Source organism: Syzygium oleosum, unplaced genomic scaffold, assembly GCF_021117445.2.
Source record: "Syzygium oleosum isolate NSW1041296 unplaced genomic scaffold, Sole_v2.1 Sole_v2.11, whole genome shotgun sequence".
NCBI classification, from domain to species: domain Eukaryota; kingdom Viridiplantae; phylum Streptophyta; class Magnoliopsida; order Myrtales; family Myrtaceae; genus Syzygium; species Syzygium oleosum.
The window spans coordinates 2,102,129-2,242,346 of record NW_026607495.1 but is presented as its reverse complement, the minus strand read 5'-3'; the positions used below and the strand labels follow the sequence as shown (position 1 = coordinate 2,242,346).

The 140,218-nt window shown below is 40.9% G+C and overlaps 15 protein-coding genes and 2 long non-coding RNA genes across 34 annotated transcripts in view; 12 read left to right on the top strand and 5 right to left on the bottom strand.

Moving 5' to 3' along the window:
* LOC115688099 (uncharacterized) overlaps positions 1-588 on the top strand; it is a 693-nt gene extending 105 nt beyond the window's left edge. The window contains exon 1 of the mRNA XM_030613840.2: positions 1-588. This exon is cut by the window's left edge and continues 105 nt beyond it. Coding sequence (XP_030469700.1) covers positions 31-384 — 354 coding nt within the window. The 5' untranslated portion in view covers positions 1-30 and the 3' untranslated portion in view covers positions 385-588.
* Positions 589-3,183: 2,595 nt separating this feature from the next.
* LOC130139371 (uncharacterized) lies at positions 3,184-3,942 on the bottom strand. The gene has a single exon (XM_056316184.1). It carries the CDS (start codon positions 3,898-3,900, stop codon positions 3,451-3,453), a length of 450 nt encoding a protein of 149 aa, XP_056172159.1. The 5' UTR covers positions 3,901-3,942; the 3' UTR covers positions 3,184-3,450.
* Positions 3,943-17,093: 13,151 nt separating this feature from the next.
* LOC115688032 (uncharacterized) lies at positions 17,094-17,622 on the top strand. Its single transcript, XM_030613756.2, has one exon. The coding sequence runs from the start codon at positions 17,152-17,154 to the stop codon at positions 17,449-17,451; it is 300 nt and encodes a 99-aa protein (XP_030469616.1). The 5' UTR covers positions 17,094-17,151; the 3' UTR covers positions 17,452-17,622.
* Positions 17,623-20,669: 3,047 nt separating this feature from the next.
* Positions 20,670-21,268, bottom strand: LOC115688031 (uncharacterized). Its single transcript, XM_030613755.2, has one exon. The coding sequence runs from the start codon at positions 21,051-21,053 to the stop codon at positions 20,685-20,687; it is 369 nt and encodes a 122-aa protein (XP_030469615.1). The 5' UTR covers positions 21,054-21,268; the 3' UTR covers positions 20,670-20,684.
* Positions 21,269-24,922: 3,654 nt separating this feature from the next.
* LOC115688038 (ATP-dependent RNA helicase DEAH13) lies at positions 24,923-34,755 on the top strand. 10 transcript variants are annotated; one of them, XM_056315794.1, is made up of 13 exons: positions 25,413-25,635; positions 26,227-26,323; positions 27,310-27,406; positions 27,490-27,564; positions 27,650-27,699; positions 27,796-27,856; positions 27,941-28,330; positions 29,349-29,585; positions 29,682-29,912; positions 30,464-30,577; positions 30,671-31,903; positions 32,341-33,827; positions 34,340-34,755. In XM_056315794.1, the coding sequence occupies exons 2-12, from the start codon at positions 26,271-26,273 to the stop codon at positions 33,799-33,801; spliced, it is 4,002 nt and encodes a 1,333-aa protein (XP_056171769.1). In that variant the 5' UTR covers positions 25,413-25,635; positions 26,227-26,270; the 3' UTR covers positions 33,802-33,827; positions 34,340-34,755. The 10 variants fall into 10 exon arrangements, with proteins under 10 accessions (XP_056171771.1, XP_056171773.1, XP_056171769.1 ...); XM_056315793.1 differs by having other exon boundaries at positions 34,275-34,755; XM_056315796.1 differs by lacking the exons at positions 25,413-25,635; positions 34,340-34,755 and adding an exon at positions 24,923-25,276 and having other exon boundaries at positions 32,341-34,000.
* A 13,504-nt stretch (positions 34,756-48,259) lies between these two features.
* On the top strand, positions 48,260-49,369 carry LOC115688067 (protein S40-5-like). The gene has a single exon (XM_030613800.2). It carries the CDS (start codon positions 48,321-48,323, stop codon positions 49,002-49,004), a length of 684 nt encoding a protein of 227 aa, XP_030469660.2. The 5' UTR covers positions 48,260-48,320; the 3' UTR covers positions 49,005-49,369.
* Positions 49,370-54,956: 5,587 nt separating this feature from the next.
* Positions 54,957-60,247, top strand: LOC115688039 (calcium-dependent protein kinase 2-like). 2 transcript variants are annotated; one of them, XR_004006538.2, is made up of 9 exons: positions 54,957-56,010; positions 57,061-57,204; positions 57,299-57,451; positions 57,944-58,059; positions 58,789-58,956; positions 59,048-59,175; positions 59,532-59,631; positions 59,712-59,840; positions 60,009-60,247. XR_004006538.2 is itself a non-coding variant. In XM_030613767.2 (8 exons), the coding sequence occupies exons 1-8, from the start codon at positions 55,293-55,295 to the stop codon at positions 59,784-59,786; spliced, it is 1,602 nt and encodes a 533-aa protein (XP_030469627.1). In that variant the 5' UTR covers positions 54,957-55,292; the 3' UTR covers positions 59,787-60,247. The 2 variants fall into 2 exon arrangements, 1 of the variants encoding a protein (XP_030469627.1); XM_030613767.2 differs by having other exon boundaries at positions 59,712-60,247.
* Positions 60,248-60,907: 660 nt separating this feature from the next.
* Positions 60,908-63,345, bottom strand: LOC115688040 (peroxidase 42-like). Its single transcript, XM_030613768.2, has 4 exons — positions 62,926-63,345; positions 62,548-62,736; positions 61,773-61,938; positions 60,908-61,638 (listed from the first exon to the last, which is right to left on the bottom strand). Exons 1-4 carry the CDS (start codon positions 63,178-63,180, stop codon positions 61,229-61,231), a joined length of 1,020 nt encoding a protein of 339 aa, XP_030469628.1. The 5' UTR covers positions 63,181-63,345; the 3' UTR covers positions 60,908-61,228.
* A 3,555-nt stretch (positions 63,346-66,900) lies between these two features.
* LOC115688056 (tRNA wybutosine-synthesizing protein 2/3/4) lies at positions 66,901-75,657 on the bottom strand. 7 transcript variants are annotated; one of them, XM_030613791.2, is made up of 10 exons: positions 74,850-75,657; positions 73,523-73,922; positions 71,961-73,145; positions 71,669-71,798; positions 71,050-71,285; positions 70,667-70,802; positions 69,831-69,907; positions 68,508-68,614; positions 68,308-68,429; positions 66,901-67,437 (listed from the first exon to the last, which is right to left on the bottom strand). In XM_030613791.2, exons 1-9 carry the CDS (start codon positions 75,622-75,624, stop codon positions 68,317-68,319), a joined length of 3,159 nt encoding a protein of 1,052 aa, XP_030469651.1. In that variant the 5' UTR covers positions 75,625-75,657; the 3' UTR covers positions 66,901-67,437; positions 68,308-68,316. The 7 variants fall into 7 exon arrangements, 1 of the variants encoding a protein (XP_030469651.1); XR_008817432.1 differs by lacking the exons at positions 66,901-67,437; positions 68,308-68,429 and adding an exon at positions 69,012-69,280 and having other exon boundaries at positions 68,581-68,614; XR_008817433.1 differs by lacking the exons at positions 66,901-67,437; positions 68,308-68,429 and having other exon boundaries at positions 68,581-68,614; positions 70,667-70,729.
* A 1,037-nt stretch (positions 75,658-76,694) lies between these two features.
* On the top strand, positions 76,695-85,692 carry LOC115688115 (uncharacterized). Its single transcript, XM_030613858.2, has 9 exons — positions 76,695-76,830; positions 77,408-79,125; positions 80,081-80,441; positions 80,682-80,766; positions 81,021-81,077; positions 81,994-82,053; positions 82,141-82,362; positions 82,825-84,294; positions 84,976-85,692. The coding sequence occupies exons 2-9, from the start codon at positions 77,523-77,525 to the stop codon at positions 85,408-85,410; spliced, it is 4,293 nt and encodes a 1,430-aa protein (XP_030469718.1). The 5' UTR covers positions 76,695-76,830; positions 77,408-77,522; the 3' UTR covers positions 85,411-85,692.
* Positions 85,693-86,766: 1,074 nt separating this feature from the next.
* Positions 86,767-88,320, top strand: LOC115688116 (ATP synthase gamma chain, chloroplastic). The gene has a single exon (XM_030613859.2). The coding sequence runs from the start codon at positions 86,942-86,944 to the stop codon at positions 88,061-88,063; it is 1,122 nt and encodes a 373-aa protein (XP_030469719.1). The 5' UTR covers positions 86,767-86,941; the 3' UTR covers positions 88,064-88,320.
* A 3,534-nt stretch (positions 88,321-91,854) lies between these two features.
* LOC115688066 (probable beta-1,3-galactosyltransferase 2) lies at positions 91,855-95,108 on the top strand. Its single transcript, XM_030613799.1, has 8 exons — positions 91,855-92,050; positions 92,152-92,215; positions 93,197-93,269; positions 93,408-93,528; positions 94,322-94,409; positions 94,501-94,626; positions 94,727-94,836; positions 94,960-95,108. Exons 1-8 carry the CDS (start codon positions 91,855-91,857, stop codon positions 95,106-95,108), a joined length of 927 nt encoding a protein of 308 aa, XP_030469659.1.
* A 1,153-nt stretch (positions 95,109-96,261) lies between these two features.
* On the top strand, positions 96,262-105,640 carry LOC130134547 (receptor-like protein 33). Its single transcript, XM_056316146.1, has 3 exons — positions 96,262-96,544; positions 103,210-103,572; positions 103,692-105,640. The coding sequence occupies exons 1-3, from the start codon at positions 96,262-96,264 to the stop codon at positions 104,390-104,392; spliced, it is 1,347 nt and encodes a 448-aa protein (XP_056172121.1). The 3' UTR covers positions 104,393-105,640.
* On the top strand, positions 104,521-105,459 carry LOC115688065 (receptor-like protein 9DC3). The gene has a single exon (XM_030613798.2). It carries the CDS (start codon positions 104,521-104,523, stop codon positions 105,457-105,459), a length of 939 nt encoding a protein of 312 aa, XP_030469658.2.
* Positions 105,641-108,707: 3,067 nt separating the features above from the next.
* Positions 108,708-111,439, top strand: LOC115688052 (autophagy-related protein 8d-like). Of its 2 annotated transcripts, none has more exons than XM_056316083.1 (6): positions 108,708-109,110; positions 109,226-109,337; positions 110,076-110,131; positions 110,219-110,271; positions 110,940-111,058; positions 111,135-111,439. In XM_056316083.1, exons 3-6 carry the CDS (start codon positions 110,078-110,080, stop codon positions 111,233-111,235), a joined length of 327 nt encoding a protein of 108 aa, XP_056172058.1. In that variant the 5' UTR covers positions 108,708-109,110; positions 109,226-109,337; positions 110,076-110,077; the 3' UTR covers positions 111,236-111,439. The 2 variants fall into 2 exon arrangements, with proteins under 2 accessions (XP_056172058.1, XP_030469643.1); XM_030613783.2 differs by having other exon boundaries at positions 108,710-109,110; positions 109,226-109,291.
* A 60-nt stretch (positions 111,440-111,499) lies between these two features.
* LOC115688053 (uncharacterized) lies at positions 111,500-112,309 on the bottom strand. Its single transcript, XR_008817567.1, has 2 exons — positions 112,198-112,309; positions 111,500-111,895 (listed from the first exon to the last, which is right to left on the bottom strand). It is a non-coding gene; the product is annotated as an uncharacterized LOC115688053 (long non-coding RNA).
* Positions 112,310-129,672: 17,363 nt separating this feature from the next.
* Positions 129,673-132,348, top strand: LOC130139323 (uncharacterized). The gene is made up of 3 exons (XR_008817569.1): positions 129,673-130,748; positions 131,307-131,363; positions 132,219-132,348. It is a non-coding gene; the product is annotated as an uncharacterized LOC130139323 (long non-coding RNA).
* Positions 132,349-140,218: the final 7,870 nt, after the last annotated feature.

Sequence of the window (140,218 nt, the reverse complement as noted above, 5' to 3'; positions counted from 1 at the left end):
AACCAACAAGCTTGATTACAGGGATCGACAATGGCTCTTTCGAAGAAGCCGTATGCATACACAAGGATGGATTTCGAGGACCCGGAAGAGAAGAAGCACCGGAAAGCGCAGTTCCTGATCTACAAAGTGCTGGAGCGAGCCGATGCTCGGAGGAGGCCCTCGCTCCTGAGAGTGAAGTTGTGCAGGTTGAAGGTGAAGATCGGGCGGCAGTTGAAGAAGTCGAGGAAGAGGATGGGGCTGATGATTTCGAAAGCGAGACTCGCCATTTATAAGCAGCTCATGAGTCAATTGAGGAGCTTGGAAGCTCTCGTCTGGCCTTGTAAAGACCAAGTTATTGATCAGCCTCCACCCTTTAAAACTCTTTCTTGCAAAACTACCACGTAGTAGTATCCTTTCGTTTTGGTGTCTCATATTGTGTAGAATCTTGGGGTGGTGTTTGCTCAATTTACCTTTCTTTGCAGAAGGAAAAAAGGAAGGGGATTGTATATTACATATAAATCATACCAACAAGGATGTTTCGTTTCTTGTTTGAACTTTTTGAGATCATGAGCTCATCAAACTCAATTCAAATCTTGATTTTCTGCTTAAGATTTTCTTGGTGGTTGAGAAATGAATTGAAGTACGTGACCCCAAGAGACAAATAGTCAAACGATTAGGTGCCGAAGAGAAGCAGAAATAACCAAACTAATTTGAATAGTTCCCCACACTATGAAAATCAAACTACTTAGCACGCGAATAAATCGGTTTATTAACTTCTAGGATTGGTGAATCCTTCGATATGTCGGAATCGAATGAGATTGATCATAATAGCTTAGAATGTGTGATTGAGTCGCGGCGACTTTGCTTCAGAAGGATCGATTTCATCTTCGGTAGGAGGCTGTAATCGATATAGAAAGAACATGGGGTCAATCAAGGTAGTTTGCATCGTTTCAACGTGCCTGGAACATAGGTACTATATAATAAATATATGGTGTATATCAAGAAGTTATTACACGATTTATATATCATGTGGATCGATATCATTGGAACCATTGATTAAGTGAGTCCCGGAAAAGGGGACCCACATGATTAACGGTTTAGATGTACTTGGTCTACATGATCTAAACTATGTGACACTTTTTGAGTGGAGACAACATCTCTCAGAAATGCAAGTTAATGTCTTTTAAGACTCAAAATTCATATCGTAGTGGCTTCACGTCTGCCCTCGTCCTCAGCTCCAAGTCAAATTGCACGTCTGTTCTTAGTTGTCATCTTCCAAGGCAGATCACCATCTTTCCTTTTGTCCTTTTCCTTTGTGCCCCTCCATATGGTGGAAAGGGGAGAAGAAGCAAGGAGGGAAAATGGTTAACCCCCTAAAAATAATCTCGGAGAGGCTAGATCTGATCAATGAACGGGCAGTATCGAGTACCGGGTCTAGAAAAACTCTTTTCCAAGTCTGTCATTGATGAAATTAAAAATGACCCGGCGGACTGCTAGGCTCGAGAAGGGAATTGCTTACCCAGGCCTGCCCATTTGACCTTGTGCGCCGACCGAGCCCAACAAGCTGCCGAGCCCACATTTACATCTTATATGTGCCATATAAACGATAATGTTTTCATATTTCTTGCCGTCGCCGTGTGTCCTAATGACTCGATAGCATAGAAAAGATGCGAGGACGAATATGTGAAACACAACATTATAGGACTAAAACGGACTAAACCTGCCACCTCAATTTTCTCAACACAACGCAGTATTCTAACACGAATATCTCTCAGTACATCTAGATAGAGATCTTGTGATATTGCTAGTACCAGAGCTTCGAGATCAAATCTGGAAAAAGTCGCATCGAATCGAAGGAAGCTAGAGATTGGATCGTAATGTTAAGTGTAAGATATGCAGGATGACCGTCTCTTTTGTTAGTGTCCAATCTTCAAGTTCATTGTCTGATCTTTGAAGACAGAGTAGTTGAAACACCTCTATTCTCTCTTCCGTCGTAATGCACAATATGTTACATGCACGACCAGAGCGATATATGAGGCACGGACCTACCATTTCTGAGCCATAGGTCCGTCGAAAAACACCTACCGATATCGCCTCCTCATGCAATCACCTGCAACTCCCACCATCATCTCCACTCTTAATATATGTCTCGAGTTTTTAGCCCAATATATGAAACCCGACCCACTTTAAAGTATGTCAAAGCCCGAATATGAAAGTACGAGATTTCTTGGACGCTCGGATTTGCCGTTGTTTCCAAGTTCAAATTGGACACTTATTCATGTGCAAGTTATCTTGGTGAAGTCAGTTTCAATGTGGGTTCGTGGCATATGTATACTTTTCTTTTTGGGTCGAAGGCATATATATACTCCAAGAATGGTTTTTGTTTTTAAGTTGTTCTATAGTCGCACAAAAGGACGTTCACAAGCCGTTTGAATATTCGGAGCTGTTTCTTCGTGGATTTCACTCGGTGATTTGTGCAATACATCCAATTGAGATCGCTTGTTTTGCTGAAGTCGTGAGTGTTTGGATGCCGTGAAGTATTTCTTAGTTGTTTATTTTATCGGGCAATTACATGAGGCTAAACACTGTGGATTTAGGGATGATAAACATTTGAGTGGATGAGCGATTGTGACTTTGTAGTTCTTTACTTAATTACCGAATTTCTTGCGATTGGCTCTCCTTGAGGAATAGGTATTGATACTTGGACCAAACAAGTAAATATCTCTTGTTTCTTATCCTTGCTTGTCGATATCTCTAGTAATATCATTAATTCGGGTTAGATTGAATTGTAAGATCTATCAATCCCATGTAATTTCACAACATCCACCCTCAACCTAGTTATATAAATTTCATTTATAATGTTAGGTCAATCCAACAAAAAATCTCTTCTTTTTGAAGAACCTACACATTGTATTTGAGATGAATATGTATTCCGAAAATTCAACTTATATAGAGATAAACAGTTCGAGAGAAACGTTTGTTCTATATATTAAAATGACTACCCAAATTATATCCTAAACCTTTACATTCTTCCTCTCATATGAAAATCGACTGCTCAACCTTTTTATTCCAAATCTTGAACTATTAGAAAAAGACAAGGTTTTTTAATTTTAAATGTTAGCATAACCAATCAAACCGATGTGAAGGAAGATTTTACAACACTATGATTAACCCTTTCTAGTTACAATTATAAGTTCTAAAATGCAAATAATATCTCCCAATTATATTATGTACAACATTAACACATATAGAATGTAAAAGTACACTTTCACAAACCAACCATAACCTAGTATTAGAGCAAATTATGAAACTATTTCTAGAAGAATCATGACATATTGGGAAAAAAAAACCTAAATCTATGACTTGTCCAATGTACACACAAAGAAATGTACACACAAAGAACAAAAGAATAGAAAAAAAAAATGTACACACAAAGAACAAAAGAATGAGAAAAGGATGAGAAAACTTCTTTTAGATGACCTCCGGAATACTTTGCAAAGCCGGTCTCCATGAACGATGACCACCGTACTTCGCGAAACCCGACTGATGACGATCGAATGTGTTCTTGTTAATCAGAAGAGGCAGGAGTTGCTCTAGAGATAGTCCTTGAGCCTCGGTTATCTGCACCAACTTCTCTAGCTCCTTCTTACTGATCTTGATCTTGATCTCTCTCCCGTGTGAAGACGAAGAAACTCTCTCTCCATCAGCATCATTGAGAACACTCTTGCTTTCTCCGCCGTCATTAAGCAGCGAGTTCCAATCATCACCAGCCCAGATCATGGATGAAGAGGATGAAGATTCAGCTCTGCAACAGTTTCCCATTCTTGAAATATCAGCGTCTTTCTGGTGAGAGAAGATTGAAGCTACGTTGAACAAGTTGTCGTTGCTTGTGTTTTGTTGAGTGTGTGGGTTTATGAACATATATGTGTGTGTTTGGGTGGCGAAGGAGAAGAAGACGAGGTCAGGATTCATGACTGGGCTAGAGAGAGAGAGGATAAAGATGGAGAAGCAGTAAGCAATCTAGAGAGAAAGAGAGAGAGAGAGAGAGAGAGAGAGAGAGAGAGGTGACACGTAGGACGTGGGGACCCACCTGGGATGACATTTTTGACTGACTAATCGTATATCTTCTCGGGCTTGAGCATGACCAGAATGAAATGACATGGTGACAACTTCAACGGCTCAGCTACTAAACAAGCTTCAAGCTCAAGCCCCCCTTTGTATTTGTTCAGAAACTATATAATAAAAATTAATAATATATTTGCATACTATTTTCTAGATAGCTAGACAAGCTTTATGTGGAATCAGCCTTCAGCCTAGAGGATGACCATATTGAGGAATGATCCCAAAATTTGAAGAAAATCAAGTGATGTTATTACAATGGGAAAGAGCTCGAATCTAGAAGTTGACTTGAGATCAAATGAGGAAGTTTCCACCAAACCTTGTGATTATTTGACATAATCTAGGCAATAGTGTGTTTGATTCTTGGACATAGTCTATACTTAGCGTCAATTTACCCCGTCAAATAAATCGTATGTTGACTTATCACGCATCCAATGATTATCGATAATCTCATCTTACTAAACCACATACAAAACTCCAGTTCTCAAATTTAGAAAATTCCTTGGTCGCTCTCTTGCAATCTAATTGGCCTGGAGTCGCCATCGCTCTCTACCCCCAACCATCGGTGTTAATGTTGGCCCTTGTCCGCTTGGCTTTGCTCCCTAGATCTCTCTTCATGGTTGTTGTTGCCACCTTGGCCTTGTTGCCTTCCATGATGTTGAACTCGACCTCAATCGTGGTGAGATCTCGTCATCGTTGAGGTCAAGTTGAGTGACATTGAGGTATTGTGGCTTCGTTCGATGGTGATGAGTTCCTACAATTGACACAGAGAGAGACAGTGTCCTCGGTCCTTAGAACTTATCTCTAGCTCAATCCGCCAACAGATAGGCACCACACCCAATTACTATAAAAGTTTAAATTATTAGATAAAGATGTGACTTAGGCTTCGTTCGTTTCACGGAAAATAACTTCCAGGAAAACGTTTTCCTAGTTTTCCAGTGTTCGTTTCATGAAAAATAACTTCCCATGGAAAATATTTTTCAGAAAATGGACAAAACACCTTCACTTTTGAAAAGAGAAAAACATTTTCCCCCCTCCTTCTTTCACCATTCATTTTAAATATTTTAATTTTTTTTTCCTTCTCTTTTCTATCTTCTTCTCTGGCCGGTCACCGGCCATGGCGGCGGCTAGCGACTGGCCACAAGAGAGCTCGAGCCTCGCCGCAGGCCGGTGAGACTTGAGCTCGCCAGATTCCAGTGAGGTCAAGCCTCGTTGGCCTATAGCGAGGCCGATCTCGCCCGAGGCTGATGAGGTCGAGCCTCACCAGATCTAGTGAGCTGGGCTAGGCTCGAGCCTTGCCCAAGGTCGCCAAAGCCTCGCCCGAGGTCGCCAGAGCCTTGCTGACGTCTAGCGACCTCGGGGGAGGCTCGTCTAGCTCACCGGATCTGGCGAGGCCCGAGCTCGCCCGACTGGCCTTAGGCGAGCTCGACCGCGCCGGATTAGGCGAGCTAAAGCCTCACCACAGGCCGGCGAGGCTTGACCTTGCCGAAATTTGGCGAGCTTGAGCCTTGTTGGCCTGTAGCGAGGCTCGAGCTGGCCGGTCGCTGGCCGCCGCTGTGGCCGGCGATCGGCGACCTGCTGAGGAAGAAGAAGAAGAAAGGAACAAAAAAAAAAATTAAAAATATTTTTTAAAAATAAAAATAAAAAATTATTAAAAGTAGTGCAAGTAAGAAAATATTTTCCATAACGAACAACGGAAAATATTTTCTGAAACTTTTTTAGATTTCAGCTGAACACCGGAAAATTGTGTCATTCCTGGAAAACATTTTCCAGGAAAATGACTTCCTTGAAAACATTTTCCAACAACGTAATATTTTTCGCGAAACGAACGAAACTTTAATATTTAAATATTCTAACACTCTTCCTCATGTGTATACTAAACTTTGTCTAAAAATTAAAGCATGGAAATATGTTATACGAGCAATAAATATGAAGCTGGAAAGATTTGAATTTAGTACCTACTGATCCTAAACCATATAAAATTTTGTGGAACCACAGTTATACTCTAAAAGTTCAAGTTATTAGATGCATACACAGTTTAATGCTAACAGACATATGCATATGTTCACTCTTTTCACTCAATTTTTTTTCCCCGGATTTATTGGTCTCAAAATTTAAGAGACCTCCCCAATCTTGATAATCATGTCTGACTTTCTGTCTAAAACGTCCTTATCATATGCAAACTTTTCCCAACCTAGAATAGAATCCTCAAGCTACCTTCACAATTAAACCAAATATCGCATCGAGTGTATTTCTGTTTCATTTAATCCGTTGCCAATAATCAAGCTTATAAATTGTCGGTATATAGGCATTGTGGTGTCATTCATAGTATGATCTTTGATACTTAATCAAATTTAAGTTGGAAAATAAAATTCTCACATTAGACACTTATTTAAAACAAAATCTACACCTTAGAGTCTTTCGATAAAGTATTCATTTATTATATGTATTTCTTTCTTTATAATATTAATATGTTATCTGTTATATATTGACTTTATAGAAAATATGGACCAAGCCCCCAAAGGAGGCTCATTCCAAGTGGCTCAAGCCAAGCCGAATCAGCACGGCTTGAAAAATCAATTGGAGGTGTGAAATGCCAAAGAAATGGCATCTTTATTTATTTATTTATTATTTTTTGGAGTTTTGACACAAAGTGAATGTGAACTTGAATATGTGAAGGCATCTTTGACACATACTTGAATTTTCTTTTTCTTTTTTTCCACTATAATTATGTGTTTATTTTATGATAAAAAAAAAGAGTGCCTGATGAATATCTCATCAAGTTCGTCAATCCGTCCTTGTCGAAGATCAATGAGCGACCCGTTTCGTTTTTCAATGCCAGGTTTTTCTTTAGGGTTAATATTACGAAAAACCCCAAATTGGTACGCCTGTGACAAATTTACCTAAAATTAATTTTTTGACTACTAAAAATTCCAAACTGATATACATGTGACAATTTTAACCCAAACTAATTTTTTGATCACAAAAAACTCCAAACTGATACATTTGTGACAAATTTACCCTCCGTTAATTTCAGTTAAATTAGATTAATGTAAATAAAAATCACAAACTGGTACACCTATGATAAATGGAGGGTAAAACCCAAAACTGGTATATCTGTCAACTACCGGGTGTCATTTAACAAAGCAATTTAATAGTAAAATTTAACGGAAACTACCGCAGAATAAAATTATCACAGGTGTACCAGTTTAGGATTTTTGGTGGTCAAAAAATTAGTTTGGGGTAAAATTATCACAGATGTACTAGTTTAGGGTTTTTCATGGTATTAACTCTTTTCTTTATTGGTGAATTTCATATAGATCGAGCTGCATACATAAACTATCAATCAATTTCGCGACCATCAATTTTCTACATTATCGCTGCTAAAATTGGGATTTGATGTTACTATCACTATCGTAATCAACAAAATGAACTTTTTTTCAGTAATCGAAATTGTTAATACTCAATTCCTTCTTTAAACGTGTCAAATTAAATTCACGTGGAAAAATTTATCTATCCTATCAAAATGTCAAGATCGGGTAGTCGGGTTTTTTTAATATTTATTTTTAAATTCTTTTGCTAGTAATCGTAGACACAGAATGAATGAAGCCCACGGGAAGTGTAAGAATGCTGTGATTCAAGCCCCTAGAAAAATTGATGGAATTAGGTGAACAACCATATGTCATGTTCGATCTAAGTCAAGGAGAGTGAATTAAGCCATGAAGCATCATACATTGATTACATACCACCATTCAAACCTCGACATTGAATATGTAAATGATGATGGAACTCTTCAGGGAAAGAACAAAAGATGGCCAGTTACGCAAGAGGTTGAAAGGGAGGAGGGAAATTTTCACAGAGAAGATACTGAAAACCATCTTCATTTCACATCCTTACGGCTTTGCATTCTCTAGTTTTGGTAACACATGTTTGTGTCGAGGATCAGATTTCAGGACTTTGAAAGACCAAACTATCCCTATTTGAAGGACAATCGTATTTCAATCCTGCACATGCCCTAACACCCCCATTCACGAACAATCCCTATTCTTCTCGCCACCACGTTTTTCTCTGAGCCGCCTCCACGTCGTCCTCGTCCCTGGTGACATTGCCATCTCCCCCAGCTTCCCTTCTAGACAAGAGCTCCCTCATGTTTCGGATATCTGCTGAAATCCCTAATTTTAGCTCAGTTTTGCCCTAAGATTTTGGTGATTTAGGGGAGAGAGAGAATGAGCAGATTCAATTTTTCCATAATTCTCAATCTTAGTTCATTTTCTAGTAGATCTGGCTTCCCCACACGAATTTCATTTAAAAAGCCATTTATGTTGCCACGTCGGACAAATCGCTTGCCACGTGTGGTTCCATGTCAGCAAATTAACGAGGACATTGGACAGAAACTAACGGAAGGTAGATGGTCACGGGTATCCTAGTTTGAGATTTTTGCGATACAAAAATTAGTTTGAGGTAGATGTATCACGGGTGTACCAGTTTGGGATTTGTGGTGGTATTATCCCTTAATTTTTTTTAACTTTTCAAGATTTTTATTTATGTTGCGCCTAGTTGGCACCGCAAAATTCGTCAAGTGTAACCCTAAAACATCAAAAGAAAAAATGTCATGTGAGCATTTGCCATCATTTAAATTGGACAAAGATAACAAAGTTACTTGATAGTACAAATCGAACAAGTTTTAGGATATGATGGTGTAAATTGAAAGTTTTAGGGTGCAATTACATTTTCATAACAAGTTTTTGAACTTTCTATGTATCAAAGGAGGAGGAAGAAGAATATTAATACAATATATACTATCTATTTATCATACATAAAAAACGCATCTCTTTCATTTTCTTAGTTTGATTTGATTATTTTGTCTAAATCTAAATTAATTGTTTTGACTAAATTTAACTCCATATAGAATCTTGAAGATGTTTAAATATAGGCTTTATCTATTATTAGCATTTGAGATTAACATATAAGAGTGTAGAATGGCAAGTAAGGTTATGGGGACTTTTGGCAACATTGTGCTAAGTGTCATGGCACGCGACTAGCATAGAGCTAAAGAGAAGTGCCACGTGGCAAGCGAACACCATCATCATGCACGGCTTTAGTTATATTTAATAGAATTATTGAGTAGAGGGTATATTAAATTAGAATGTATGAGAGAATTATGTAATTATACGATTGTTAGGTGACACTTTAAATTGTCATTTCCTCATTGTTAGAGATAGAAGGATATTATTCATAACCTATCGACCATGAGCACGTTTTCAAATTTTTTAAACTAAAAATTTGTGGTTGAAAGTGGCTTGCGTTCCTTTTACACTACGGAGAGATAAAATCCCACTTTAGACGACATGAGATCATTATAGGAGGTATAACAATTTATCCAAAGGGAAAATGACACAAATAGTCCCTAAACTTTGACCTAATGTGCAATTTGGTCCCTGAACTTTTAATTTGTTCAATGTAGTCCCTGAACTTTAACCTAATGTTCAATTTGGTCCCTGAACTTTTAATATGTGTTCAATTTAGTCCTTGAACTATTTGAAAATGTTCAATATAGTCCTTCAGTTAATTCAAGTGCAGGGACTATATTGAACATTTTCATATAGTTCAGGGACTAAATTGAACACATATTAAAAGTTCAGGGACCACATTGAACAAATCAAAAGTTCAGGGACCAAATTGAACATTAGGTTAGAGTTCAGGGACTATATTGAACAAATTAAAAGTTCAGGGACCAAATTGCACATTAAGTCAAAGTTCATGGACTATTTGTGTCATTATCCCTTATCGAAATCCAAATAAGAGAGAAATATCATTTATACATTTTCTTTCCTTTAAATGTGTATTTACAGCTTTTTTTTTTTTTGGTAAGAGTGTATTTACAGCTTTAGTTTCCAATTAAACCTATTATTTATTTGAATCAATAAAATTCATGAATTCAAGAATAATTGCTGAGTTCGTCATTTCAAAAGGTGACGTGGCTTATTTTTTGAGGAAACTGTACGTGCTAAACGATGGAATCAATCCATCCGCTGTTTAATTAAAAACGATAACCTTGTGCACAAGATTCCAAAAGTGTTAGGTGCATCATTCTTAGTCAACCACCCGCTGGTCTTGTAACGTCTTCAATCATGCTTAAGCTAAAATGTCCACTTGAACACCAAGCTAGACACTTGTTATTGCATGTTGTATTATATAAGCAATGGAAGAATTGATTTACACAACCACCGTTGGATGATTGATGTGTGAAAGAACTCGATTATGTTATTATCTTCAAGTATACATGTCAATCATCGAGCGGTGAGTATGTGAAACTTTTGTTACATTGACGGGGACCTAACAATTATCATACTGAGAGTTTTACTTCCTATATCAAATACCCTTCTCGCATTTCAAAACCTACAACCATCATAAACAATTTTTACAATGGTTTACGAGTTATATCACTCACCCACACATAATTTGCCAGAACCAAGTCGTTTGACCTCGATATGGCCCTGAGCTAGCGGTGACTAGGGAGTATGCAGAAGAACTGGGAACCGCCCGAAACCGGACAGAATTGGCCTAGAATCGACTGTTCACATGGGGACTGATCCGATTCCAATTTACTGGAACCAGTGAGTACTAATCCGGTTCCCGGTTCCAGTTATGGAACCGTCCACTCGGATTGGATTAGTACATATATATATATGTATTTAATTTTTATGTTTTCAGATCAAAACCTAGTTTCCTCTTAGTCTATCTCCATCTCTCGCCTCACTCATCTTGCGGCCTCACCTCCCTTTGTCACTCTCGCTCTCGATCGGCTCTGGCTTCGTCCCTCCCTCTGTCGCTCTCACTCTCGATCGCCAATGAAAACGGGGCAACAACTCTCACCCCACAGTCACACTAGTCAGTTTGGCAGCAAGAGTGACGACACCTAAACAGTGAAGACCACTTAATTTGACCAGAGACCGAGCTACTCGTCGTTGTGAGCGGCAAACGATCTCGCCAGAGACACAAGGGGAAATGAATAAAATTAGTTTGGGGTAAAATTATCACATGTGTACCAGTTTAGGGTTTTCGTGATATTAATCCTTTTCTTTATTGGTGAATTTCGTATAGATCGAGTTGCATACATGAACTAGCAATTAATTTCGCGACCATCAATTTTCTACATTATCGCTGCTAAAATTGGGATTTGATGTTACTATCACTATCGTAATCAACAAAATGAACTTTTTTTCAGTAATTGAAATTGTTAATACTCAATTCCTTCTTTAAATGTGTCAAATTAAATTCACGTGGAAAAAATTATCTATCCTATCAAAATGTCAAGATCGGGTAGTCGGATTTTTTTAATATTTATTTTTAAATTCTTTTGCTAGCAATCTTAGACATAGAATGAATGAAGCCCACGGGAAGTGAAAGGATGCTGTGATTCAAGCCCCTAGAAAAATTGATGGAATTAGCTGAACAACCATATGTCATGTTCGATCTAAGTCAAGGAGAGTGAATTAAGCCATGAAGCATCATCATACATTGATTATATACCAACATTCAAACCTCAACATTGAATTTGCAAATGAGAATCGAACTCTTCAGTGAAAGGAACAAAAGATGGCCAGTTACGCAAGAGGTTGAAAGGGACGAGGGAAATTTTCACAGAGAAGATACTAAAAACCATCTTCATTTCACATCCTTGCGGCTTTGCATTCTCTAGTTTTGGTAATACATGCTTGTGTCGAGGATCAGATTTCAGTGCTTCGAAAGACCAAACTATCCCTATTTGAAGGACAACCGTATTTCAATCCCGCACATGCCCTAACACCCCCATTCACGAACAAACCCTATTCTTCTCGCCACCACATTTGCCTCCGAGCCGCCTCGACGTCGTCCTCGTCCCTGGTGACATTGCCATCTCCAGCAGCTTCCCTTCTAGACAAGAACTCCCTCGCGTTTCGGATATCTGCTGATATCCCCAATTTTAGCTCAGTTTTGCCCTAAGATTTTGGTGATTTTACGGGGGAGAGAGAAGGAGAAAATTCAATTTTGCCCTAATTCTCAATCCTAGTTCATTTTCTTTAAATCTGGCTTCCCCAAAAGGACGTCATATAAAAAGCCATTTATGCTGAATTTCTACGTTAGATCCACGTCAGACAAGTCGCTTGTCATGTATGTTTCCATGTTAGTAATTTAACGGGGATATTGGACAAAAACTAACGAGGGTAGATTTGTCACGGGTGTTAAAGTTTGAGATTTTTTTTTGACATGGAAATTAGTTTGGGGTAAATGTATCATGGATGTATTAGATTTTTGGTAGTATTATCCATTATTTTTTTAATTTGTCAAGTTTTTTATTTATGTGGCTCCTAGTTGGCGCCGCAACATTCGTCAAGTGTAACCTATGAACATAAAAAAAATGCCACCTCGGCATTTCCATCACTCAAATTGGACGAAATTAAGAGAGTTACTCGATTGCATAAATCGACTAAGTTATAAGATTTGATTGCACAAATTGAAAGTTTTAGGTCGCAACTACATTTCCGTAATAGGTTTTAGAACTTTCAATGTATCAAAGGAAGAGGAAGAAGAAGATTAATACAGTGTATACCATATATTTATCTCACACATCGAACATGCATCTTGATGATATTCTTAGTTTGATTTAATTATTTTTTCTAAATCTAAATTAATTGTTTTGACTAAATTTAATTACTCCTAGATGTTCAAATATAGGCTTTTATCTGTTATTAGCATCTGAAATTAACATATAAGAGTGTAGGATGACATCTAAGGTATTGGGACATGTGGCAACACAGTGCTAAGCATCATGCCACGTGGCTAGCATAAAGCCAAAGAGAATTGCCAGATGGCGAGTGCAAAAGCGAACAGTCTCATCGTCTGTGGCTTTAACTATATTCAATAGAATTGTTTAAAAATGGAGTATATTTAATTTAAAATTAGAACGTATGAGAGATTTATGTAATGATATGATTGTTACGTGACTTTTTAAATCATCATTTCTCCATTGTTAGAGATAGATGGATACTATTCATCACCCGTCAACCATAAACAGGGTTTCAAATTTTTAAACCAAGAAATTTGTGGGTGGTTGAGACCATTATAGGAGGCCAAGCAAATTTTCCAAATCCTCGTAAGGGAAAAACATCATGATATTACACATTGTATTTGCAACTTTACTTTGTAATTAAACATATATTTATTTGAATCAGTAAAATTCATGAATTCAAGATTAATTGCTGAGTTTGTCATTTCAAAAGATGACATGGCTTATTTTTAAGGGAAGTGTGCGTGCTAAACGATGGAATCAATCCATCCGCTGTTTAATTAAAAACGGAAACCTTCTGCACTAGATTCCCAAAGTGTTTGGCGCATCATTTTTACTCAACCACCCACTGGTCTTGTAACGTCTACAATCATGCATAAGCTAACATGTCCACTTGAACACCAAACTAGACACCTTGTTATGGCATGTTGTATTATATAAGCAATGGAAGAATTGATTTACACGCCCACCGTTGGATGATTGACTTGTAAAAGAACTCGATTACGTTATTATTTTCAAGTATACATGTCAATCATCGAGCGGTCAGTATGTGAAACTTTTGTTACACTAACGGGGACCGAACAATTATCATACTGAGTTTTACTTCCTATATCAAATACCCTTCTCACATTTCAAAACCTACAACCATCATACTCAATTTTTACAATGGTTTACGAGTTATATCACTCACCCACACATAATTTGCCAGAACCAAGTCGTTTGACCTCGATATGGCCCTGAGCTAGCGGTGACTAGGGGTATGCAGAAGAACCGGGAACCGCCCGGAACCGGACAGAATTGGCCTAGAATCGACTGTTCCCATAGGGACTGGTCCAATTCCAATTTACTGGAACCAGTGAGTACTAATCCGGTTCCCAGTTCTAGTTGTGGAACCGTCCACCCGCATTGGATCAGTACATATATATATATGTATGTATATATTTAATTTTTATGTTTTCAGATCAAAACCTAGTTTCCTCTTCGTCTATCTCCATCTCTTGCCTCACTCATCTTGCGGCCTCACCTCCCTTTGTCACTCTCGCTCTCGATCACCTCCGGCTTCGTCCCTCCCTTTGTCACTCTCGCTCTTGGTCGCCAGTGAAAACAGGGCAGCAACTCTAACCCCACAGCCACACTAGTCAGTTTGGCAGCAAGAGCGACGACATCTAAACAGTGAAGACCACCAAGTTTGATCAGAGGCCGAGCTACTTGTCGTTGTGAGCGGCGAATGATCTCGCCCCAAACACAGAGGTAGGGATGTGGGGAAAGGGGTGTGGATGGCGGTTGAGGGTCTCGTCGTCCGCACCAGGGTTAGGTACCGACCGATAGCTCGGCCCTGTGATGGCTCTCACATCATGGTTCGCTACATTGTTGTGTGTGAGGACTGACGAGAGAGAAAAGGGCAGGAAAAGAGAGTGCGAAACGGGTTAGGGTTTAGATTATGGTTGTGCATGAGGCAAGTGGATCCTTTTAGGCCGGGGAGATGCAAAATGTATGTTCTAGGATATGATAATGATTTTTAATATGCGGCGCAACTTGTGGCAAGAGTGCCTTTGACGACACTCAAAAATTAAATGTTGAGGCTGATGCATGCATTTTTCATGTTGTCTTCTCATTTTCTTATTGGAAAATAGAAGGAGAAAAACTCGATCTTCACTGGTTCATTACCAAAAAACAGAGACCTTCAACAAACCCCACGAACAAACTAACTGGTAGAAGACAGTTTAACTTTATATATATATAGTTTTATATTTCTTCTAGACTTATTCGGCGACGGTTTTTCTAGTTAATGGAAGACAAAAGATATTCCAAAAGGGTGTCGACCTTGTTTGTTTATTTATTTATTTTCAACTTGAGAGTATCTCCGACAATTTGACTATTCTTGGCTGTTCTATTGTTTCGGAAGGTAAACGAATGAAGTGAACCTCAATGATTTGCGTAGTTTAATGTTGAACGTTTGGTTGTCGATGTTGTGGCCATGCACGCCTAGGGTATCGTTCGGATAATCGATGAGAGATGAAATAAAATAATACATACAGTTTACTGAAAACTTCAACGGGTTTAAATTTTTTAATGAATGCTAGTCTAATAAGGTATATTAATGAAGTCATCCACTCACTCTTGTACCCCACGAGCCACGTGAATATTGTCTTCAACTAATTCCAATTCGATTTTAATTTTCATTCTAATGAAAATATTACAATTGGAAAGATCTTGAGTTAATTAAAAGACCAATATATAATGTGACGAGCAAAATATTGTCTGCACTCATTTTACCGAAATCTATTAAGTCATTCATAGAGCGCAATGTAACACAAACGTCTCATTAACTGAGATTGGCTTGATCTGTCCCTTCCCTACCCTATAAATAGTTTTACCTAAACTCCTCCTTTTTTCCTTTTAATGCGAAACTTAATTAGGACGGCTCAATCTACACAGGTGCATCAATTGCCTCTTTCCCTCAAGGTTGGTTGAACTTGTGAAGGTGATGACTTATGGTCCATTAAATTGGACTAACATCATCAAACTATATTGTTTGTTTAGCCTACCTATGCTTGATTCCAAGAGATCCATAGAAAACAAAGACTATAATACTTATCTAATAATGGGTTTTTCTAATTTCAAAGATCAAATAATAATAGCTAGTTGATATACTTTACAATATCCCTCAAATGACTACAATTAGTAGTCAAATGTTGTGGAGATGAGGCAGGTTTCTGTTAAGTGTAGGTGCAGGTGGCCCGGGCCAAATGCATCCTTGCTTAGTTGATGTTGGACCTCATTAACTATCCCAAGGATTTGGCAATTCATATAAACTAGTTGACAAGCAGAGCGGTCATAAGATTATTTTGATTTGCATCGGGAAAAGAAATGTATAGAGTAATGCATTATTCATGATGTGATGATCTAATCAATCACTTTAAAAGAGATGTATGAGTAGCTTGTACACATATATATTTATTTATAGAAATAGATCATATGAATATCATAATTTCTCGACAGGTGATTGGCCTAATTCAATAGAATAGATTTTGAAGATATTTTTTTTCGACGGGTTTTCTCCTACCATATTTGGAAAATCTTGTTCTTCTGAGCATTGTTATTAATGATTTTCAATAAAATGATGAACCTTGTGTTGTATATACAGATCGATGGCATGCCCCCATGTCTCCCATTTGACTTTGCTTCCAACTCTACTAGTTCGACATTATTCAACATTAAATAAATGACAGCACAGACTTTTAAAAACAGAATAAAAATTGAGTGCCGTCTTGATCCGGCCAGGACCTAGAGACTATTGTATTCATAGTTTCCTCAACATTCGTGCTATTCCAATTCAATATTATACGTGTCATTGACAATATTTGATGAGTTCATTTTAATCCTATGATTCCATGTATTTATATTGTTGGTAAATGTGGATAACTATGATCGATATCTTAAACCCGATACGCGAAATTGGAATATTAAGCAATGCGAAAAACTGCATGCAAGCATTTGAATAAACGAATTATGTGTATTAACACCCAAATAAGAGTTTGCTTTATCTATAAAGATAGCAAATTTTTAGATCGGTTTTTTTTTTATAACTGGCATTACTCTTTATCCGGAAAAATTAAACCCATTAAAGAAACTCAGAAGATGAAAAGAGTACCTATTGAGGAACCCCGTAATGTCTTTGAAGTGGAGTCTCCATTGATTTATCCAATCGAAATCAATTTTATCTTATAATCAAGTAGTACGTCAAATTTAAGAACCCAAATGCTGTAAGATTTTCAGGCCAAGTTTAGTCATTGTTTCTCTACTTATTCAATGATTTATCCTAACGAACACTAGAGCACATGCATTGTCCCTTCATCAACTGATGCAATGTTTAGCTCCTACGCACTCTATAAAAACCAGCTGGTCTCTTATCCCTGGTTTCAACTCCTCCAAAGCACACTCCCTTCTCTTCAACCTCTTTATTGCCAATTCAACCAAAAAGCTCGATACAAGAATCAGTAATGGCTCTTTCGAAGAAGCCTTATGCACACACAAGGATGGATTTCGAGGACCCAGAAGAGAAAAAGCAACGGAAAGCGCAGTTCCTGATCTACAAAGTGTTGGAGCAAGCTGATGCTCGGAGGAGGCCCTCGCTCCTGAGAGTGAAGTTGTGCAGGTTGAAGGTGAAGATCGGGCGGCGGTTGAAGAAGTCGAGGAAGAGGATGGCACTGATGATTTCGAAAGCGAGACTCGCCGTTTATAAGCAGCTCATGAGTCAATTGAGGAGCTTGGAAGCTCTCGTCTGGCCTTGTAGAGAGTAGAGACCAAGTTATTGATCAGCCTCCAACCTTTTAAACTTGTTCTTGCAAAACCACCACGTAGAAGTGTCCTTTCGTTTTAGTGTCTCATGTTGTGTAGAATCTTGGGGGTGGCGTTTGCTAATTTTACATTTCTTTGCAGAAAGGAAAAAGGAGGAAAAGTGTATAGTGCATAGAAATCATAACAAGGACGAGGTTTCGTTTCGTTCTGAACTTTTCGAGATCATGAGTTCATTAAGCTATAATTCAAATCTTCATTTTCTGCTTGCGATTCTTGGTTGTTGAGAAATGAATTGAAGTGCGTGATTCCCAGAGACAAATAGTCAAACGATTAGGTGCCAAAGAGAAGCAGAAACAACCAAACTAATTTGAATAATTCCCCACGCTATGGAAATCAAACAACTCAGTACGTAAACGAATCGGTTTATTAACTTCTAGGATTGTTGAATCTTTCGATATGCCGGAATTGAATGAGATTGATAATAACAGCTTACAACGTGTGGATGAGATTGATCATAGTAGTAGCTTCACGTTCGGCCTCCTGCTCAGCTCCAAGTCAAATTGCGTATCTGTTCTTAGTTGCCATCTTCCAAGGCAGATCATCATCTTTCCTTTGTCCTTTTTCTTTTTTCCCCTCCATATGGTGGAAAGGGGAGAGGAAGCAAGGAGGGGAAATGGTTAACCTCCCCAAAGATGGTGTAGGAGAGGCTAGATCTCATCAATGAACGGGCCGGATCAAGTACCGGGTATAGAAATTCTTCTCCAAACCAGTCCCCAATAAAAAATAAAAAGGACTCGGTAGGACGGCCGAACTCAAAAGGAAATTGCTTACCTAGGTCTGCCCTTTTTTCACTACGGGCAGATTGAGGCCACTAGGCCGCCAAGCCCATGTTGCCTCTGCTGTGCGCCATGAAAAGTTGATGACTTTCACATTGCTTTCCGTCGCCGTGTGAGCGAGTTGAAGGAGCTACTAGCGGGAAGTGGTGGAAGAACTCGAACGTACATGACGACTCGATCACATGGAGAAGAAGATGTGAGGATGAATTCGCGAAACTCTACATTAGAGGACTGAAAGAACAGGACTAAACCTGCTACCTCAATTTCTCAAAACAACGAAGCATGACGACACATATGTATTCTACGGCCTTGTAATTATGGATTGAGACATTTCAATGAAATAAGGCTTACTTCTATATCAATGCAGAATATATTCTAGGGCCTTTGATAGTGCGATCTCAATCGTTGCCTTGCGGGTGGCATGGATAGAACCTTACCCACCTTAGAATAGACTATCGAAGTACCTCCTCATTCATCTTATGAATTAAGAAAGGTTGAAGAAGTTACACGAAACGTTCCCTATAAGAAACCTTAACATGGTAGCTCTTTAGGCTTTTTATCACTATATCGATTTATGGTATTCCGATACTTCTTTGCAAGCAAATTGGGAATTATTTATGTACTCGCACATGGTCTGGATCGAAGATGGCTTGATAGAGATCTCGTGGTATTGTTAGTACCAGAGCTCCGAGATCAAATCCGGAAAAAATTCACATCGAATCAAGGGAAGCTTGAGATTGCATCGTAATATGAACTGTATAGGATATGCAGGATGACCATCTCTTATGTTAGTGACCAATCTTCAAGTTCATTGTCTCATCTTTGAAGACAGGGTTGTTGGAACACCTCTTTGCACTCTTACACTATTTGAGATTTTGGTTGTCACAAACACTGTTCGAAACAAACGCGGAAAAACAAATACAGAACACAAGGATTTACGTGGTTCGATCACAAGGTGATTTATGTCCACGGGCGAGGCAAAACAAGATTACACTATAATCAAAGAGAGTACAGTTTTCAGAAGTCAAAAAAACGACTTAACAAAACCTCACGGCTCACAAATCTCTCCCAAAACGAAAATATCTCTTAATCAATGAAAAAACCTAGCCACAGTATAAATAGGGCTCCCCAAAAAATTTCCTCGGGGGCATGGCCCCTGAACCCCCCGAGATATTTGTTCGCTTGCTCTAGCTTGGGCGGACCGGTTCGCTTGCTCTGAGTTGGGCCTATCGGCCCAACCCTCCGCGTCACGAACTAAATCTCAATTTTTTCTCCACTTTTGGGTCGCACAAAAATATGTCGGGTCGGATGATGAACCGGACCAAGTACATAAAATTCAAGACATATTTAACAAACACGCGCTACAGCGTTTTTTTATCTTGTCGTAATGCACAATATGTTACACGCACGATCAGAGCGATATATGAGGCACAGACGAACCACCATTCCTAAGCCATTGCTCCATCGAAAAACACCTTTAACCACGTCCGCTGTCGCAGGATAGCTACTGATATCGCCTCCTCTATTTCCACCTTCCATCATGCCGCATTCCCATAAAATCACCTGCAACTCCCACCATCATCTCCACTGTTAACATATATGTATCGAGTTTTTAGCTGATATTCGAAACCAGACCCAAATTAAGGAATGTCAAAGCCCGAACAGGAAAGTACGAGGTTTCTTGGACGCTTGGTTTTGCCGTTGTTTCCAAGTTCAAATTGGACTCTTGTTCCTGTGCAAGATATCTTGGTGAAGTCGGCTTCAACGTGGGTTCGTGGCATATATTTACTTCAAGAGATGGTTTTGTTTTTTAGTTGTTCTGTAGCAGTACAAAAGAAGACCACAAGCCATTTGAATATCAGAACTTCGTCTTCAAGGATTTCACTCAATAACCAATTTGGATTGCTCGTCTTACGGAAGGTGAGTGTTTGAAAGCGGTGAGGTAATTATCCGTGATTTATTTTATCAAGTAATTATATGAGACTAAATACTGTGTGGGTTTGTATGCACCGGGACTGTGCAACGGTCGGGCGGTTGAGCGATTATAATTCGATAATTCTCCGATTGATTCGTGGATTATTTGCGGCTAGCTCTTCGTATGGAGTAGATACAACACTCAATCAAGCTGAAGTGAAAGAAGAAACTACAACACTATGATTTATCCTTTCTAGTTACAAGTATAAGTCTTTAAATGCAAATAAATATCTCCCAATTGAATCATGTGTAACATTAACACACATATCGTGTAAAAGTACATTTTCACAAACCTACCATAACCTAGGATTAGAGGAAATTATGTAACTACTTCTACAAAAATCGTCATACATCGGAAAATATAAACCAAAATCTATGCCTTGTCCCATGTACATACGAAGAACAAAAGAATGAGAAAACTTCTTTTAGTTGGCCTCCGGAATGCTCTGCAAAGCCGGCTTCCATGAACAATGACCGCCGCGCTTCGCGAAACTCGACTGACGACGATCAAAGCAGTTCTTGTTAATCAGAAGAGGCAAGACTTGCTCTAGAGACAGTCCTTGAGCCTCGATCTTCTCCACCAACTTCTCCAGCTCCTTCTTACTGATCTTGATCTTGATCTCTCTCCGCCGCGAAGAAGAAGAGGAAGAAGAAACCCTCTTTCCATCAGCATCGCCAAGAAGCCTCTTGCTCTCTCCTCCATCACTACGGAGCGAGTTCCAATCCTCGCCGGCCCAGATCATGGACGACGACGACGACGACGACGAAGACTCAGCTCTGCAACAGTTTCCCATCCTTGAAATATCAGCAAAGTGTCAGCTTCTGGTGAGAGAAGATTGAAGCGATGTTGAACAAGTTATTGTTCTCTGTTTCGGTGAGTGCGTGGATGTGTATGGATATATATGTGCGTTTGGGTGGCGAATGAGAGGAAGACAAGGTCAAGATTCATGACTTGGTTAGAGAGAGGATAAAGATGGAGAAAGAGTAAGCAATTAGCAGAGAGAGAATGAGAGAGAGAGAGGTGACACGTAGGGCGATGTAGGACAAAGATTGATAAGCAGTGAACAATCGAGAGGGAGAGAGAGAGAGAGAGAGAGAGAGAGAGAGAGAGAGAGAGACGGGGTGACACGTAGGACGATGGGGAGAGTGGGTCCCACCTGAGACGACTTTTTTGACTGACCTATTCATAATATTTTTTTGTGCTAGAAGACCTATTCATAATATAATCTTCCTCATGCATGAGCGTGACCGCAAATGAAATAGCATGGCGAGCTGGCGACAACGTCAAACGGCTCAGCTACTGAACAAGCTTGAAGCTCAAGCCCCCCTTTGTGTATCTGTTCAGAAACTATATAATAAAAAATAATAATAATAATATATTTGCAAACTATTTTTCTAGATGGCTAGACCAGTTTGATGTGGTATGGGCATTCAACCGAGAGGTTGACCATATTTGGGAATGCTGCCAAAATTCAAAGAAAATCAAGTGATGTTTAGTGTTGGGAAAGAGCTTGAATCTAGAAGTTTGACTTCAGATCAAATAGGGTAAGGTTTGCCAAACCTTATGATTGTTGAACATAACCTAGGCCATATTCATGTGCTTGAATCTTGGACTATTCTCCACTTAGGGTCGATTTATCCCCGTTACATCAACTTATCATGGGTCTAGTGATCATTCATAATCTAACCTTACCAACCACGTACGAAACTTCAATTCTTAAATTTAGAGGATTTCTAGACCCAAAATTCTTTAATCTCTTTCTCTGTCACAGCCTAATCGGCCTGAAGTGGCCACCGCTCTCTGCCCCCAGTCATCGACATTAATGACGGTACCAATCCAGATCCAATCGCAATTATCATCCACTATGAGGCCATTCCCTCCCCCCAACATATGTGCAAAGTCAATAGATGCATCTCTCTTTTGGCTTCATTGCTAACTACAACAGTTGTCGTCGACACATTGGTCGTGGTGAAATATCGTTGTCGTTGAGGTCAAGTTCAGTGACAAGGAGTTTTTGTGGCCTCACATGATGGCAATGAGTTCCATGGTTTGCACGCTTGCGCTCGTAGAGAGAGAGAGAGAGAGAGAGAGAGAGAGAGAGAGAGAGAGAGAGAGAGAGAGAGAGAGAGAGAGAGAGAGAGAGAGAGAGAGAGAGAGAGAGAGAGAGAGAGAGAGAGAGAGAGAGAGCTAGAGAGAGAGAGTTTGTGGTCCTCAGGACTAACCTCTAACTCCATCCGCCATAAAAAATGGACCGTACCCAACTGTTGTACAAGTCCAAATTATAATATGAAGTCGTGACTTAATACCCGAATATATTAATATTCTCTCCTCAAGCGTGCGTCGAATTTCCGCTCAAGACGAAACGTATTGATATATAATAAAGAAGATAAATAGGGGTCTAGAATGCTTTGAACTCCAGACCTTCTACGCATAGATTGCAAGTAATATGAAACAAGGTCAATACTCACCCTAGACACTTCAAAAAAAAAAAAATCCTCACCTTTGACTCCTTCAAATAAAGTACAATATTGATTTCATTATAAGTTAAATATTAAGTATATAGAAGAATTTGGAGGCGAGCCGCCAGAGGAGGCTCGTTCCAAGCGGCTCAAGCCGAGCCGAATTAGCATGGCTCGATGCGTCTCTCCTGCCGGACCAAGCTGTCCTTAGCCGAATTGGGGAGGTGTGAAATGCCAAGGAAATGGCATCTTTCCTATTTTATGTTTTGTTCTTTGGAGTTTTGTTACAAAGTGAATGTGAACATGAATTTGTGAAGGAATCTTTGAGACGAACTTAGATTTTTCCATTCCCGTTTTGACCCGCACGTGTGACTTTCCTTCCATAGTAATCTTGTGTTTGGACTCTTCGAATACCCGATTAATTTTATCGTTAAAAAACAGAGAGTGGTCGATAAATATCTCACCGAGTCTATTAATACCTCGTCCGAGCAAGGACGAGCCTTGGTGAGGGCTCCCCTCGTCGGGCGTCGCCTTGGTGAAGGCGACACCCGGCAAGGTCACCCTAGCCTAGGTGAGGCCGACCCTCGCCGGGCCTCGCTTGTGGCTAGCAACGACGACCCTTGCCTATATGAGGTCAACCCGCCTAGCCATGGCTGGTTGCCAGCAATCGCCTATGGCCTGCTCGATCTAAGTCAACAAGGGTGAATTAAGCCATGAGGCATGTGTATGTGTATATATTAAATATGTAAATGAGAATGGAATCTTCAATGAAAAGAACAAAAAAGATGGCCATGATTTTCAACTTTTTAAGTAACGTCGAAAATTGTCGGCTGGCCAATTTGAATGCAAAAAGGTTGAAATGGAGGAGGAAAATCTACAAAGGGAAAGATGCTTAAATCCATCATCACTTTTGGCCATTTTTTTACCATTTTGCATCCTCCACTTTGGTGGACAACCATTTCTCAATCTCCCGCATACCCAAATATGAACAAAACCCTAATCTTTCCATCACCACCCGCCGACCGCCACTGTCGTCTGCCTCCGAGCCGACTCCACGTCATCCTCTTCCCCAGCAGCATCGCGGCCGCCCTTTGAGCTTGCCCCGAGCTCACGCCACCACATTCTCTAACCTGTTCCCTCTTTCTCTCGCTTGTCTCCCTCACCCTCTATTTCTTTATCTAACAGGTGCCGTGACGCGACATCCGACAACCACAGCGAGTTCATCGGGTGATTATTTTTTAGCTATTAAATACAGCTAATTTTGGGTGGGAGGCTAACTTGTCAGTCGGATTAGACTATCACCTAAAAATACGGCAGACAAGTCGTGCTTAAACAAGTAAATGTCCTTATCCAAACTCGAGCTAATTAGACCTTTCGCCTCGGTCGAGTCTATGAACCATCGGATCTACAAATCGTGCCCGTAGAAAAGTATGCTAATCATGACATAAGACGAGGTGTCTCGTTGGATAACAAATTCTGAAACCCGTTAAAAATGTCTTCAATTCGAGATTAACCGAGCGCCTCGAACTGATTGGCCGACGAATAAACTCTCCCTCCTTTCGATGTCTTCTAAACTTGACCCCTTAGATATATTTGTTTGACAAAGTGATTCTTATCCACATTCTATTGCCCCCCTTTAACAAACTTCCCCTCGCGGCGGATAAACTCTTGACATCATCTCCTCCCACCTCATGATATATCTAATCGACAAGGACATGGCTTTAGAGTCAGGATTTCCATAAAGAAATAAAAAGAAAAATTTGCAATTCTTTTCTTGTGGTGACCCTTGCAAAATTGACACCTCAAAGTCAAAATTAAAGAAGAAATTATGGAAAGATCTGCAGAAGGAACTCAAAACCGTCCTTAAACCAGGGAAACGCAAATTAACAATTTTGGATTCAAAATTTTCCCAATTTGTTTTCCTTTTATCCCTCGCCCCCATATTAAGAAATCAAGGGCAAATCCGTAAAAACCGCACTCAAAGCCCGCTCCGTTCGGCTTGCGTAGTCGAATTCGTATTGAATTTGGGAGAACGAACCGGACCGGGCCGGGTCCACGGCCGCACGGGTGGAGCGCCGGTTCCGGTTCTTCCCGAGAACCGAACCGGGTCCGGTCCGGTTCGCGGTTCAATCGGGGGCCTGATTTGGGGTCCCTTTTTCTTCTCCTCGAATCGAATTAGGGCTTGGAATTTTGTGGGGAGGCGCCGCCGCCGCCGCCGCCGACGGGGAGTTGCCGCCGCCGAGAGGAAGAGTGAGATAGAGAAGCGGAGGGGCGGCGTGCGGAAAAGTGTCAGCGTCCCGACCTTCCCTTCCCTCCGACCGATTCGTTCGCGCTCCCGCGAAGAAGACGAGTTGCTTTGCGCGGAGCAGCAGCTACCCGAGCGTGATCTCGGCTGTGCTCCGACAGATCTCACCTGCGGTAGGTTTGCGCGCCGATCGTCCGACTGCACGCCCGGTTTCTGACGGGTGGAAGGGAGGAAGGAGAGCCGGCAGCACCGCCTGAGGCGGCGGCGGCTGCAAGATCGACGAGAGCGAGCTCCCTTCCGACGAAGGTCCAGGTCACCGTCTCTCTCTCTCTCTCTCTATCGCTCTCTCACCTCCTTCGATTTCTCTCGTCCTGTTTATCGAGCGCCGTCATGGATGATTCGAGCTGAAAGGAACACCGCAACCGAGAACCGGACCGGACCGGACCGGACCGGCCGGTCCGGTTCCAGGTTCCAGGGTTGGGGGATCACCTCCTCGCGCGCTGTGTCAACGGACAAAACCACCGCCGCCGCCTCCTTCTTTGGCTCTGCGCAGCGAGCGAGGAGAAGGTCGGCGACGAACGCCCCGCGTCTTCCTCCGCTCGAGCCTCCGATTCGACTCGCTCCGACGCTTCAAATCGATCGGTCGAGGTGCGCTGGAGCGAGAAGAGGCGGTGATTTTCTCTCTCTCTGTGCAATTATCGACCAGCTGTTTTTGAGCTAGCACCTGTTGCAATCAGGAAAGATTTAACTTTTTGGAAGTTATGTATGGAAGATTCTTGGTGCTTGTATGGAGCTTGGGGTTTTCCGCTTGTTTTTTTTTTTTGTTTTTTTGGCGTGCGCGGAGGCGGAGGACGGCGGCGCGCTCCCGCTTGCGACGGTTGCGGTGAAACCGCATTGGGCTGCCGTCGACCACATTATGAATTCCTGTCGGGAAAAGATGAGACTGATTGCTCTTACGTTACTGAATGTAGACGCCGGAGTTTGAATAGGGAGGGCTTGCTCTGGTTTAGCTTATAGCTCGATGTGTGTATGCTACATAGGTGTGTAGCTGATGGACTTGGGTGGGTTCTGTTTCGTGCTTGATTTTTGGCATGAACCTGGGTTTGCTTGCATGCTGGGTTTAGAGAACTGAGGAGGGGCTGTCGGCGGTCCTGCGTAGGACTGTCGAAGTAAGAGCGTGTGGCTCGATCAGCCGACTAGGGTTTCCGAGATGTCAAACGATCAGATTTTTGGAGTTGATCCCAACCGGTTTATGTTCTCAGGTTCGGAAGAGTTCGGTCGGGGCAGGACAAAGGAGGAACTTCACATGGGCGATCCGGCGCAGCTGTGTGATGTGGACGGTGGAGAGGAATCGCTTAGGTAGTTTATTGTGCAAGGTTTTACACTTATGTCTTGACTTGTTTATGATCATGTTGTGTTTTGGGAACCGTGATTGTTCCAGTTAATTTTTGGCATGGAGAAGTTGTGATTACCTTTTGCGATTTTAAATTGCCTGAAGTGACAAATCGTTTTAGGGAGGTTTGTCTTGCTGATGTTTGGGATGTAATAACCTAACAGCACATATGTTGTGAAGAAATATAATGACGAGGAAATGGAATGGAGAAAGGACAATAAATTGAATGAGGAATGGGATGAAAGGGGTAATCTCATGTCTATCTTTTTTCGTGACTATGAATCAATCCCACCAATTCACCCAGAAAGAGCTTAGATGTGCGTTGTCCCTAGTCAGAACTATTGCGCAAAATATGAGGACTATGTTTTGTAGCCGAGCTCTCTGAACCAACATGACTACTTTCTTTGATCTTCCTAAGGACAGATCAAAACCCTCCCAAACGTTCCACTCAAGTTACTCCTACCCGGCTCTCCTTAACAGTTCAGTCCTATACCGAGGGAATCCAAAAGTTGTTAGAGTTGGATGTCAATTGTGTCTCCAAAAGAAGTATGCGAAAGAAAAAAGTAAGTATACACTTGAAACAAAAAGTTTGTGTGCTTTGTTGCAGGAGTGGAATTGGCATCCGTTTCCCTATGGAAAAGAATGTCAATTCCTTCAACAAATGGCACATTGGTGTGGAGGCCAAAATTCCAGTATGCATTCCAATTGATATTTCTGCCAAACTCTAGATTTCCTTATGAGGTGCAAATAGAAATAGAAACTGAAGACTGTACATGATCTGAGGTTCTAAGTGCTTTCCACGGATAATTAACACATTCTCTTTCCTGTGTTTTTGCTTGTCAATGCTGTCGAATGTTAATTTAGGATTCTTTCATTCCATGTCCGGATTAACTATCAACTAGTGGAAATAGCGAGTATATTCTGTTCCAGATTTCACACTGCATTTTCTCAGGTCATGTGGTCATGCTTTTGGTAGTGTTAGAAGCGATGATTGCAATGCAATAATCTTGCCGAAAAGGAAGAGGAAGGATAGGAAAGGCATGAATCAGGTAGGATAAATGTCCTTTAGTTTCCTCTTCTATCCTCTTTCAATGTCATGGAAGGTGTCTAATAGTCGAATCTGTCTATGCAGAAGCATGGGAAAATAAAATCAAAGACTGTGCCTAGTCCTGGAATATCTCAAAAGAGAAAGAATAAGAAATTGGAGGTGACTTCTGATGCTTGGCTTTTGCTTGCTTATTGCGTATCATATTATATTAACTGAATTTATTCTTTGTTTCATGTTGTTGTAGGAGGAGAAGCAAAAGGCCGTGCTTCTGTCGCGAAGCATGGAGTTGTTGGAGTATGTAGCTGCCCATTTGCTTTTAATGAGGATGACTGATTATTACACTTAAAGGCTTTGCCTACTTATTGATTATGTCATAATTTCCTCCTTCAGGAAGTACAAGATTCCAGATTCTGCATACTCACTGCTGCAGTCATCGCAGAATATTGGAAGGGTTTGTATTGTATTTTTCATCCACTTGTTGCTAACTAAAATATTTGTTGGCCGCTACTTAGCCAGATGCATGTTTTCTCTTTAGGCTGAAACCATGCGTGAAAAACGTTTGAAGGTTGTGCAATTTTCCAAGGCTGGGCTAAGAGATCCCCTTGGGAGCAGAGATGTTGGCAATGCTCCTAGTGAGAGTGAGCGTATATCGGACAGTTGTCAATCAATTTGCGAGCAAGATATTGGCAGCAATGGTATTTTGGAGCCAACTAAAGTACAAAAGAGATGTTTAGATAGTGGGTGTGCTCCTTTTGACTCTTCTCAAGAATTGGTTGGTGGCAAAAGTTTTGACACTGGTAAGGAATCAATTGAGCAACTTCCGGTTAGACAAGCTACCTACAGTGATACATTCAGCGGTGGAGATATGCAAATTTCCTCACACATAACTCGCACTCATGATGACAGAGAGAATGCTTGCTGCTCGGTATGGTTGAATCTGGTTTTGCTTGTTTTGAATATGAGTTTCGTGGGCTAAAGTTGAATATGATAATTTTGAAATAAAATTTACTGAGTTGAGATATCCCTAGCGTCCGATAGCTTCGGCTGATTCAAAATAATTTTATGACTTATCGGTGTTTAGAACGGATAGCGATTTGAAATATTTGTAAATGTCTACTTGGTTAAGAAGAATTTTAAGTGTGCACGTCTGTCCATGCATTTGCCTGTACACAGTCATGTCCATGCATATTGCGCACATGCCTGTGTGCCTATAGGCGTGCACTTGTGTATGCATTCGCATGTAGGTGGGCATGGGTGGCCATGCGTGGATGTAGTGGTATGTGTTTGTGTAGGCAGAATTGTGCTTGGGCTTGTGTATGTGGATGCATGTATCCTCTTTGTTGTGTATTGAATGCATTCAGAGGTATCTTAGAGGATCCTGAATTGTAATATTTTCACAGAATCCATTGTTTCTCAATGAAAATATGCTTTTACCGTTGAATTACTGGAGGAGCAAACCAATGAGATTATGTACATATGCATCTTTTAAAATAAATGTTCCCATGAACATGCTACTAACTTACTGCATGCACTTGCTCTAATGTAATTGTGCCACATGAACAGGTCCTTCTCATCCTATAAAATTTTCTAAATATCCACGCAGTGTATTCTAGGGATGTAAGTATGTGAAGAAACAGATTGGCAGCTTCATGCTGTTCGTGAGCAGAATTTTAATCTCTGAAATTCTTCCCCTCGTCATTGACTTAATAATTTTTTAATAAGTTGCGTGTTTGTTTTGACCGGATATTTTCCAAGATCACTTGTTCTCCTGCGTTATGTAATGCTTTACATGACGAATCTCGATTTGCATACTCTCGCAAAGATTACAGTGAATAATACTATGGAATGTGCATGGTAATGAAAACTTCATATTCAGAATCCTCTCCTTGTATCTTTTTTGTGGTCGTTGATTATGAGGATTCTGGGATTTGAATGCATGGCAGGATAGGGCAGAGGATACTTTGAAATCAGAGTTTGACAAGACAAGCCTGTCGCAGTTATGTGGGCTAGTGACTACCCCTATTATAGTGCATGTATCGAGGCCAAAGGAAGTTGAAGACAAGAGAAAAGATCTTCCGATAGTCATGATGGAGCAGGAGATAATGGAATCTATTAATTACCATTCCACTGTTATTATCTGCGGAGAAACAGGCTGTGGTAAAACAACACAAGTTCCCCAGGTATAGTAAGCTTTGACATTGTATTATGGCGAAGATGTTGTGCTTTACAACTTATTTGAGCGATTTTGACGACACTTGCTTCTCCAATGTTTTCAGTTTTTGTTTGAAGTGGGATTTGGTTCAAATCAATCTACTGTGCGAAGTGGAATAATTGGTGTAACTCAACCACGTCGGGTTGCCGTCCTTGCTACTGCAAAGCGTGTGGCATATGAACTTGGTCTTCACTTGGGTAAAGAAGTGGGCTTTCAGGTTAGGTATGATAAACGAATTGGAGATCGTTGTGCCATCAAATTTATGACTGATGGAATCTTATTGCGAGAAGTTCAGGTTCACTTTCACCAACTCTACATACTATATCCAAGTCGATGAAGTAGCACATTGATCATGTCTCGATTTGCTTTTGAGTATCTGCTTATTATTCTCTTTTTATGGACGGATTTTTCTTTTTTTCTGGGTTTTCGGAATAATCTATTGCATATGTATCCTTTGTCCTGTTTTCAATCAAACATGTGTCGAATGGATGTGAAAATTGAAGCTCGTCTTTGCCATTGATTATTTAGCGAATAAGTCAGAGAAATGAAAGGAGCACTAGAATCGGGTGAATCTCTTTTTTTATCTGATTTATCTCTGAAAAATAAACTTCCCCCATTAAGTAGGTTTGGATCCTCTTGCAAAGTTTGATTATTTTGTTGATATAAACCTGGCATCAGCCAATTTATTCTTCCATACTACTAGTGGTTTTCGGTGTTCCCCCTTGGAATGAGTTCGTTTACAAGCATGCTTTTTTTTTTTTTTTTGGTCGAATACAAGCATGCTTTATTAGGTAGAGAACATTGTACAATTGCTTTATACTTTTCTTAATCAAACTTCATGTGCAGAATGACTTTTTGTTGAAGCGTTACTCCATCATTGTTCTGGATGAGGCCCATGAGAGAAGCTTGAACACTGACATACTTATCGGAATGTTATCACGCATTGTACAATTACGTCAGGTGACAATTGTCTTTTGATGATTCATTCTTGATCTGTAGGATATCTCTGTGTCTTTTCTAAAGATTGCTAAACAATCTTTTTCTTGATTGTAGGATCTATTTGAGAAACAGCAGAAAATGTTACGATCAGGACAATGTCTGAGTCCTGAAAGCGTGATTTTTCCATTAAAACTTGTGTTAATGAGTGCCACCTTGCGAGTAGAAGACTTCATTTCTGGAAAAAGGTTGTTTCGTGATCCTCCTCCGGTGTTGGAAGTTCCTACTAGGCAATACCCAGTCACCATACATTTTTCAAAGAGAACAGAAATTTTAGACTATATTGGTCAAGCGTATAAGAAGGTAATTTCAATAAACAAGAGGCTGCCACCTGGGGGCATACTTGTTTTTGTTACTGGGCAGAGGGAAGTTGAGCATTTATGCCGAAAGCTTCGCAAAGCTTCAAGACAGCTAATTGACAAAACCTCCAAGGGAAATGGAGTGAATGATCTCAATGCAGTCTCTGAGTTAGGCAATACCGAGGGAGTCAATTTAAAAGAAATTGATGAGGCATATCAGCTTGATACTAACCAAGTCAACCAGCAAACTGACAGGTTTACTTCTTATGAGGAAGATCAGTTTGATGTGAGTGAGGAAGAGTCAGATGTGTCTCATGATTCGGGTTCAGATAGTGACTGGGAGACTATTGATGATGATGTTGGGCATCCGTTGGACGAGAAAAATCCTTCAGATGATGGTGGCCTTTCTGAAGTTCTTGGGGAGGAGGGAACACTTGCTTCACTAAGAGCTGCTTTCGAAGCTCTGACTAATAAAATTTCTTCAAACTGCAAGACAGAATCGACAAACTCAACCAATCAGGGAGGAGACTCGGGTGGGATGGATCTCAGTATGGGGAAGAATGGGGTAGATAATGGTTCTCATGCTTGTCCAATGCATGTCTTGCCACTTTATGCAATGCTTCCTGCAGCACAACAGCTTTGTGTATTCGAGGAAGTCAAGGAAGGCGCACGACTAGTGGTTATTGCAACGAATGTTGCTGAAACTTCTTTAACTATTCCTGGCATAAAGTATGTAGTTGATACTGGAAGAGAAAAGGTGAAGAGCTACAACTCTTCCAATGGGATGGAGACGTATGAAATACAATGGATAAGTAAAGCATCAGCTGCCCAGCGTGCTGGAAGAGCAGGAAGAACTGGTCCTGGTCATTGCTACCGTCTCTACTCTTCTGCAGTCTTTAATAACATATTTTCTGACTTCTCCTTAGCTGAAATATCTAAAATACCTGTTGACGGGGTTGTCCTTCTCATGAAATCTATGGGTATTGATAAGGTAGGTCCTATGCAGTCCTACTCTACTAGATAATAATTTGATTTTCATGATGAAGTACAATGATGTTTGCTTCTGCAATGTGAATGTCCATGCATCACCTTTCATCTCATGCAACATCGCTACTTAAAGCTGCCTTTGCGAGGTGTTGCTGCATGTCCTTTTTTATTTGTGATTGTGTTTATTAAGTACATTTTTATTCATGACCATGCTCCTTAAGCTGCTACATCCACATGATGGTCATTTTTTTAAGCCTCACCACTGTCTTTGACTATTTAGTGCTAAGCCTTAAATTGATTAATTTTAGTCTTTGCTTTATTCAGGTTGCAAATTTCCATTTCCAACACAGTTGGATGGTCATTTTTTTTACCTCGCCACTGCTTCTTTTATTATTTAGTATCCGGCTTCAGATTAATTGCTTTTATTCTTCGATTATTCAGGTTGCAAATTTTCCATTTCCGACACAGCCGGAACCAACAGCCTTGCTTGAAGCAGAGCGCTGCTTGAAGGCTCTTGAAGCACTTGACAGTAGTGGGAAATTGACGTCCTTAGGGAAAGCCATGGCTCGTTATCCAATGAGTCCCCGCCATTCTAGGATGCTCCTAACTGTTATTCAAATCATGAAGACGGTTGATAATTATGCTCGGGCAAGCTTAGTTCTCGGATATGCAGTTGCAGCCGCAGCAGCTTTAAGCTTGCCAAATCCTTTCATCACGCAGCTTGAAGGGAGTAAATCGGATGGAGAAGGGTCGGAGAAACTCGAGGAATCTGCCTCTTTAAGCAGGGAACGTAGGATGGACAATCAAGAAAAATCCAGGAAAAAGGAACTTAAAGAAGCTATTCGAGCGTCACGTGGGAAGTTTTATAATCCATGTAGCGATGCTCTCTCCATTGCTTATGCGCTACAGTGTTTTGAATCTTCCAAAAGTCCAGTAGCTTTCTGCGATGAAAACTCATTTCACCTTAAAACAATGGAGGAGATGTCGAAGCTGCGAAAACAACTGCTTCAATTGGTTTTTGCTCAAAGCATTGACTTCAACCCTAAATTCTCTTGGACTCATGGTACGCTAGACGATGTAGAACGTGCCTGGAGGGTTCCCTCTAGTAAGCACCCTCTGCAATTGAATGAGGAAGAGGTCTTGGGCCAAGCTATTTGTGCCGGTTGGGCAGATAGAGTTGCAAAACGTATTAGAGGAGGTTCATCAGAAGGGGATGGAAGAGCTCGTGCAGTTCGGTATCAGGCTAGCATGGTTAAAGAAACCGTATTTCTCCATCGTTGGTCCTCTCTCTCTAACTCGGCACCCGAGTTTTTAGTGTACAGCGAACTGCTTTATACCAAGAGACCATACATGCATGGAGCAACAAGTGTGAAGTCCAACTGGCTCGTGAAGTACGCTAAGTCTTTGTGTAGTTTTTCTTCACCTCTCACGGACCCTAGGCCTTATTATGATCCCAGAGCCGATAAAGTTCTCTGTTGGGTGGTCCCTACCTTTGGCCCACACCTTTGGGAGCTTGCTTTGCATAGTGTGCCTATTCTTGATGATACACATCGTGTCGCCGTATTTGCCTATGCATTACTAGAAGGTCAAGTTTTGCCATGCCTAAAATCTGTGAGGAAACATATGGTTGCTCCACCTGCTACCATTCTGAGACCAGGGGCGTTGGGCCAAAAAAGGGTCGGTAATCTTCTCTTTAGTTTGAAAAGTAGGATGATCGACTGTTGTGCTAGGCTACGGGAGGTCTGGAAGCAGAATCCGATGGAATTGCATTCAGAAGTTTCGGACTGTTTTCAGGGAAATTTTCAGCATCAATTTGATGTGCTCTGGTCCCAAATGCTGTCTGAGGTACCTTCAGAACATCGGGGACGGTTTCCGAAGAGGGCAAAGCGTGAGAGAAGATAAAGCAAACTGCTTAAAGAAGAGCTCGGGTGAGTACAATTTTGTTCTAGTGATGTTGATCTTGAGAGGCTTTAACCTGTACATATGATCTGGTGATTCTTAAATTATAGGAAATTGTACTTAAGAGCTAAGATTATGGTTTTGTATTATGACCGGAGATGATAGACATGATAGTGCATTTTTGACTTTCCGATGCTTGCAATCTAGTTTCTTTTGTTCCTTCTCTAGACAGTTAAAAGTAGGTTTGCACATTAGATTGAGAGAAGTATCCTTGTGCGGAGGGATGAATCTGGGTTGATGTTTACTTTGATAAAATACAAGGAAGTTGCAGTAGTTTTTGAATGAGTATTGAAATGACAGACAAGAAAATAGGGAAAAGTACACTAGATGTGTTGAAATTACTGTATGGAATACAACTTTTTTTTAAATAGTTTGCTCAAGTGACTTTAGCTATTTTTCTCTTCGGAAAATTGCAGTTAAGATTTTATGGTGACACTTATTCTTTAAATAGTCAAATGTGGCAAATTGTGATCTTAATTAGGCTTTAGACGGTATCATTTAGAGATTCAAACTCCATGAACAGAGAAGGCGCGTCTTCTTCCTCGATCCAAAAACGACGCAAGCAATGACATTGCTTTGGCCAATCTAGGAGACGTTGCAGCTGGCTGCGGCTGCCGCCTAAGATAAGATTGTGACTGACGATGGTGTCGTCGCTGGCCACGATAGCTGCCGCTGAACCTTAGCTTTTGCAGGGTCAGTTGATAGAAGACCCTTTCTCCTTTGCTTGCACTTAACAAGTGCTCTGGCTTTTCTTTACGTATGTTATCTTGGTCAACTGAGAAGTGGGTAGATCTTCAGTTATTCTGCATACGGTTGGAGAAAACATCTAGATTTAAGCGCCAAACGGAACCTGTCCTGTATTTGAGATATTGAGGAATGAAAGTTTCCCATAAATAATGGATGGCACCAAACTCAAAATCTTCATTTCCCTCCAAGAACTTCCAAATCCTAATGAATCACGAACTCAAGATACGTTTTATTAAACATTTTTTAGGCAGGGTTTGTCCAAACTTTAGAGTACCCGGCTCATTCTGTCGGAGTCGCGCAGCGCTCTTGCCTTACTACCATTGGATAATTACTAGAGCACGAGGCCTCTAAGGCTGCATTTGATTCGATTTCGGGGATGTAAAGTCATATGTCCAAGTATCTTTGAACAAAGGTGTGTTTGTTAAAAGCAAATAGCATTTGGTTGATGCATATTTTGTGTAAAGAAACTTTAAAGTATAAAATAAAGAAAGAAAAAAAAAGAGAGGGAGCAACTCAGGAACTAAAGACAAAGAAGGCTAGGATACTTCCCTTGCTTTGGGGGACCACAGGCGAGCATTGGCTGCGATCGTCGACCAAGTGAGCGTCGACCAGCAACACTCGTTGCACCAAAGCTCAAGAGAGGCAAACAGAGCTCAATGAGGCCTGACCATGGCAACAAAGTTCATGCAAGCGGATATGCAAAACCCGACCGTTGTAGCCGAGCACAGTGAAGCTCAGGCGAGGCCCGTTACCGAGGTCACGACCCTAGGTGAGGGATGCTGGGGTTGCTCAACCTCAGGCAAACCAACGCCAAGCTCGTGAGATCTCAAACTTCCCATATCTAAAATTTCGACGGTCGGGCTTCCTAAATCTGGCCATTTGATGGTTGGTGCGACACTAGGCGAGGGCCAGTGAGGTTGCACGACCCCAGGTGAGGCAGCACCGAGGTTGCGCGACCTTAGGCGAGCTAGCTTTGAACTTCGAAGTTGCGCAAGCCAAGCGACAGGACTGGACTCCAACATTGGGTGAGCCAAGCAATGGATAGCCGAGGCCGCGCGACAGCAAGCGACGCAACACCAGTGTCGGCAACCCCAGCCAACCCCTCGCTGGCGTTCATCTAGCTTCGCCACCTCTGCGAACTCCAGAACTGCAAAGAAGATAAACAGTTGCGAGGGCAAAAGCAAAATATGAAATTACTAGTAGGGGTAATTTGGGGAGGAAAAAACTTATTTATCTTGGGACCTGCTTTTTGAAAATGCTAAAAGTCTTGCCTGTTTTCGGCTTTCGGCTTTGCCAATGCTAGTATTTCCCAAAGTGACCCAAAAAATATTTGCCAAACACTTACAAGTTTTTCCAAGAGAATTCCTAGGCTTAAAGTTCATTGGGAAAGTTGAATTAATCGTAGCCTAAGTAGCCTAGAAAAGAGCTGCCTTCCTTTGCACATATCAACCATACGATCGAGTAGGTCTGGCCCGGGGCGCATAGTTCAGTGGCTGAGATCATTTGGTTCATAGCATCAGGTGCATGCAAGAAAATTTCCGAGTCCATATGATTGAGCTTTACTCCGCCATATATCGAATGGTCGGTCGCTAATACAGCTACATAGTACTGATATCCTTTCTGGCTTGCATGTTCATTGGCTGTGAACTTTACTTCATAGATCTGGTCCAGATGGGGAAGTGGGTTTTCTCTCTCAGTGACGTTCAATCAAGTCAATACGCTACTTACGTATTGTTGATCGCCCTCATATCACATCCGGCACCTCCCCCCTTAATCACATCATGCTTTTCCTTGGATGAAACAAGAGAGGAGCATGGATAACACTCATTCCTAACCCAGATTTCTTTTGAGAGGCGTAGCAGCTCAAGGATGTAGAGATAAACACGGGCATTGTCATGCCGTGGATGATTTTTCAACTGGTGGAGTCAAATCACAGGATGCAACAGATTAGCAATCGAAAGCAGTTCAAGTTTGATATGTGTACCGAAAGCATCTTTCCTTCTTTATGGGTTTATAATTGCGGTAGTGGTCTCGTTTCATTTAACACCGATTTTTAATGTCGCTTTCTAACATGATGTCCGAGCGAAGCTTCAATTTTTCACTACCCATGTACTAGTACGTTGCGCTTGTGGATTGTTGTTTGTGTCATGGCTTTGGTTTTGGGGTTGGGTTTTCTAACTGTTAAAATATGTCTCGAGTTTGAGTCCGAATATGAAAGTTTCCTAATTCAACTAGGTTTCCTATTTTAAATAGTTTCCTAATTAAATGATTTCCTAGTTGGAAAAGGTTTCCTAATTGGAGAAAGTTTCCTAAAAAGAGATTTCCTAATTTGGATCATGCTATTGTCTATAAATAAGAAGTGTGACTTCTTATGAAGAGTATGAGAGAGGAGCTTCTGCTAGTGAATTACACCATGAAGATATCCGAGTGTGTTTGAGCGATTAAATTCTTATGGTAAGAATTTGTGTATAATTCTTTCGTGAAATTGAGAGATTATTTCGTGAGAAATTATGGGGCTAAATACTGCATGAGCTATTGGGTGTAATTCGGGTTTGGGAAACACTGAAAGTGTTTGAGTGACTCGAGTGTAGTTGTAATCTCCGTTGTATCGCTTTATCTATAGTGGAATTTCGTGCTGCTCTCCCTGTAGACGTAGGTCACTATGACTGAACCATGTAAATCTGGTGTTCAATTTACTTTCTTGCTATGTCTATTTTATTGTTCGATTGCTTAGCTTCCGCAATAATTGGTATCAGAGCTAGGCTTGGCTGAGTTAAAGTGAATCGATGGTGACAGAAGAAGGAAAAGTGAGAATCGACAGATTTGATGGAAAGGATTTTAGTTTCTGGAAGATGCAGATTGAGGGTCATCTATATTAGATAAAACTGTACTTGCCCCTGTCTGGAAAGAAGCCAGAGACAATGAAGCAAGCTTATTGGGAATTGTTGGATAGACGAGCTTTGGTTGTTATTCGGCTGACGTTGGCTCGTAACGTCGCGTTTAACATCGTGAAAGAGAAAATCACTGCGGGTTTGATGGAAGCCCTATTGGACATGTGCGAGAAACCCTCTACGATCAACAAAGTCTATTTGATGTAACGTCTGTTTAGCTTGAAGATGAGCAAAGGTACATCGGTTGCTGATCATATTAATGTATTCAATGTGATCGTTGGTCAATTAAGTTAAGTTGACATTGACTTTGAAGATGAGGTACGTGTTTTGATTCTATTATTCTCATTGCCTGATAGTTAAAATACTACTGTTACTGCTGTTAGTAATTCCTCTGGGTCAACAAGTTTGATGTTTGATGGTATTCGAGATTTAATTCTGAGTGAGGACATCCGTAGAAGAGAATCTGGTGAACATGTATCTACTGCTTTAGTAATTCCTCTGGGTCAATAAGTTTGATGTTTGATGGTATTTGAGATTTAATTCTGAGTGAGGACATCCGTAGAAAAGAATCTGGTGAACATGTATCTACTGCTTTAATAGGTGAAAATAGAGAAAAAACCGGCACATGTGTTAGCAGGAGTGGTATAAACTTGAATAGACATAGTCAGTCTAGGACCGGTGGTGTTGTCTGTTGGAGTTGTGGCAAGAGGGGGCACCTTAGAAGAGATTGCCTTAAACTGAAAACGACAAAAGGTAAAGGAATTAGAGTTGAGTCTGCGGATGATGTTGTAGCTATAGCAAATAGTAATTCGGATAGTGTTGATTATGTCTTGTCTGTCACTGATGATTCGCCGTTTGGCGGATGGATTCTGGTTGTTCTTTACGCACTATACCAAATAGGAACTGGTTTACTACTTATCAGTGTATGGATAATAGTAAAGTGCAATTGGGGAACAACGCTGAGTGCGATATTGTAGGTGTTGGTGATATAAAAATCAGAATGCATAATGCTATTGTGAGGACATTGACGAGGTGAGGCATGTTCCAGAGTTGAAGAAAAATCCGATTTCCTTGAGTGCCTTGGATTCAACTGGGTGTCGGTATTTTTCAGAATGTGAAATTTTGAAGGTTGTTCGAGGTACCTTGGTGATAATGAAAGGAATCAAGTATCGTGGCCTGTATGAGCTTTAAGGTGAGACAGTAAAATTTGTTCTTTTCTTTTCTTTTCTTTTTGTTCTTTTGGCAACTCACTTCTAGAGCCTAGGCAACAACAGTAAAATTTGCAACACTTCATGATTACACAGAGCCCACATAAAAGCAGAAATGGACCAGCCATTCATGCTAGAGCCACAGATGTAAACATCAAAACATTGCAAGTGGGAGGAGCACTTGACAGTACTCCAACTTCATGTAAAGTTCTTGGCTTCTGTAACTGTCATTATAACTGAAACCAGGAGTAACAGTTAGTATAGCGACAACAGACAACAATAATGAAGGAAGATTGAAAATAACCTCTCATTGCGCGAAATAGGCGGGAAACCGATCAAACCATCAATCAATGTGAGAGCGGAGAGCCTGTGGAGCTCTCAATTCTATTTTAAGTTATTGTCGGGGTACACTGCAGAAGCATGTGCACTAATGGCCTTATGATAGGGTCACTTTTGGTTTTGGGAGCCTGTGATTCTGCTACCAGGTTTTGAAGTACTAGGTTAGGGAGGAGCATGAGGGACATGCTTCTATAATTACTACTTTAATTACAAACAATGGTTAGGTGTGTGTCTGATAATCATTGCAGAGCTGAATAGATTAAATAAGCTGATTGGGAATCTCCTCACTGCACAGAATAATGTTATCGAAAATTATTTAAGCCAGCCCGATACGAAAGTTAAATCTTATCAGTGAAAGGAAAACGCCTTTTTCTAGTTACCACAAGTACCTTCAAGCTTGACATTCCAACAGTCACAGCAGCCGGATAGATCTGCTAATTTTCTTCTCTAGGTGATGTCCTGCAATGCCCAGCGTGATCTTCGTGCATAAACCTCGAATTCGTTTGGAATTGGGACACGTCGAAGCATGCCCCTTCTCAGTTAATAGAGGCTTCGATGTAAGCGTGCAAAATGTATAAATTAGCTGCAGACTTCTTTTGGAACCCGAACCGACCCCAAAACTGTGTGAAAAACAATCGGCTTCTGGCCATTCCCTTGAGCTCATTTCATTTACTTTAAATGAAATGTTACCTGAAAGTTTTCTGGCTCTTTCTTTCTACCAACACAAGAGAACAAGAACACACGATGGCTAGCTAGCAAAGGTTTTGCAGTGACTGATTAATCGCTTGGAAGTTCTTACCAAATTGCTTCGTTGCAGCTGGGCACAGATACTGTCAAGTCTCCATCGGTCATACATAAGAAGATAAGATGAGCACATGACGGCACAAGGTCACTGGCCCGGCATGAGAGGAACTTCACCAAAGAGGGATTGATAAAGATTTAGGAAATCATGTCTGAATATAGACATTTGGTCCCACCACAACAGGCACCGCCAATTAGATTCGGTCGCAATGCAACGCGAACCATAACTAGATGTCCATTTCAACTTCCGCTTGTTTTATTGTTATAACCAGCGGTCGAAGTTAAACGCCATTGGCTAGTTGAGATCCCATAATGTCGCTATTCCAGCAAGATCAGTCTCATTAGTTTCATTTTGATTTATGACTGAACCAGATGGACTCTGCAGCCACATCTTTATACTCAGTTAGGAAACTTTTTATTAACAACTTTTTACTATTTGGCGCAGCCCAAGTTGACAGACAATGTTCGAAGAGTCGATTACAGAAAGATCTTCGAATAGAGAGAAAGCTGGACGAAAGTAATAGGCGTACATGACCATAAGTACAAGAAGTTACGGCCCGACTCGATCAATGTCCTTATCGACGAAATCGAGTTGAAATTAATGGCAGGACATTACCCCACTAATGATGCTTTTAACCTAGCCCAATCATAGTTGTTTCACTTGAGCTTACTTTGAAGAATCTTCTCATCACATTTGGGCAACTAGGAAGTGTGTCCTTGGGCACACTTTTAAAGATCTAACCCTAGTCCTTGTCCAAGAACCAGTGGTCCCCAATTTGCATAGACAGAGTTCGTGCAAAAAAGAATCACATTGGAAATGGCTGACAGCACAAAACCTCAACATAAACAAAGGAAAGAAATGAAAAGAAAAAGCTCTGATTCTTTCCTAGTACAATCAAACCCCATTAAACTAACGATGCCACTGTGACTCTTTATCTTCCCCCGCACATAAAAAATGTGACCCCCATTGTCAGTTCACAGTACAATCATTGCTACAGCTGATTCAGAGAATCTGCATGATGAAATAGAATATAGCCACCAAAATGAGATCAGACTGAATCGTGAATATAATTGAAATCCAACAAACTCACCCATCCGGGAAAGAAAAAGCAATAAGCTGATAATCACATGTGAAAAGAAAACAAAATGGCTTCTGGGTTAGCTCAAGGCTAAGCTGTAGCAGGTGAGATTCTGATTCTGAGAAGATGAGCCGCCCAGATCTTGTCTTTGCGCTCCAATCCCTCTGGACTTTCTTCTCTCTCTTTTTGGCAAATTTGTTTGAGACATCATAAGCTGTCGTGCTCAAAATACAAAAGACGCAAAAGGTTGGGTCATGCACTTCTTTTGGCCTTTTGGGTTCACTAATTTCACTTCACTGCAGTGACTAATATGCCAAAAAAATATTTACTCTTTCCCTAAAAAAATATTGACATGAGATATCAAGAAAATGGAGGTCCACCTGATCTTGGACTGTTCCTTTGGAGGCCACCCTCAAAACAAAGCCGCCAAAAAAGTATTATATACCATACCCTGCCAACTAGTTTTGTCAACTTGTGTAGAGGAAGCGTGAGCGAATGTCACATTACAATTATTTCATTTCAACACATGTTGCCCCTTTCTGTACATCTGTTTCTGTCTTTGTGCACTCTTTCTAAGTAGCTTGATTCTTTATTTTTCATGAAAGATGTAAACATGGTCGCCCGATCTTTCCTCGTGCATGCAAGTGCCGAGCTTGTTGATTTTGGATCATGGGTGTTACGTATAAGAAACTACGTATACCGCAACAAGTATATGCAGTGACACAGATGCATAACGAAGTGTGTGCAGATATTTCCATGAGATTCTAAGTTGGTTGCTTCTAAGCTCAAAAAATCATTGATATATGATTAGGTCAATGTTCGATAATAGCATTTGTGTAGATTAGGCAATACAGAGTCTCGAGCATGACATGTCAACATGATGTCACCGATGAATATTGGTGTTAACCCATTCGATGACCGATACTCTCTTGTAGTCTTGTCATCCTTGTCAAACTAGAAGCTTGAGCAATGACCAGAGCACATACATTGGTAATTATTGGTTTGCAATCCATACTATGATATTTGACAATTCTCTCACACTCGAAGTACAAACAAGAAAACCGGCGATTCAATCGGCGTACCTCGAGGCGAGGTCAATGTCGAGAGCAGAGTGGGGGCAAAACTGTTCAATGAACAGGAAGTAAAATTGAAAATGCCTGTGTTGTGGCGGGGAGCCACAGGCAAAGCGTGCACCATGCATAGGATGCTTGACCGCACTGATCCAGTTCGGGTCCACCACTGGCGAACCCAAACAAGCACTGGGTAGGCCCCTCGGGTCGATCCCGGGTCCACGCCGACCCCGGCCCCGAGCCCATCAAGGAGTCCTCGAGAGCGAACTTCCAACAGTGTCCTACCCAAAGGGTTGTCACCGCTATTCATAGGTTAAATAGCATATGCTCATAAAAAAAAATGCGGACTACCATGCTTAAAATCTGTCGGCAAAGACGGACTCTCGAGTCCAGATGTCTAGTCAACGAGAACCGCTCCTCATCATAAACGACCTATGGAGAATGCCCGCGGCACGACATGACACGACGAGACTCGAGATCACGCGAAATCAAGGGTCATAGCAGAGTTCCGACCCAAAAAGAAAAAGGAAAAACTTGACGCGAAAATGCGATTCGACCCGAGGGACGGCAATGGAGCCGGTGGGGGGGTGATGCAAGGAACGAATTGGGCGGTTGCCATGCGTTTGATCTGGAGCAAATCGAATTGACAGCTGAAAGTGAAAGTGATAGTGAAGTAACCCCCCTCCTCCTCCCCCTTCTTCTTCCCTTGTTTTTACTTCACAAAAAAAAAGGACAGAGGCGGGCCCCACATCCCTCGCCTTCTAGAGGGCTCTCTCGACCATTCAATGTGCAAAAAGCCTTCCTTTTTCTTTTTATTTTGTTTTTTCTTTCGCTTTGCAATTTCGTCCTAACATTTGGGATAAGTTTTAAAACCCCTAAGAAAAGATTAAAAGATTAACCATATCTCGATTCGACGTTACCCTCGACCATCAATTATGCACAAAATCCTATCCAGACCAATCCGTTTTTGCTTACGATGATGATGATGGCAATGTCGCGATCTAGACCCAAGCGGCACCGTAATCTAGAAAGCCCGGACTTTTTTCGATTTCGCGTCGCGTAACGTGCCGACGCAGGATTTACCCCATTCGCTTAGAAATGTCGTTGATGTCGATGTATATTGGGAGAGGCGATGGACGGGATTATCGTGTCGAGGGTGTGTGATCAGCAGGGACAGTCGGGTTCGATTATGGCTTCGTTGTGTTTTCTAATCTAAAAGTGATCGTTTATATCGCTCGAAATAACTAGTCAGTGAAAAACGTCTTCATGATCGACGACAATTTATATCTAACCATTTTTATGAACAATGAAAATGATTTTCCATTCATTCATTTTTATAAATAATACGAGTAATCATTTTTTTTTAAATATTGTCCAAATCATTTGTCTTTATCGAAATGAACAAAGCTCAAGAGAGATCTGATTCCCCGATTCAACCGGGCTTCGAACTCTCCTTGCAAAATTAGGCAATTAACACGACCAATTTCGATTTGTGATTGGCCTTGTTGACGACCCCCACCCTTTTTAAATTAATTAGGGAAAAAACCACCAAAAACCCCAAACTTTGTCATCTGTGACACATTTACCCCGAACGTTTTTACACCAAAATCTGAACTTTGCTTTTGTGACACATTTACCCAATGTATTTAGTCCATGGCATTTTCGTCTTTTTGCTTTTCTTTTTTTTTCTTTTTTTCCTTTCCGCTGGGGGGCCTCGCCGGATCCGGCGAGGGCTGCCCATCGCCGTATCCGGCGAGGGGGCCCTCGCCGGCGTCGAGCGAGGGCGGCCCTCGCCGGCCGAGCGAGGGCGGCCCTCGCCGGGCGCCGAGCGAGGGCGGCCCTCGCCGCGTCCGAGCGAGGGTGGCCCTCGCCGGCGTCGGCGAGGGCGACCTCGCACGCCGGCGAGGGTCGCCCTCGCCCGATCTGGGCGAGGCCGCCCTCGCCGGCGCCTGGCGAGGGCCGCCTCGCTCGCCCGAGCGAGGGCGACCCTCGCTCGACGCCGGCGAGGGCCGCCGCGGATCCGGCGAGGGCCGCCTCGCTGACGCCGGCGAGGCCCCCTCGCCGGATCCGGCGATGGGCAGCCCTTGCCCGACGCCGGCGAGGCTCCCCCTCGCCGGAAAGGAAAAAAAAAGAAAAAAAAAAAGAAAAAGCAAAAAAGACGAAAATGCCCATGGACTAAATACATTGGGGTAAATGTGTCACAAAAAGCAAAGTTCGGGGTTTTGGTGTCACAAAAAAAAGTTCGGGGTAAATGTGTCACAGATGGCAAAGTTTGGGGTTTTTGGTGGTTTTTTCCCAATTAATTAATTTGCCATAGCTTTCGATAAGTGCTCTTTCTTTTTCTTTTTCTTTTTTTTTTCTTTTCCTTTTTTGGGGTGGCTAAAAATAGCTTAACAAGTGTTGTGCGCGTGTATTAGGAGCGTGCATGGTCCGGATGGACGATTCCCATCCCGGAACCGTGGACCGCCTGCTATAGGACCGGTTCCAAAAATTGGAACCGAGAATCGCCCGTCAGTTCCATGGACCCGCCCGAGAACTGGACCGCCGGTCCGGTCCGGTTCTTGAGCGAGTCCATGGAACCGGTCCCAACAAGTTTTCCTGGACAAATAAAAAAAAAATCTGTGGACCAACCTCGGATCAACAGAACAAAAGGAAAAGAACATAATTTTTCATACAATTTCTACACTATGATCGATTATATTAACCACATCATCCATAAATCAAGTTGGTACCCATTAATTATTGGGAAAAATGACCAAGGTATCCCAACTACACAAGAGCTTAAGATATGATAACAAATTTTCTTCTTTTTTTTTAAAATTTTTTTTGATCAGATTTTTTTAATTAAAAATTAAAATAATAAAATATATTATTATTATATTACCGGTCCGGTCCAGGTGGGCGGGTGGACGGTTCCACACCGGGATCCGGCCCAAACAGTACCGGTTCCAAAAAATTGGAACCGGGAATCGGACCGGTTCTCTTGAGAACCACCAGTTCCGATCCGATTCCGGGCGGTCCGGACGGGTCCCGGATCTTTTGCGCACCCCTAGCGTGTATAAACTAATGCTCTGCTCTTTCCCATGACAAGACCGTCTGTAAGGTTGGGCCCCCCCACCGGGTGTTGGAAGTACACGTGTAGAGATGTACGGGGGGACAAAATCCTGAAGAAGGGAGCCGTAGGTTGTGCGCGCCCCCACGTGGGAGCGTGGGGGCCCCGCGCGGTTAGAATCTGACGTGGACGGATCTGGAGGGGGTAAAGGCTCTCGCGCGCGTGAATGGAGGGGAGCGCAAGGGAGGGCGCGTGCAACCCAAACGCCGCCGCGACTTCGACATTCGACACGCGTGCCTTCGTGAATTGAACCCCGGACTTTGATCCAATACGCAACGTGGTCCCCGAGCTTTCGATTTGTTCAACGTGATCCCTGCACTTCAGCCCGATGTGCAATGTCGTCTCTAAACTTTTAATTTGTTCGATGTGATTTCCAAACTTTCGGTAAATATTCAAATTAGTTCATATATTATATGAAAATAACCGATATTATCCTTCCGTTAATTTAAGTTCAAGAGCATCATTGGAAATTCTCATATAGTTCATGGACTAGTTTGAATATGCATCAAAAATCTAGGGACCACATCGAACAAATTAAAAGTTCAGGGACGACATTGCAAATTGGACTAAAATTCATGGATCATATTGGACAAATTAAAAGTTCGATGACCATAGAACCGGTTGCGTCATTTATCATCTATCAATTTGAACATTTTTTTTAATTGGGGGCTTAACTTTTCACAATAGTTATCAAGAAATTTCCGTGAAATTTTATGGGAAATTGAGCTTGTGCATGCCTCCCTTTGTGGAATTTCTCCATATGTTGACCATTTGACTTAAAAAGAGAACTTTGACTCTCAGGTGAATTTTCATGTAGTTACTCGTGATGAATTTGTGAAATTTCTCCGTATGTTGATCATTTGACTTTGAACAGTTTACATTCGTTTGGACTCATTTCATCATCATAAAATGTTTCTAGGGAACACGACCAGAAGATCGTGCTTAGAAAGCGACTGATACCTCTATTACCTATTTGCTAGGGTAGAGCGACAGAAATAAATTTAGTTATTGAATTCTTTTGTAATACTTTAGGTGCATGATTACGCCTAACTTAATTTCATTTCTTAAAGATGGATTTTCTATATAAGTGATATGCTTTTGACGACTGCTGTTTTTAACGGTACGTTTTTTTTTGTCTTCCATGGTTATATAGGTAAAACTAATCTTAACTCATGCCCTCCTCAAAGTAACTAATTTGATCCCAGTCCTGAATGAAACGTTTTGAACTATATATGTCGATGAAATCACTTGAGCATGAGATATGTGCACTTCATGTTATTTTAAAATAAATAAAACCATGCGTTATAGGGGTGGTCGATTCTAAGGCGGATCGGTGCCCGACCTAGAATTGAGAATCGAATCTATGTCCTCCGATTTAAAAAAGATTGGAACCGAGAACGCAACTTGTCGGTTCTACAACTTTCGGTTCCCAGTTCTACCGGTAACCAACCTTTTTCTAATGTTCTGGATGATTTCGAAATTTATAATTAAATATAAAAGCCGCATCATTTTTCGTTACGAAAGCATACTTTGTTAAGTGGTCATGTGGTTAGTTGATCAAATTGAAGAACCTCATTCACATCATGGGAGGTGCCGAAAAGAAATTTACCAAAGAGACTTCAAAACAAGCTAAAAATCGAAAGGGCTGTCAGCGGTTCGGTTTAATTTGGGTTTCTGTAATACTCAATCCAAACCGAAACGTTTGGGTATGCGTTCGCTGCAACCCGAACCGCGTTTTGACTCGAACTGAAAGCACGATTCGAGTCGGTTTTTTCCTTTCTATTGTTTTGATTTTTTTCCCGGGGTGGTGGTTTAACGCATACTGCAATAGCAGGATTGGCTCAACAATGAAGACCAGAAGGAAAACAAAAGGAAGAAATAAATATGCGAGGAAGGCAAAATCAAACTTGCAAGAGTTGTACAATGAGTCTGTGACACACCTCTTTCTAAATTTGGCCCCAGTCTGACATGATCAGACTAGTTCGAACCGGTTCGGTTCGGTTCATTCCCAGTGGAAAAATAAAAAAAATTCTACAAAAAATTAGAAAAATCATAAAAAAAAATTAGAAAATTCACAAAAGAAAATTAGAAAATCTGAAAATTCCTAAAAATCTTAAAAAAAAATTTCAGAAAATCCATAAAAATTGAAAAATTCCAGAAAAAATCATAAAAATTTCCAGAAAATAAAAAAAAAATTCAGTTTTCGGGAAAATAGGAAATTTGGTGAATTTTTGCAAAAAAAAAATTCAAAAAATCAAAAAACCAAAAACTTCAAAGCTTCACATAATGTCTTAGAATACTTGTGGCCACCCACTTTGAGTGAAATTTAAATTTTTTGATGTGCCCAAATAATATTTTTGAAGACTCCTTAGTTTAGGATTTAAAAGGGATTTGAACCCCTAAAAAACCCTAAAAGGGATTTAACCCCCCAAAAGGGGTCTCAACCCCCAAAAAACCCTAAAATCCTAAAAAACAATACAATCTTTTGAATGAATAAGCCTTTTAGGGTTTTTGTGTTTTGATTGATTTTCATTTTAGAGACCATTTCTAAAAAAAAATGGATTTATGTTTCCGGGAAATAGAAATTTGTATTGTTATCAAACGGGTTTATGTTCCAGGAAATAGAAATTTTATGCTGCTATCAAACGGGGTTTCTGTTCCAGAAATATAAATTTTTGGTCGTTATCAAACGGGTCTATTTCTGTTCCAGGAATTGTTTCCGGAATATAATGGTTATCATTCGCGCCCTACTCGCCGGTCGGTCAAATTTCTCCCACGCGCTCTCACCCGCGCGTCAGGGTCCCCCGCGACAAGATCAAGGCCCCTCCCTCCCTCCCCTCACCTCCCCCCATCATTTTCTAATTACCAGTTTCGTGCTCGTAGTGGCGTCCTCAATCTCTCCTTCTCCTCCTCCTCCTCCTCCTGTTTCGTCATCCTTTTCGTTCTTATTATATGATGGCAGCTTGGAGCTTTCCATAAATGCAGACAAAATGAATCTCAAATTCAAATGAAATGAAGTGGGGGACCTCCTCCCCGGATGAATACACCGCTATATATATATACACCTTCGCTCTGCCAACCTCGCTCTACGTGAATTTCTTTAGTGTTCTTTTAGCTTCCCCGCAATTTTTTTTTTCCCTTTTCTTTTTTTCTTTCTTTGGGCCGGTGAAATTTTGGTTCCCGGTTCGCCCCCCCCGAATCCGGCGGGGCCTCCGATGGCCAAGGGCCGGAGACTGACGTCCAGCCGGAGCGAGCGCCTGCTGGGAAGCTACGGCGGCGGCTACGGCTACGGGGCCGACGGGAGCGAGGCGGCGGAGTTCGACGAGGACGACGTGTGGTCGACGGTTGACCGCGGCGGGGCGGACAGAGGGGAGGACGGCGCGGAGAATTCGCAGCTGGGGTGGGCCCCGGAGGAGGGCGGCGGCGGAGGCGGAGGCGGAGGCGGCGGCGGCGGCGGGAGGAGGGGGCGGGGCGGGGTCCCGCGCGGCGGCCTGTCGTTGGCCTTCGAGGACTCCGGGGTCAGGCCGTCGTCGAGGATCGTGCACCAGTTCCGCGGGAACGACGCGGGGGCGGCGGCGGCGGCGTCGTCCCCGTCGCCGCGCGGGCACGGTCACGGGCACGGGCACCACCACATGGCCACGTCGGCGCCGGTGAACGTGCCCGACTGGAGCCAGATATACCGGGCCGACTCGGCGGAGTCGATGCACGACTCGGACGACGGGCTGGAGGAGCGCGACGCCGAGATGGTCCCGCCGCACGAGTACCTGGCGCGGGAGTACGCCCGGAGCCAGCAGGCCGCCGCCACGTCGGTCTTCGAGGGCGTCGGCAGGACGTTGAAGGGGAGGGACATGCGGCGAATGCGCGACGCCGTGTGGAGCCAAACCGGGTTCGACGGTTGATACTCAATACAACAACCACCACCACCACCACCACCACCACCTTTATATTATTAGATCCGCCGTCGATTGGGAAAGAAAGTCGGACGAGAAAAAGCGGGTCGGGAATTGTATTCGTCATTGTTAAAGGTAAAAGATTTTTCCCGGGCAGTGATTCGGGATCGAGTCGGCTCGGGTTCGGGATCGAGTCGGCTCGGGGTCGAGTGAGCCCGAGCGATTGAAGATTTTCTGCGTCTCCTCTGGTTTTGTTAGGTTGAAATTCGATCGAGAGGTCTTCAAATTTCTGTCTTAAGAGTTCATCTTTTAGCTATGTAGCCAAATCTCAATGTAATGGGTTGTGGGTGTTAGTATTAGTTTGGAGAAAGAGAGGGAAAGGAAGAAGAAGAAGAAGATGAAGAAGAAGATGAAGAAGAAGAAGTAAGGCTTATATGTTTCTTAATTTTATGACCAATATCTCCAATTTTAATATTCTTTATTTTCCCATTTTTCTTATGCAGAAATTATTATTATTTTTTTCCCCAACTTGAGGGAAGTGGGTTATAAGTTAAGGTGGTGATCATGTGACAAGTTGCTGTGAAAATTACAGTACATGAATTGAATGAATTGGAAAGGGAGGACACAGTCCTTAATAACCCCATCTTTTCTAATGAGGAGGGCTGGTTGCTTCTATCCTATATGGACCTTTGTAAATGTACACTTTTTATGCTCCCACGTGAAACTCGTGTGCGCATTTTGCTTCGCTCGGCATACCCACGCCCATCCGTCACGTGAACTTTCTCGACTCGTGCTCCTGACTTTGTCGAAGTTTCTTTTATAGGATCGAAATGAACGCGATGATGACTAAATTAGATGATTTGGAGACTATAAATCTCACGAGATCGAGCATTTGACCAGATTGGAAGTGAACTTTCTTAGAATCGGAGGAAGTTCTTCCCTTAAAATGAATTATGGCCCTCAAGGTCGATCTAATAGTCTGCTTCCACAATTGGCATTACTTAACAAAACCCAATTGAAGCCCCTGAACTGAACATATATGATAGGGAAGGTTGCAGATATAAATTAGTGTTGGATGTAGATTTCTAGCAAAGTCCAAAGGTATTTCCCCCATTAAATGCTTGAGAGAGAGAGAGAGAGGGGGGGGGGGGGGGTGAGTCAAGCAAGACCCAATATTTCCTTTTCCTTGTTAATTTGTGCATGCAAAATAAAATGGTTGAATTCAAAGCTTGACTAACTAAACCATTTAGGTAGTTAAATTTTTTAATTTTCTCTAGTAATAAGGCGATCGGAGAATTGATGAAGGAGTTGTTTGATTATTTGGTTTGATCACACCTATTAATAATTTTGTTAATGAGGAAAATTGATGGACTGACTTATGGAGAATTCAAAAGATCCTCTGGATAAAATATTCACTAGCTCCTTTCCTAAACATTCAATTCAAAAAGACGGAATCTGGTCCTTTGTCCACCCCCTTTCTTGCCCTTCTTGACCTAACTTGATTTTCCTATGTATAATTTGGTCAAGAATCTCAAAAAATCATCAAGTATGGTCCTGATTGAAATAATCTTTTGGGTGGGGTGCTAGGGAATAAAGTGGACAAAATAATTAATTGGCGCCCACAATGAGGATATTGGGGAAAAACCAGAGGGAGCTTTTGATGGAATGTGAGATGGGGCTGCGTGGTGGGCACAAGTTGACAAAGCTTTCCCTTCTTTCAAATTTGGCGATTGTAGTGAAAGATGAGACATCACTGAGGATGGATCCAAACCCTGATGGCCTTGCCTTTTTGAAAGAAAGAGACACCATTGGTTCTCAATTTGTTTATTTACATGTTTAGAAAAAATGGGCAGCCAATTGAAAGGGCTACTGTTGATTTTTTATACAGGGCATGATCAATTTTTTGAATGTAGGAAACAAGAGATTCTCTCTCTCCTTACTATGTGATTAAACAAATTTTGAGTTGATGGTGTTTTTTGACCAGAGGACAGCACCTCTTTTTGAATGTGAACAGATGGTGTACCCTTGCTGCATATGAGAGGTTGGTAATTATTCCAAATGCAGAAAAAAAAAAAAGCTCATCTTTTTCTTCTTTTTTTTTTTGGTTTGTGGAGGAGTAATAATCAAAGTGGGATTGAATATTTGTTGCATTGGTGTAAAGAGGATTTGAAGTTGGGCCTCTTTTTGTATATTGGAACTTGCAAAGGGCGGCCGAAGGTCCCACAAGTCAGAAAATGCTGCTCCAATTCATGCCCTTGGAGGGTGCATTTTACCACAAAATTACAAATACAAGTCACTCTGAATAGCTGTCAACAAAATTATGATTAATAACATGTTGACTTATAGATGATAAGAGATTTTGTTTATCTCCTCGTGATCTTGAATTCGAGTCTTGTTGTAGGCACTTCGGGAATAAAATCATGAAATCACCGAGTTGATATAGAGGAGTGAGATTGTCCGAGGATTGAGGTGTGTAAAAAAATTGGACTGGACACTACCTGATCGCCAAATAAAAAAGAAAGAAAAATTTATCAGAGAGAGAGAGAGAGCACATGTCCCCTGGGGCCTAAATAAGCATTTTTCAATCTTAAGCTTTTGGATTCAACATTTGACCATTTATGATTATCCTATTCACCAATAGAGAAATACGTGTATGAGGGAGGTCTGGTGCAATTAAGGGTGAGCATGATCAAGTTTCGGAGTCGGGACTGGGAACTGAATTGGAAAAACTCATTTTAGATAATTTAGAATTGAGGATTGAAACTATCCCTCTTTGGAACTGGTCACTAGACTGGTCTGCGAGTAGAACCTGAACCCGAACCCCTCTGTCTTTTCCTTCTTCTTCTTCTTTTTTTTGGTGAAATTAGAGATAGAGAGGCAGAAATCTGGACGGAGTGAATGGATTGTAAGCCTTTTGTTTCTTTAAACTATTAGTTAAGCAAGTAACATTTCGCTAAAAATAGTCCTCGTTATCAATTGGATACCGATTCTACTTGGAAATCGGTTTGGTTGGTTCGGTTCTAAGTAGAAATGGGTTCGACCTTTAGTCAGTGAATCAAACCAAACTTGGTGGGCTTCTAAAGTTTTTACTTGTGAACCAACACATTCTCCTGAAAAACTGGCCTGGAACTAAATCGGCTGGGGCGATTTCAACTTGTTCTCAAACCAAATGTGGATTGTAGCTCGCCCTTAGGTGTGCAGCGACATCGAGCACCTTGTATCGCATGAATAACCTTGGCACAAAACCTGGTTAACAGTGTACTCTTTGACCAGAAAGATCACATGTGATTGGAATCGAGTAGATGTTAGGGAGAGGTGCTACACCTTAAAAAAAGCTATTGTGATATCCTTAAATCCTTAAAACATTCACGATGAGGTGATGGGGGCTATTTTGAGTCCTTGTAAATTGGGTTGCAACTGAACTGGACTCCATGTTCAGCAAATCTTAGAGTCATGTTCTTGATGGATTCTAGACAATTCAATTCTCAATCCATGTGTTCAATCCAAAATGTCATGCTAACTTTGGACATTGAAGAAAAGTAGGGGGGCATGGGAATGAAAATTTTTGGGCTGTGGCGTAACGTCAAGGGCAAGCTCAAAGGAAAGATCTTGTCATGTGTGTGGACTTTTGGCTGCTTAGAAAGGCTTTGAAGCCCATATGAGTGCATTCCCACACTCGACAGCCATTTTGAAAGACTTTTAACATGGGAGGAATTCTTTTCTTATTGTGCCTACTTTGAAAATTTCTTTTCATGAGCAGGGATGGCATTGATGCGAGACGAGAATGCGAACTCTCGACCCACTCCCGTCCATGCGTATCAAATCGAGCTTCGCTTATAAAGTGGCAGGTGTAGCCTTTTCAAGATTAACGTGATATTGCGACTCCGTGATTTGACCACATGATCTGCTTCATCCAAATCAAGGGTTTAATCACACCCAACCAGCTTCCTAGGGGTACTCATTCGATATTGGTTCGAAAGCATCTGGAATTTTCCCTTTTTCGACCGTTTTAAAAGAAAACTCCATGGAGTAAGGGGTTGGTTTGGCTTAGGAATATGTTAAAATGAGAATTGGATTGATTATATTGCTAAAAATCCATGATGCTTTCAAAAGGCACCATGCTATTATGATGGGAAATTACTAAAAAAAATCTATCGTACTTGTGTCAATTCAGTTCTAAACCTTTTGATGATTTGCCAATTTAGTCATTCCGGCCAATTTTGATCGGAAAATACTGAGTAGTAGTCCAATCAGCACTGACCATCCTGTGTGGTGTAGTCGGCCTGATGTGGACAATATTAAAAAAAAATTCTGAATTTTTTTTTCAATTTTTTTCCTTTTTTCCTTTTTTTTTGTTTTTCTGCTTTTTTCTTTCCTTTTTGCTTGCAATTGGTCTCAAGTGATTAGTTGAAGAGGGCTAGGCAAGGGTCGCTTCGCCTGCGGTCGGCGAGAGCCTGGGGCAAGGGCCATCCGCAATAAAAAAAATTGATCAAATGGACTACATTGGCAAATTGTCAAATGATCTATATCTCAATTGGCCAAATTTCTGACAAGAAAAAATTGATCAAATTAAAAGGTTTAATACTGAGCACAAATACAATATGTTTAGGTTTTTTTGATAATTTTGCCTTATTTAGGTAACTAATAGAAATGGACTAATGTGATGACAATATAATTAGCATTAGGAGTGATTATAGGGTAAGTTCTAGACAAAAAATTTGGAATCTAACATGTTAGAGTTGATTTACGATTTTTTGAACCAGAATCGAATCGGTTCCTTAAGAACCGACTTAGAACTGAATCGGTTGGTTACAAGATTGACTTGGAAACTGGGCCTAATTTATTTTCCAAATTTTAAATAATTTCTAAGTAGTATAATTATTACTTTAAGAAAACATACCACGTGAACCGATTGTGGCATAGTGATTAAGGCATCAATAGATTATTTAAGGTTCCTAGGTTCGAAACCCATCTCCAATATATCTATCTTTTTAAGACAAAGTTAAAAAAAATAATCGGTTATTTTCGCGAGTTCTCACCCTAATCTCTCAAACAGTTTACAGTATTGAATCTAGAATTGAACCAATCAAGGTGGATTCAATATTTTTTTACCCGAGAATATACTCGGTCCTGGTTGAACCGACCTGGAACCGGTTGGGTAAAGCCAGTTCAATTCCCGAGTTGAATCGGCCCCGATTGCTCACCCCTAACGAGCGAACCAGAATGGTTTCCCCCTCTACAGTTTTTGTTTTCCAATTTTTGGATTCTTATTTTCTCTGGCTTAACTTGTTTGACCTCGATGTTTATGACAGAACAGATCATAATTTCACATAAATTAATCTGAAAAACTCTTAACCATCCAATCTCTTATTTTAAAGCCCCCTGATCTCACATTCCATACACGACTTGTCCACAACTCAGCCAAGATTCCTTAGTCAACTTAATCAAGTAAATCCCGCCGACCAGCTGTCTGCATTCCTAGGCAACCAAGTACTGGTGCAGCTCATGATTCTAAGTTGCATCACGAGCTATAAAACAAAGCAATTCATTTGAACAAAAAAAACAAAACTTGAAATCCCTCTTGACCCTTGACACAATCGATGGACACATGTTGATCACCCAACATGTGTCTTCTCTGTCAAATGTTGTTCTGTCATGCCAGGCTGCCCACCTCTTCAGAACATTTCTCAGCATCCCCTCCTTATACTATTAGCTATCATTCTGTCTAGTTGTGTCATGCGTGACGAGAATATTTAAGGAACGTTTATCCACCTTGGAATATCAAACCCGAAAAATAAGCCCTTGGATCAGAGCGATGTTGGGAAAGTTGTGGTCTTTTTTTGAGAATTTTCGGTCACTTTTTTGGCCACTTTTTCTTGTTTTTGTTTGGTTGTGGTGGAGTTTTCCTCATTGGTCATTTCCAGGCTACTTTTGAATCCAAGGACATGTGGCCCCATCCACTAATACAGCAAAGTCATGAAAAAGTAAAACTGGAAACTTCCAAACTGCATCCTCAAATTATGTCACCTTTTCCTTCCAAATTTTGGAAAAACCAGCTTCAAGTCATATTGTATAAACGCTAAAGCTCAAATTTTTTTGATCTGGGTAGCCACTGTTCCTGCAGCCTCGAGCTCTAAAAATCTGAATCTGTGAACCTCTCACCTCAGAATTCAATTTATCGTCTCTTTTCGTGAAGATATTTTGAACTTCTGTCCGAATTTGCTCTCCAGCGCAGCAAGCAATCAATCAAAATCCCAACTTGATCCTCTTTTTCGGACCCAATCACTGGTCAGAAAAATGGGTTGCTGTGGAAGCAAAGAGCAATCTCCACAATCTGGTGCAAAAGGGTACTCGAGCACGACTGTCTCAGGGCAAAACCAAGCTTATCAACAAGGACCTGCGGTTCAGACCCACAAGGTGTCCGCTCAAATGCCTCAACCAAGACCACAGCAACAGCCAGCGAGCAAGCCTCCACCAATGAGCAGTGCGGTTGCTCAAAATACGGACAATACAATTCTGGGTAAGCCATTTCAGGACATTAAGCAACACTACACTCTTGGCAAGGAACTGGGTAGAGGTCAATTTGGCATCACGTATCTTTGCACCGAGAAGTCTACTGGCCACATTTATGCCTGCAAATCTATACTGAAGAGAAAACTTGTGTCGAAAAGTGACAGGGATGATATGAAAAGAGAGATTCAGATTATGCAACATCTCTCCGGTCAACCCAATATCGTTGAATTCAGGGGTGCTTATGAAGATAGGTATTCAGTTCATGTGGTGATGGAGCTTTGTGCTGGTGGGGAGTTATTTGATAGGATCATTGCCAAAGGTCATTATACTGAGAGAGCTGCTGCTTCCATTTGCCGCGCGATAGTCAACGTGGTCCACATTTGTCACTTTATGGGAGTTCTGCATCGTGATCTTAAGCCTGAGAATTTCTTGTTGGCAAGCAAGGATGAGGGAGCTATGTTGAAGGCCACTGATTTCGGGTTGTCCGTCTTCATTGAGGAAGGTGGACCTCTATTCCTCTTAAAGATCCACTTATTTTTTTGCAAGAAATGATCATCAGATTCTTGTAATTAGGATTTTCAGTATTTTAGCTTGAAAATTGTTTGCTATGTGATTATGACCCCACTTATGTTTGACAACAACATTACTTCTTCCGGGGATTTTTTAGAGTTGGACCAATCATCATTGATAATGAATTATGTACCTTGGCCTTCTAAAGAGATGATCATTGAATGAAAAGAAGAATATTGCCTGGAACCACAGTTTCATTCAATAATAAGCTCTCCAGCTGAAAAGGATAGCCGTGATAATCATTTATGACTTTTGGAAAATGCTTGTACTTGAGTCTGCTTTGAAGGGCAAATTGAGAGCAAACAAGTACTGCTAATCAATGGCCAGTGGTTGGGTTTCGGGACGATGGCCACTGTTTGAAAACAACTCCACTGCAAAAAATTTTCATGGAAAAGCTAGTTCCTTGTTTTGCTGTTGACGATAATAGGCTCATAGGACAGTGGAGGATACATCTGTTGAACTTGAGCTTGTTTTCTTTTTGTTCCTTACAGCAAACTCGTTCGTCTCCTTCTAAATGTGCTAGCTGCTGTTCCAGTTGATTCCTTCATGAATCTGTTCCCTGAAATGGATTCCTTGCTCTAGCCAGATTTGGGTCAATTACTTCTTCGCCTTTGCTTGCTTTTCATGGAGAGAGAAGAGAGGAGAAAGAAAGAGGGGAAGAGTGAGAGGGTGGGGCAAGGTGGTATGAAAGTTGAATGAAAGTTACAGCCCTGCAACCTTTGCATTATGAGTGATGCTAGCTAAAGGTTAATTGCAGGAGCAGCATGTCTTTTCATTTCGTTTGATAATTCCATAATTATTATGATATCAGCTATTTCTAAATCGCAAGTGGTGATCTCCCAATGCTGTTTTTGTATCATCGATTTTAAAATATGAGCACACTTCATAAGTTTCTCAAAGTAATTTACTTGGCATGTTGGTTGTACTCATCATACTTTTAATATGCTCGTGGTGCTTTTGTCCTTTTTTTTGTTCAACTCAGGAAAGGTGTATCGTGATATAGTGGGTAGTGCTTACTATGTTGCTCCTGAAGTACTGCAACGTAAATATGGAAAGGAGATTGATATATGGAGTGCTGGAGTTATCTTATACATTCTTCTCAGTGGTGTGCCTCCATTCTGGGCAGGTAGATTTTGCTGATATTTTTGCAGCTTAAAAGAAGATTATTGCACAGCAACTATAACATAAAGCATGCCTGATACAACTAATTTATATTGCAGAAACCGAGAAGGGTATTTTTAATGCCATACTGCAAGGAGAAATTGATTTCGTCAGTGACCCATGGCCATCAATATCAGATGGTGCCAAGGATCTCATCAGGAAAATGTTGACTCAGGATCCTAAGAAGCGGATCACCTCTGCCCAAGTCCTTGGTAGTAGAACCCATATCTTTCTGTAGTTCATCATAATATGAATCAGTAGGCCTTACCTTCCCTATAGGTTTCTCCCAGTATCATTGTTGGATCTGCTACTGTTGAATATCCTTTTATCCGAATTATACGTGTGCATGCATTAATTTGGTGGAAAACCTAGATATTCACTGTTCAGGGTGCAACACTCTTACTGTTTTCAGGCTGTCCAGTTATCGTGTGTGTGCTGTTGCTGGGAATTTGATGCGTCCTTTTTAATTTTGCATTCAAATTGGTTCAAAATATTATAAAATGACAGTTATATATTGCTGTTGTCGTCGCTATACAATAATCCATGGATTTAATGGTGTATCTCATCTTCAGTTTCCTTTCTTTCTTTCTTTAAGAAAATGTGGCACTCTGATATTTGAATATTCTTTGACCTGCGAAACTCATATCAAAATATGGTCCATATTCTTGTCGCCAACACTGAGATGTGATGCTTGTCATAATTAGAACATCCTTGGCTCAAAGAAGGCGGAGAAGCATCAGACAAGCCAATAGACAATGCAGTTCTGTCCAGGATGAAGCAATTCAGGGCAATGAATGAGATGAAGAAGCTTGCATTGAAGGTAAACCATTTGTTTAGGTGCACAAGCGATGTGCAGAAGTAAACGTCATGAAATCTGCGGGTTGATATTATGTCATGTTATTGTACTTCCTCCAAGGTGCTTTGACTCCTGGTATTGTATATTTCATTCAAAATGAAACCGAAATGGATTTCTGTTTAATGCTTATTGAATCTTTAAAATTATAAATTAACAGGATCAAAGTAGAGATATCTCTGGAACAAATTCTCTCATCACTTGTTTTCAGCAGTTCTAGCTTGGAAACTAATCTTAAGCCAATGTTATCCTCAGTTGTTTCTCCAAGAATGTTTGCCTGTAGCAAGGGAGTGGCTGCATGGAATATTCTTTTACGTTGTAAAGCCGGCTATGGTAAAGATGCCGTTGTAAATATACCATGGAATAGCGTAGAACTTGTTTTACAAATTTCAACTCATCCATTAATTTTGGGCTGTCGGTCTCTTAGGATTGGGCTTTTCTTACAGAGGAAGTAATCTGTTGTTAGGTTACTATCAGAATCTTCTTTTGCACTTCTATCCCTTTGCTTAAGCAGAGATGGCTGCAATTTCATGAGAACTTTGTGAGGAGTCATTCTGTCCAGTTGTTAGCTCAATGTGCTGTTTTTAATATCTGGGGCAGTATACACTGACAATAGACCACCTTTTTTCGACTGATGTACTCATTGATGGTATGGTTCCATCTATTTTAATAATTTTGTTTGTAATTTGTCGATAGGTAATTGCAACAAATTTCTCTGAAGAGGATATCAAAGGTCTTAAAGCCATGTTTACGAACATGGACACAGACAATAGTGGCACAATCACCTTTGAAGAGCTGAAGTCTGGTTTGGCTCGACTTGGATCACGGCTCTCAGAGACTGAAGTAAAGCAACTTATGGAAGCTGTGAGTTGGAGTCTTAGACATAGAACCTTGATCACTGTATATCATTCTTTTCTATACTTGTCACTCTAATCCCTCTCAACATATTTTTCAGGCTGATGTTGATGGAAATGGTTCGATTGACTACATTGAATTTATATCAGCCACAATGCATAGACACAAGCTAGAGAGAGACGAACATCTGCATAAAGCGTTCCAATATTTTGACAAGGATGGCAGCGGGTGAGTGAGTTACTATTTCCTTGTACAGATGTGAGTAATTTATAGCAAATTAGTTTCCTGTTTGCAAGCTTTGCTTCATTTGATAATAGTTATCTTCTTAGTAAGGTTTTGAGACATCTGTTCTCCAACGGTCATGTATGTCCTGTTGGCCCTCTAGCTATAAGTATTAGGCAAAAAATCTTCTTAGTTCATCTTCAGCTTCTGAGGAGAAAAGAGTGAACTTGATTTGGTGCTAATATTTCATGGTTTCTGAAAAAATTGTGAAGAATGGCTAGGAAGTGTAGTTTCTACATGAATTTACATGATCTTAAATAGCCTGTGTCGATGAAAACTACCACTCAAAAATGCTGTGACAGTTATATTACCAAAGATGAGTTAGAAGCTGCAATGAAGGAGCACGCCATTGGCGATGAAGCCAACATAAAGGAGATCATTGCAGAGGTGGACAAAGATAATGTAAGTCCGCTTTGTTGACGATTCTGATTTTATTGCCATTTATCTATTTGAGCTGATGTTTTCCGATCGTTGTTATATAGGATGGAAGGATCGACTATGATGAGTTTTGCACAATGATGAGGAGTAAAGCTCAGCATCCTGGAAAGCTTTTTTAAGTCACATAGTTTTAAAGCTCTTTGTTGGCAGAAGTACTTTATTTTTTCTTTCAGGTGAGCTCTGATATGTTCCATAAATCAATCTAAAGTAGAATGATGAGGAGAGCTAGGGTCCATAGTATCTCGGTTTAACGAGTCCATTTTAGCTCTTGCTCACATCTCTGCTATTCTCGTTCTCCTGGATGATGTTTGATTGCTTCTCACTCCGTCTCATTATTGCAGTTGATGCCTGCTCAGGTATCATGTATATTATGATTTGAGCTTTGTTGTGTACCCGACAATGAAGAGGAAGTCTTATTTTGCCATTAGTCTTTGTTGTCCTTGTACCTTAGATTGGCTAGCGAGTTCTTCTAGCTTCGAATATCGCTCAAGACTTTGTGCATATGACTATGCATCTTTTTTTTAAAATTATATGTACATTCGGGACGTTGATTTCTAATGAGAACCTAAGTTAACCTTTAGATACAGATCCCATCATATGTTGGAAGATCTAAGGCATTCACGAATTGAGAGGCTGCCCTTCTAATTGGTGCATTTCCTTTCATATTCCCAAGAGAAATGTTCATCCAGTTCATTTCTAAACATTCACTTCTTCTGCTACTCTCATTATCAACTAATTAGAGTCAATTGTGGCTTGAGATGACAGTGATGGGCTCCTAAGAAGTCAAAATGGATGGTGATAAGCTGACTTGGTGGTGCATCCGAGAATAGATTTTTCTGGGGGCAACTCTTGGCCTAATGATGTTGGAGAAAATTCCTTAATTATTTCTCAATTATGACAGATCTGATGCATTGCCCTTATCATCTTGGTGTGAGATCTGAAGTCTGCAATAGCTTACACAGATCTGATAAGCTCCCAGGCCCCACCACTGACGTTTGGTCCTTTTATTAATCACCTGTCCCCACATGCCTCAAAAGACATTTAACTATGAAGGGAAATAGCTTAAGACTGTTTCTGCCGACATAAGGATGCTTATCCTTTATATTATCTGTAACGCCTTCCTCCGTTTGTGTTTTTGGCTTTCTTTTTGCTTACTTTTAGAAGTAATATGGGCTCATTTTTTATGAGTCTCTGCAGAGAATTCCACATTTCATCCATCATCATGACATTAAGAAGAAAGTTAACTTTGAAGTGCATGAGTCACCAACGATTATCACCACTGAAATCCATGCATCTTCCACCTTCAACACCATCCATCCAGTACATACATACACCCCCACATCCTTATTGAACACATTAGATCCTCAGACAACGTTAAAACTAGACAAAGAAGGGACAGGAAAGCTAGCACAGCCACAGTCCACATTTTCTACCCACGCTATTAAAACTAAACACCATCTTATTTAGTCCTCTCCATACTCTTATCTTCCTCTCATGAACAAGGGAGGAATAATTGTCCATGGCGAGGACCGAGCCCGCACCGCAGATCATGGAGCTTCTTCTAGTGGTGCTTGTTGGCAATGTTGCACTGCCTCCTGATCTCACCCTTGTCTCCGGTAAGCGGGTTGTTCTCGGAGAGGATGGTGAGGGCTCTGGCAAATTCCTTGAAGAAGTAGTTTTGGTTCTTGGCCATCTTCTTCACATAGGGTTTGGTCCTCTTATCTACGGCTAACTGGTGATCCACCAAGAGCAAGCCCTTGTTGTCCAATATGTTCCTGTAATAGTTGTTGTCGAATATCATGGGGGTGCCACGGTCGTTCCTCACGTACTGTACGGCCTTTGGGTCAGGGATCGGGTCCGGACACTTGTAGAGCATGTGCTCTATGTGGTCGGGATTGAAGGCTGGGTCGACCTCCGGGTATAGCCGATGAACCAGCTTGACGCAGTGGGTTCGGCCCACACTGTGTGCTCCTGTTAGATGCAATATAAGACATATCATCAGACTCCATCAATCGCGGGCAATGGACTCGAGCAAGGATAATGCTTGAACTCGGACACTAGTCAGAAGCTTAGAATTAATTCAAGAAGCATCAAAATGAATGTACCTAGCAAGGCAACCACTCCAGGAGTGTCAATGCCCATCTTTGCAAATCTTTCAAGCACAACAGACATGCTCTCATTGTGGTCTGGCAAGTATTCCTCAATGATATCCGCTCTGCTCCTCCTCCCATCTCTTCTTCCAGTTTTCAGAGGAATGTAAGGGCCTCCTAGCTGGTGAGAAAAAGAAAATAGTTTTTATATTTTAGAAAACAGATTTATGCCAGATCTGCTTAGTTTCAACAAAGCCCATTGATTTTCTTTTTCGCCCCATTTTTTGCTAAATAGTACAACCCTCATCAGTAAGATCTCAAGTTCATGCAGCTGTCCCTTTTGATTCTCATAATCGAATCCTCCATAAAGCTGAAACTGGAAATCCTGTGATAGTTTTCTTGTTTGTTTGGCCAGAAATGAAATAGTTGTTGCAGTAGAGTCAAAAGAGCATTTAATTCAAGAAATGGGTAGTGAGATCAAGGTCAAAAATGGAAATTTTGCCATATCTAGGGTAGTACTGGCATGATACCTCCCTCAAGTACAAACTTAGAGGGGTCAATCACAACTAAATTTTCTTCCCAGAAATGGAAAATATTCTTGAAATATCTACTAGTCTTTTTTTTTTTTGGACAGATTCTGCAAAAGATCAGAGAATGTCATGAACTAGACCCATTTGAAAATCTTTTTAAAAGTCGCATCTTTGAAACAGATACAGTCTAGGAAATGAGACGAACACCATATGCAGGAGAGGAAAATTGATAATTTGGAGGGTGAAAGATTCGTAAGTACCGCAACAACGCCATCTCTGCCAGACAGCACCAGGATGTCTGAACAAGAAACAACTCCAGGACACTCTCTCTCCACAGCCTCCTTGATGTCGTCAAGGTACCTGAAGTTCCTCATCCCAAAGCTCCTGTCCGTCTCTTTCTCGGAGAGATCCCTCCTTGTTGAGTCCAAGAGCAATGAAGCATCACAAGACTGTGTGGAACACCCACATGCGCAAGCAGTGAAAAGATCAAAACTTTAGCTTCAGAAAGTAGCATATCTTTGGATAAAAAGAAAAGGACAAGAAAAGATGAACAAGAATGCAACACCTTTAACTTCGATTCTTGGAAAGAAAAACGAAAAGAGAAGACAGGTTAGCAAATGGAAGGAGAGCTAGCTCACTTGAACGGCACAGTCATGGAAGACGTTCCTGAGCCAAGAGAATGCAGTGTTCTTGTGGCGCTTGTAGAGAAGCTTGACTTGCTCTCTAATGATGTCCTCAGCCTGAGGACAAGTGTCCTTGTAGAAGTTCATCGCCAAGCCAGACCCTGCCTCAGCCTCACTCTCTGCAGAAGCAGAGTTGATGATGGTGGCTGAGAAGAAGAACAAGAAGAACAAGAAGAGAGCAGCAAAGAAGAAGGGAGCTCTGAAACCCATGTTTCTCTCTCTCTCTCTCTCAAAACACTCGCTTAGACACCAAAGAGGTCACTGACCTTGCATTTGGGTTCCCTTGGATACTTCCTTAAATAACGCAAGGGGATCAAAACTTTTTAACCAAAATAACGAAAGAAAGGGACAGTGTCAAAGTAGGAATTGCAGATCTGATGCTTTTAAGCCTTTCTTCCACATGTCCTGCATTTACTGCTAAACGGCTGGCTCTTGACATATTTTTATAATTTCTTGCTGAAGTTTGCAACACTTCTCCTGCGAGAGTGTCCAGCGAGAGAGCAAAAGGGCATTCATGGAGATAAAGATGCTGACCATGTTTTTCCGTTCAATGTAATATGCTAAGTGACTGTCATTGCACCTGCTGAATTAATGCCACCTACACATCCTTCTCTTATTTGTGAAGATGATAAACATGGTTAAGATGATGCTTAGTGGAAACTGTGTTTTTTTTAATGAAATCTTGATTATATCTACCTTTAGTTGATTTTGAAGCTACTCTAATTATTCAATTACATATCTGTAGTGATCACCAATTTCAGATGATCTGTGACCGACAGTGTTTCTTTCGTCATTTTTGACTTTCTCCATCCATTTCTCATGTCAGTCACAATTGACACTGACTTTTCTTTTCCCACAGATACCCATTCCATCAAAGTACAAATTTGACTTTTTTGACAATTTCTCTCCTTTTTGTGCTAACACTAGAAGCACCAAAAACCAAATCTATAACAATGCCATTAGAAAGTAGCAACACTGCATGCATCTGGAGGAAACTCTCAAGCCATTTAATATTTCAAGCTTTGCTTTGAGACTTTTCCAAGTTATACTCCTTTTTCTGCTACTTTTTTTTTTGTTTTTTTGCTAAGATTTCCTAAGTTATACTCTTGAATCAGACAGAGATGACCAGGAAAAGGGGGCAAAAAAGACAAATAGTCACATGGAAGACAGCATGTGCCCTGGACTAGCATGGGACCAGAATACTTCAGCCAGAAAAAAAGAAGGGGAGAAAACAAGGTATCTGCAAATATGCAGTTGAAATGATATTTCAATTCTCAACAAGTGGATATTCCAAAAATAATAATCATCTGCCTTTATTGTTAACATATAGCTAATTAAGGGACAAAATGTACAAATAATGCCATACTGACAGCCAGTAGATACAACAGATTCTGGGCCACCTTTTGTTTTAGGGGGTGGGGCACTTATGCTAACTTTGAAGATTTATTTCTTGGTAGATTTTAACCTGAATACAATACAAAAGAAGCTGTTTGATCTCCTAGAACCAAAGGAATAGAGATGAGGGGGGATGAGAAAACACATGCATTGCCTAAGGCAAAATCCGGTAACCAATCGGCACATGTGTCGTCAACCCTATAAACATTTTTCGGGATGAAGCACTCGAGCTGCTTGATTAGCCATCGAATGTGCGGAAGCAAGCTCTCTCCAACTGCATTTGCCTGGGTGTTCGATGCAACAAGAGAAAAGACTATTTCATAATTGCCTACTGATATGACTTATTTGAAACTCGATGAAATTACGAGATTCAAACTCAAATAGAAAACCCAAAGTTCGGCTCTAAAAGCCATCCAAATGCCAACAATCTAGGTTAAACCACTTAACCGAATGCATTTGCCTTGGTGTTCGATCTAACAAGAGAAAGGACAATTTCATAAACGCCTTCTAATACGGCTTCTTCTTTTTTTTTTGGGGTCATATAATGTTGACTTAGCTGAAACTCGATGAAATTGCAAGATTCAAACCCAAACAGACAGCCCCGGAGCTTGGCTCCGACCGCCGTCCTAATGCCAACAATGTAGGCTAAGCCATTGACCGATCGCTCACTTCATCTCGGACTACGCCGCCCGTAGCTGCATTTCTCGAGTCACCTTTAGTAAATCAACATCGATAATCAATTTGCGTATTATAATCACTGGATTATGATGTCACGCTGATCTTAAGAACCAATTTAGATGATGGCTCAAAACTAAGCTAAGCCAAGCCTAATAGCCAGCCGATACCGACACTATTTTTTTTTTTTTTTGGGAATCGTGTCGATCTTCTGGTGTTTTCATAAGATCTTCCGCCTTAAGATAAGGTGGGCCCACAAATTCATAAAATATCGTGGGGCCCTTTCCCTGTCCCCCCCCCAAAGTAAGAAAAGTCATCGTCCCAAATTCCCAATTAAGAAAATATTACAACAGAATTTCTTTAATTTAAATTATGCAGCACGTACATTTTAACCTTTTCTTAATTAGAAATGCCCGTAATTTTCGCAGTATCGAATCATTAATACGTGAATTCGCGTTATCATTTTTCGCGGTTTTTTCTTTCTCAATTTCGGATCGTGATTTGAATTTTATCGGGAAAACAAAACCCCGTCGGGTACCTACGAAATCCGCCGAACATCTTGGTGAAATGCTGAATTAAGTAAAAAAAAAAATGAAACGAGTTATGTAATATATTGATCATTGACCCAAGAAACTGAGGAGGAATTTTGTCGATCCGCTTGCTTTTTCTTTGAAAGAAAGATTGCAAGGACAGACAATGAATGACCTAACCACGCTATCAATTCTTCCTCCTTGTTACCAATGTAGAAAATAAAAAATTGCATGGAGATCCGCATTTGCGTGTAGGGCATGGCGCTTTTTGGTTTGACTCGGAGGGAAGCCCGTACACGTTTTAGGCGAACGTTAGTCAAGACTAGGGGTGAGCGGTTCCCGATCCGGTCCGGTTCCAAGGTGGAACCGGGAACCGGACCGAAAGAACCGGTTCTCAATTTTGGGAACCACGGACTGGACCGGTTGGTTCTAGGACCGGGAACCGGTTACTTAGAGTTTAGGATTTTTTTTTTGTCAAACACTTAAGGTTTGGTTCACATTTTACTAATTTTTGTCAATAAATTTATGTCAATGAAGTTCACTTAGGGTTTAATTCACATTTTACTATTTTTTATCAATGAATTTATGATAATGAAGTTCACTTAGAGTTTAGTTCACATTTTATTAATTTTTTTAAAGAAAAAAATAATAAAAATATATATTAAATAGTCGGTCCGGTCCGGTCCGGTCCCGGTTTGGACGGTCCAAGTTGCTCACCCCTAGTAAAGACCCCGGTGCATACGATTCGTTAGATCATGCATAGGTCCCGATGCATCAGGTGTGGCCAGTGATTTGCTCGGTGCCACGTGGGGGTCTTCCTGTAAAACCATAAAGATCTGGTTCCCGAGAAGGCGACGGCCGTAGGATCAAGCAAGAGCAAAATCTCATCTGTCGATCATAATTTTAAGGTTTGGTTTCACGACGCTGTATATAAGAGATACGACAGAATGTACGTGAATACGACCGATTACTATTGGAGAACCGATTTCCCAGTGAACCCATAGAAGGTACCGGGTTGTGCATGTTCAAAAGATTTTGTTATCGTGTAGCGATTGACATGCAAATCATACATCCGGAATGCATAAAAGCTCTACTTGATTTTAAGGTCAAATGACTCATCTGTCATGTCCAAGTACCGACATTATCGTAAAGAGGCGACAATTTTCGACCCGACTCGAGATATTAGACAGATGCAAAACTATCGCCGGCGGTGCCGCCGACATTAACTCACGTGACAATTACAACATAGGAGGGAAGTGATGGAGCATGAGAACTCATGCATGAGTTTGAGCCAGTGCGCTTATGGACTGCCCTGTAAGAGAAACCTGGAGACATCTGAATAACAAAGTTGAAATAGCTGACTAATCAAGTTTTGACATGTATAAAAAAAAGAGCCCTAATCGCGGCATTAAGCGGCGTTAGCGGGAAATATGAAACATCGATAACGGAGTTGAAGTTAGCCGGCAACCGTTAGGAGTTCCGATTTACTCTCTTGCCAATAGTCGAGGGCTCGTGAAGTTCACCTTGACACAGAAGTTGTATAATACTTCGAGCATCGCTTTTGCTTACTGAACATTTTATCATCCGTTGCCCCGGGGCGTTTTTCTTGTTGTGATACTTGTCAAATCCAATAGAGCGAATGAAGATGTCTTGTGCAGCAAATCCTTTTCCTTCGAAACCCTACAGGCCTCCATGTCTCTCCCGTGTTGAGCAGCATTCCCTTCTTCAAACTCTGTTTATGTCTAGTTCAAAGTTTCCGATGCATCTTGTTCCTCTAGAATATATCGAAAGTTTTGGTGCTAAAAATGCAATAGTTTTCGCCAACAATCATCACCTTTGTTGAGGTTTCTTGGAGGTCATTGACTTGCTACAAAAGAAACAGTACATAACTAATGTCAATCACCACACACTAAAGAATTGTGTAATACATGCAAACTAAATCAATCATAATCTGCCACAGGGCTCTGAATACGGAGTTAAGTGTGTTCTCATTCATGATAAGCGATTAAATGTCTAATTAAACAATCAAGTTATGGATGAGAATTCCTATCAATTCTCTAAATCAAAAACTCACTAAAAATCAAGATTTGTCATAACAAGAAAATGGTATTTGAACGACTAATGAGTCGTCCAAGAATATCCAATCACTCCCACTGAATCACAATCCCATCTATACCAGTCTTATATTCCACCATAATTTTAAAAATTTATTACATCTGAAAACATTTTATTTTGGTTTTGTAACTATTTCAGAGTAGATCATACAACAATATTTTTTACTAAAAGAAAAAAAAATTCCGTAGGTAGTAAATACTACGGCTAACTCTACCGTGTTGCACCCCAACACGCTAGGCTTGACACGTGCATGTTATGCACCATAATCAAATTTGAGCAAGCACTTGATTAGCATTACTCATCATATTCTTAGTCAAAGGTGTTACGGCGAGAAGCCATAGAAGTTGTAGCACAAGTTTGATTAAATCAAATCAACTAATTTCAAGAGGAGGCCATAATAAGTAATTGGACAAACATGGAGCGAACATGGTAAAGCACGCTTAAATGAAACTCGAAGAAAATACTTTTGGCATTGAGTAAAAAGCACAATAATACCATGACAAATGCTCTTCAAAAAAGTAATTGATAATCCAGTGCAATCGCATCCTCTCTTTTCACTCTGCCTCTACCTATCTTATCAGATCAAGTAACCTAAACTTTCATTCTGAAATACCGAACATACCTTGAGCAATCATGACGAACTCTGAATATGTCTGCATCTGACGTCGATAACAAGATGGCGAACGTGTGGCGCATACCACTTCACTCTCTCCATGTGTTCTATTACAACTTCCCAAGGATATCCTGCAAAGAACCAGCAACCACAACAGTGTTGGCGGCTCGTATTCCACATTCAACTGATCTTTCAGTACAAGCACTTACCTTCAGATTTAGCAATTTCATGCAATGATCGTGAAACGTACTCAGCCCATGTACTCTCCTCTGAATCTTTCACATTTCCATGCACATGTAGCATCCCGCCTTCCTTCCTACATTGATGGAACTGACTTTATGTGGGTAGACTCAAAAACTCATGACTGTACTCAAGCTTAAAAATACGTTATTTATCACACAAACCACGAAAGATATGACAATGTCATACTCGACAATCTAGTGCAGAACATTCGATGCTGAACCTAATTTTCTAATAGTGCATTGCATTCAATTTATCCAGCCTACACTGCACTAAACATCAAACTCTCACAAGTGGGTTATTTTCATAATTCCACAAGCAAACAACCAAGAGCATTCAAATCAATATCCCCTAAATAAGATTGATTTCATCGATTAAATATTAATTTTTTATTTTCAAAACCACTCAATTCCAGCTGATGTCACATGATAATCAGTTAATTGGATAAAAATAGAGAAAAACAAAAAGACAACCTGCTGTCTTCATTGCTATGTATGTCTTATATGTATATCCTGGAAATTATTTTAAATATCTCAGTAACTACCCACTCCCTCCAATTGTCTCCTTTCCCAACTCTGCTAGTGCCTGCCTCCCATTTGTGTCACTAGTCAAGATAACATTCTTTTTCAAATTGAACAAGCTAATGCAAGCGTCCATTGTCTTTGTATAGTGGATCGTCATTGCATGAGGTGAAGGATTCACATGCAGAAAGAACCAAGTTCCCACCATTCCGATCAGTTGCCTGCGTGGGAGAATGATCTTGAGCTCTAAGGGCAATGCTTTAACGTTTCAAATCTATACTAAGAGCACTACCAATGGTTGAAAGTCAAAATTTAAACTTGCTTAAGGTAATATAATGGAACTACTCCTCCACATGGTCTGCTTAAGCAAGGTTAACAAAAGGTGACAGCCTATCTTATGACCCTCGCAAACAGGACAATAAATGTAGCCAGGAGATGGAGGAATGAGAGCATCACATAATATCTTCATTCGAAATCAGAGACTTCATCAACAAATTTAAGGATGCTCTAACCACAAAAATTTCCTATCATAGGTGGCTCTAATCCCCTCCTTTTGAATTCCCATTTGTTGACAATTCAATTCACGGGTCAAAAAGAAATACAGAAACATGTGATTACTTCACGATGATGTTCAGAAATTTCTAGCTTCAGAAAAACATAAATATCCTGAGAAATTTTCAGCTTCTCATCATGCAAGATCATCTGTCAAAATTTTTCTGGACAGCTAATCATATTTATGGAGAATGTTGAGCAAGGAAAGTCGAAAGTCACCTTAATGACCTTATAGCAGTTACCCAGCTGCCCTCACTCGAAGGAAGGAGACCAAGACACACTCGATCAGCAATTCCCTATAAGAAAGCGTCAAGGAGTCAATATCAGATGCAAAGTTTATTTATACCATCCACACTATCTCCATATGCTCCTTCCAAAAACCATAGGTTAGAATATCTTGATTATAGAAAACAAACAAACCCAATCCACAAGAGGACACTTCATAAGCCAATACATCAGCAATACACATGGTTAATCAATTATAAACAAAAAATGGTTATCCCATTTAAAGATAAATCCAATGCTTTACAACAAAGAGAAGAACGTAAAAGCATTTACAAGTAATTTTAGAGTAATCAAGATTATGTAAGTTGACTTAGACAAGTCTCGTCAAAAAACGAGTTGCACAATGCAAAAGTTTAACGTAGCACATTTATTCTGTGCAGGATATGTAAAATCAACAACGAACCATTCACTGATTGAGAATCAAACTCCAAGAACATACTACAACCAGGTCTGCAATAACTGACAGAACTAAAAGGTGCCAAATCATATTTGTAAAAGAAACATGAGCCCTACATGCTTCAAAGCAAATTCAAAGATATTAAAGACTTCCAGGAACAGTCCCTCCAAGGTCAGTATCCTTCAAATCTTCTTCAGAGTTCAGACTCAGTACGATTAGCAATTAGAAGTCAGCCGTAACTTTTCGATTGTATTACATTAGATCAAATGTAAATCATTTAAATTACCCTCTTTAACTTACTTCAGAGCAAGTGGATACAGGATTACACTAGGCTGCAAACAAAAAAATACATATAAGTAGAACTTATTCCCACCTTGGGTGCTGTGATCCGATTATCTCCTTCAAGAACGACACAGCGATCTATAACTGAATTGGCCTGCAAATTGTGACGTAGTGCCTCAATGGCATGAGGGTTCCATTCACAGGCATATACTAGCTTAGCCTGAGCCCTGATCAATAAATTTTTTTGTGAAAAGCACATAAAATTAAAAAGAACAACTAAAAGTGCAAGAGATATTAATACTAATTATCGCAGTTTCCTTCTTGGAAAATAATCAGCATGAATAACCTCTCACTGTCAAAATCTACCGGATTTGTATTGGTAAGATATTGCAGCCCTATAATGCAAAGCTTTATTTCTTTTCCATTTTCATGACACCCACTACCAAATTGAAGGTGAATAAGAGTTAATCATACCTAACAAGGAAGGGCAACACAAAGTATCCAATTCCAGCGAACAAATCAACAACAACTTCGCCTCGACAATCTAGACGAGCCATGCGACACTTTTCGGAAAGATTGCCCCACGAGAACATGCACTTAGTAGCATCAAAAGAATACAAGATACCATTTTCACGGTGGGCAACCCAACCATCATCACCAGATAGGATCTTCAGAGCACTGTCCCTCGTAGAAGTACGTGCAACATAGCCCTACAAAAGCCAACAGAATTTATTCTAAAATCCAAGAAAAGAAACACAAAAATGCACCATAAGTTTTCAAAACAAGATGAATCATGATTTTTAAGTCAACTAGTAGAAGAGAACCAGGTTTCTACAAATCGGAGAACATGTTTTGCAAAGGCATTTCCAGCTCAATGGCAAACGAGTGTCACAGCTTCAGAAAAACCAATAAGATATAAAGGGATCAATACCCCCAAAAAAATGTTACTACACATATGCCAGATACTCTGTCAATTCAGATATTTAACATATACAAATAATGCACTAATTATAGATGCGCTTTTTGAAGCCACCTTCAGAACCCCCAAAAGGATAAGGAAGGAGAAGGCAGTAAATATCAGCACAAAACTTACTTGGCGAGCAAGGCGACGAGTATTGAGGACTTTGGCAATAACGGGCCAGAGCTCCTCACCAATTGTCTCCCAAATTGGATCCTTGAAGGATGCTTCTGGAAGAACAACAATATCTCCCAGCCGTTCCCATCTGACGCGGAAAACAGAAACACAGTTGAGAAGATGACATAAAATTGAACTCCCATTAAAAACACTCTTGAAGAGACACATAGAACAATAAAGGAACATCATGTGCTTTAATCAAGTAAACTAATGGTCAGACACCAAACTCCCAAGCCTTTGAAACACAAACCTTGTGGGAAGCTGCTCAAGAAGTTCTTCCGATAACCCTCTCTGCTTAAGTAGCACCGCAACCGCTTCCCTCATCACAGCATATGGAGATCTAGCAACTTTTCTGACTTCTCCAACTCTATCAACCAGCACAGTTGCACCAGCTTGCTTCAAAAGATTCCAGGCAGCTGACCAGGTATTCTGATTCAACAAGACATCTGATTCTACCGATTGTTTTGAAGAACACAGCTCATTTAGCTCCTCAAAAACATCTGCTCCATGTTCCTGCTTCTCATACAGAGCATGAAATTTTTCAGTCACGGGGAAACAAATATGCATCCCATCCTCACTGGTATATACCTTCCTCCCCATGTCCAACCATCCAAACTTCTTCAATAAGTCCTTTGCTAGCTTTGCACGGTTTCTTTCAACTTGTAGAAGCCAATGCATGGGATTTGTCCGAGGTCCTACCAAATTAATTGCTTCTTCAAACTTTAAGTCAGAATTTTCACCTAAACTTTGAGCATGCTTACGTTGTAGACCTTGACCCTGACACCGACCATGTGTTTCCTCGGCTACCTCTCCTTGACGGAAAGGGTGCTTGTCTCCACTGGACAGCATACTGTGACTTGAGCTATCTAAATGGTGCAGGTTAATTTTCATGGGCTCACTAAACGTTGTTCCAAATGCATAACAAGATGCCCCACCCCCCATCACGACAAGATCATCACCAACGATGTTCACTGTAGTACGCACGAACAAATATCTGCTGACCGAATTGAGTGTCACACGCTTCCAGCTTTGCAGCTGCAGATCAAGCAGTGACAACTCTTGAAGATGCTGTTTGACAGGACAACCACCAATGATGCCTATATAATGCTTGTAGACAAACATTGAATGAGAGAACCTAGCATGTGGTCCTTTGCCCAATGTCTTCTCCCTTTGCCAAGCACATGCCTGAATGTCAAAGCTGTACAAATCTCCCAATGCTTTTTCACCATCATATCCTCCAAACATGAAAACCTTTGATCCATATGCCACCATAGAGTGTGAATGACGAGGACACGGCTGATCCCCACCTACAGCCCACTCTTCCCAGCATAAATTGCTTGTATCCAAGACAAAGCAGGATGAACAGATTGATTCATTGTTCAGTCCACCATATACAAAAATCTTCGAACCTAAAACTGCCGCTGAATGGCGATGCCTGTTCAATGTTTGGATTAATTTAAAAGCTAAGTATGACAAATATGTGCTTTTGGAGTAAATGCACGTATCTAGGCATGCAGAGCATGGACAAAAGCAAGGATGATGTTCTGTAAGTATTTGCATGTAGATCCAAGTTCAATTATGTACATGCAGCAAAAGAAAACTCCAAAACTCTCAAATTAAACTCAATTTTGAGCAAGTTGAAATGAAAAGCAAAGACAATCTGAAGTATGATAACTAAGCAACCTTAAAAATTTGATTGTACACTTCATAGCGGGAAAAAGGTAGTGTTGAGGACTTAATGATATCAATGCTAAATGCCAAAAAGATTATGACTAAGAAACTCTCTTGCAGCAAATCACCACTTGGCAGTACCTTGGAGGAAACACATGACCATTGCAGTTTAACAATTTCCATTCATTAGTAGTTGTGTTGAAGACCCATACATCACTTAGAATATTTAATGGATCAGTCCGGCCACCAATGACAAACATTTGATCTCCAACCAATGTTGCTGTATGGCCCATTCGTGGAGATGGAGCACTTCTAACAGCAATAGTCTCTAATGTGCAGGACGATGGATCAAGAAGTAAACAGTCATTTCTTCTTGCATGCCTTCCCATTCCTCCAAAACCACCAAAAACAAGAAGTTCTTCACGGTTTTTCCAATCCACTGTGCAGGCAGAGTGACCCCAGAGGAATAGTTTCTCCTGAGGTTCACCCAGAATTTTCAGGGGAGTAATAGACAAGCTGCAATCCTGATGCACTGTAGGCCCTGCCAATTGTTCAAAAACTCAGACTTGCTTGCATCTAAACGGAAAGCTTCCTGCAATCAAAACCAGATTAACATGCAGTCATTCTGTAATGGATTTCAATAGACACCACCTAAAAGCTTTAGCTCTCCACTCACAATTTTGGACTGCGCAGCCTTTATCAGGTGAAACTTGAAAGGATATAGGCATGAGGAAAGAGAACTTTTTGAAAGTCAGCATAATACATATAATTATAAATTGTAGAGACTGCAGTGCAGCCCGACCTCCCAAAATCAATTTCTTGTGAACCAGTTAATAATAAGAAAAAGACATCTATAAGAATTATCACTTGCTCTATAAGAAATTTCTTGCTTAACCGGTTGGTGATAAGAAAATTTGGTCATTATTATAGATGCCTATAAGTTCATTTATTGCTTGCTGTAGCTCCTAAATCATCCTGAATCCATCAAATCTAGCTGCAAGTTGTATCTTTGTATCTTCTCCACATATACAATTTGATACTCAGACAAAGCATAGATCATAACAAACCAGGCATCCACAAAGAAACTTGCCAAGCCATGTTTCATCCTAATGTATTAGCAGCGCACCAGAAGCAAAGTAGCATACGATAAGATTATCCCTCGAACTAGCAATTCGATTAGCCTTTTCTTTACGAAACAAGAAGAAAATGTATTAAGACAGTACAAGCATGATCAGTAGCCTTTGCCAATTCATGCGACACAGTTGCAGATGCGACACAACACAAATGTCACGAACACTAAACCAGTCGATTGCCCGAAAATCGAACCAACCATCTATAAATGTCATCGAACATTAACAGGGAATGAAGTTCGGCTTCGATTTTAGCCACTTCATTTACACCAAAACGACACGGTAAGCAATACAAACGAAACCGAATCACGGAACATGTAATGAATTGGAGGTCTCACCATCTCTGGCATTTCCATCCAAAGTAGCACCAGCTTCTGAACTCCCAACACAAGTAACACTCTCACACTCACACTCTTTTAAACTCTCAGCATTCCTTGACAAACTCTCGGTCTTCTCATCACCAGCACCATTCACTTCGCCCTCCGAACTCCACATCCTCCGCAACGCTTGATGAAACTTCTCGGTCCTCCTCCTGTTGGCCTCCATCTTCTCGTTCGCCACCCCGACGAGGAACTTCACGTACTCGCGCGGCACCACGATCTCCCGCGCGTCTCCCAGCGGCACCTCCATCCGGATCGAGCACCGGACGGCGACGATCACCCTCGTGCTCGCGCTCGTGATCCCCGACTCCCGGAACCCGCAGGCGATGGCGGTGGACACCAGCAGCTGCGCCGAGCTCAAGTCCCTGCACTCGACCGCCACGATGAGCGGCTCGAACCGAAACACCAGCTCGGACGAGCCGGCTCGGCCCGGCTCGGCGGGGAAGAGCGAGGACAGCACGGAGTCGGGATCGGCGGGGTCGTGGGAGATGTAGAGCCAGGTCCCGCCGCGGGCCTTCTTGTTCTTGGCGGCGGCGGCGGCGGCGGCGGGGGGAGGTTGGGAGAGGATGGAGATGCGGCCGCTGCAGGAGCTGGTGGTGTAGTATGAAGGGTGGCGGTTGATGGTGGCGAGGAGGGGGACGATGGGAGCGTCCAGCGAGCCTTTCGGCGACCTGTCGGCGTCGGAGCGGCCGAGGGACGCGAGCGTCGTCGCTTTCCTCCTCTCGAACTCCATCGGCGGCGGCGGCGCTCTCCTCCTCTCCCTCTCCCTCTCTCTCTCTCAGTGTATAGAGCGCAACCTGACCGGTCGAACTCCGGGCGATCGACCGGGCCGGTTCGGGTTGAATCCAGGTACCGGCCCGAATTGGCCTTGCTCGGCCGGTTTAAAGGTCGGTTCGCGAGGGGATTAGTCCGGGAAATCGGCCTTGACTAGTTCGGTTTCCAATTCTATATCCTGAATCGGCCGGTTTTAATCTATTTAAAAGCCCGAAACCTAGCTGGTTCTAGAGCAAAATATGAAGCCTATAAGGCGGTTCCCAAATCTATCTTGGAATCGTATTGATTTTGAACCATATTAACTTTAACTGTATCCGTTTGTTTTACGGAAAAATGTTACATCTCTGGAAAATGCTTTTTAGGAAGTCAATTTTCAGGAAATGTCGACATTGTCCTATATGTGGTTGAAATTTGAAAAATATTTTCCGTTGGAAAGGAAAAATCGATTTGATTTTCTACAACCATACAATATTCGGATGTTAGTGACTTACGCGAATAGTCAGGAAACCAAGCATGAACACCAGGATCTCGAGTCCAGCCTCGATGGAACGCGATCCATGCAATGCCACTTTGGTCCTGAGCAAGAGTGCAGGCATTGATCCCACAACCACATAATCCGGAAATCGAGAACTCGATGCTTGTGCATTACTTTTTGGTGCCCTGACTCGAGTCCACAGAAGCCGGACTCGAAGCCTCGTGCCCGTGCTCAAATTCCGGCACACGGACTTGGGTCCACAGAGATCGAGCGCAAGACCTCGATGACTAGGTCCCCGGCGCTGAAGCGATGGACACAGACCCGGGTGTCGGGACTAAACACCGATATTTAGCTATATTTTGAAAAATGATTTTCACTTTTTAAAAAAAAGGAAAATCATTTTTTTTCCGAATTTAATGATAGGTCTTCCCTCTACCGAAGAGAGATAGATGGGCCGAGAGGGAGGAAAGAGTTTGGGATTGAAGAGACCAGGCCCATCCCACAGGCCCAACAGACCAATAAACTCCGCCTTTCTCAGTACCGGCGTCTCTCTCTCTCTCCTCCACCCCTTCTCTCCATCTCTCTCTCTGCGCTCCGCCACTCTCGCCTCCCTGCAGCTCGTCGCCGCCGATTCGCCGCCGATGTCCGCCGTCGCCGGGCCTAGCTCGCCGATTCGCCGCCGTAAGCAAGGTGAGCCTCGCCCTCCCCCCCCCCCCCCCCCTTCTTCCGTGCCCGCGCTCGCCCGCTGGTCAGATCCCCGAGCCGACGCCCCTCACCTTCCAAATCCCGTTTTCCTAAATGCGTTTCGTTTTGGGCGGCACTCCCTTCACGCCTCTCGACACCGAACCGCCTCGTGCCCTAGCTCTAGAATCCGCGGACAATTCTTGGCTTTTGTAGGCAATGAATGTCGTGATCCAAGTCTCGATCGTTCCTGTAATTCGAGTCCGCTGGAAACACTCTTATCGTTGGATTGTGATGCTTGGACACGAGATTGTTCATCTGCTCATGTGCAAGTATTATGCGTTTCTCGCTCGTGCTTGTCTATACAGTTGTCGTGTGCTTCGTATGAGCTGTTGATTGAGTGGGTAATTCTTGCCCGTGGCAATGATTGCGGGTTGTCTACTTCTCTGTCGTGGGGGGGGGGGGGGGGGGGACAGTGGATGATAGCCACGAGTTGTTTGTTTTTAGACGGCCCGAGCGCGTGCATGGGTCGAAGCTCTGTGCCTCCAGTCATGTCGACCTCTAATGTTGTGTCTTTCGTGTTCAGGGATTGGCATTGTTCTTTTGTCCTTCATCTACTGGACTGTTGGGAGTGTCATTGCATCGAGAAGAAAAGATTATGCGTAATCGTTGAGTATTTGCTTTGCTACGAAATTGATGAGATGTCGTCTTGCGCGAATTCGTCTGGCAGAGGCGGCCATATTGGTCAAGCTGACACTGTGCCCACCGGTTCAAACTTAGATGAACGGCCTAAAAGTCCAGCAAAAGCTGAAGAGGAGGAAGACGAGGATGAAGATGTAGATTTTAATCCCTTTCTAAAGGAAACACCTTCACCAGATGCTTCATCGAGTCTGAGCTCGGAAATTGAAGGAATAGATGGTGACGTTGTTGAAAACGGGGTTAAACCTTTACAGACAGCAGAAATTTATTCATCAGAGTTGACTGATGAGGGTCAGAGTTTTGTTGTTGAAGATTCTGAGCATTGTGAGGGGGGAAATTTGGTGCTAAATACTCTTTCCCCTAAGCTAGTATGTGAACAAGAATTGCCCGAACTTGTTGCCGGAAGGCTCTCTAAGACAGATTCAGAGATCCTATCTCTAGCTGAAAATGGCCATTTACAAGGAAAGGAAGATCATACGGGCGGCAGACCTGACTCCCACAGCGACATGGTTGAGGAAGCTACAAATAGCTGGAAGCCGGCATCTCACTCTGATGGCGAGGATGCTATTTGCAAGCGTACAAGGGCTCGTTATTCTCTGGCAAGTTTTACTCTCGATGAACTTGAGAGTTTTCTCCAAGAGACGGATGATGATGATGACATTCAAAATGTTGATGATGAAGAAGAGTACAAAAAATTTCTCTCAGCTGTTTTATTAGGTGGAGATGGCGGTGGTCATCCAACTCCAGAAACTGGAAATGTCGATGATGAAGATGAGGATAATGATGCTGACTTTGAGATTGAACTCGAAGAAGCACTTGAGAGTGACCTTGATGACAGACCTAGTGATAAAATCACGAAAGGAAATTATGAGTTGTCCAGAAGGCGGCCTGAGACAAGGCAGAACAGACGTAAAAGCACTTCTGCAGAGTGTAAAAAGAAGCTTCTTCAACATGGGAAGAGGCCATTGCGTCCCCTTTTACCATTAGTACCTGTTGGATCGACTTCATATTTACCAGCGTTGAGCGGACAACCTTCTATCACTGATGCTCCTCTGAACTATGCATCTTTAGCAGCTAATGCTGGTTGCATAAATGGGTTTGCTCCTAATCAGATTGGCCAGTTGTATTGTCTAATACATGAGCACGTGCAGCTTCTTATTCAAATACATTCTCTTTGCATTCTCGATCCCTCTCGGCAACACATTGCATCACAAGTTGAAGAATTGATTTTACAAATGCTTCATAAACGTGATCAGGTAGTAGCTCGGAGAAGCATACCATATCCTGGTATTTGCTTTTCCCCTGCATATGTTTGTTCATCAACATCTGAGGGTTCTAAAAGATCAAACATGGCACAACACACTTTGGTATCTGCTCCTACATTAGATGCTCAGAGGGTTACCTCTACTGCGGATAATCAGATGCTGGCAACTCTAAATGGTTCCCAGGGTCAAGGACATGATGAAAATGCTGGCAGTCAGGCTGTATGTTCTCGAGCGATGGAGGGTTCTGTCTGGTTGCCATATATAAGTGGTCCTGTACTATCGGTTTTGGATGTAGCTCCGCTTACTTTAGTGAAGAATTACATCGATGATCTGCGTATTGGTAAGCTGTTTGCCACTTAGTTGTTCTTAGTCTATTTGGGTAATAGGTTTCAGTAGGATATGAGGGTTTTCCTGGATCAGTTTGGTTTCTTATGGAAAAATTCAAACCGAATCAATTATGATAGTTTGAAATTTTAGATCGAGTGCAAATTTGACTGTAGAGGTTACCAAACTGGGAATGTTAAACCTTTAAACCCAACTTGGTTATAAATGTGAACCACTATTGTTTGCAGTAAGGTTTTAGACTAGAAGGGCATAAACTGCTGCAACACAAAGTTAATTCTGGCTTGGCTATAGCCTAATGTTCTCATTGGCAATTCAGTTCAATGATTTGTCTGGCCTTTAACTAGTTTGTTTTTTATCGGGATATTTTAAATGAATCCCTCTAGTTAGCTGGGATATGGTGTTGGCATTTGGGTAATTGTACTGCCACTTGGATTTTGGTTGTAAGTGATGGCTTGAAGTATAGTGGCCTGTAGTGGGATTGGCCTTCCCACTTTGTTTGATGAAGAAATGAAGTTAACATACCCATAAAAAATGTCAACCATATAGTAAAATTGAGATTCTGTCATGTTGTCCAATCTGAAGATGCACTGCATAATTTGTGTGTTCTTGTTCAGCAATAGATTTAATTCTAAGCTGTAGATTACAATTGTTTTTTGTAGATCTGTATGTGGTAGGATATGGATGGATTTGTGAGCTATTATTTTTTTTTATATACAACCTAGGTAATGTAGATAAATAATAAAATAATGCACAATTTCGGTTGAAGTTCTTTTAGAGTAAGTTAAACAAAAGTTATACCAACTTAATCGGTTTGACAATTTTTAAACCGTAGATGGCAAACAAATTAATGTACAATGACCTATTTCCTCCGTCAGGGATATTGGTTTTTGCTTTCTTAATGGCCATAGGACAGAGAGCTTATTTTAATTGGCTTGTATTTATCATGACAGTTGTCCGGGAGCAGCGGCGATGGCATGTTGAATCTACCAGTAATATTCTCTCTGAAAGGGAGCCTCTGTTTCCCATTTCCAGCTCTCTGTCACCTGTAGAAGGTGATAATCAAGTTTTAAGTGGACCTTCTCCATCAAATGCTCGTACTGGTTCTCCTTCCTCTGGTCATCATCTGCTTAAGAGATCATTAGCTGCGGCAATTGTGGAAAGTGCAAAGAAGCAATCAGTTGCCTTAGTCCAGAAGGATGTTGCAAAGTCGGCTCAGATATTCTTTCCACTGTTTAATCAAGCACTTTTTCCTCATAAACCACCCCCTACTGCTGTGGCAAACAGGGTGCTTTTCACTGATGCTGAGGATGAGTAAGTTGCATACTGCTATTTTTGTTGTTTCTCACTAGTTTAGAGTGAATCTTTTGAAGGTTGAAGAAAGGTAATGAAGGTTGTATGCAGTAGGAACTGTAAACAGAAATTAATTGGGGCAGAAAGTAACTGTGCTGCTGTATGCGTACTTGTTTGATGTCTGTGGAACTTTTACAGCTTGACTGTCACAATGTCAGAAATAATCAAAGTTTTGACCCCATTGGTATGATAACGGTGCAGGCTACTTGCATTGGGGATAATGGAATTTAATACAGATTGGAAGGCAATTCAGCAACGATTTCTTCCTTGCAAGTCTAAGCATCAGGTACTTTTTGGGCTTTATCGCTTATTTTATGGGTACAACCTTTTAGGTAACCTTTTTTCCTGAACAAAAGTAATTCTAGAATTATTCGCTCATTACAACATGTTAAGTTTTTTTGTTTAAGACAGCTCCTACTGTTGATGAATTAAGTTTGTAGTTTTTTAAGGTGCTTAGTGAGGAGAAGTTTTGACTGAGTACCGGGCTTTTTATGCCTGTTTAAGTCTATAATGGCATCATCATGAATATATCTGTTGCAGATTTTTGTACGGCAGAAGAATCGCTGCTCATCCAAGGCTCCAGAGAATCCCATAAAGGTGTGTGTTTCTACCATAGTCAACTTATGATTCTTAATTATTGATTTGTGCACTGGATACTTGGCTAGCATTATCTACTGACCTGGGGGCAAAATCGAGCCGCTTCAAGAATGAGGCAAAAGAGACATTAAGCATTTTAACTTGGATGTTGATGATGATGATGATGATATATCATCATCATTATTATTATTGTGTATCTTTCGTATCCTTTTTTCAAAATCATTAAGTGAAACAGATGGATTTATCTTGAATGAGTTTGACAATAAGTTACTATAAACTGGAGAGTTTGTTCCTTTTTAGAGGTGTTGCGGGGGCGATTTGCTTGAAATAGGTAAAAACTGTTAATGTATAATCCTTTTGGAAGGAGCGGTGGTTGCAAAAGTAATAATTGGGCCTCGCTTGACGTTTTCAATTTAAGGATGTTATGGTTATCTGGGCTCAAGGTGGGTTAAAGCAGAGTTAATTTTAATCCAGAACTTGAGATAATGGATGTAATCAAAAGACAAAAGAAGAAGAAGAAAGGATGAGATATAGACCAGAAATGATGGATGTCAGTCTTGCGTCTAGCACATGGATACCAGAGTATACAATCAAGTAGTTGGAAGTAATTCTGATTGATGTTACACTAGTGATTTGGACTTCAAAATAAAGTTGTATAGATATTTAAAGCTTTGTGTCTCAAGACCTTTAACTTAAGATTATACGAGCCCTGCTCCCTGGGAACCAATGCTGAACCTTTCTTGGAATTTGTTTCAATGGATATGTGCTGCAACGATCACGTTTTGGGAGGATCACTCTCCTTTATGCAAATGAGTTAGAGGAAAAATCAAGGAAAAGAGAGATCTTTAATGCAAATATTTGAGATATCTCTTTCTATTAGTAGCATGTTTTCTTCACCATAAGTAACCATTTGTAGGCAGTAAGGAGGATGAAAACCTCTCCATTGACCGCGGAAGAGGTGCAATGTATACAGGAGGTAAATTCTGAAGTTGTTCATTCTTTAGAATCTGATTGTTGTTTTACGGAAAGCCGTATAAGACACCTGTGACGTAAATAATTCCAGGGGTTCAAGATTTATAAACTTGACTGGATGTCAGTATGCAAATTCATTGTGCCACATAGAGATCCATCCTTATTACCTCGTCAGTGGCGAGTTGCCTTGGGAACTCAGAAGTCATACAAACAGAATCCAACTAAAAAGGAGAAGAGAAGGGCATATGAAGCAGAACGGAGAAGGCGCAGAGGTGCAGATCCAGCGAGTTGGCTAAATGTATCTGAGAAGGAGGTCTGCAAATTTCACTTTTGAACATGACATGTTGATTTTCGGTCTTTCACATCTTTCCACTTCACGAATAAGCTGCTAATATAACGGTCATACAAGTGGGTATTTGTCATTTGCCTAGAAACATTGCATAGATTACCATACACCGTCCCATGCAGACATTTATATTATAATTATCCATGTTTCCTTCAGAAATGACTTGATTACATTGTAGTCTTGTGATGAGTCTCAGTTGGTGCCATAATCTAATTATGTGGTTTGCAGTGCCTTTAGTAAGTAAAGCTTCCATCTATTGAATGTCTCCAGTCACTTTGGGACTATTTAGTGGAAAAGAGCATGAATTTAGTCTAAAAAATTAGACCAAGGAGCTTTCACAATATATTGATAAATTTCCGCCTCCCTCTGCCTTTCTTTCCATAACGATGTTCAAGGGGATTTCAGCTGTGTATTGGCCATTGGTTGCAGGACTATCAGGTTGAGCATGCTGGCGGGGAGAACAGTTGTGAAGACGATTGCGTTGATGACCCTGAGGAAGCTTATGTACACGAGGGATTTTTAGTGGACTGGAGACCATCTTTCAAACAACCTCACCCTCATGTGGGAAAAGGTGGCCTCCATGCCACAAGGGAAGAGGGTGCTTATGACACGCATTGTGAAACACAACGCCACGCTGGAAACATGCATCAGTTTCCAATTGCATCAAGTTTTCAGAATACTTATTCTGCATCTCGTGTCATCCATAACAATGTGCATGGTACCTCAGTACCAATTCATCCAGTTTCTGACACAAGTTTGTGGACACCCAAATCTCCATTTGGTCTCCTTTCACACAGAGGTCGTCAAACTGACAATGCACGCTTAGTAAAATTAGCACCAAACTTGCCCCCAGTGAATCTTCCTCAGAATGTTCGTGTTATTTCTCAGTCTGCATACCTAAGCCGTGATGGAGCAGCTTCCACTATTACTGGGAGTGCGGATAATCGACCATGTCATGCAGCAAAGATTGGAGACACACCAGCTGCCCAGCAGAGCAAAAGTATGTCTCTGAATGATTCTCTTGCGTGTGTGCAGCGAGAAGAATCAAGAGTTTTCAAGGAGAAAACCATCAATGAGGAAAGGGGCATTGATTCTGATTCCCAGATGCATCCCTTACTCTTCCAGGTCCCTGAAGATGGTCGCCTGCCTTATTACCCATCAAACTGCAATACCCTTGCTCCTGCCCCTTTAAGTTTTTTTCCTGGAAGCCAGCCTCAATTAAATCTTAGTCTTTTTCATAATCCTCACCAGCTAAACAATGACAGATCTTTTAGGCCTAGGGACTCTGCTTTCGATATACGTGGTAGTGGAATTGACTTCCATCCGCTACTTCAAGGAACCGAAGAGGTGAACAGTGATTTAACATCTACTAGTTCAAAGGCTCACCAGTCTGTTTCTGATGCTGTGCAAGCTAAGGTACCAGCCAGTGGTGGCTCCTTGACTACTGGCACAGATCTTTCTTGTTGTGCGGATAGAGCTAGTGAATTGGACCTAGATATACACCTGAGTTCTTCATCCTCATTGGGAAAGACAATAGGAAGGAACACTGGGGCTACTCATAAACTTATAACCCCCATCAAGCATTCAACGAAATCTGGAACTTTGCTTAAAAGCCAACAAACAAGCGGTCCTTTTGATCAGCAGCCTGAAAATCTGTCTTCGGTTAGAAGTGACATAATTCAAGGATCCCAAATGTCGAGCAGACCAAATGATGTTGTTCAATCCAACATTGATTTGGCAGGGGATGAGTCTCATCCAGGAATTGTTATGGAACAGGAAGAGTTGAGCGACTCTGATGAAGACATGGAAGAACATGTTGAATTTGAATGTGAGGAGATGGCTGATTCTGAAGGAGAGGAAGAATCAAGCATGGAGATTGTTGCTGATACATATAACAAGGTGCTTACTCATTTCTGGCATCTTCATACCAAGTTGCTTTCTAGTGCTCAGGGTGCAGAATTTGTTGTTTTTGCTAATCTTATATGTCAAGGTATACGCATGGTGTATAGTAGGTGTTAAAATCATTCATTCGGTTTGGTTGTAACCTAGTACATAGGTCTTCCAGACCGCTGCTTGTCTGGTGGATAATTTCTGATATACAGTTGAGGAGGGTTGGTAGTAATAGTTGTCTTCTAACTTTTTCTTGAACTATCTACGCACAATATTTTTTTTCTCAAAATTGCGTACAAGGAAGAATTGTTTCAGATATTTGATTTTGACGATGTCGCGTTGCTATCTTCATTCTTTAACCTCTCACTTTGGTAGACTTACCCCGTTGGAACATTTCTTAATGTTGCGATTATATTACTACTTTTGATTTGGTTCCCGATGATTTTCTTTTGGCAATATGTCCTGCTAAACTCCTCTGATGTTCAGCACTGATTTGGTTCCCTCACTGAGTCATTATTCCAGGGGCTCCCCTCCATCCTACTCTCCTAACTTTAGTCTTACAGGCAGGCACACACTCATGCATGCGAATTAAGCTTTCCCTACTGCTGTGAAAGTGAACTTTTCTATAATCTAAATTGTTATGCTAGCGTTCTGAAATTGTCTTCGGATCTTGTATTGCCTTCTTGCTAGGAGGTCCAGAATCATGCTGTAGAGAAGGTGGTGATGGAACCACACGAAGATCATCGGCATGAGCCGAGAAATGGTCATCGTCTTAAATCTGATGATTCTACACCTGGAAACAGCAGCCTTCCTTCCTTAAAGTTGGGTCTCACATGTGAAGGGAGAGACATGGCGAGTAAATCATGGTTGAGTTTGGATTCGAGGTTGCGAGGCTGTCCTCCAAATCCAACTGGTGAAACAAAGGCTCGTAAGCTTCGTTCCCCTCGTCCAAGCAGATCCTGCAAGAAGACAAAAACATGCACTAGAAATAATATGGAGCAGGTACATGACCAAGCTACGGAGGCAGCAAAACGGCTTGATTTGGGCACTTCCACCATCCCCAACAGGCGGCCTCGAAAGCGGACATGCAGGGGTAATGCAAATTCAGAAGTAAGATTGCTATGAAGAGTGGTTGATTTGGATGCTGTAAATAGTAAAGAGAAATCTTTATCTCCAATTTTGTACTACTCTCTGTGCATAGCATGGATCGAATGATGTTCACAATTGGCCTAGTGGATGGATGACGGACGAATCGCCATTCTATGTGAGATTGAAGTACAGTGAAAATGCTTTTGGGGAATATATTTTTTTGATTTAGGACGGGGCTTGAATGTAAGTCCTGTCGTGTGAATATCTCCTCGACGAAAGGCACGAAGAAATGAACATGACCTCTTACATTTTGTTGTCTCAGAGGTCCTCTCTCTCTCTCTCTCTCTCTCTCTCTCATGGATTTATTTTTTCTTCATTACAAGTGAATGTTTTTAGGTTGATATTGTTTACAGTCCACGGTCCGGACTACATCGCTGAGATTCTATCCCGCAAGGCATTGCCACTGTGTAGCCCTTGATGTTATCTAACGTGGTGTGTTGTATCAATTCAGTTGTGTGCAGCTCGTGATCCTACTGATTATGAGTTGGTGATTCGAATGTTGCATGGTAAAAGTTAATTTTCTACTCATGGTCATAATAGTGGCCTGTTGGTGTTGCTTATGAGATTTTATCAGGGTGAACGAGCTGTCCGTGCTCCCCGCGTATAGTGCACATTAGCTCAATATCCTTGACGCTCATGGAGCTACTTCGCGTGTTCTGCATTTTGATCCTCACTTGCCATCACATCAACACTGACAATCTCACCTCTGATCCTCCAGGTCATAAGAGGGAACAGTGTCGTAACTGCAGAAGCTCTTGAACCGGCGAACGAGACTTGGGTCCATTCAGTTCTTGTATTTCGTAGATGTTATGAACTCCCTTGCTATGAATTCTGGAGGACCTGCAAATAAGATGTGGGGTTTGCACCTGACCAGCTTATGTTTTCTTTTATAATGCACTTGATTCAGGTCTAGCTTCATATGGTTCGACGGTTCGGGAATTAGACTTATGTAGAGCAAAGGACGGAGCTTAAACATGAACTTGGATTTGTCTCGTGAAGGAAAAGAAGCTACTCCTGGGAGGGAGTATGTTTTCCCTGTTATTTCAGGTAGGTGAATGTAATCCTGCATAATTCACCCTTTTCACTTTGCTCCAGAGAATCTCAGTCGTTTAGCCGCATATGCCCTTTACTGCTCTGGAATCATTGGATCTGTCCAAACATAAAATCTAGCTACTTCTTTTTCATGACCAAAATAAATAGCTAAAACAAACAAATCAGCCACCACTCAAAAGATTCAATTGGACCCCACAAGGAATTGGTGGTAGGAAATGCAGCAAATTGCACTCCCCATGCAATCTCACACGAGTCAAAAACCTTATCCCAAAACCTCATCCGCTCTCTCGCTCTCCCTCCACCCATTCTCTCTTCCTCCATTAACCAGAAACACTAAAATTGGACACATTGAAGATAAGCCTTTGACCAGAAAAAAGAAGGGATACATCTAAAAAGAACTCATACCCACATTACCAAACTCCCTTCTCCTCACCTGCAAAACTTTGTCAAGAACATGTCTTCCTCCAATCTGACAATGTGGGTGTCCTCGAAGCCTTCTATTTCCGAGGCTTCCTCGCTCTCCTTCCGCTCCTCTGTCGGCTCAATTTTCCAGCTCCCTTCCTCTGGAAATCCACCTAGAGCCAACTTGGTGGCCCCGATTCAGTGCAATCTCCGAGAGCTCCGGGAGCGCATCGACTCAGTCAAGAACACCCAGAAGATCACTGAGGCCATGAAGCTCGTGGCGGCTGCCAAGGTCAGGAGAGCCCAGGAAGCAGTTGTCAATGGAAGACCCTTCTCGGAGACGCTGGTCGAAGTTCTCTACAACATCAATGAGCAGCTCCAGACTGAGGACATCGATGTGCCGCTCACCAGCGTGAGGCCTGTCAAGAAGGTCGCCCTGGTGGTTGTCACCGGCGATCGGGGCCTCTGCGGCGGTTTCAACAACTACCTCATTAAGAAGGCCGAGGCAAGGATCGCTGAGCTCAAGGGTCTCGGCCTTGACTACACTGTGATCAGCGTTGGCAAAAAGGGCAATTCCTATTTCCTAAGGAGGCCTTACATTCCTGTTGACAAGTTCCTCGAGGGCGGTTCGCTGCCGACTGCGAAGGAAGCTCAGACCATCGCCGACGATGTGTTCTCGCTATTCGTCAGTGAGGAAGTCGATAAAGTGGAGCTCCTCTACACCAAGTTCGTGTCCCTGGTGAAATCCGACCCGGTTATCCACACCCTGCTGCCTCTCTCGCCGAAGGGTGAGATCTGCGACTTGAACGGGAACTGTGTGGACGCGGCAGAGGATGAGTTCTTCAGGCTGACTACCAGGGAAGGCAAGTTGACCTTGGAGAGAGACATGGTCAGGACGGCGACGGTCGATTTCTCGCCGATCTTGCAGTTCGAGCAAGACCCTGTTCAGATTCTCGATGCCTTGTTGCCTCTGTACCTCAACAGCCAGATCCTGAGGGCGCTTCAGGAATCTCTCGCCAGCGAGCTCGCCGCTAGGATGAGCGCCATGAGCAATGCCACCGACAATGCTTCGGAACTGAAGAAGACACTCTCCATTGTGTACAACAGACGACGCCAAGCCAAGATCACTGGTGAAATATTGGAGATCGTTGCTGGTGCCAATGCTCTAACCTAAAGCGATAACAAAAGATTCACTTGGGTCCTTAAGCGACCCAGCTTGTGCTCTTATTTGTGTAGGTATGTTCAAGCATGTTAAGACAAAGACCCTCTTCTACATTCATTCAGATATGGGCTGGTCCAGAATTTGCAGATAAAAAAAGATCGATTTTTGTTAAAATTCTCGAATTTTCGTATAAACTCTGCAAAAATGAGGATATAAATTCTCTCTCTTGGAGTAGAAGAGCAATGAAATTACATATTACTTTACTCGTATCTCATCAAGTCGTAAACATTTGGTCGAGCATTATTTAGCCCTCAGTTTCTAATCTAGCTAGAGACTTTGCATCTGTGGTGATACTCTGTGTGCACAAGTAGTGTTGTAGTGCAGATTGCTTCTCCTTCAACATATAGTACTCAACAAATGCTGATCAAATCAAGCATGGTTGGTTCAGAAGAGCTTGCAGTTATGAGGTCACCACCAATGAAGCAATCATCCATAGGAACTTGCTCATGATGCTTTTCACATACTACAACATGAGACCCGATCGAAAGTTCACTCCGATGAACCCCTTTATTGAGAGAGAACGGCGAATTAGACTTACGTACACTTTGCATCTCCAGATGTCATGACGAGAAGTATGATCGATAGAGAAGTTAGGACTGCACACAAATCTATGTGTTACCTCTAGCTTGGTGGCCCTGAGGAGCAGATGCATATAGCTTTATCTGATTAGAAAAACAAAAAAAGATTAACCAAGCGACGATCTAGAGATCTAACTCTAGAGACAATGTAAGAGTTTGTCAATGCTTTTCAGGATACTTCTTTTCACTTTAGAAACTTATAGTAGTTCAACCAATTTCTAAAGATCCTTAGGGAACGGATCCTCAACTCTCGATCGTTGTCAGACAAAAAAAGAAAGAAAGAGTAAATCTCACCCTTCAATTGTAAAATCTTTAAGTTTTCGTATGTTACAATAGTTTTTATAGGAGTTTCGGAAAAATGTTAGGAGTTACGACCTGTTACAACTCAATAAGGATCTGTCCCTCGACGAACCATAGTTTGATTTTTAGGAAACAAAACAATGCTCGATTGTCCTTTTTTGGCAGCCTTGTTTTTTAACAATTAGGCCTTGCTTGGTCCATTTTGAGATTAATGTACTCAAGGAATGAGAACAATTCTAAAAGAATTTCATGTTTGCAAGATCCATTTCCAAGAATGTTTCTATAAATCATGCTAATACGATTTATATTCATCGAATAATCCAATTTCAAGGTGAATCAAATGAGGCCAAGAACACCTTTCACAACCGCATATGGAAAATATCTATTGCACCATCAAGGGTGGTCCCAAACGAATCTTATGTAAATTTTTCACTAACTTTTTCTATAAAACTTTGCAATTTTCATGTGAAATTCATACGTAATTATCGCCACCTTAAAAAGAAAGCAAAAAACGTCTTCAACTCTAAACAACTTAAATAAACTCCATTCAGTAAAACGTGAAAATGAAATTTATGTATGCGTTACTTGAATTGTTCAGCTACTAAAGACAACTTACATTAAATTACATTAATTGCCAAATCTGGATTAACAAGTATCGGATACATCTCATTATCATCCAATTTATCAAAGGGCGATATTTTCTTTTATCTCCTAAATTTCCTATGTTGGATGGTCGAAAATATGGCCGTGTACTAAATGGACGTTCTCCATTTAGTAAAAGAATCAAGGCTTATTTGTGACCACGGATAAACGATCATTATCATATAAAGAATAAAATAGATATAATCATATCAATCTTACCATTTCGATCATCAGGGTTATATCTATACTAAACGGCCATGTACGTTGACCAAATCATCTTTGTCTAGATCACTTTTTTAACTATTAAATAGACCATTAGTTTCGCGTAACAAAATACATATGATCGTACCATTTCGATGAAAGCCTAATAGCATAATTTCTCGCGCAATAAGGGATAAATTTTGTTTTTGTTACGCGAAACTAATGATCTATTTAATAGTTAAAAAGTGATCTAGACTCGAGATGATCTGGTCAAGTGAGATGCAATTGAAGATTAATGAACCTATACTTGCCAAGTTTCAAGTAGACTAATTGCCATGCAACATAACGCAGCAAAAAAACAAAGGGGGAAATTATAAAAAAAAAAAATTGCTCATCAATGTCCCATTAAAAGCACAAACTTTCAACGCCTGAGAACCGGTTCGAGGGTCTTCTTCTTTACATCTCAAGGAAGAACACTGGCTTCTAAAATTTCCCATTTTCAAGAGATTTTTAGGGTTTTTTTTTTCTCTTTTTTGTTCCTCTATTCCTCCCTTTCGAATTTCATTTGAGGATGAAATTGAAAATTTGATAATTAAGAGAGGAGCTAAAAAAGGGAGAAAAAATAAAAAAATAATTAAAAAATGTCGATGAAGAGCAGAGGATTGGGGGATTCAGCTAATTCCAAGGGGGTGACCACAAGGAATTGGGTGTTCTTCCTTTGCCTAGTCAGTTTTCTCGTTGGAATGTCCATCACCAACAGGTATTTTCTTTCCTTTTTTGAGGAAAAATATTTTCTCGAAAATAAAATTTAAGAAGAATTGTGCTAATTTGTCGAGGCGACGATTTTCTTTTCGTTAAATAATTTAAAGATACACGGATGCGAACATGAGAGGTGCATCGCCTCGAAATATATTCTTCATTTCTCGCACGGTAATTGTTCATACGAACTTTCCCAAAGAGTAAGGGATAAATTTAGGAACTGATTGTTGAAGCTACTGAAGCACTGTTATAGGAAAAAGAGTTCGTGGGCAATTTAATTTGATATATATATGGAGATTTTTCTATATTGTAAATATTGCTTATCGTCGAAAATAAATTAAATTCGATGTCTCTATTTCTTCTTACATGCTATGAATGAGTATAAATTTTTTCCATCTCTTGAAAAATGCTAACTCATCAAGACAATTTGTGCTAGAATGTGGATGATGCATTCAAGTAAAGGCAATGTAAGGACAGCCTTGGCTGAGCAAAAGCCTCAACCAAAGGTCTGTAAAGGCTGCAATAAGAATTCTGTGAGTTTATCTATATTTAATAATCGCAGTTTAAATTATGCCAAAAAAAAAGAGAAAAATAATTTAAAAAGGGAAAAATTGTGACCTGGGTAATGTTGAGTCTTGAAATTTAAAAAGGAGACCTCCAAATTATCATTTTTTCCATTATTTGGTAATATGTAGCTATCGCTGGTCTATTATTATGCACGATATTTTACATAATCTCCGAGTAAAAATTTGGTGTTGAAAAAATACTTCGGGTTTATTCTATATTAGAGAGAGATATATTAGCGGATTTTTAATGTCAATTTAATTTCCAAAACATGTTCGTGTAATGAATTTTTCAATTTCTTGTGCACAAGAAAGGTCACAGATCATCTAAACAATGGCAGCCGAACGGACGCATTGATGATCAGCAAGCAATCAAACATGTAAGTTAATTATAGCTTAGTTTTTTTTTTTTTTGGTAACCCAGGGAACCCCCGCACGGCCGACAGCCGGGAGGTAAACCCTGGGGGCGACACGTGCTAGCCACCACACACGTGCACCGGTTAAGTCACCCTGCGGCGCCCGGGATTTGAACATTCAACCTTTTGCTAGAGGAAGAGTGCCCTTTCCAGCAGCGCCACCCAGGCGGGTGGTTAATTATAGCTTAGTTTATCGTCCTTTTGTGTACTTTTTTTTTTTGGAAAATTGTGCATTCAATTTTCGATATTTTTTCATATATATGAACTATTTCATCAATCACAGGATGATAGATCAGACCATCGCGGAGTTGGAGAAGAAATTGGCGACGGCGAGGGCAAAACAAGAGACCGTGTCGGATGGATCTCCAAAGTCGGCGAATTCGGCGAAAGCCGATAAATATTTCATGGTCATCGGAATAAATACCGCGTTCAGTACGAGAAGGCGAAGAGATTCGATTCGCGAAACGTGGATGCCACAAGGTAAATTTGCAGATTGATTTTTCGCGGTAATTTTCGTATATTTGTGTTATGTTCAATTCGATAAATTGCTTCATTTGGATGATACATATTAACAATGGCAGGAGAGAAGAGAGAGAAGTTGGAAAAAGAGAAGGGTATAGTCATCCGCTTTGTAATTGGTCGCAGGTGACATTCTTGTTCTCAATTTAGCAAAGAATAACTAAATTTATTATTCATATTTTTTTAGTAATTTGCATACATTGAAATAAGAATTTACAAAAATAAAATGGATATATCATAAATTGGATGTTGTTAAGTTAACAATGTATTTCTCTATTTATAGCCCTCACAATGAGTATGCAAAAGTATGGTAGGATATCTTCTAACAAAAAGTTTGTACTCAACCCGTCTCGACTCGATTATTAAAGAGTTAGTTTGATCTCAAAATCGAGCTTCACCTAAAGTTTCAAAAGTACAATGAAAATGAAAATCCGTAAAATATAATTCATTTGTTAATAATTCTGAATTAATAAAAAAAACATATAACTTTCACGTGGTCGTAAGAATTTACTTGAGTTTCCTACTTCTCGATCTCTATATCAATCGAGCTACTTGAACTCAAAAATAATTTAGCTGAACTCAAGTACCATAATAGCCAAATTCGAGTAGCTTATGAATAGTTAGACTGATTCGCATTTCATCCTTGTAGGCTTTGTTAGAATTTTTCGGCAAATTGCTATGGCTAAGCGTCGTTCTTTCCTATTAGCATCCTTAATTAATGATATCAATTTATGTCCGTCCAATGGTAATTAAGTTTGAGGATTTTGGCCCAAGCCTAAATGTTAAAATATGTAATTGGGGAAGCAATTGATAGGACCGCTGTCAACTGTTCTAAAAACTTAAGCTATTAAATGAATACATGGTCTAATATTTAAATATACTAACATAAACTATGAAGCATACGCAAATATAAATTATAAAAACAAATATCGATCGGAAACATAATTAATTCTTTTTCGGGTTATTAGTCTGAAACCAGGTTTAGTGGTATATTAATTGTATGATTTTTTTTTCAATTAGTGGTATATTTTCTGTCCTTAATAGATGTAATATTAATGATACATTTTTTATTTATTTATCCCTAATTAATTTTATTTTGGTTATTAGTATGAAACCCGGTGGTGCTTTGGATGAATCTCTTGACGAGGAAGAAAAGCTTTATAATGACCTTTTGAGACTGGTATTACACAACTCTTCTTCCCATTTCGATTCTAATTAAAAAAAAATTAATCTCCAAATAATGATAATTATTATTTATTTGCTCATTTTTGATTAATTTAGTTTTATCTCTTGATTATTACAATATTTATTCGAGCAGGATCATGTTGAGGCCTACCTAGAATTATCGGCCAAGACAAAAAAATACTTTGCCACTGCCGTCTCGTTGTGGGATGCCGAGTTCTACATCAAGGTGGATGACGATGTTCATGTCAACTTAGGTAAATAAAATCACTCACAACTAATTATTCTTGAATTGGAAAATAATCCATAGGTTTTGATTTTCGTGCAAATAAAAATCTTCACCTTACCAAAAAAAATAAAATCTTATATATAGAAAAAAAGAGGTGGAAAAATAACAATCAATAAGTCTTTATTACAATGAAATTGGCTTCATTAATTTTCTGTGGACTTTTCTATTCTAGATACGATCAATAAGTCTTTGTTACAATGAAATTGGCTTCATTAATTATCCGTGGACTTTCCTATTCTAGATACGACGCACTTAATGTTTCCATCGTCTACTATTCGGGGTGATCGATTTTAGGTCGAGAACTTGAAACCTACCCAATTAGAGGTGGTTTCTAATTTTTAGAATCGAGAATCGAATCGGTGGACAATGGAACCCGCTTACCTTTTCTTTTATGTTTCATTTTTTAATTTAATTGCTCTACCACATGCATTATTTTCCAAAAATTCTTAATTATGACATAAAAATGACCTGCTTATGTCGAATTGCTCGACCTCATTATTTTTGCAGTAGTCTCCAATTAAGAGACTTGTAGGGTTTGATTTAGAATTGGTTCTAGGGTAGAACCAGCCTAGAAACCGGTTCAAAACCGATTCTACCTGGGAACCAGCTTTGATCGGTTCAAGGCCAAGAACCGAGTCTGTCCGTTTGTGGACTGGCTAGGTAAGGTCGGTTCGGTTCGATTCTGTTATCGGATTGAACTGACCTGGTTGTTCACCCTTTCGATATAGCACCCGACTTAACTTGCCTCGCATTTCGTACAGCAACACTTGGCATGATCCTAGCAGGACATCGATTCAAACCTCGTATTTACGTTGGTTGCATGAAGTCGGGCCCTGTTCTTTTTCGAAAGTAAGTTCATTGAAATACATGTTCTATTTGTTAATTTAATTTCCTACTGAAATTTCTAAATTCAAACACTTTCTTTTTTTTGTGGGAACAGAGGAGTGAAATATCACGAACCAGAGTTTTGGAAGTTTGGCGACGTGGGCAACAATTATTTTCGTCATGCGACCGGACAATTATATGCAATTTCAAACGATTTGGCTTCTTATATATCCACAAATCAGTAAGTTTGCCATTTCAACAATATTTAGAATTTTCTAATTAGTCTGTTTTTCGGAAAAAAATGACCGAAATTAATTTCTTTTTTGAAATTATTCTCGTAGTGATGTGTTGCACAAGTATGCAAACGAGGACGTTTCACTCGGGTCTTGGATCATCGGCTTAGATGTCGAGCACGTCGACGACCGTCGGCTCTGCTGCAGCACTCCACCAGGTAATTAACCAAACTCGAATAATCATATCAGATAAAGAAAAAAAGCCGGACCTTTATCGGCTAAGTTCGTCACTTGTCGATAATAACAATTTTTTTTTTCGGGTGCCGGCGATTTCGTTTCAGATTGCGAGTGGAAGGTGATAGCCGGGTCGACCTGCGCGGCGTCGTTCGATTGGAGATGCAGCGGGATATGCAGGTCTGTGGAGAGACTGAAGGAAATTCACGAGCTTTGTGGAGAGGACGAGGATGCCTTGTGGAGTGCCAGCTTCTGAGGTCGTGCAAGTTGTGGTTTTATTTATTCATGTTACTTAGGCAGAGAGCATAAACATTTGATCTCATTTCCATTTTATGTAGTTTTTTTTTTTTACTTTACTCTGATTTAATAAGCTGAAGAAGCAAAACCCTTCAATTTAAAAGGGGTCCTCCTCACTGCCGATTCCGTCTTGCAGTATAATTTCTCGTTATCTTTTTCGGGCTTAATGAAGTAATTTCGCGTGATCGTTTTGGAAGATTTTGTAATAACCAGGTCCGAATGAGTCCTCAAGGATGCTGTAAAATGCTCTTTGAATCTTATGTATTAGGCTACATATATGTCATTCATTCTGGTCTGGAACTAGATGTAACCCGTGCTTTGCACGGATTATTCTATAATTTTTCAGTATTTATAGATGATATATTAACATAAGGCATATAAAGAGAAACTTCAAATTAAAGGATTCAAATTATAAGATTCTGATGTTAATATAAAATTAATCATATTAGGCAACTTATACAATAAAATAGCTAACGTGACATTTTGACCTTTATATTTCCTTCGTTATTTACCGTCTCAAGCTCTTGTTTGATTTATGTATTACTATTTTAATTAACGTGTTTGTATAGTAATAATAAGTTATTATATTAACATTAAGGTAGAAAACTTCTTTAATACAAAGAAGTCACAACCCAACCTCGATTGCTGCACCAACTCGACAAATTTTAAGAGTTAATTGTACTTTTTAAAACTTTTTGTACTTTGATCATGAGATTTAGCACTTCCAATGCATTTATTCCTCCTCCCCCTTCTTCTTCTTCTTCTTCCCTGATGTTTCGTTTCCTTGAGGTGGTTGGGAAGACTATAAATGCACGAGTAAGTTGATGTGGTTGTGTCAGTTCATCAACGGACAATAAATAGTTATCTCTATCAACACAGATCTGGAGGACTTAGTCCGTGCATGGCGACGGGTCTACGGGCTAGTTAATTTGCCGGAGCGACTGTTTCTTCAATTCAAACCCCAAGTGTCTTTTCAGACCGACGACTAATAGTGCATGGATGGCCGAAGCAGCATGAAATTTCCACGATCGGATTGATCATCGCTGTCTTATAAAAAGCTTCTCCGCTGGAGACCAGCTCGACCAAAAAGCAGAGAAACAACAAACAAGAACATGGCACCCTCGTTGTCCTACATGTTTTGTACTTGGATCGTCTTCCTCCTCGCTGCGTTTCTTACTTCCTGTGCTGATTCCCTAGGTCTTGCAGATGAGTGCTCTGCCTTGATAGAATTCAAGAGAAGTTTCCCAACCATCAGAGCGGATTTCCCTTGCGTTTATCCGAAGGCCGAATCATGGTTGCCGGATGTGCATGGAGACTGCTGCTCGTGGGATGGCGTGGAGTGCCACGAGGCCACCGGTCATGTGACGGGCCTTGATCTTAGTGGCAGCTTCTACGGTGCCATTGTAGTCGGCTAAGTTCGTATATCAGAAATTAAAATCAAACGTTAGGAAAAAACTAACCTGAAAGCAGTAGAACCAAATAAGCAGAATGTTGATCCGAGCCCAACGAATTAACGTCGTGTCCTTAAGACGAATTTGGCCCCTCAATCAGTACCCGAGGATATTGGACAATCGTCTCCCAGGATAGAACGGATCTCGTTCCTCCGAAGCGGTACGTATTCGGAGGACTCCAACGAACGCAATTTTGCAGAACAATCGCACCAAATGACAATGATGAAGTGAATATGCGTAGAGTGTGTCTTGAAAAAATGAATGCCACGAAGTGATATCTATATTCCGAACTAAACTGTTCGGTCTTATTCAAGTGACGAAAAATGAAGAGTCGCGAGTTTTCGTGAATAGTAGCGAAGGGCTTCGGTTTTCGTTCGGGCGAACCGAACCTCACGAACAGACATGTTTGTTTGTCCAAAAATAAATAAATAAATAAATAATTTCTAAACAACGTGTCTGTTCGAAAACTAAAAAATAAAAAACCGATAGAGAGTGGACCCGGAACCGAACCGAGCCGAGCCGGCCGGACGGACGGCGGCAGCGGCGGCGCGCGCGCGGGAGGTGGACCGACCTAGGTCCTCTCTCTTCCACAAAAGTGGGGTACCCCTTGGGGCCCAAACCCATTTGTGAGGCTCAACTATTTGAACCCATCTCCCATCTCTCTTCTACCCTATGTGGGACACTTTCACCCACACACTTCTCATTCAATTCTATGGGATTTTGGTTCCAAAATCCCAACAATCCCCCACATGAATGAGAAGTTCAGATATCATGACTCTTTGTGTATGCATGAGATGCAATGTGCGATTATTCCATGAGAAAACGTTGCATCAGGATAAGTAGTCTGAGACCTTGAACTTTCCTTAGTGAAACCTATCGGACTTACTCAGTCAATCAGTAGACTTGATGTCTTTGAACTGTCGACCTTTGGTGTAAGCCTAGACAATAGAAATCATACAACTGTTTCTCGAACAAAATTGGTTCTCACTGTTGTGTTCGTTTTGGCCATGAACACCGCCTGGTCTCATGAGTGTTTTAGAGAATTCGGCCTTTTCAATTCTCACAGAAGCGGCCCTCACTTCACACTCACATAGGTGATTTCTGAACATATAGTATATCACATACTCAATTCAGAATCATTAAAAGCTTTTGCTTAACCTTCACATATTAGTACTGTCTTCATCAGGGAATGAGTAAAAAATTTAACAGTACTCTACACTGTCTTCATAACTTAGTTGTCCCTTTGAACCTAGATCTTGGGATCTCCAGTCAACTAGGTAGGGTTTCCGCTATGATGACTTGTTTATAGGCCTTAAACCCATTCCCCTTGATGTTTTTGCAACCATCTCTCCAGTTAGGCCTTTTGTCAATGGATCCGCAATATTATCTTTTGACTTCACATAGTCAATGGTGATAATTCCACTAGAGAGAAGTTGTCTTACTGTGTCATGTCTTCGACGTATGTGTCGAGACTTACCGTTATACATGACATTCCTTGCTCTTCCTATTGCCGCTTGACTGTCACAATGTATACATACAGTGGGCACTGGTTTAGGCCAATTAGGAATATCTTCCAAGAAATTTCGAAGCCACTCTGCTTCTTCACCGGCTTTATCCAAAGCAATAAATTCTGATTCCATAGTGGATCTAGCAATACAAGTTTGTTTGGATGATTTCCAAGACACTGCCGCTCCCCCAAGTGTGAATACATATCCACTTGTCGATTTTGTGTCTTTAGTGCCGGTTATCCAATTTGCATCACAGTATCCTTCAAGTACCGCTGGATATTCTGTGTAATGCAAAGCATAATCTTGAGTATGCTTTAAGTAGCCCAATAAACGTTTCATTGCTTTCCAATGATTTTCATTTGGACTAACTGTAAATCGACTTAGCTTGCTAACCGCACAAGCTATGTCCGGCCTAGTACCATTCATGACATACATTAAACTGCCTAGTATACTAGCATACTCATTTTGAGCCTTACTTTCACCAGTATTCTTCGAAAGATGTAAATTAACATCTATAGGAGTCTTTACCGGTACAATATCTAGATTCTTGCACTTTCCAAGAATCGTCTCAATATAATGGGATTGTGATAGAGTTAATCCTCCATATGTTTTATGGATTTTAACTCCTAAAATAACATCTGCAACCCCCATATCTTTCATATCAAATTTACTTGTGAGCATGCGTTTGGTTGCCTTAACAACCTCACTATCGCTGCCCATTATAAGCATGTCATCTACATATAAGCACAAAATGGCAAAACCATTATGAGTGTTCTTAACATATACACATTTATCACACTCATTGATCTTGAAACCATTCGACAACATGACTTGGTCGAATTTAGCATGCCATTGTTTCGGTGCTTGTTTCAATCCATAGAGTGACTTGATAAGCCGACATACTTTCTTCTCTTGACTTGGAACAATGAACCCTTCGGGTTGTTCCAAATATATTTCTTCTTCCAAATCCCCGTTTAAGAAGGCCGTCTTAACATCCATTTGATGGATTTCAAGCTTATACACCGCTGCTATGGCAATTAGCATCCTTATGGATGTAATTCTAGTAACAGGTGAATAAGTATCAAAATAATCAAGACCTTCTCGTTGCTTGTATCCTTTTACTACAAGCCTAGCCTTATATTTATCAATAGCACCATCCGCTTTCATTTTCCTCTTGAAAATCCACTTACATTGTAGTGGTTTATTATCAGGAGGAAGGTCAACCAATTCCCATGTATGGTTTGACAAGATGGATTCAACTTCACTATTGATAGCTTCTTTCCAGAACGGGGCTTCTGGCGAAGTCACAGCTTCTTTGAATGTCCGAGGCTCATTCTCTAACAGATACGTGAAGAAATCAGGTCCAAAAGACGTGGAAGTCCTTTGTCTTTTACTACGTCTAGGTTCATCCTCAATTGGATCATTTCTAGATATAGTATCTCGAGACCTCTTATTATTATCAATTGGCTCATATACTATGTTATACGGAAATATATTTTCAAAGAACGAAGCGTCCCTTGATTCAATTATCGTATTAACATGTATATCTGGGATCTCTGACTTGTGAACAAGAAAACGATATGCATTGCTATTCTGAGCATATCCGATAAAAACACAATCAACAGTCTTTGGCCCTATCTTAACCTTTTTAGGCTTAGGAACCGCAACCTTAGCCAAACACCCCCACACTTTGAGATAATTCAAGTTAGGCAATCTGCCTTTCCATTTCTCATAGGGAGTTTGTTGTGTTTTTCTGTGGGGCACTCTATTTAAAATAAAATTCGCCGTCAAAACAGCTTACCCCCACAAATTCTGTGGTAAACCGGAACTATTCAACAATGCATTCATTGTTTCCTTTAAAGACCGGTTTTTCCTTTCTGCCACTCCATTAGATTGCGGCGTATAAGGAGGAGTCATTTGGTGAACGATACCAAACTCAGTACAAATTTCCTCAAAAGGAAATTCATATTCACCTCCTCTGTCACTTCTTATCATTTTAACTTTCTTATTCAACTGAGTTTCAACTTCGGACTTATAAATTCTAAAAGCATTCACAGCCTCATCTTTGCTACTAAGCAAATAAACATAACAATACCTCGAGCAGTCATCTATAAATGTGATAAAATACTTATTACCACCTCTTGACGGTATTGATTTCATATCGCATATATCCGTGTGTATTAAATCTAAAGGTTACGAGACTCTATTGTCTACGAATGAAAAGGAGGCTTAGAAAATTTAGATTCAACACACACTTGGCATTTCTCACTAGAACATTCGAATTTTGGCAATAATCCCATGTTCATTAATTTCTTTATCGACTTATAGTTAACGTGTCCTAATCTATCATGCCATAAATTAGGAGACTCAAGCACATAAGCAGAAACAGCTTTATTCATAACAACATTGGGTACAACAGTCATTACATTTAACTTGAAAAGACCGTCACTGAGGTAACCCTTTCCTACATACATCTCATTCTTGGAGAGTACAAACTTATCGGATACAAAAACCAACTTGAAGCCATTCTTGCTAAGAAGAGATCCGGACACTAAATTCTTGCGTATGTCTGGCACATGTAGCACATTATTTAGTGTCACAACTTTCCCAGATGTCATCTTTAGAGCAACCTTTCCAACACCTTCAACCTTAGAGGTCGATGAATTACCCATGTAGAGTTTTTCATCACCTTCCATAGGCATGTAAGATGAGAACATTGATTTATTGGCGCAAATATGACGAGTTGCTCCAGTATCAATCCACCACTCCTTGGGATTTCCCACCATATTACACTCGGATATCATGGCAGTTAGATTGATATCATCAACACCATTGGAAATTTCTTCCACCACATTAGCCTGAGTTTTCTGTCTTTTCTTGGCTCTGCAGTCTTTGGCTCGATGTCCAGACTTGCCACAGTTGAAGCACTTGCCAACGAACTTCTTCAGGCCTTGGGTGAATCCCTCTCCAGACTTGCTAGTCATTTTTCTCTTCTTGTTGGGTTTTGATCCTTCTTCAACAACATTGACCCTTGAGACCGCCAAATTGCTGCCAACTTTCTTTTCGGAATTTCTATTGTCTTCCTCTATCCTCAACCGAACAATCAAGTCTTCAAGTGACAACTCCTTTCTCTTGTGTTTGAGATAATTCTTGAAATCTCTCCAGGATGGTGGCAATTTTTCAATGAATGCAGCCACTTGAAATGTCTCACTTAGAGTCATTCCTTCAGCATGAATATCATGCATAATCACTTGAAGCTCTTGAACCTGACTTAAGACGGTCTTTGAATCAACCATCTTGAAGTCCAGAAATTTACCGACAATGAATTTCTTCAATCCGGCATCTTCGGTTTTGTATTTCTTGTCCAGACTATCCCATAACTCTTTAGCCGTTTTTAGCGGACTATATACGTTATAGAGAGTATTGTCCAGACCGTTGAGGACATAGTTGCGACACAGGAAGTCAGAATGATTCCATGCGTCCACAGCAGCAAGCTTTTCTTTATTTGTCTCTCCAACGTCCAATTTAGGACCATCCTCATTGAGGAATCTAGCCAAGTTCAAGGTCGTGAGATAGAACAACATCTTTTGTTGCCATCTCTTGAAATCCGTACCATTGAACTTTTCTGGCTTTTCTCCGTGATTCGGAACAGGATTAACCGAAGTCGAAGCCATTTCTGAAATATAAACACATACCATATTCACGAACAGAATTGAAAATTTCTAATATGAACAATATTCGAAAAATTCATTAACGAACAGAATGTGCAAATAGAATCGTATTCTATACGATATGACAAGGAACATACGAACTATACAAAAGTTCGAATTAAAGAAACGGCAATATGATATTTGATATGAACAACGCATAAGAATATACGAACAGAACCGAAGCAAAATTCGTCTTAAGATTGTAGTCGGCTAAGTTCGTATATCAGAAATTAAAATCAAACGTTAGGAAAAAACTAACCTGAAAGCAGTACAACCAAATAAGCAGAATGTTGATCCGAGCCCAACGAATTAACGTCGTGTCCTTAAGACGAATTTGGCCCCTCAATCAGTACCCGAGGATATTGGACAATCGTCTCCCAGGATAGAACGGATCTCGTTCCTCCGAAGCGGTACGTATTCGGAGGACTCCAACGAACGCAATTTTGCAGAACAATCGCACCAAATGACAATGATGAAGTGAATATGCGTAGAGCGTGTCTTGAAAAAATGAATGCCACGAAGTGATATCTATATTCCGAACTAAACTGTTCGGTCTTATTCAAGTGACGAAAAATGAAGAGTCGCGAGTTTTCGTGAATAGTAGCGAAGGGCTTCGGTTTTCGTTCGGGCGAACCGAACCTCACGAACAGACATGTTTGTTTGTCCAAAAATAAATAAATAAATAAATAATTTCTAAACAACGTGTCTGTTCGAAAACTAAAAAATAAAAAACCCGGAACCGAACCGAACCGAGCCGGGCGGACGGACGGCGGCGCGCGCGCGGGAGGTGGACCGACCTAGGTCCTCTCTCTTCCACAAAAGTGGGGTACCCCTTGGGGCCCAAACCCATTTGTGAGGCTCAACTATTTGAACCCATCTCCCATCTCTCTTCTACCCTATGTGGGACACTTTCACCCACACACTTCTCATTCAATTCTATGGGATTTTGGTTCCAAAATCCCAACAGCCATAACTTCCAACTCAAGCCTCTTTCGCTTGCTCCACTTGAAATCGTTCAATCTCGCATTCGATGACTTCAACTCTTCCTCAATCCTATACGGCTTCGGCAATCTTTCTAGGTTACAGTACCTTAATCTTTCTGGTTCAGACTTTTCGCGAAAAGTCCCCTCTGATATATCTCACGTCTCTCACAATTAATTTCTCTTGATTTGTCTTTTGGGTATGATCTTGAGATGCCCAACATAGACAACTTTGTTCATAACTTAACTATGCTTAGAGAACTTGATCTCTATTATAAGCATGACATCATTCCCTCGTGTGCTTGCAAACTTCTCCTCTTTGAAGTCACTTAAATTTATAAATTCTGGATTGCATGGAGAATTTCCGGTAAGCATCTTTCAGTTACCAAACCTCGAAGTCCTTGACATAAGTTTTTAATGGAAACCTTTCTGGTTTTATTCCAGCACTACAGTGGGGTAGTCCCCTGAAATCACTATCTCTTTGGGGCACGAATTTTACAGGGGAAATACCTATTTCGATTGGAAACCTTGTTTTCTTGAAAGAATTATCTATTGGAAATTGTCCTTTCTCGGGTTTACTTCCTGCTTCACTGGGTAATCTTTCTCAGCTTACTTATCTGGATGCATCACGAAATAAATTTCGGGGTCCAATCCCCGATTCCTTTGCTAATCTTACCCAGCTGGCATTTCTTGATCTCCATTCGAATAATTTCAGTGGTGATATTTGGCATTGGCTTGGCAACTTGGCAAAACTCACCCTTTTCGACCTTTCAGGTAAATAGTTCAACAAGCAGTTCTTTAACAAGAAGCAAAACAAAAGCAAAGAAAAAAAATTCGAGATTTAATCGATAGTTTAGCCAAACTAAGCGTCCTTATTTCTTTACATTTTGCAGATGCTCAGTTCAGTGGCCCGATTGCGTCTTCATTTGAGAACTTGACCCGGTTGGTTGTGCTTAAACTTTCATCCAACAATTTGCAAGGTGAAATTCCAAACTCATTATGGGAACTCAAGGATATTGAATATCTGGATCTTAGTCAGAATAATTTGAGTGGCTATGTGGATTTACACAAACTCAAGAACATGGAAACATTACGTTTGGACTCCAACAACATATCTTTTGTCAGCAAGACCGAGATCAATGCCACTCTTCCAAAACTTTCCTGGTTAAACTTAGATTCGTGCAACTTACATGAGTTCCCGAAGTTTTTAGGCTACCTTAGCGGATTAGAGAAGGTAAGTCTTTCACACAACAAATTCGGAGGGAGTATTCCTACGTGGCTGTGGAATGGTAGCAGAGACTCCTTGATGTATATTGATCTTTCTCACAATTTTCTAACTGGTTGGGGAAAAAATCAGATCAATCTGTTACTACCTCAATTGACCTATCTTGACATTAGTTCTAACTTTCTCAAAACAACACTCCCTAGTCCACCTCCATCAGCAACTTATTACAATGTCTCCGACAACATCCTCTTCGGAGGAATTCAATCTATTTGTGGAGGAAGATCCCTTGCCATTCTTGATCTGTCCATAAGTAGTCTGACTGGCAATATTCCTTCATGTTGGGAAATATGGATTCTCTGTCAATTTTGAATCTTGGAAAAAATAAACTTGAGGGCATAATTCCCAATGCTTATTCAAAAGGTTGTCCGTTAAAGTTTATTGACCTCACAGAGAATCGATTGCAAGGGACTGTCCCAAGATCTTTGGCAAATTGTACAATGCTAGAGTATTTGAACCTTGGTTACAATCAAATTCTCGATGGGTTCCCTTTATGGCTATCGAAATTGACAGAGCTGAAAGCTATTATCTTGAAATCCAACAAGTTCCATGGTCCAATAGAAGTATATCGAAGCCAGTTTAATTTAAGCAATTTGCATATCATGGACCTTTCCAACAATAGTTTCAACGGTGAAATTCCTTCCAAGTTGTTGCAGAGTTTACATGCCATGAAAGTAATTGTTGGTCAAGATCGATTGGAATATATGGATATTTGGCAAGATTCCACCTGGGTGGAAGCTGTGACTTATGGAATGAAACTGATGAATAAAGGCATAGAAAGGGAATACTTGAAGGTTCCATATGCCCTTATGGAAATTGACCTCGCCAATAACAAATTGGAAGGATGCATACCCGATCTCATTGGAGATTTGAAGTCACTTCTCATGCTTAACCTTTCAAACAACATTCTCACCTGCTCCATCCCACCTTCCTTAGCAAACCTGACAATACTGGAGTCTCTAGATCTTTCTCGAAATAAGCTCTCAGGAGAGATACCTCAACAACTAGCCCAACTTACGTTTCTTTCATCTTTTGATGTCTCTCACAATAGACTCTCTGGCCCAATACCGAGAGGAAGGCAGTTTGACACATTCGGGACTGGTTCATTTGCCATGAATAAGGGGTTGTGTGGAAGCCCTTTACCAAAAAATTGCACAAAGGTTGGGGAAAACTTATCATTACCACCATCATTGCTCGAGGAAGACAATGGCGAAGAGTCTCCGTTCAACTTGGATTGCAAAGGTGTGCTGATTGGCATTGGAGTCGGGTTTTTGATTGGTGTTGTGTTAGGGAACTTGATCATTGACAAGAAGACTAGGTGGTTCTTGCACTACTCCAAGAGAATGGCAAACTTATGGAAAATATTGGGAAGGCATTGAACAATGAGGAGTTATGACACCGATTAGTAATGTAATTGATGGGCGTCTAGCTTGTATTAAAAGTGGTTATAAGTTTCTTAAGATTCTGATCTATGTTTGCTTCATGCGAACTCGTGTGTTTCGTAAGTTATATGTAGACGCTCATTATTCTACCTTTCCGACCGTTTTTCCTAGAAAATCATACGATATCATCATATAATGTAACATACATATGTTGGCTATCTACCTTCTAATGTATGTTGTGTTGTAAAAGTTGAATGGCTTCGAATCAAAGAGCAATCAAATCGGACTTTGAGGCGTGATATCACTTTCCTTAAGGATTTATTTGCCCCACAATTGTTGCTAATGGTCACCGGCAAAAATCCTCCAGGATACAACAAAGTCTCAAAATGAGAATACTAAATAGCAATTCTAGTATTTCTCCAGGATCTCTCTAGGAAACAATTGAAAATGATGGCTGTAGTTTTTTCGAAAGAAGACTTGAAAATTGATTGATTTTTTCTTCTTGCCAAAAACTGACATATATAGAAATCGGTCTTCATAGGCAACTCTTCACGAAAAGTTGCAAAGCTAACAAAGATATTCCTTCGGAAGAAGTTGCAAACTGAACAAATGCAACCCTTCGGAAAATGTTGAAAACTGAATAAGTATAATCTCCAAAAGTTGTCTTGAAAAGACACATGTAAAATTCGGAATAAAATAAAATAAAAAATATATAAATAAAATTCCGAAATTTTCATAATTTCGAAAATTATTTAATAAACAAAAACAACCTTTCAACTAATAAAGATTAAGGAGATAACCTTATGAAATAAAATAAAAAATAAAGGGATTAGAGCTAATTAAACCGCGGCCGCGCAAGCGTGCAAAGTAAGTGCGCCTAATAATCGCGCAATTATTCGCGCACCCGCGCGCGGGTATTGTGTGGACTAGCACACACTCCATTGTCTTCACTCTAAGGAGTAAGAAGACACTCACAGTTATAAAATGGCCTACTTACCCAAAACTTTCCTATGTGGGACAAAGGAAAAAGCATTGTTTTGTTTGTTTTACAAACAAACATCCAACATGTTGTGATTATGTGCCAGCCAACACTCACTTTCAATTCTTAATCACCAAAATCTAATTTTTCAGGACATTGCTGCTTCCAAAATCTAATTGTGGAAAGCTACTAAATAGTGGTAGAAACAAGAAGATAAATATGAAACTTGATAATTTGCAATTGAATCGTTGGAGACTACAATAAAAAGTGAGGGATCCTTAATCACCAATTTATTTCACGAAGAGATCCCTAAAAAGTTTTGGATTTAGAAGAATGAATGCTGCATTTGGCTGGCCTAGCCATTGTAACTTTACAAAGAGGTGTTGAGGTGATAAAATTAACTGTTCAAATTACTAACAAAAAGTTAAACCAGAAAGAAATTACAGTGCTAATAGAAGTTTTGTTCTGAACAGACATTTATTTACAGCTGACTATTGATGGAATCTTGCTTGATGTAATGAAAATTCTTTACTATGTTTTTTCATAAATTCATCAAATCATCCAAACATGTTCAATGCTTATGCCAGACTAGCTTCCAAAATGCTATCCATTCCCACAAAAGACGAAATATTTATAATTTCATCTTGTTAAATGCTTTTTTTTTTCTCTCTTGGCTCTAAATTTCAAGATTTTAGTTATCTGGAATGAAAATGACATATATTCTACTGTTCATATGTCATATACATATGTTTAATAAACTTGTCTCCTCCTTGTTAATTAGCCTATTAACTATAAAAATTCTTAAATAAAAAGCACATTAGTTTTAGATGAATATAATATAATTGGACTCATCGATTGAGCAACTCAAGTGTGACAAAAAAGTTAACGTTTATCTTCCTCATGAGATTAGTCCCATTTCTCGAGAGGAAAGAAAATATATAAATTGTAAATATTATAGAAAGAGTGTGTGTTTTATGTTAATGCTATTGCAGATGATTTGATTCTTCGAGCATCAAAGCTCAGGCATAATGTTACTAGTGTATAGATTAGCGTGTTCCTTGCAAGAACAAAATACCATCACAGCCTAATATGAAATTTATGACTCTAAAAAGGCTAGTTTACCCAAAATAAAGTGTAAGAACGAACGCACGATAAAAGAATATCTCGTTGTTTAATTAAATATTGTATAAAATTATATTACGCATGTTAATTTTGTGTCCGATGGACGGATGCCACTTGCCCCGGGTAATCATGTCGAGTAACTTGATACGATTTTGAATTGTAGATTTGCTCAAAATTTGCTACAAAAGGTATTGAAAGAATTATGTTCTCATGTGAGGAAATTTTCAGTGGTTTGATACTGCCACTACTTGTTCCTGTCGAATCTGCAACTTTTAACACTCCCTCTCAAGTCTACCTCTAATGGCGGTCATGGCTGCCATGGCTAGCGTCAACAACGGATCTGTTGCTTGCTGGCCATGGAGGAGTAACGATTGAGGTAAAACTGAAGATGCAAATCCAAATCTAAAAGAGCACGACTCAAATATAGATTTGGATTGGGTGGTTGGGGGGGAAGGGGGGGGGGGGGGGCCTGACGCCGGGACCTATGAAGGCTCACGCCAACCGTGAGTGACGTCGGAAGTGCTGGCTTGGGATGGACTCGAAGGACGCCGCGCCGGCAACTCCACGGTGAGGGCAACAGTGAGGGCCATTGCATTGAAGGACAAAAACTCCCGAGGCTGAACTATATGTTTTTATTTTTATTTTATATTTAGTTCCACATCAGCAGACACTTGTCGACTTTCTAGTGATTGTGAGATGAAAATGTCCACCACATCAACGGCTGATGTGGCGGTAACAAGCCACTTAATATTTTCTCATTCTCATGAGTTGCTATAATGCGCCGGAAATTATCACCATAGATATCATTTGTGATAATGACACTAATGATCCCTCAGTTACGACTCAATGTGCAATGTGATCATTGAATTTTTAATTTGTTTAATGTGGTAACGAAAGTATTCAATGTTGTCATTCCATTAATTCAAGTTTAAGGACAATATTGAATATTTTCATATAGTTCCATAACTAAATCAAACATGTACAAAAAATTCAAGAACCATAATGAACAATTCAAAAGTTCGAGGATCACGTTACATATTAAATCAAAATCTAAAGATTATTTGTGTAATTTTTTCATGTCATTTTATTTCAAACTGAGAGAAGAAAAGGGCGCAGCATGTCAGGCCTCAAGGTGGACCACGAGTTTCTAGAAGTGATCATCGAGATGAGCCCGCCTCAAGAGACTTGCATTGCGAGAGCGACAGAGGGTGTCCGCATTCACCGACTGCTTGGGCAAGGAGCAACGCAGCTCCACCTCTCGCCATCGACGTATATAAATACAGAGTTACGTGTCAGCATCGGAAACGACCCCCCGGGTCAATATCTTTCGCCATCAGAAATTTGCCAGAATTCTGTCCCTTTGGTTCCCGGGTAGACACCACAAATTTTTCTCCGTTTCCCGATAGGCTTGTGCGGGTCATCTCCCTTCTCCTTTGCCCCCCTCCCGATCGGTAGTCAATCAATCATTTGAGCCCGACCCATCTCGTGTTCTGCTTTGGACTTCACACTCCCATCTCCGGTCTCGCCTTCTTTCCCCCCCCTCTCTGGTAAAGTTCCTTGCTTTTCTTCTCTTCTTCGATTTATCTAGGACACCCTGTTGTGCAGTTTCATGGCTTTTGGCTTTCTGGGTTGGGTTCGTGATCTGTTGTCCGGAATTCGCAGGGAGTGATCGCAGTTGGGTAGGAGCTGATATGGCCAATAGTGGTTTCAAACTTCAACGCTCCTTTGGTCTGTTGTCAACCCGCCCCTGCTTCGTTATTCTGTCTCTCTATATGTGTGTGCGCTTCTTTGTTCTTTTTTTTTCTTCCACATAATTTCTTTCGTACATGCTGTTGTTTGCCGTATATCTGTTTTCCCTTTTGCTAAAATTGAGGTTTGAGGATGCTCTTGGATTTCTTGAAGTACTGGTTGCTGCTACTTACTGAAGCTGAATTGTGGGTTTTGGTGATCAGTAGTGATTAATTTAGCTTTCTCATGCGTAGTGGGTGTTGCAAGTTGTCTTTTTTTTTTTTGCCCTTTTGTGGCTAATTTCACATGATCACAATTAGAGTTAATATGGTGAGGTTGAAACCTCATTTGCTCAGATTATATCTGGTGGGGTTTCCCGTGGTGGCATGTGATTGGTATTTCATGCCCAGCTGGAGTAATTAGGGCTTGGACTTTACTGACTTCGAAGTTTTTACCTACAATGATTTTCTTCTGATGAATTTGAATTGGTGGGTATGGATAGGTGGATAGTTTTTATGGCGAGATTTCTTAGTTAAGTGAAGGAACGTGAATTTTGCTGCGGGCAGCCCATTTCTTTATATGATGTGTCAAAGTCAGGCACTAGATTTTCTTTTATGTGTCTGTTTGATCATAGATTATCGGTTTCATTAGTCATTCCACCTGTGTAAAGCTTCTGACCCATTGCAAGATGCATCAATGAGTCCTTGGTCTTGATTGTGTGGCAGTCTATGCCTTGCTTGGGTTTATCACTTTGGTTTTAAGTTGTTGACTTCTCCGATATCAGAAATGAGGCGAGCAGAAGCTGCTCGGATCAGAGAGAAGTATCCAGATAGAATACCTGTGAGTATGTTTTGAACAAGCCTCTAGATATTGACTCCTTTCATTGGTTTTGCATATGACACTATGCAAATCGTATATGCCGTGCAGGTTATTGTGGAGCGTGCTGACAGAAGCAACGTCTCTGACATTGATAAGAGGAAGTTAGTTGCCTCTGTGCTTGTAATACAATTGCTTTCTTCTTTACAAACATGATGGCTTCCTCATTTTTCTTCTTGTGTTGGTATTTTTATGGTTGAACTCTCATTTAATCTTTTTTGGCATGCACTTCTTCCACGCAGTGAATTCGTAAAAACTTAGGATATGCATATCGGGCTTAAGACACTGTGACTTTTATCCAAATTGATAAACAACTATTATTTAAGAAAACCATCGGTTCTTATCACTTTGCAATTGCTTTTCTCTGAATTTTGCGATTCAAGTGATGTAAATTTATACGGTTTTATCTGGTTTGACCATTGCCAACCTGGTGGATATTGCGAGCATGAACAAAAAAGTTAGTTTTAATATAAAATATGATGACCACTTTCATGTCATTTACGAATTAGTGGTTCGCCCAAGATAAGCATTGTTCCATCATTATCTTCATCTTCTCCCTTCTTTTATATAAGTTTGAATCTAGTTGCCTTTTTACTTGGTAAATTATGTTCATTCTCATCTTGCATTTGCATATGCCACGTAAAGGAACGGACAACAGAGTCAATATCTTCTCATTTAACTGCACCTTTGGTAGTTTTACCTTTAAATATTGATATAGAATGCTCTGTATCATGTGTATAATAAGAGAATTTGCCTCATGTGATGACTGCAGGTACCTTGTCCCTGCTGATATAACTGCAGGACAGCTTGTTTATGTTGTTCGCAAAAGAGTCAAGCTTAATCCTGAGAAGGCTCTGTTCATCTTTGTCAAGAACACTCTACCTCCTACTGGTAAGTAGAGTCACAGTGCATTTTCTTGCAATATGTTTATCAGGTGAGATTCTATGACCAAGATCTTGTGTTTCAGCTTCCTTGATGTCTGCGATATATGAGGAATTCAAGGACGAGGATGGCTTTCTTTACCTGACTTACAGCGGAGAAAATTCTTTTGGATTCCATGCAGAGTAGCTTGGACGAGTATATATACTTGAAAGTGTAGATATTGGTTGATGCGCTGATTCATTAGTTCGTTTTGGCTTAAGATTCGAGGAGGTATAATCTTTTCTGCGTAGTAGTAGTACGGTCTGCTTAATCTATTGGTCAGTATTGCTTGGACTGATGAAAACTGGACTGGTCTGTTTCCTTTAAAGACAAACCATATGTTGCAACCAATGAATCTGCTGCAAGTACAGTGAATTGAAAAAAACATAGAGAGAGAGAGTCCGACGGAGCTAATTTGTAGCTTTTATGCTGCATAAAAGAGTAATATAATGCAGATGCAACTACTATACACTGAAAGACAAATGGTTTTTGCACTCTTCATTAGCTTAGACAGAACCATCTCGTTCTTCATTTAGCGGAGCCTTTTTTCTGACATTGATTCTTGATCCATTTGATGCCATTCGATGTCCCACTCTTGATCTTCTGTGCTCCGGCTGCGGCCGCTGCTTTTGCCTTGGTAAATGCGGCCTTGGAATCGCCCTTCTTCTGATTGCTCCCTTCGTCCTTCTTGGCGCCGTCATCATCCATAGCCCCGAAACCGCCAGCTCCCCATTGATCAGCCCAGCTCGGTGCTTCGCTAGCCATTTTCTCAAATCTTCCCGCGAGTCAAATGCAACAAAACTTCTCCTGAAACACATTTCAGCGATCAAGAATAGCCCTTCTTTGGTATTTTGAGCATTGAATCAACAGAAACTGGTAAGCTTCAGAGTCAGGTCCAGATCAACAATCAACAGAATGCATCCTTCCCTGAAACATAACACTCTGTAGAAAGTTGATCCCTTTTTGGAATATTGGATGCTTGTAGATGTTTTGATAGCGGTTTTGATACTGGGTAAGTGCTGTGCTTAAAATTTCAAGCTTTCTACAGAGTAAAACACACCAGAGAGAGAGAGAGAGAGAGAGAGAGAGAGAGAGAGAGAGAGGAGTACCTGGAGATGTCTGATGAGAGCTCTGATGGAGAAGCTTGATGAGAGAGAGAGAGAGAGAGAGAGAGAGAGAGAGAGAGAGAGAGAGAGAGAGAGGAGTACCTGGAGATGTCTGATAAGAGCTCTGTTGGAGAAACTTGATGAGGGATGTTGATGGGATCTTAGTATATGGTGGAGCACATAGTAAGCCTTAGATGGTAAGAAAACCATGTGGATGGGCTGTCTGCTGCCAACTTTCATCCTCGTCATCCTTTTAAAAAGGATTTGCCAACTCACTCCTTTCCATCCTGGAAACCACCTTCCTTTTGGCATAATTTCTTTAATGGTTTTACCTAATCATGCACCATCAACTTCAATTATTTCCACAAGTAGAGTTCAAACAGCAACATGTCCTCAATGTTCATTTTTAGTGGCTAAATTCAATTGAATGAACTATTGTTGAATAGCATATAGTCCCTCCCTCTGATCCAAAAAAAAAAAAAATGACCGCTTACCATCTATTATTGTGCAAAGAAAACTGATGCCCATAGGGTTGGTTGGTGGAGTAAATAGATTTTGATTTTCGGTTTGTTTATTGGGCATCCACCCCCAGATATCAATCCTTCCCTGGTGTTGACCTTGTCTTGGGGTCCAGTTTGAGCAGAATGCCAATGGAGTGATGTGAATGGAACACCTAGAAATGTCACTCAGACACCGAGGTGGATGTGCTTTAGCGAAAACATCGGCTAGTCGATCCGCAAAACTGGAATCGCTGATTTCAAAAGCTAGTACTTCATATTAGGGGTGTCGATGAGTTGGGTTTGCTGCGAAACTTGCCGAACAAAACGGTTTGCGTCAAGCCCACTTCAGGCCCGACCCGATACATGCAATCTATTGGGTCCATAGAACTGTTCTGCTAGCAATTAGAAGCCACATGAACATTAGCGTTGACCACGTCAACAGTCGGCAACGAGATCTCAAGCTTGGGGGGACGAAGCTCTTGAGAAGGAAGACGAACGTGGGCTGCTCCAAGAACAGGTTGGTCTTCATGCGATTCATGTTGTCCTTTGAGCGTCCGAAGAAGTTTTCAACTTGACCCACCTTGGAAAGCGCCCAGCTTTTGTCTTTTGTTCGTGTCGATCTGATGCCAATTTGACCCAAATGCCAAGCCATCTCTCGTATAAATTTCTACGCCCATTTCATCAGCATGTGTTGTTATTTTGTTATTACAGTGCGAATATACTATGCTTCGAAAGTTCATGCGAAGCAAGACAAGAACAACTCGTCCTGCAAGGAAGAATTCTACTTTTTGTCCCTGTACTTGCAAGCGTTTTTTTAATTTTAAGTCTCTGTACTTTTAAAATTCCTAATCAAGTCTTTCTATGTACAAACATTCTAATCAAGCCCCTCTGACACCAAATCCAGTTGACGTGGCTATCGATAATGTTCTTCCCCGGATGTTCACATTTGCAAAGTTTCCATCCACGTCAAACTTCGGTGTTGTGTACATTGGTTATATTTTTTCCAATCACGTCCACATGGACATCCTAGATTTTGTAGGCAACATATTTTGGTGTCGTTCGACAGGCACGTCGGCTGAATTTGGTCGGATTTGGTGTTGGAGGGATTTGATTAGAAAATTTATGAAAGTAGAACTTGATTACATAAATTAACAGCATAGAGTTTGATTAGAAAGAGCGTAAAAAAAGTACATGGACGAAAAGTGAAATTTTTCAAAAAGAAAGAGAAGGAAATCCGCCGATATGTGCAGAGTTTCCCACGATCGCACACCTCCGCCTCTTAGAGGAGTTTATGTGCTCATAGGGATAGAGAATGATAATATTATATGTCATATTAACGATATATAATCGAAATATGAAGAAGTCTTTCCAAAATCGAGATAGTGTATTTTAATCATTAATATAAATAATGAATTGAAATATCCAGTCGATTAGTGCTAAGCATAAAAATTGCTGTAACATGTTTAATTCGGTGTCATGAGTATAATCACACAACAAATTTCTTCAGAAAACACATGAGATTTTCGGCCTTGTTTTTGTGCACCATGGACCAAGTGATCTCGACCCGTTTGATCCTCGAGATATAGCACCGACTCGCCGGCCTTAGCATTTGAGATCGCCTGTCCATGGTAGGTACAATTCTTGTACACATCGGGAACATGCGAGTCCATTACGTTTCAGCCACCGAGCAGTATGGTCCCGCTTGAAATCCACATGATCGGACATTTTAGATGAAACTGGCACACATAGATCCGTTGCACGCGATACTTGCTCCTAGATCGAGCCTAGGTCTCATAAAGAGCCAGCATATGACACTGTCATCCTTAAACGGATTAGACTCCTATGTTTCTTTCTACTGGCGGCTCTAGTGCGAAAAAAAACGAAAGGAATTGCGTCGTCGACTTCGCCTGCAGCCATAGATACCAGGAGTTTTTGGAGGAAACTAAGTATTGCCCTCCATTACCTTGGACCACACACCTTTTGACGCCATTATATATACACGAGAGGAGAGAATGTGATTTGCATCAGAAAAGCACTCGGAAAACATTCGCTACTTCAATCTGCAGAGAGATCTTTGACTACTCCTCAGGAATTAGCCAAACATCAACATGACTCTCTTCTCGAGCTTGTTGGGTTGCTTCTCCCACGATAGTTCCAAGAGGGTTGGTTGTGTAGGGGAAGATTGCATGCCGAGCGGTTGCCGAAGCAAAGATGATGATCATCATCAGGTCAAAGTTGGTGATCAAGATGTGAAGAAGAACGAGAAGAGCAAGCCCGGCAAGCCAGCTCCAATCCTAGTGACCTATTTCTCCAGTGGATCTCGACCATCTCTTCTTTGAGACGGCGGTTGCAGCGTTGATGTTGCAAGAACTCATGGCTCAAAACTTTTCTTACACGGTTCCATGTCGAAGCCCGATTAACGCAGGGTTGTCATGGATGCATGTTGTACACATTCCGAGTTCCGTTCCTCGGAATCGGGATTGAATGCATGCGCGGCATGCATCCGGGCTATCGTGAAGCTATCTTAGAGATTGTTGGTGAATTGCTTTTGTTAGAAAGTGGTGAAGGAATCTAATTACGTTCTGGTTTATTCTTTTCTTCTCTTCCGGGGAGCCGTATCATTCGCTGTTTACATGTTCTGATCATTGATTCGCACTTTAAGGACCCAAGATAGAATGAGGAAGCAATTATGCACTTCTTACCATTAAAGAGTACTAGCCATTACAGCTAATTGCAGGTTCCACTTGAAAGAACAGCCTATGACAGTTAGTACAGTTGACGAAGAGAGAGTAGAATCTATTAATGTATAATTATATGTATTATGGGGTATTTATGTAATTATGTTTATATGTGTACCCTTTCTGTAATTAGTCACTCCTATAAATACATATCATACAATCCTAATTAGGGTTGAGCCACCATAAACACTTTGTCGTTGTTTTCTCTCTGACTCTAAACATCAACATGGTATCAGAGCAGGAAAACAAATCGAATTCTTCAACATCCCTACCCCAAAACAACACTTCCTTTGCTCCAATTACTATCTCAACAATGTCCAATACATCTCTAAATTTTTCTTCTTCTCTACCATCTCTTTACCCACCATCTTCTTTTTCTGTTAATCCCAATTTCCCATCGCCTCCCGATAATATTGCGCCCACTTTCCCCTCTTCTTCACTCTTCACTGCTGCCCGATCTCTGCTGCTACTCAAATTACGGCTGTGCAATCATCCTCGTCGTCGCTTGTTCTTCCCAACATCACAAGTCTCGTCTCCATCAAACTCGATGCAGACAATTATCTTCTGTGGAAATCTCAGTTTGAATCTATTTTAATCTGTAACGATCTGCTGGGCTATGTGGATGGTTCTTTTCCATGTCCGCCGAAGCTTATCAATGATCAGACTGGCACTGCAGTGGTCAATACTTCCTATTCCACCTGGGTGAAGACAGATCAATGCGTTCGTAGTTTGATCAATTCGACCCTCACAGTCGAAATTTTCCGTGAAGTTCACGACCTTCGGACATCTCGGGAGATTTGGCTTGCTCTAGGACAACGTTTTACTGATCGCTGCGCGGCCAAGGAAATTGGACTAAAATTGGATTTTCAGAATACTATGAAGAAACCCGATCAGTCAATGTCTGATTATCTCCAGCATCTTAAGTCAATTGCGGACTCTCTCACCGCAATCAATTGCTCCGTCTCTGACAAGGACTTGGTGATTCAAGCCCTCAATGGGCTCCCATCTGAGTATGATCCTTTTGTCACTATGGTCACAAACGGCCCTACAATTCTCTCCTTCGGTGATCTGCGGTCACGTCTCCTCATCCAAGAAGAACGATTTCTCCGAAAATCCAATGCATCATCTTCATCTGATATTCATCATGCTTTGATTGGTCACACCACTTCACCCAGTCCACCGTTTCGAGGATCTCGAGGTGGACGTAATTCTAGAGGTCGTAGATCTGGTCGGGGACAAGGTGGACGATTCTCGCGTGATAAATCGAATTGGCAATCTTCCTATGATCGGTTTGGTTCGCAATCATTATCGGCTCCCTATGCCTCCTCCACCTCCTCTGGTCGGTCTCGTGGTGGTTCGAAGCCCTATGTTCCCCCTTTCACACCGGGAGGTATTCTCGGATCTAGGCCTCATCTTACTTGTCAGATATGTAACGGAGTTGGGCATACTGCACTACAATGTCGACAACGATTCAACCATGCTTTTACCACTACTGATCTGTCGGACTCGTTCTCAGCTCTCTCGGTTGGTGAAACCTCTGATTCATCTTGGTATCTTGACAGTGGAGCGTCGGCACATATGACTAGTGATATTGGTAACATCCTAAATCCTAGACCTTTTTACGATTTGACAAAAGTCTCGGTTGGTGATGGTCGTTTATTGCCTGTTAAGCAAGTCGGTAAAGCCTTTTTACATACTGGTTCTCGATCTTTATTATTATCTCCCGTCTATCATGTTCCTAATCTTGCTCGCAATCTTCTCTCCGTTGCTCAACTTTGCCATAAAAATTCTTGTGCCATTGATTTTAATGGTTCATCCTTTTCTTTGAAGGACAAACAAACCGGGAAAGTTCTCCTCCAAGCTGATTCTTCTCATGGTCTTTATCCAATTTCCAACTCAATGGTGTCATCTCAGTCGCATCCTATCGTGGCTTCCTCTGCTTCACTCACTCGCTGGCATGCTCGTCTTGGCCATCCAAATAAACAAGTTTTGAGTCGTGTTTGCAATTCTAGTTCTAAGTTGATATCATGTGAGTCCTGTCTTGTAGGCAAGTCTCATCGATTGCCTTTTGAGTCTGTTAGTCATCGTGCATCTTTTCCTTTAGTTGTAATTCATTCTGATGTATGGACGAGTCCAATTTTCTCTAATTCTGGTTTCAAATATTTTGTGTTATTCATTGATGATTATTCTCGGTTCACTTGGGCATTTCCCATGAAAAATAAATCTGAAGTGCCTACACACTTTCATCGCTTTCGTTGTTTTATCGAAAATCTGTGCAATGCCAAAATTAAATTTTTACAAACTGATGGGGGAGGTGAATATACCAGCAATGCGTTTCAAACATACTTACGTGAAAATGGTATTATTCAACGTTTTTCTTGTCCACAAACCCCATCTCAAAATGGTTTATCCGAACGCAAAATCAGACACTTAGTTGAAATGTCTCGAACCTTATTAATCCATGCTCATATGCCTTCTTCATATTGGGTCGATGCTCTTCTCACTGCTGTTTACACCATTAATCGACTTCCCACTCCTGTCATATCTAATATTTCTCCTTTCCACTGTTTATTTGGGTTCAAGTTTGATTACTCGTTCTTTCGGGTTTTTGGGTGTGCTTGTTATCCTTTTCTTCCGCCTCGTGTCTCTCATAAGCTGGCACCTCATTCTGTGCCATGTGTATTTCTTGGGTACGCGTCAAATCACAAAGGCTATCGTTGCCTTGATCGGTCAAGTGGTCGTGTTTTTATCAGTCGTCATGTTCGGTTTGATGAGGAGAATTTTCCCTTTTCAACAAAATCTTCAAATCATAGTCCCGTACCCCACTGTTCTACATCACCTTCTTCACTTTTTGTTTACTCCAATCAATCTATTCTTCCTTCTACTTCCTTTGGCCCTCAAATTTCTCATCCGCCTCCTTTTTCTTCTCAAGCCCAACCTCCTAATTTGCCTCTCTCCTCCTCTCGAACTACCGAATCTACTTCCAATTCTTTTTCACCTCCACCTCCCCTCTCTCCGAACTCAGTCACTATGTCTCAACCTCACTCCTCTCCCGACAAAATTCCTCCCATAACAGACCCGCAAATCCCCTCTACATCTCTATCCAGCTCTACCACTTCCATTTCCTCTCTTCCGACTCATCCTATGCAGACTCGTGCCAAATCTGGAATTTCTAAACAGAGGAAAATTTTTAATCTCTCTCATTATTTTCATGACGAGACACCGACTTGCTATTCTAAGGCTATTCTTGACCCTCGTTGGAAAGCGGCCATGGCAGATGAATTTAATGCCTTGGTCACCAATCACACGTGGGATCTTGTACCACCTGATCCTTCTAAGAATTTAGTCGGTTGTAAATGGGTTTTTAAGATTAAGGAAAAATCTGATGGAACTGTGGAACGCTTCAAAGCTCGCCTCGTTGCACAGGGATTTAAGCAGCAAGCTGGACTGGACTATGACGAGACTTTTAGCCCAGTCGTTAAACCCACTACAATTCGGGTTGTTCTCTCTATTGCAATTTGCTCGGGATGGGCCATACGTCAACTTGATGTCAAGAATGCCTTCTTAGACGGCATCCTTTGTGAGGAAGTTTACATGCGCCAACCTCCCGGTTTCTCTCATCCTGAATTCCCGAATCATGTGTGCCGTCTCCAGAAAGCCATCTACGGTTTAAAACAAGCTCCACGTGCATGGTTTCATCGCTTCAGCAGTTTTTTATTATCTTTGGGCTTCATGGCGAGTAAGGCCGATCCTTCATTATTCGTCTATGCTTCTTCTCGGGGCCGTGTGTATCTCCTGCTGTATGTTGATGATATCCTTGTCACCGGTGATACTCCTGAGTTATTACGGTCTTTGATTACTCGACTCTCACAGGAATTTGCTATGAAGGATCTTGGACCACTTCACTATTTCCTAGGCATTGAGGCTCATCACCGCTCTGACGGTACGCTTTTATCTCAAGCCAAGTATGTTGATAGTCTTTTGCGCAAGTTTGACCTTGTTAAGGTCAAGCTTGTATCTACTCCTCTAGCCTCGAAGACTCTATTGTCTGCTAATGATGGTGAGGTTCTCGCTTCTCCGACGTTGTATCGACAAATGGTTGGTGCTCTACAGTATGTATCTATGACCAGACCAGATATTAGTTTTGCTGTTAATTTGGTTAGTCAATTCATGCATCAACCACGATTACCTCATCTCCAGGCCGTCAAACGTATATACCGATATTTAGCTGGCACCTCCACCCATGGCTTGCTCATTGAGCGGGGTTCTCCCACTTCCTTGACTGCTTATGCGGATGCAGATTGGGCTGGATGCTCCGATACTAGACGGTCCACCTCCGGGTTTTGTGTTTTTCTAGGCACCAATCTTGTTTCATGGAGTGCCAAGAAGCAACCCACCGTGGCCCGTTCTAGTACAGAGGCTGAGTATCGTGCTGTCGCTCACTGTGTTGCTGAGACTATTTGGATTCGTCATTTACTTCGTGAGCTTGGGGTCCCCCTTTATAATCCTCTCACCGTTTATTGTGACAACATCTCTGCCACCTATCTTGCTATCAACCCTGTGTTTCATGCTCGCACTAAACACATTGAGTTGGATTACCATTTTGTTCGAGAACGGGTTGCTTCCGGAGATCTCCATGTTCGCTACGTGCCTACAACAGATCAATTGGCAGATATCTTCACCAAGGGACTACCTAGTCCGCGTCACGCGTTATTAAGATCCAATCTCTCAGTTGTTACACCTACTTCGGATTGAGGGGGAGTATTAATGTATAATTATATGTATTATGGGGTATTTATGTAATTATGTTTATATGTGTACCCTTTCTGTAATTAGTCACTCCTATAAATACATATCATACAACCCTAATTAGGGTTGAGCCACCATAAACACTTTGTCGTTGTTTTCTCTCTGACTCTAAACATCAACAGAATCATCCCTTCGTACACAAGGATTGTAACTGGGAAAAAAATGGAGATTTTGAGTGTTTTGTCGACTCCATTGGGAAAGAACAAGTTCATGTCTCCCGATAGTGGATATTAACAAGCTTGGAAAGACGTCTCTTACTTATGCGTATATATTGATGAGATGCCCCGAGAAGTATATCGAATCGTAAAACTGAGTGCATGACATGGCATGTCATCACCCGACATGTCGACACATGAGATGTTGTCGGATGAAATAGTACGTAATGGCACAGCATGTCATCATATGAACACCCGAGTCCGCGTAGGCACGACACGTCATCAAACACGCGCAGTCACATACAACAGTAACCTCCTGTGGGCAGCAAGAAGTACATGGGTTCTCAAGCTGTGGAAACTGTGGGCTTACAACAAAAAAAATAAGTCATTGAATTCAATGTACTTGAACATTCAAAGAAGTTTAGTTTCCTTCGTGACCCCATTGAAGCCGCCGATGACCTCGTCACCTTTCGCCATGGTGCAGTCCCATGTAAAAGCAGAGCAAATCCGCCGATTGCTGTACAAATCTCCACGACCACCTTCTTCGTTAGGTGGAGTTTCCGGATCACCTAATATTTTTTCTCCAATATTAGCTCGTTCCGGTTCTTTGTGCGGGCCAACCTAAATTTTTTTTTAAAAAAAGTCAAAAGTCAAAAAGAAAAAGAAAGAGGGGTTGTTCGTGGACAGAAAAAAAAAACGGAGGAGGGAGAATGTTCACCAGGAAGAAGATGCGGAGAAGAATGGAAGAGGGCTGCGGCTTTCGGCAATGGCCAAACATCGTCCAAAGTGGCTCAAATTTCTGCATGTTGCTCGTGAGACCGAGACCGACGAGTTGATCAATTCGGTTCGTTAAACCTGCTCCAAATTGTCTCTCGTTTTCTCCAATCGTGACTAGGGTTTCTTGCTCCATATATGTTAATCCACCTTTGTGTAGGGATAGATATTACCTCTCCTTTTTCCCCTTCAAAAAAATTGAAATGATTGAAGTGGTGACGAAATACTATTGTATTGTTAATGTTGAGCTCTTAGTATGTGAGTAGAAAAACACTTTTGTGTATCCTACTAGTCTTGGTGATTAGTGGAAGTTTTTGAGCGATCCATGGTTAAGTCTGCATTGGGTTTTCCATGTAAAAATCTTGACGTTGTTGTTGCCTTGTCTCTTAACATTCCAGCATTATATTTACTTATTTTGATGTTATATCGCTGGAATATAGTGTTGGTTATTGTTGGGATTAACTCGATTTAGGTCGATTTAGTTTTGGGAAGAAATTGATCCTAAATTGAGTTAGTTCTCGGTGAATTGTTGTCCGGTTATCCCTAACCTCAAAAACACATTACCAAATAACGCTACGAATGAACATTAGCGTTTACCACTTCAACAGTCAACACCAAGAAAAACTTTGGTCTACTTCATGCGATTCATAGTGTCCTCCAAACATGCGAAGAAGACCAACTTGACCACCTTGGAAAGTGACCAGCTTTGTCTTTTGTTCGTGTCGATCTGATATGCCAATTTGACCTAAATGCCAAGCCATCTCTCGAAGAAATTTCTACGCCCATTTCATCATCATGCATTGTTAAATTGTTATCATAGCGCGAACAAATACTATTGCATCCGAAATTAATCATCCCGAACCATGCGGTCAGTCGCCGATGTCGACATCATATATTTAATTAATGCAATCGGATCCTAACTTTTCAAATTGTTGCGATTTTCCGCCAACGTTATGAGAAATTTTCTTTGTCAAAATTATCAGTCGAGAAGTTAACACGATTATGTGATGTGCCTTGAAAGTTCGTGCGAAGGATGACAAGAACTACGCAGGCTCCAAGAAAACCGCTTCCACGTGAAAAATTTGTGTTCGTCTTTGGACATTGACGAATCGTTCGTTTTCCGTCTTTGACCCCACGAAAAGTGACAACCTCGTGTCTTAGCTTCACCTAATTTGCAAATGGCAGTCAAGTAGTGCCAACAAAAAAGACAAAATCCTATTTTTCGTCCCTATACTTTCACGCTTTGTCTAATTAAGTATTCATACTTTTATAATTTGTCTAATCAAGTCTTTATAATTTCATAAATTTTCTAATCAAGTCCCTCCGATACCAAATCGAGCCAAGTTGACATAGTGGTTGAACAACGTCATAGTGTGATGTGGATAAAATATTTTCAATATGGTCGTCCATAAAAAGCGAACATACGGCAGTGTCGTCCTTAAATGGATTAGACTATATGTTTCTAATGGCGGCTCTAGTACATTAGAAAGGAATTACATCAACTATTACCCCAGCATCCTAGACGTTTCCACGAATTTCAGGAGGAAGCTGAGTTAGTATCCATTTCCTTGGACCACACACTTTCAACGCCAATATATATACACGAGAGAAGAGCCTGTGATTTGCATCAGAAAAGCACTCAGAAAACGTTCGCTCCTTCAATCTGCAGAGACCTCTCTGACTACTCCTTGAGAATCAGCCAGACATCGACATGAGTCTCTTCTCGAGCTTGTTGGGTTGCTTGTCGGACAACAGTTCCAAGAAGGTCGGTTGCGTGGGGGAGGATCGCGTGCACAGCGGTTGCGGAAGCAAAGATGACCATCATCAACAGGTCACAGTTGGTGATCAAGATGTGAAGAAGAGCGAGAAGAGCAAGCCCGGCAAGCCAGCTCCGATCCTAGTGACATATTTCTCCAGTGGATCTCGACCATCTCTTCTTTGAGACGGTGATTGCAGCATTGATGTTGCAAAAGACTCACGGCTCATACTTTTCTTACACGAGTCGGTATCGAAGGCCAATTACCGCAGGGTTGTCATGGACGCATGTCCTATGCATCCCAAGTTCCGTTCCTTGGAATCAGAATCGAATGCATGCGCAACCCCCACATCTGGGCTAGTCTCGCGGTAAACCTATCTTATAGGTTTTGTTGAACTGGTTTAGTCACAAAGCGGTAGGAGGAATCTAAGTATGTTTTGATTTATTCTTCTCTTCTCTTCTGAGGAGCTGTGTAACTCGCAATTTGCATGTTCTTGTAGTTGGTTCTCTCTCTTGTTCTGGAACTCCTCCAGTCATGGTTGCTTCCCAAACTATGCAAACGGCGGACGCTGTTGTCTTATCTTTTCTTTTCATTTTTTGACGTTCCAAAAAAAAAAGAAAAGAATGAGAAATTCCCTTTTGAGTTCATTCAATTTAACAAAATAAAAACACAAAGCTTGTCGTTCTAAACGAGGGAATTGATATTACAGATCCGGGCGCATACGTGAATAATACCAATCGCAAGCTTTCTAAAGGCATAAAAATCGCATAATTCCATATTCGGATGATCAAATTATGTACATTTGAACTTTGAAACTTTTAGATTTGAAACCCCGCCAACCCTAATATGTCACGGCAGCGTTGCAACCAAAGTTACGAGCCTTGGTTACCAGGCTCTCAAGCCTTAGAGTCTGCCACTCGAACCCGGAAGCCTTAGCTACCTTCCAAACCTTTGGATTCTCACTCTAGTTGGTCCTCCGAAATGATTTACACTCTTGAGTACCTCGGATAATAGATACGACTCCGTCACTTCAAAAATTGCATCCATGGATCACGGGGGTAATAACTAAAGCATGTGGTCAACAGCACATGCACACACTGCACGTTAAGATTCATCCATCTATGTCATCACACGACACGTCATCACACGATCCAATATGACATTACCCAACACATTGTCATGCGACGTATCATCTCATGGCATATACCATGTTACCATATTGTGCCCGGATCGCCGCGGGGCCATACGGCGCCCGAATCGCCGCGGGGCACGACACGTCATCAAATGGACACATAGCCGCGTACAACAAACATAGTAGGCTGCAAGAAAATGTCGTCATTGGATTCAGAGTCTTGGAAAGGAAAGAAAATCCCCAAGAGATGGAAAGGAAGTCCGCTGATTGCCGTAGAATTCTCCAGGACCACTTTTCTTAGTTGATAAGTATGTTTGTTCGTCATGTGAACTTGAGACAAACCGGCATGCCGCATCGAATAATCTCATCCGCTCTCTTGAAAGAATGATCCCAACGGATCATCCTCAAAATGGGCGTGTTCCTTAGTTGATAAGCTAGGGTTTGATACGTAACACACTCATCGTTTCACTCACAGGGACCGCCTTCAACACCATATATAGAGAGAGGAAGCGACTCTGATCTGCATCGGATCAAAAAAGTTCAGAAAAGCTCCCTATACTCATCTTCCACACACCTTCTTTCTATTCATGGAAGTCGCCGACATTGCCGCCGCTGTGGTCAGTATGAGTTGCTTCTCTGGTAATACGAAGAGGGTGAATTGTGAAGGAGAAGATTACGTGCAGCGTGATTCCAGTTGCAGCAAAGATCACGTCCAGAGTGAAGAGAAAATGAAGGGAATTGCGAAGAGAGAGTCCAAGTCCCCGCCCATCCTAGTAGCTTATTTCCCCGGCGGACCTCGGCTCTCTCCTCTCTAAAGAAATGGCAATCGTATCACTTGATCGCGAGCAATTTTGAAAAAAACTGTGTTCTGATTGTCTCTCTCATTCTTTGGTAGGGAGAAGTATAGTGAACATTTTGTTTGTTCTTATCATAGCTTCCTTCTTTTTTTTTTTCATGTGGAACTCAATCCTTCGTCCATTTAAAATAAATTATTATCGCGATCCTCTCGAGACGAACCCCAAAGGGGTTAAAGGACCGACGGCAAATAATCTCTTGCGATACAAGGTTCAATGAAATTCACCACCAAGGCTTATAGAATGAACTACCCGCCAAGGATACAGAACTTCGGATAGGAGAAGCTTGCCACCAAGGCATATAGGAAAACCACCCACTGACAATATAGTGCTTCTTAACTCACCACCAAAGAAAAATCCACATTGATACAGAAATCGGGAATAGATATTTGCTCACACAGAGACAAATTTCATATATTCTCAATATTCAAGTCTTCGTCTTACATTTGATGATTTCGCCTTTATTTAAAGAGGTACTAATACTAAGGAAATAGACTAAGCATTAAAGACATGAGAACTACCCAACATTAATGACATAGGAACTAGAAAACACAATAAAGACCTAGGAACTAGAAAGTGCATTAAAACACATATGAACTTGAACTTTGACTCTTGAAACCTACAATGCACTTAAGACTCATAAAACTACAACTGATGACACTTGACCAATGCAAAGTAAGTAAACTTAGACTCTAAATTCGTTCACCAGCTTGGGTAGACTAATAGACATCTTGAAAGATTGCAAACATCAAAGGAAATCTTTCAAAACAGCCTCTGATTGCTAAGTAGTTGATTAGTTGTCTCGGAATCGATAGCAAGCTTGTAAATCGACATCTATGTAGTTAATTGACAACCATGAAATCAACAACTTGTCCATTGAATCAACAACTATCTTGCATAATCAACATCTTCAACTTGAATCGATTGACAAAGCCCAATGCTCCCACATCATTCTTCCCAGGTCGTTGAAGATTTGTCCACAAATCTTGTCATGGCTTCATTTCCAGGATGGCCTCTCCAACAAACTGGATAATACATTAGCTTGAACCCTATGAAATTCTCCAATGCTGAAAACACACCTTCCAGCTTTTTATTAAATAGCGCATTTTAGGGTAGTGAACTCTCTTTCTCACTTATTTTGCTTTCAACCATAAGCAAAGTTATGAATGGCTCTCTCAACCTTTTTTTTTTTCAAGAAAATGTTTTCCTTACTTGTATTTCCCTCCCCAGGTTGAATTTTGTGAGTCATGTATGGATTTAATAGAACAAGGGTGATATGCTTCTAGTCCTTGATAAATGAGTATGTGTTATTATGGCCATTATGCACAACTTTCCTATCAAATTGCCAAGGTCTCCCAAGAAGCAAATGGCAAGCATCCATGGGAACAACATCACACCATACTTCATCTTTATGTTTTTTTTTTTTTCAATGAAGAATTGAACAAGACATCTTTTATCAACCCTTACCTCATTCCCTTTGCGAAGCCAAGAAAGCTTGTACGGTTGAGGGTGTTTCTCAATCTTAAGGTGCAATTTAAATAATATTTAAATTAAAAAATCATCAGATTTGGACCAAAGCAACGTCGTTTTGGCCTTGTCCTTCATGTTTTAACCACGTATGAAAGAGAAAATAATAATAAAAAAAGCCATGTCAGTGTTTTCCGTTAATCTAGTTTGACGGAGTTAATGGAAGGACTTGATTGCACCAATTTGATAAGTTTTAAAATTTGATTACACTTTTTGAAAATTTTAAGACTTAATTGCACTTTCGTGACTATGACTTTTAGTGCACTTATCCCTTATTTTTTCTTTTCCTTTCCCAATTTTTTTCTTTTTGGTTGTAATTTTATCCAAACAACGTATTTACATGAAGAGCTTATAGCGGGGAATATGGATGTGTTTTAATAATATGTGTTGAGTTTGACCTTCAAATTGATGACAATGGTATTTTGGATCATGCACATTTATTTTAAGGTTTTTTTAAGAGGGACTATAAAAGCGATGTGTTGCACAACGCATTTCTAACCCTAGTCTCCACATTCTCTTTTTTCTTTGTTCTTTATATCTTCTTATTTGATCTTTAGATCATGTGGCTCACCAAGTGATTTTTGAGCTTTTCGATTGTACTCGTTGTTGAAGATAGTGAAACCCCTCTCTCCCCCCGTGGTTTTTTTCCTGTTTTGGGTTTTCACGTATATCTTGTGTCTCGCGTGATTCGATTTAGCTTCCATCCTTACTATTTGTGCATCGATTTGTGCATTTCTCGGTGTTGTTCGGCAACAATATGGGTTTGGGGGTTAGGTCGGGTGTAGGTTATTAAACTTGTATTCAAGAAAATGAGTGGGTCCACTTAGATAGGAACATTGTCAATCCGATCCGACCCACCCATTTGGTGAGCCTAATGAAATCATTAATTGTTTTTGGGTCGCGCTTTTTCCACTACTCATTTGGCTCACGCACTCCCCTTTACAATGTTATGACCATTTTATCCCTTGCTTTTTCCACCTTTCGCATGCTTGTACCCAGGGGTGTCAATGGGTCGGATCGGGTCGGGCTTTCCTGATATCCGACCCGACCCAAAATGTAGAGGGTCGCATTTGACCCGCCCCGCCCCTACCCAAGACCCTATTCAGCATTTACCCCAAGAGATGGGTCGGGTAGGGTCGGGTCAGTGCTGGTGCCGGTGTCGGTGCCTCAACGCCAAAATCTCACCAGAGTTGTATAAATCGTCCTCCTGCTCAGTCTCTATTCGACGCCGGCACCCCTTTCTCTCGCTTGAAGGGTCCATGGACAGGGGCGACTCCTCCCCCTCCACCTCGCACCGCCGTTTCCAGCGGCTCCCAACTTCCGGGAGGGCATGAACTGGGTAATGGCTGGCAGGGTTCCCTGCCGCCGGCTCCCCCTCCTCCGGCCCCTGGCACCAGAGAAAACAATCGCAAATACACAACCGTTCAGCCGCAGGATCGGCAGAAAAACTCAGCCACCAACAGCACCCGTGATTCGATCCTTCCTCCCCGCATGTAAATCGAGGTGGAGAAAAAACGACGATCGGAGAAGCAATGCCGACGAGACGAGAGGAGAGGAGAGGAGAGGGAGGAGCGAAAGGGGGCGAACCTCGTTCATGAGCGAAGCGAGCTCGAGAAATCCCCCCCTTCCCTCCGATCTACGTCGGAACCGTGGCTGCCGGAAAGAAGGAGAAGAAGCCGAAGCCACCGCCACCGCCGACGAGAGACTGAGGAGCGGCGAGATCTGCTGGCGGTGCGCGCAACTCCACTGCAGCAAGCACGACTCCTTAGAGAGAGAGAGAGAGAGAGAGAGAGAGAGAGAGAGAGAGAGAGAGAGAGGGGTTTGGTGGTTAAGTCTTTTTGTACGTAGAGAGAGAGGAGAGAGAAGAGGGAGAATAATGGGTCTAACAATGGGCCGGCCCTGACCTTACCCTAACTCTAACAATACCCATCCTAAAAGCCCTACCCTAAAAAAATTGACACCCAACCCCAAAATACCCTAAATTTTAGGGCCGAGTCGGGCCGGCTCGGGTCTTTTTGACACCGCTACTTGTACCACACCGACTCAAATGTGGGACCCATTTGTTATCCCCTTTTTTTTTTTATTTGTTTCTTCTTTTTTCTTCCTCTGCTCCATCCCGATACTCTGTTTTTGTGCTTCTCATATTCTCTTCTTCGTTCCTTACAAGATCCGAAACTTTCTTCACGAACTCTGTTCCTCGATCCTGTTTTCATGCTTGCCAACTAGACACCACAGTTCTTGATGCTCCGAAACTCATGACGTCTCCGGTGCTCAGCGAGATCCTCCTCTTGGGTTTTATGATCAACTCCACCTTTCGCCGCAGGACCCACCTTGTTCAACCCTTCTCCGTCGTCTTCCTCAACTGGTTCAACGGTTTCTTTCTTCTAACCCGGTCCTGTGCCAACTAAGTGCTTGATAGAATTCCCCTTAAAGTCTTTCCTACGTGCTTTTTCCTAGTTTCTGGTCTATAGTTTTTTCTCGTCTTTTTTGGTTGCTAGTGTTGTGCTATATGTGTTGGAGTCGTTCTTCTAGTACGGGAAAATCTTCAGGGTCGTCCTCCTTCGCGCTCCGAGGAGTGTCTGCGTGAGCGGAACCATATCATGGACCAGTGGAAGCGGAAGCATATGATCTCGAACCGAGAGTCAGCCCATCGCTCGCTGATGCGGAAGTAGAAGCACATGGACGACCTGATAGTCATCCTCTTCACCTTCCGGTCTTTTGTTTGCGTTGCCGAGTGAGCTCTAGCACCATGGTTATTTGGGACTCCAGAATTGATCCCAACGCGACTATTAGCGGAGATCCTATCCAAACAAGGGTCATCTGAAACAGACTGAGATTGAGATTAAGCCTCAGCAATTAAGCGTCGATAATCTGCCCCTTTACTCTTCAGCACCGGAACATCATAAACTTGAATTCCACTATTCTCTTCGAGGCCCGTACCAATTTCTTCTTCCTCGTAACGGTCCCAATTTGAACGCAGCTTCGATTTCGGCAGTAACTGAGCTTCCTTGGGAACTTGCTTTCCCGACGCCATGTTGGCGCTCGCTGAGTCGCTCAAAGTTCCCGACGGAGCTTAGTTTCGGACTGGGATAACTCTTCTTACTGTGGTGCAGAGAATAAAAAAGCGGGTGGTGCAAACCAAGACCGCCCAGTTGGTGGTGTGCATGGAGGTCTCGGAAGGAGGGAGATGAGGGAGCGTCGGCGAAAGCAAGGGTTAAAATGGTAGAATAGAAGCGAAAAAAGCGCGACCCTTTTGCGGTCTTGAAAAAACGATCCCAACACATCGTCCTCAAGATTAGTGTTCCTAATTTCCCGCAATCACGTAGTTTCCTAGAAATTTCCTCGAATTGCTGTAGGAAGCTGATTGAGTTGGGGTTTGACAATTAGCACACTGTTCCTTTCACTCATGGAACACCACCTTCAACATCATATATAGAGAGAGAGAGGAAGAGACTCTGATCTGCATCAGATCTGAAGCTCAGAAAAGTTCACTCTATTTCTACTGCAGCTCTAAATCTCCGTGACAAAAAACAAAAAAAAACAGCCGAATTCCACACGCCTTTCTCAATTCATTAAAGTCGGTCACCGCCTCCGCCGGTATGAGTCTCTTCTCTAGCTTTTTCTGCAGTTGCTTCTCTGGTACGAGGAAGAGCGTGAACTGCGAAGGAGACTACTACGTGCAGCGCGATTCGAGAAGCAACAAAGATCGTGTCGCGAGCGAAGAGAAATCGAAGAAAAAAGCGAAGAGGAAGTCCAAGTCCCCGCCCATTGTAGTGACTCATTTCCCCGGTGGATCTCGGCTCTCTCCTCTCTGAAGAAATAGCATCGATCATCGTCATATCACTTAGATTGCGAGCAGATTTGGTCGATTTTGTTTGTCATTTTTTCTCTACATACTTAGTTGAAAAACAGAGTATTTGGCTCCTGAGTAGGAGCTTTGGAAGGACAGTCACCTGGTGCTCCAAAAGCACCTAATATTTTTTTTTTCTAATCCAGGAATATTACTTTCATTGCTCAATTTACAAAGAAACCTAAGTAGGATCGCACTTAAAACTTAAGCAATCACAACGTATGTAAAATATGGGTTAAAAAAAATAAAAGAGGAAAATGGTTGAAAAGTCAAAAGAAGCAACAGCGATGCTCGGCTCGTTTTAAGAAGCCAAGAGCACAAACAGAAACAGAAGAAAATAGAGGAAAAGAGGAGAAAGGAGAGGAAAGGAAAGAGGAAGAAGAAAAAGAGAAAAGAGAAGAGGGCTTTGCACCGCGGGGGTCTCGCTAAGCCGATTCGACTTCGTAACGCAACGCTCCGTAAGTATTCGCACCCCCTCGTTCAATTAATTGGAATATTTTTCGGGTTAGGGCTCGAAATTCGGAGTTATGTGTTATTCGAGCGGCGAAGTCAGATTTTTGAGTCGTAGAGCTACGTATTTATATAGAATTGGTAGTTTATGGTGTTGCGGAGCCGTGAGATTTTACAGAATCTGATTTGGACTTACTATTTGCCGGATATGAATTTTTGAAGTTGAACGCGCGCAGTGAACAGTGCACGGTCAGTGGCTTTTAGGCTGATTTTCGTCGGTTTTCGGCTCGATTTTGGGGCTGCCAAGTTGGGGTTCCTGTAGTGCTCCGAATGAGCTTTCTTTTGACTATAAACTTGCTTGGATTGGAGTTTAGTGGAGAAAGATATGGCGCAATCAAGTTTTGCGCTCAAGCTCCACATCGTGGACGATTTTGGATAATCGCTTTGGACGAGCGATTTGAGAGCGTCTTTTAGTAGTTATATTAGCGTCTAAGCCTAGTTTAGCCAAGTCGTAGTTGAATTAACATTTTACTCGGTTTTGATACCGTTTTTAGATTTATTGTTAGGTATTCGAGTGCGTCGGCTCGAGAAATCGCCGTAGGTTAGTTTTTCGGCTTTTCAAGGTGAGTGGTACTATTTCTTCTTCGAATTTGTAAGCTCATGTTTAGAAAATGAGATGTTATAGATATGTTATCATATAAGAAATGACATTTTGTTTGCATAAAACTGGATCGAGTATTTACTGCCATTTTGTGTATTTGGAATAGAAGATTTCCTTTTGATTTCGGTTTGAACTTATGGAATGTAAATGGGTTTGTGAAATCTCTTGTGAAAGACTTATAAGGAGTTCTTGAGTTTGAATGTGATTTTTGAAGGGTTATATACCCGTTTGCGAAATGATTTCTGAATATTGATGATTTTGATTGTGGATTGGATTTGCTGGTATGGGAGGATGTGGATTTTGATGTTTAGTGTCTTTTTGAACCCAATGAGAGGTTATGAGTATGCACATACTAGTCTAGGATATCCTTGTGGGCCGAGCCACCGGCTTATAGTAGATGGTGACCTTGCCAAGGGGGGAATCTTGGTCGTCTTTCACGGGGCATTATCCGTGATCATAGTTAGATTTTTGAGCATGAGATTGGCCAATGGAATGGACCATTGGTGTGTACTTTTTGATGAGATTGGCCAATGGAATGGACCATTGGCGTGTGCTTTTTGACGAGATTGGCTAATGGATTTGACCATTGGTTTCTTCTTTGATATTATTAATTGGAATGAGCTTTCCTATTGTGAAAATGTGATGTTTAAAGTAGCATATAACGTATTTTGAACCTGGAGTTTGTTATATGTTGGGTTAATTGAGCTTTCGTTTGGTCTTATAACTGTGTGCATAGTGGGTGCTCGATCTACTTAGAAGAAATGTATTACTCACTGAGTCGTGGTAGCTCATTCCTTTCATCTTACTTGTTTTTCAGGTTCTTCATCGAGCCGCAAGTAGGGCTTGAGAGTTTCGATATCGGGGTGGACATTTTGATAGTGAAGACTTTTTGGTACGAGTTATGCATAGATGTGGAGCTTAATGTATTAGCTTGTTTCTGGTTATGTACTTAGCTTTTTGATGGATTGTAGTTAACTCTGATATTGTAACCAAATAAACTATATATCATGTATATATATGTGGATGCATATATTATGATATTAGGTGAGTTTTGGTTATGTTTAGGCTGCGTCCTTTGGTGAAAGGATGGCCATGTCATGCCCTTATTCTTGTTGAGTTTGGGGTGTGACAACGTACGTAGAAGACACCTTGTAACACTGCGAGTGATTTTCAAGTAGTGAAGTAGGATGAGTTCCTATCCACCTTCGTACGAAAAATTTGAATTATAATATAATGGGATGATAGAAATATCCATACAAAAAGATATTGTATAAATATATGAGGAAAGAGAGAAATATTATAAGTTCTTAATTTTTTTTAGGAAGATTGTGCTATAATATAAAAGATTCGAATTTTAAAATTGAAATTTGCGGAAGACGAAATAGAGTTATTAATCTATGCATATGTCCGCGAACAATCCATTCGCAAAATAAATAGTTAAGGATATTTCGGGAAAGCAAAAATGATGAAGATCTCCTAAAAGTAGGAGTTTCTCATTGTTTTATATAATAGTATAGATAAGTATATGTTATGTACTCAAAACTCTTTCAACATTACCCATTCTGGCTTGGATCCGGCAATAAGGGCGTTTCCATTCTTTAGGCTCAAGAATTAACAGCTATAGGTTCGATTCTTGCCATAGGGAGCTTGGATTTAAGTGGGGATCACGAGGGCAGATTGATGTGCTAGTTCCAGTCTAGATATCTGGGTAATTACGTTCGTGGTCCTGAATTATATAAGAAATAAAAAAAGAACTCCTTCGTCTTGGTTCTAGCAATTCGCGACTTGGAAAAACAGTCACGGGACAGTTGTATAAAAACTATAAAAAAAAAAAAATACAAATAAGAAACCTCCTTACATGTCCAAGAACCGGCTAAAGTCGGTCAGAGGTTTGAAAGTTGGTCTCCAATCTCGCATCCATACATTATTCTCGAATGTCATGTCACCAAGCCAATAGCATCACGATGCAACAACAGAAGCACGCGGTGTGCTCCAAGAAAATTTAGGACATGTGTTAGGAGAAGAAGAAGAATAAGAAGAAGGGGGTTGGTGAGAGAGGAGGGGAGTGACGGAGACGCGATGACGACGGCACAAACTGCGAAAGCCATAGGTGGAGAGATCGTGGAGGATGGGACCATGTGAATTGCAGCGGATAATATTTTTGTAAGCAGTCAGCGCTCAGTTGGATGCGTTCTAATATATCCTTCAAGCTTAAAAAATTCTCGGAGATATATCAAAATGACTTTGAGCTTGGTACGAGATAACACGGAGACCAACTAAGAAGAACCCTAGGTAGTTCCAGGAACCGGAGGAGCAGGAAGACCGAGTAATGACAGTGACACATGAAAGAATCCTCCGATTTCTTGGAAGCTAAGGCCACGTCTCTTGAAAGCTTTATTGATATGTCTATGTCTATATATAGTGAAAGAATCGTGAATTTTCTCACAACAACTCAGAAAAAGTTAGCTGTTACAACAGCTTCAGCTGTTCCTAAAGAGAACCGGCCAAAGTACAGATTTCTCAGCCTCTTCTACTCGTAGAATACTATTGCCATTTTCATCCTCATCGATCATGAGTCTCTTCTCGAGCCTATTCAGTTGCTTCTCTGATCATTCGAATAGTAGAGTGATCAGCTACGATGGAGAGGATCACTCGAACAAGAGCCGTTCAATAAGTGAACACGGCCATGTCGAAGGTGAAGGCAAATCAAAGAAGAATAACTCCAGGAGCAAGTCCAAGCCTCCTCCAATACCCATGGGTTACTTCCCCGTTGGATCTCAACTCTCTCGTCTCTGAGTCCGGCCGAAGACTTAACACCATTTGTAATAATCTTATTTGTGCAAGAGGGCAGTAGAATCTGTGTATTGGTTCATTCATTTGTTCTTAAGAAATTGTTGGGAATAGAATATACAACACTTTGAAATGTTTTTTGTTTTTCCTTTTTATAAGGTTAATGTATAGTAATTGTGTTCAAGATTCACATCATTTTTATGTGAAAGAATACTCAAAAGTTGCTTTTTCCATGTTTGTTTCATTAGTCCTCCTCTTTCAAGTCAATTCCTCCGTGCTCAACATCAGGACACAAAACATGACTACATGCATGAACACACAATGTGGAGCTTAAACTTTAGGGTTAGTCTCTCCGCCCAACTGGAAAAAAGAAAAAGAAGGTTACCCTAAATCTGTCTGTGATTTTGCTGTCAAGGGTAAAAGTAGATCTAGCCATTGTTGTGTTCAAGCATCCATCATCTTTGTGTGAATGAATAAGCAAAAGTTGCTTTTTTTATATGTTCGTTTTACTAGTCCTCTCCTCTTTCGAGTCAATTCCTCAATGGTTAAGATAAAGACCAATGTGGAGCCGCCCTATTGGAAGGGGAAAAAAAGAGAAAGGTTTTGCCTGAGTCTGTCTGTCTTCTTGCTGTCAAGAATAAAAGTAGCTCTAGCCATTAGAGTGACTCATTTTTAAGATTTCAAATTGCTTAAATCTAATGTTCAACTAACCTTTGGAATAAATTATCTATCATATTCATGTCTGATAGAAAGAATGTTTACATCACTAACAATAGCCAATTGACATACAAGCAATCTGATTTCTTAAAAAATGAGTGAAGGTAGAAGTAACATCACATCGATATTTCTAATATTTCATGTTTGACCTTCATAATTAGACTTGCTTATAACTTAAATCAGTTAAGACTAAACTTGAGCCCAAATTTATTTAGTGTACCATGGCTATTTACATGACTTGGGTACCCGATTGGACGACTCGACTATGATCATGTGATGGATACGAAATGTGTAGAAAAAAAGTGCAAATACTGTATAGTTGATATTCATTCCTATTCTAATTCACTTGAACATTGCTTGGTACTTCGAAAATTTGAACCCCCATAAATCTTATTTGGTGGTCATTACTGTAATCCCACCTCCTCCCAATTAACATTTCCCATTTTAAATCGAGATTTATATCATATACACCGCCAATGAAAAAGCTTTTTTTTTTACCCAAACTGTCTCACAATGGATAAATCAACCCGTTTATGAATAGCCAATTGACATACAAGCAATCTGAAATATTAAAAAATGAGTTTGAAAGTAGAGGTAACATCACATCGATGTTTGAATGTTTGCATCACTAACAATAGCCAATTGACATACAAGCAGTCTGAAATCTTAAAAAATGAGTTTGAAAGTAGAGGTAACATCACATCGATATTTTTGATTTTCATGTTTGACCTTCATAATTAGACTTGCTAATCACTTAAATCAGTTAAGATTAAACTTGAGCCCGAATTTATTTAGTGTACTATGGTTATTTATACTTGACTTGGGTACCTGATTGGACGATTCAACTATGATCATATGACGGATGCAAAATGGGTAGAAAAAAAGTGCACTATTTGTGTGTTGATAATAATTCCCGATCTAACTCACTTGGACACTGCTTGGTACCTCGAAAATTCAATTCCCCTAAAATGTTACTTAGTGGTCATTATTGCAATCCCACCTCCTCCCAATTAACATATCCCATTTTAAATTGGAATTTATATTATATACACCACCAATAAACAATATAAGAATGGATAAATCAATCAGTTTATGGAATAAATTTCTAAAACGAAAATAGATCATACACTGTCTGTGTGAAGGAAAGTTTACACAAGATGTCTTATCTGCCCTTGATTTGAGGATTATAACTACTCACTCTCTCAAATCAATGGTGTACAAAACCGCTTGTGTTTTGTGTTTATATTTTGTCCGCCAGAGTATGCTATAATGTTCATAAATTTACAAGTTAAAAATTCAAATTAAGTATGCCATTCTCTTAACACTTGCTCATGTAAAGAAATTTTTTACATCGCTATTGTACAGAGTAAAAGTCCTTTAATAGTGTCTTCATGAAGCATATATTATGTAGTGATTTTATTGGGTACACTGACTATGTCAAAAAAACATTACACAAACAGGGTTCAACCATTGACATGCACATATGGAGTCTTGGATTTTGGTAAATTAGTTCATTTAAATAGTAGATGAGAGTTTCTTTTTCATGATTACTTGCGTAGAAAATATTTTGTTGGCCGGCCCGTATGGCTTGGCCAAACGCCCTAGAATCACCATAGTGAGATATTGACGGTACGGTAAAAGGATGGATATAATTTGAGCACATGATTTGGATTCCATTGTCCTGGATACGAAAATATCGATGAACCGGTGCCGTAGGTCTTCTCCCCTGTCACCCCCGAAGTCCCGGCACTATGAGACCACCTCAGCTAGCTCACGGAAGCCTTAGGTGAGTTTTGAGAGCGTTTGAGAGAGATTGGAGAGTTGGATGCAGAGGAGGGACCTCCAGCGCTATTTATAGAGTTTTCAGCCAGGCTCTCTTATAACGGGTCGAGCCAAACTCGGCCCACACAAGCCGAGCCCATATCCGACTAATCAATAAACCTTATATCCAACCTTATTAGACCAGACCCGCAAGCGGGTAATAACAATCTCAATTAATGTAACCTACATATGAAAACTTTACATTCTCCTACTTGGGCTATATTAATTGAAATCGTACCTTATGTGCACCTTTATTTGGTCTATGGATAATTCTTAATAGTCAATCCGATCCCATAAAGTTTCAAACACCGAATCATGGCGGTAACTGCATGTAATCACGCAGAGCCTTCCATGGTCACAAGTGCCTTAGACTTTACCGATATGGATTCGATATGATGGTGTGGCAAACGGATGACACCTCATAAAGAGTGATACCTCATGTGTCATCCCCTTTGTCAGTCCTCATTCTCTTTCCTTAAGTGTCACTAGAGAATATCTTTATGGTTTCAATGAACCTACATATGTCTTATCCTTATTGTTAACATTACTTTATGCGTAATAAGACATATCCTTAAGGCTAATAACTGAATGCCCATAGCCTTTACTCAAGGTTTACACAGTACCTTAAGATTTTCACCTTATATGTGTATTTAACATGACAACAATGCATTCAGAAACACCTTATTGAATGCAAATGAGTTGATACACATCCAAAATGTTACAAAGAATAACAAAACACAGATGTAAACTTTATTAGAGCATAAATAAAAGCAGCTCCCACTAAAAAACAGTATCCCATGATACTCCTAAGCCCATGCTAACGACATGTCGTTCAAAAATATAGAGGCGAAGGCCTTTAGTTAGTGGATCTGCTACCATATCATCTGTGGAAATGTGCTCTACTGTAATGTCACTATCCCTGCCTTTTTCCTTTATGGTCAAGTACTTGACCTCCATATGCTTAGACCCCTTGAGACCTCTGTTGTTATTGTTAACAAACAACACTGTAGAGTTATTGTCACAATACAACTGTATGGGCTGATCCATAAAATCAAATACGGTAAACTCCTTAATGAGGTTCCGGAGCCAAATTGCCTGAGTAGCGGCCGAAAAGCATGCTACAAACTCCGCTTGCATGGTAGAAGATGTCATTGATTTATGTTTCTCACTTTTCCATGATACTGCACCTCCTGCTAACTTAAAGACGTAACCCGTTGTCGACTTCTTTTTATCCTGATAGCCAGCAAAGTCTGAATCCGAATACCCTACCAGCTGTAGGTCTTGAACATATCTGTAGATCAACATATAGTCTTTTGTCCTCTTTAAGTACCTCAAAACCTTCTTGGCAACAACCCAGTTATCGTGTCTTGGATTTGACTGATATCTACCTAGAAGTCCTGTTGCAAAAGTAATGTCTGGTCTAATGCAAACTTGAGCATACATGATACTTCCAAGCGCACTAGCATAAGGTATATCCTTCATTTGGGTTTTCTCAACATCTGTATGAGGACACTGTGACAGACTCAGTTTATCACCCTTTACGACAGGAGCAATTCCTGGACTGCAGTGCTGCATACTGAATCTTTCTAAAATACGATCAACATATGTCCTCTGAGACAAACCCAATACTCGGCGAGAACGATCCCTATGGATCTTAATGCCTAGGACAAAAGACGCCTCATCAAGGTCCTTCATGTCAAAATTCTTCGACAACATTTACTTTGTCTCATGTAGTAAACCAATATGACTACTCGCAAGCAAGATGTCATCTACATAGAGTATGAGAAAAATAAATTTCCTCCCACTGACCTTGCTGTATATACACTGATCCAACTTGTTCTCAACAAAACTGAATGAAGTGACAACACTATGAAACTTCAAATACCATTGTCTAGAAGCTTGCTTGAGGTCATAAATAGACTTCTTCAATCTACACACAAGCTCACCTGAATCATTAGCTGCAAAACCTTCGGGTTGCACCATATAGACTTCGTCATCAAGGTCTCCATTCAGAAAGGCAATCTTAACATCCATTTGGTGTAACTCCATGTCAAAATGAGCTACTAATGCCATAATCACTCTGAAAAAATCTTTAGAAGAGACTGGAGAAAAAGTTGCCTCATAGTCTACTCCTTCTTTCTGAGTGAAACCCTTGGCTACCAGTCTGGCTTTGAGCTTTTCAATCTTTCCTTTGGAGTCTCTTTTAGTCTTGTATACCCATTTGCAACCGATGTGCTTGTAACCTTTAGGCAATTCAACAAGCTCCCAAACACCATTATATTTCATAGACTGTATCTCATCTTTCATTGCATCCACCCACATATCTGATTGAGGACAAGAAATAGCATTTGAATGAGTTACTGGATCAACTATGCAGCCTATATCATAGTCATACTCTCCCAGATAGACTATATAATCTGGTAGTATAGCCGATCGTCTCTGCCTGATAGATCTCCTTAGTGGAGCTATTACAACCTCATCCTGCACTTGAGGGGCTTGAAGTGCTTCATCAGGAGCTATTTCAATAATACGATCCTGGACCACAACAAGCTCAGTCTGTGGTGTAGGGGTCTCTATTATCATCTGTATAAGTAGAGAGAAAGATACACTAGTACCTACCATATCATTATCCTCAATAGTCTGAGAGCAACTACCTCCTTCGGCCACATCAAATTCCAGAAACTTCGCTGTCTGTGATTCCACAATTCTTGTGCTTCTATGGGGATTATAAAACCGATACCCCTTCGAATGATCTGGGTAAGATATAAAATAACATCGAGTGGTTCTGGATTCCAACTTGCTCAATGTTGGATTGTATAACCTTACTTCTGCATGACACCCCCAAACTTTAAGATGATTTAGGCTAGGTTTACGTCCAGTCCATAATTCAAAAGGAGTCGTTGGAATAGCCTTGGTAGGAACACGATTTAGAATGTAGAGAGCTGTTCTCAAAGCTTCACCCCACAGAAAATCAGGTAAGTTCGTCCTGGTAATCATACTCTTCATCATGTCTATAGGGGTGCGATTCCGCCTTTCGGCCATACCGTTTTGTTCAGGACTCCCGGGCATAGTAAATTGAGCCACTATTCCAGAATCTTCCAAGTATTTGGCAAATGACCCTTTCAGCTGTCCAGCATTGCCATGCCTACCATAATACTCACCTCCTCGGTCAGATCTGACAACATTTACGACTTTTCTCAGCTGTTTCTCGACTTCAATCCGAAAAATCTTGAACTTGTCAAGAGATTCAGACTTCTCCTTAATCAAGAACAGATAACCATATCGGGAATAGTCGTCTGTAAATGTAATGAAATAGAAATTTCTACACAATGTTGCCGTATAGGGTCCACTGATGTCAGTGTGAATGACTTCCAACAGGTCAAAACTACGGACTGCGGTTTTCTTCTTTATCTTGATCATCTTACCCCTACAATAGTCTACGCAAGTATCTAGGTCACTTTCAAGAGTAGGCATGATGTTTGTCTTTAT

Bases quoted from the DNA above. Each gene is read 5' to 3' on its own strand.
- LOC130139371 (XM_056316184.1), bottom strand. From the start codon at position 3,900: ATGTTCATAAACCCACACACTCAACAAAACACAAGCAACGACAACTTG.
- LOC115688032 (XM_030613756.2), top strand. From the start codon at position 17,152: ATGGCTCTTTCGAAGAAGCCTTATGCACACACAAGGATGGATTTCGAG.
- LOC115688031 (XM_030613755.2), bottom strand. From the start codon at position 21,053: ATGGGAAACTGTTGCAGAGCTGAGTCTTCGTCGTCGTCGTCGTCGTCG.
- LOC115688038 (XM_056315794.1), top strand. From the start codon at position 26,271: ATGGGCGATCCGGCGCAGCTGTGTGATGTGGACGGTGGAGAGGAATCG. The intron at 27,857-27,940 runs GTTTGTATTGTA...TTTTCTCTTTAG, and splicing joins CATCGCAGAATATTGGAAGG to GCTGAAACCATGCGTGAAAA. The intron at 30,578-30,670 runs GTGACAATTGTC...TCTTGATTGTAG, and splicing joins GCATTGTACAATTACGTCAG to GATCTATTTGAGAAACAGCA.
- LOC115688067 (XM_030613800.2), top strand. From the start codon at position 48,321: ATGGCCAAGGGCCGGAGACTGACGTCCAGCCGGAGCGAGCGCCTGCTG.
- LOC115688039 (XM_030613767.2), top strand. From the start codon at position 55,293: ATGGGTTGCTGTGGAAGCAAAGAGCAATCTCCACAATCTGGTGCAAAA. The intron at 58,957-59,047 runs GTGAGTTGGAGT...CATATTTTTCAG, and splicing joins TAAAGCAACTTATGGAAGCT to GCTGATGTTGATGGAAATGG. The intron at 59,632-59,711 runs GTAAGTCCGCTT...GTTGTTATATAG, and splicing joins CAGAGGTGGACAAAGATAAT to GATGGAAGGATCGACTATGA.
- LOC115688040 (XM_030613768.2), bottom strand. From the start codon at position 63,180: ATGGGTTTCAGAGCTCCCTTCTTCTTTGCTGCTCTCTTCTTGTTCTTC. The intron at 62,737-62,925 runs GTGAGCTAGCTC...TGTTCCACACAG, and splicing joins TCCATGACTGTGCCGTTCAA to TCTTGTGATGCTTCATTGCT. The intron at 61,939-62,547 runs GTACTTACGAAT...TTTTCTCACCAG, and splicing joins GCAGAGATGGCGTTGTTGCG to CTAGGAGGCCCTTACATTCC.
- LOC115688056 (XM_030613791.2), bottom strand. From the start codon at position 75,624: ATGGAGTTCGAGAGGAGGAAAGCGACGACGCTCGCGTCCCTCGGCCGC. The intron at 73,923-74,849 runs GTGAGACCTCCA...AACAATTGGCAG, and splicing joins GGATGGAAATGCCAGAGATG to GGCCTACAGTGCATCAGGAT. The intron at 71,799-71,960 runs GTTTGTGTTTCA...TTTCCGCGTCAG, and splicing joins CTTGAGCAGCTTCCCACAAG to ATGGGAACGGCTGGGAGATA.
- LOC115688115 (XM_030613858.2), top strand. From the start codon at position 77,523: ATGTCGTCTTGCGCGAATTCGTCTGGCAGAGGCGGCCATATTGGTCAA. The intron at 79,126-80,080 runs GTAAGCTGTTTG...TTATCATGACAG, and splicing joins CATCGATGATCTGCGTATTG to TTGTCCGGGAGCAGCGGCGA. The intron at 84,295-84,975 runs GTGCTTACTCAT...CCTTCTTGCTAG, and splicing joins TTGCTGATACATATAACAAG to GAGGTCCAGAATCATGCTGT.
- LOC115688116 (XM_030613859.2), top strand. From the start codon at position 86,942: ATGTCTTCCTCCAATCTGACAATGTGGGTGTCCTCGAAGCCTTCTATT.
- LOC115688066 (XM_030613799.1), top strand. From the start codon at position 91,855: ATGATAGATCAGACCATCGCGGAGTTGGAGAAGAAATTGGCGACGGCG. The intron at 92,051-92,151 runs GTAAATTTGCAG...TAACAATGGCAG, and splicing joins CGAAACGTGGATGCCACAAG to GAGAGAAGAGAGAGAAGTTG. The intron at 93,529-94,321 runs GTAAATAAAATC...CATTTCGTACAG, and splicing joins CGATGTTCATGTCAACTTAG to CAACACTTGGCATGATCCTA.
- LOC130134547 (XM_056316146.1), top strand. From the start codon at position 96,262: ATGGCACCCTCGTTGTCCTACATGTTTTGTACTTGGATCGTCTTCCTC. The intron at 96,545-103,209 runs GTGCCATTGTAG...CCTTGACATAAG, and splicing joins TCTTAGTGGCAGCTTCTACG to TTTTTAATGGAAACCTTTCT. The intron at 103,573-103,691 runs GTAAATAGTTCA...TACATTTTGCAG, and splicing joins CACCCTTTTCGACCTTTCAG to ATGCTCAGTTCAGTGGCCCG.
- LOC115688065 (XM_030613798.2), top strand. From the start codon at position 104,521: ATGCTAGAGTATTTGAACCTTGGTTACAATCAAATTCTCGATGGGTTC.
- LOC115688052 (XM_030613783.2), top strand. From the start codon at position 109,255: ATGGCCAATAGTGGTTTCAAACTTCAACGCTCCTTTG. The intron at 110,132-110,218 runs GTGAGTATGTTT...TATGCCGTGCAG, and splicing joins AGTATCCAGATAGAATACCT to GTTATTGTGGAGCGTGCTGA. The intron at 111,059-111,134 runs GTAAGTAGAGTC...CTTGTGTTTCAG, and splicing joins GAACACTCTACCTCCTACTG to CTTCCTTGATGTCTGCGATA.